Source organism: Panthera leo, chromosome A1 (assembly GCF_018350215.1).
Source record: "Panthera leo isolate Ple1 chromosome A1, P.leo_Ple1_pat1.1, whole genome shotgun sequence".
Taxonomy (NCBI): Eukaryota; Metazoa; Chordata; class Mammalia; order Carnivora; family Felidae; genus Panthera; species Panthera leo.
The window spans coordinates 88,858,227-89,002,405 of NC_056679.1; the positions used below are offsets into that span (position 1 = coordinate 88,858,227).

At 45.2% G+C, this 144,179-nt stretch overlaps 2 protein-coding genes and 2 long non-coding RNA genes across 10 annotated transcripts; 1 reads left to right on the forward strand and 3 right to left on the reverse strand.

The window, feature by feature from the left end:
* Window positions 1-24,535: 24,535 nt before the first annotated feature.
* LOC122229866 (proline-rich protein 36-like) lies at window positions 24,536-36,658 on the reverse strand. Its single transcript, XM_042955410.1, has 8 exons — window positions 36,190-36,658; window positions 35,670-35,881; window positions 35,057-35,236; window positions 34,393-34,452; window positions 33,253-33,443; window positions 32,108-32,918; window positions 24,809-24,947; window positions 24,536-24,601 (listed from the first exon to the last, which is right to left on the reverse strand). Coding segments are annotated over exons 4-8 (1,209 nt in total). The 5' UTR covers window positions 34,395-34,452; window positions 35,057-35,236; window positions 35,670-35,881; window positions 36,190-36,658.
* Window positions 36,659-43,450: 6,792 nt separating this feature from the next.
* Window positions 43,451-116,342, reverse strand: LOC122215907 (ral guanine nucleotide dissociation stimulator-like). Of its 3 annotated transcripts, XM_042931844.1 has the most exons (6): window positions 47,830-48,204; window positions 47,308-47,434; window positions 46,163-46,347; window positions 45,259-45,318; window positions 44,128-44,321; window positions 43,451-43,872 (listed from the first exon to the last, which is right to left on the reverse strand). In XM_042931844.1, exons 2-6 carry the CDS (start codon window positions 47,401-47,403, stop codon window positions 43,478-43,480), a joined length of 930 nt encoding a protein of 309 aa, XP_042787778.1. In that variant the 5' UTR covers window positions 47,404-47,434; window positions 47,830-48,204; the 3' UTR covers window positions 43,451-43,477. The 3 variants fall into 3 exon arrangements, with proteins under 3 accessions (XP_042787778.1, XP_042787797.1, XP_042787787.1); XM_042931863.1 differs by lacking the exons at window positions 46,163-46,347; window positions 47,308-47,434; window positions 47,830-48,204 and adding exons at window positions 79,923-80,122; window positions 116,087-116,342; XM_042931853.1 differs by lacking the exons at window positions 46,163-46,347; window positions 47,308-47,434; window positions 47,830-48,204 and adding exons at window positions 79,923-80,122; window positions 81,074-81,713.
* LOC122215927 lies at window positions 56,514-63,890 on the reverse strand. The gene is made up of 3 exons (XR_006200617.1): window positions 63,865-63,890; window positions 63,081-63,167; window positions 56,514-56,552 (listed from the first exon to the last, which is right to left on the reverse strand). It is a non-coding gene; the product is annotated as an uncharacterized LOC122215927 (long non-coding RNA).
* Window positions 104,218-108,898, forward strand: LOC122215916. 5 transcript variants are annotated; one of them, XR_006200613.1, is made up of 6 exons: window positions 104,599-105,036; window positions 105,206-105,316; window positions 106,243-106,435; window positions 107,033-107,092; window positions 108,037-108,230; window positions 108,486-108,898. It is a non-coding gene; the product is annotated as an uncharacterized LOC122215916 (long non-coding RNA). The 5 variants fall into 5 exon arrangements; XR_006200616.1 differs by having other exon boundaries at window positions 108,037-108,203; XR_006200614.1 differs by having other exon boundaries at window positions 104,599-104,790; window positions 104,883-105,036; window positions 108,037-108,898.
* Window positions 116,343-144,179: the final 27,837 nt, after the last annotated feature.

The following is a 144,179-nucleotide window of genomic DNA, read 5'->3' on the forward strand; positions in this document are numbered from 1 at the left end:
ACCCATCACTCACCCTCCCCTCCCTCCCACCCCCATCAACCCTCCGTTTGTTCTCAGTTTTTAAGAGTCTCCCTTTGATTGCTATAATATCTCCTTATACTTTTCATTTTTTCTTGCTCTGTTAACTTGATTAAATTTGTGAAAAGTTCTTGTTTATCCCTGTACTCCTCTCAAATTACTTTACCCATCCCATTGCTATTTTGTCTTATTTTTTCTGCTTTTATCATATTTATTTCCTGCTGTGTTCTCCTATGTGCTTTTTTGGTAACTTTTCGAGTTGAAAGTTTAATTCATTTATATTTTTTGCCATTTAAAGGAAAGCATTGAAAGAGAACTTTGGTGACACTTCATACTTTTTTATTAATATTTTCATTATTATAAATGCCCCCATTTATTTCCATAATAGTTTTTGTCTTCTTGTTTTCTTCTTCTGATATGAGCGTAAGTACTCTAGCTTTCATGTGGATTTTGTCTGCACGATGTATTTCTTTCAATCCTTTACTTGCAACATATTTATATCTGATATCTCCTTGGAGAGCATATATGTGGATCTTGTTTTAAGCCAGTGTGAGAGTCTCTGAATTTCTGACTGGATTGTTTAATCCATTCACATATACTGTGATTATTGACACAGTGGATTTATGTCTGCTATTTAACTTTTTGCTTTCTGGGTCTCCAGTCTTTTGTTTCTTTTTCTCTTTTATGGCTTTCTTTACATTACTATTTTCTGGTGGAACATTTTAATTCTTTTAATGATTTTTTTTCACAATAGAATTTTTAGTTATTTTCCTAATGGTTTCTCTAGGATTTACCATACACTTCTTCAGTTATCAGAAAATACTTCAGTTTTATGATAATGTATTTCCAGGGAAATATACAAATACTATTCCTCCATAGCTCTAGTACCTCTGTGCTGTCATATCACATATTTTTGTGCACCCGTCACATTGATATATATTACAATCGCAATAGTACACTGCTATAACTTTATATAATTTTATGTCTATGAGAGAAGTTAAAGAGAAAGGGGAGTAAATATATGATTACATAGTTTGTTACCTTAACCTTATTTAGATTACTGGTTCTTTTCATTTGTTCCTGTTGTTGAGTTACTCTGGTATCACTTCCTTACTCCTTTTCAGTTTTGCTCCCACCTACCTCCTTTCTGCTATTATTTTCAAATATATTTCATTTATATCTGTTGTAAATCCAACAATACATTTATGTACACATTGTTTTTATACAGTTGTTTTTTATTTTTATTTATTTATTTTTTACATGAAATTTATTGTCAAATTGGTTTCCATACAACACCCAGTGCTCATCCCAAAAGGTGCCCTCATCAATACCCATCACCCACCCTCCCCTCCCTCCCACCCCCCATCAACCCTCAGTTTGTTCTCAGTTTTTAACAGTCTCTTATGCTTTGGCTCTCTCCCACTCTAACCTCTTTTTTTTTTTTTTCTTCCCCTCCCCCATGAGTTTCTGCTACGTTTCTCAGGATCCACATAAGAGTGAAACCATATGGTATCTGTCTTTCTCTGTATGGCTTATTTCACTTAGCATCACACTCTCCAGTTCCATCCACGTTGCTACAAAAGGCCATATTTCATTTTTTCTCATTACCACATAGTATTCCATTGTGTATATAACCCACAATTTCTTTATCCATTCATCAGTTGATGGACATTTAGGCTCTTTCCATAATTTGGCTATTGTTGAGAGTGCTGCTATAAACATTGGGGTACAAGTGCCCCTATGCATCAGTACTCCTGTATCCCTTGGGTAAATTCCTAGCAGTGCTATTGCTGGGTCATAGGGTAGGTCTATTTTTAATTTTCTGAGGAACCTCCACACTGCTTTCCAGAGCGGCTGCACCAATTTGCATTCCCACCAACAGTGCAAGAGGGTTCCCGTTTCTCCACATCCTCTCCAGCATCTATAGTCTCCTGATTTGTTCATTTTGGCCACTCTGACTGGCGTGAGGTGATATCTGAGTGTGGTTTTGATTTGTATTTCCCTGATAAGGAGCGACGTTGAACATCTTTTCATGTGCCTGTTGGCCATCCGGATGTCTTCTTTTGAGAAGTGTCTATTCATGTTTTCTGCTCATTTCTTCACTGGGTTATTTGTTTTTCGGGTGTGGAGTTTGGTGAGCTCTTTATAGATTTTGGATACTAGCCCTTTGTCCGATATGTCATTTGCAAATATCTTTTCCCATTCCGTTGGTTGCCTTTTAGTTTTGTTGGTTGTTTCCTTTCCTGTGCAGAAGCTTTTTATCTTCATAAGGTCCCAGTAATTCACTTATGCTTTTAATTCCCTTGCCTTTGGGGATGTGTCGAGTAAGAGATTGCTATGGCTAAGGTCAGAGAGGTCTTTTCCTGCTTTCTCCTCTAAGGTTTTGATGGTTTCCTGTCTCACATTCAGGTCCTTTATCCATTTTGAGTTTATTTTTGTGAATGGTGTGAGAAAGTGGTCTAGTTTCAACCTTCTGCATGTTGCTGTCCAGTTCTCCCAGCACCATTTGTTAAAGAGACTGTCTTTTTTCCATTGGATGTTCTGTCCTGCTTTGTCAAAGATGAGTTGGCCATACGTTTGTGGGTCTATTTCTGGGGTTTCTATTCTATTCCATTGGTCTATGTGTCTGTTTTTGTGCCAATACTATGCTGTCTTGATGATGTCAGCTTTGTAGTAGAGGCTAAAGTCTGGGATTGTGATGCCTCCTGCTTTGGGCTTCTTCTTCAAAATTACTTTGGCTATTCGGGGCCTTTTGTGGTTCCATATGAATTTTAGGATTGCTTGTTCTAGTTTCGAGAAGAATGCTGGTGCAATTTTGATTGGGATTGCATTGAATGTGTAGATAGCTTTGGGTAGTATTGACATTTTGACAATATTTATTCTTCCAATCCATGAGCAGGGAATGTCTTTCCATTTCTTTATATCTTCTTCAATTTCCTTCATAAGATTTCTATAGTTTTCAGCATACAGATCTTTTACATCTTTGATTAGATTTATTCCTAGGTATTTTATGCTTCTTGGTGCAATTGTGAATGGGATCAGTTTCTTTATTTGTCTTTCTGTTGCTTCATTGTTAGTGTATAAGAATGCAACTGATTTCTGTACATTGATTTTGTATCCTACAACTTTGCTGAATTCATGTATCAGTTCTAGCAGACTTTTGGTGGAGTCTATCGGATTTTCCATGTATAATATCATGTCATCTGCAAAAAGCAAAAGCTTGACTTCATCTTTGCCAATTTTGATGCCTTTGATTTCCTTTTGTTGTCTGATTGCTGATACTAGAACTTCCAGCACTATGTTAAACAACAGTGGTGAGAGTGGGCATCCCTGTCGTGTTCCTGATCTCAGGGAAAAAGCTCTCAGTTTTTCCCCGTTGAGGATGATGTTAGCTGTGGGCTTTTCATAAATGGCTTTTATGATCTTTAAGTATGTTCCTTCTATCCCGTCTTTCTCAAGGGTTTTTATTAAGAAAGGGTGCTGGATTTTGTCAAAGGCCTTTTCTGCATCGATTGACAGGATCATATGGTTCTTACCTTTTTTTTTGTTAATGTGATGTATCACGTTGATTGATTTGCGAATGTTGAACCAGCCCTGCATCCCAGGAATGAATCCCACTTGATCATGGTGAATAATTCTTTGTATATGCTGTTGAATTCGATTTGCTAGTATCTTATTGAGAATTTTTGCATCCATATTCATCAGGGATATTGGCCTGTAGTTCTCTTTTTTTACTGGGTCTCTGTCTGGTTTAGGAATCAAATAGAATTCATAGAATGCGTCTGGAAGTTTTCCTTCCCTTTCTATTTCTTGGAATAGCTTGAGAAGGGTAGGTATTATCTCTGCTTTAAACGTCTGGTAGAACTCCCCTGGGAAGCCATCTGGTCCTGGACTCTTATTTGTTGGGAGATTTTTGATAACTGATTCAATTTCTTCGCTGGTTATAGGTCTGTTCAAGCTTTCTATCTCTTCCTGTTTGAGTTTTGGAAGAGTGTGGGTGTTTAGGAATTTATCCATTTCTTCCAGGTTGTCCAATTTGTTGGCATATAATTTTTCATACTATTCCCTGATAATTGTTTGTATCTCTGAGGGATTGGTTGTAATAATTCCATTTTCATTCATGATTTTATCTATTTGGGTCATCTCCCTTTTCCTTTTGAGAAGCCTGGCCAGAGGTTTGTCAATTTTGTTTATTTTTTCAAACAACCAACTCTTGGTTTCGTTGATCTGCTCTACCGTTTTTTTAGATTCTATATTGTTTATTTCTGCTCTGATCTTTATGATTTCTCTTCTTCTGCTGGGTTTAGGCTGCCTTTGCTGTTCTGCTTCTATTTCCTTTAGGTGTGCTGTTAGATTTTGTATTTGGGATTTTTCTTGTTTCTTGAGATAGGCCTGGATTGCAATGTATTTTCCTCTCAGGACTGCCTTCGCTGCGTCTCAAAGCGTTTGGATTGTTGTATTTTCATTTTCGTTTGTTTCCATATATTTTTTAATTTCTTCTCTAATTGCCTGGTTGACCCACTCATTCGTTAGTAGGGTGTTCTTTAACCTCCATGCTTTTGGAGGTTTTCCAGACTTTTTCCTGTGATTGATTTCAAGCTTCATAGCATTGTGGTCTGAAAGTATGCATGGTATAATTTCAATTCTTGTAAACTTATGAAGGGCTGTTTTGTGACCCAGTATATGATCTATCTTGGAGAATGTTCCATGTGCACTCGAGAAGAAAGTATATTCTGTTGCTTTGGGATGCAGAGTTCTGAATATATCTGTCAAGTCCATCGGATCCAATGTATCATTCAGGGCCCTTGTTTCTTTATTGACCATGTGTCTAGATGATCTATCCATTTCTGTAAGTGGAGTGTTAAAGTCCCCTGCAATTACCACATTCTTATCAATAAGGTTGCTTATGTTTATGAGTAATTGTTTTATATATTTCGGAGCTCCGGTATTCGGCGCATAGACATTTATAATTGTTAGCTCTTCCTGATGGATAGACCCTGTAATTATTATATAATGCCCTTCTTCATCTCTTGTTACAGCCTTTAATTTAAAGTCTAGTTTGTCTGATATAGGTATGGCTACTCCAGCTTTCTTTTGGCTTCCAGTAGCATGATAAATAGTTCTCCATCCCCTCACTCTCAATCTAAAGGTGTCCTCAGATCTAAAATGAGTCTCTTGTAGACAGCAAATAGATGGGTCTTGTTTTTTATCCATTCTCATAGCCTATGTCTTTTGGTTGGTGCATTTAATCCATTTACATTCAGTGTTATTATAGAAAGATACGGGTTTAAAGTCATTGTGATGTCTGTATGTTTTATGCTTGTAGTGATGTCTCTGGTACTTTGTCTCACAGGATCCCCCTTAGGATCTCTTGTAGGGCTGGTTTCGTGGTGACAAATTCCTTCAGTTTTTGTTTGTTTGGGAAGACCTTTATCTCTCCTTCTATTCTAAATGACAGACTTGCTGGATAAAGGATTCTCGGCTGCATATTTTTTCTGTTTAGCACACTGAAGATACCGTGCCAAGCCTTTCTGGCCTGCCAAGTTTCAAAAGAGAGATCGGTCACGAGTCTTATAGGTCTCCCTTTATATGTGAGGGCACGTTTATCCCTTGCTGCTTTCAGAATTTTCTCTTTATCCTTGTATTTTGCCAGTTTCACTATGATATGTCGTGCAGAAGATCGATTCAAGTTACGTCTGAAGGGAGTTCTCTCTGCCTCTTGGATTTCAATGCCTTTTTCCTTCCCCAGTTCAGGGAAGTTCTCAGCTATAATTTCTTCAAGTACCCCTTCAGCACCTTTCCCTCTCTCTTCCTCCTCTGGGATACCAATTATGTGTATATTATTTCTTTTTAGTGTATCACTTAGTTCTCTAATTTTCCCCTCATACTCCTGGATTTTTTCATCTCTCTTTCTCTCAGCTTCCTCTTTCTCCATAACTTTATCTTCTAGTTCACCTATTCTCTCCTCTGCCTCTTCAATCCGAGCTGTCGTGGTTTCCATTTTGTTTTGCATTTCATTTAAAGCGCTTTTCAGCTCCTCGTGACTGTTCCTTAGTCCCTTGATCTCTGTGGCAAGAGATTCTCTGCTGTCCTCTATACTGTTTTCAAGCCCAGCGATTAATTTTATGACTATTATTCTAAATTCACTTTCTGTTATATTATTTAAATCCTTTTTGATCAGCTCATTGGCTGTTGTTATTTCCTGGAGATTCTTCTGAGGGGAATTCTTCCGTTTGGTCATTTTGGATAGTCCCTGGAGTGGTGAGGACCTGCAGGGAACTTCCCCTGTGCTGTGGTGTATAACTGGAGTTTGTGGGCGGGGCCGCAGTCCGACCTGATGTCTGCCCCCAGCCCACCGCTGGGGCCACAGTCAGACTGGTGTGTGCCTTCTCTTCCCCTCTCCTAGGGGCGGGATTCACTGTGGGTTGGCGTGGCCCGTCTGGGCTACTTGCACACTGCCAGGCTTGTGGTGCTGGAGATCTGGCGTATTAGCTGGGGTGGGTAGGCAAGGTGCACGGGGGCAGGAGGGGTAGGCTTAGCTCGCTTCTCCTTTGGTGAACCACTTCAGGAGGGGCCCTGTGGCAGTGGGAGGGAGTCAGATCCGCTGCCGGAGGTTTGGCTCCGCAGAAGCACAGAGTTGGGTGTTTGCACGGAGCGAGCAAGTTCCCTGGCAGGAACTGGTTCCCTTTGGGATTTTGGCTGGGGGATGGGCGGAGGAGATGGCGCTGGCAAGCGCCTTTGTTCCCCGCCAAGCTGAGCTCTGTCGTCCGGGGGCTCAGCAACTCTCCCTCCCTTTGTCCTCCAGCCTTCCTGCTTTCCGAGCAGAGCTGTTAACTTATGACCTCCCAGACGCTAAGTCGCGGTTGCCGTCGGAACACAGTCCATCCAGCCCCTCCGCTTTTGCCAGCCAGACTCGGGGGCTCCGCTTGGCCGGCGAGCCGCCCCTCCGCCCCGGCTCCCTCCCGCCAGTCCGTGGAGCGCGCACCGCCTCGCCGCCCTTCCTACTCTCTTCCGTGGGCCTCTCGTCTGCGCTTGGCTCCGGAGACTCCGTTCTGCTAATCCTCTGGCGGTTTTCTGGGTTATTAGGCAGGTGTAGGTGGAATCTAAGTGATCAGCAGGACGCACGGTGAGCCCAGCGTCCTCTTACGCTGCCATCTTCCCAACCCATCTACAATTGTTTTTTAAATCGGTTAAGAAAAGAAAGAAAACATGCATTTTAAGCTGTCTTTTATAATTATATAATTACCTTTCCTGGTGCTCTCTGATGAATTTAAGTCACTGTCTGAGTCACTTGCTTTCAGCTTAAGAACTTCCTTCAGTATTGGTCATAAGGTGGATCTGCTAGCAACAGATTATCTAAGTTTTTGTTTATCTAAAAATGCCTCTATGTTTTGCTTTTTATTTTTTGAAAGACAAGTTGGCTAAATATAAGATTCTTGGTTGACAGTTTTGTCATCTCTCAGTATTTGCAACGTATCATCCCACTACATTTTGGCCTCTATTGTTTCTGATGAGCAATCAGATGTTTTGTTAATATTATTGGGGTTCCTTTATATACAATTAGTCATTTTTCACTTGGTGCTTCCAAAATTTTCTTTTGTATTTGTTTTTCACCATCTTTACTAAAATGTGTTTGAGAGTGGGTCTCCTTATGGTTAGTTTAGAGGGAATTTATTGAGCTTCATGGATTTTTAGACTAATGGTTTTCATCAAATTTGGGAACTTTTTAGCCCTTAGATATTCTAAAAGTTTTCTCTGCTCTTTTCTGTTTTCCTCTCTTTCTGGAACTCTCATTATGCATATGTTGGTGTCTTTCATGGTAACCCACTCCTTTCTGAGGCTCTTTTCATTTAAAGAAATTATTTTTCTGTTTTTTAGATTGCATAATGTCTATCCTAAAGTTCACTGATTCTTTCTTCTGCCAGTTTAAACCTACTGTTGAGCCACCTACTGATTTTTTTTTTTTTAATTCAGTTACTGTACTTTTTCGTTCCAGAATTTCTTCCTGGTTCTTAAAAATTTTGTTATTGATATTGTCTACTTGATGAGAAAGTATGGTCTTTATGCATGGTTTCCTTTAGTTCTTTGAATATATATATATACATATATATACATATATATGTATATATATGTATATATATATACATATATATGTATATATATGTATATATATACATGTATATGTATATATATATATACATGTATATGTATATATATGTATATATATATATGTATATATATATATATATATATATATATATATAATGGCTCCTTTGACATCTTTGTCTGTTGAGTATGACAGTATGACATCTGGGCCCACTCAGCTTATATTGTCTGCTTATTTTTTTCTTTCCTGTGATGGGTTATACTTTCCTATTTCTTTGCATGTATTATAGCTTTGTTAAAAGCTGGACAGTTTAGGCAATATATTGTACCAGTGCTGGGTACTGATCCTCTTCTTCCCTTTCCAACATTCATTTTCATTCTTTGCTTGTTTATGTCTTTAGTGACTTGGCCAGGCTATTTGAGTGAAGTCTATTTTCCCTGTGGTGTGTAGTCAGTGATGTCACTCATCAGGGAGCACAGCCTTGAGCATGGGATGATAGCAGTCTTAGCAGGGCTCTCTATCACTCTCTTTTTCCCTGGTCTCTCTGTTGCTATTTGTTCTTTTGGTGTCATACTCAGCAGTTCAGATCAGCTAACTGCAGTCTGGTTACTCTTGTTTCCAACAATGCCCTGGGACATCAATTGCTCTACAATAGGTTCCAATTAAATTTGGGCCCCTTTTCAGGGGTAGCTTTTGAGGCCAGCCTTTGAGGCTTGTTTCTACCCAGAGGGCTCTTCCATGGTTCTCTCTAGTAAACTGACCTGTGGTTTACCTTAATGCTGTCATAGACTATCAGCCTTCTCTTAAATGCTCATCCTCAAGGTCTCTGTTGTTTTTTTTTTTTTTTAACGTTTATTTATTTTTGAGACAGAGAGAGACAGAGCATGAACGGGGGAGGGGCAGAGAGAGAGGGAGACACAGAACTGGAAGCAGGCTCCAGGCTCTGAGCCATCAGCCCAGAGCCTGACGCGGGCCTCGAACTCACGGTCCATGAGATCGTGACCTGAGCCGAAGTCGGACGCTCAACCGACTGAGCCACCCAGGCGCCCCCGATGTTTTTGAGAGGGCCCTTAAAATTGAATTTCACCACAGTTTCAAATAAAGTCAGTGCCTTTTAGGAGCTCTCTGTTCTTACAGAAATCTTCTCCCCCTGCCCCAAATCTCTGAACCTCTGACACAGGTGATGGGCCCTATGAGGGGGCTGGGGCTAGGCAGATGTGGTCCCAGTAGTCTCAGCCTGCCACATCTGGGTTAGAGCCTTCACTTTTTGAGTAGGGACTAGATGGAAGCCATACTCAGCGGCAATTTAACCACTAAAGCACAGAGTTGGGGGCGCCTGGGTGGCTCAGTGAGTTAAGCATTCGACTTCAGCTCAGGTCATCATCTCGTGTTCTGTGGGTTCGAGCCCCCTGCTGGGTTCTGCACTGACAGCTCAGAGCTCAGAGCCTGGAACATGCTTCATGTTCTGTGTCTCCCTCTCTGTCTTCCCCTCCCCTGCTCATGCTATGTCTCTGTATCTCTCTCTCTGTGTCTGTCTCACAAAACTGAATTCAAAAAAATGTTTTAACTAAATTAAAATGCCAAGTTGGAGGAGATGAAATATGGTGATGACCTGCCCCCGCCAGTGAGATGTCATATCCCTGGACTGGGAGCTGGAGGAGAGGAATACTGCCTTCCTGACCACACCTGCCTGGGGTGGAGTTTCCACCCTGTCTTCTCTAAAGACTCACCTCCAAGGCAACATTCTCATTTTTCTTAATATGAAATTTATTGTCAAATTAGTTTCCATACAACACCCAGTGGTCCTCCTAAGAGGTGACCTCCTCAATTCCCATTATCCACCCTCCCTCCTACTTTCCTTCAACCCTCAGTTTACTCTAAGTTTTTAAGAGTCAGTCTCTTTTGGCTTGACTCTCTCCCTCCCTAACTTTTTATTTCCTTCCCCTTCCCCATGGTCTTCTGTTAAGTTTCTCAGGATCCACTTAGGAGTGGAAACATATGGTATCTGTCTTTCTCTGTATGACTTATTTCACTTAGCATAACACTCTCCAGTTCCGTCCACGTTGCTACAAAAGGCCATATTTCATTCTTTCTCATTGCCGTGTAGTATTCCATTGTGTATATAAACCACAATTTCTTTATCCATTCATCAGTTGATGGACACTTAGGCTCTGTCCATAATTTGGCTATTGTTGAAAGTGCTGCTATAAACATTGGGGTACAAGTGCCCCTATGCATTGAGGAACCTCCACACTGTTTTCCAGAGTGGCTGCACCAGTTTGCATTCCCGCCAAGAGGGAAGTGCAAGAGGGTTCCCGTTTCTCCACATCCTCTCCAGCATCTATAGTCTCCTGATTTGTTCATTTTGGCCACTCTGACTGGCATGAGGTGACATCTGAGTGTGTTTTTGATTTGTATTTCCCTGCTGAGGAGTGACGTTGAGCATCTTTTCATGAGCCTGTTGGTCATCTGGATGTCTTCTTTAGAGAAGTGTCTATTCATGTTTTCTGCCCGTTTCTTCACTGGATTATTTGTTTTTCAGTGTGGACTTTGGTGAGTTTATAGATTTTGGATACTAGCCCTTTGTCCGATATGTCATTTGCAAATATTTTTTTCCCATTCTGTTGGTTGCCTTTTAGTTTTGTTGATTGTTTCCTTTGCAGTGCAGAAGCTTTTTATCTTCATGAGGTCCCCGTAGTTCACTTTTGCTTTTAATTCCCTTGGTTTTGGAGAGGTGTTGAGTAAGAAATTGCTGTGGCTGAGGTCAGTGAGGTTTTTTTTCCTGCTTTCTCCTCTAGGGTTTTGATGGTTTCCTGTCTCACATTCAGGTCCTTTTTCAATTTTGAGTTTATTTTTGTGTATGGTGTAAGAAAGTGGTCTAGTTTAATTCTTCTGCATGTTGTTGTCCAGTTCTCCTAGCACCATTTGCTAAAGAGACTGTCTTTTTGCCATTGGATACTCTTTCCTGCTTTGTCAAAATTAGTTGGCCATACTTTTGTGGGTCCAATTCTGGAATATCTATTCTATTCCATTGGTCTATGTGTCTGTTTTTGTGCCAATACCATGCTGCCTTGATGATGACGGCTTTGCAGTTGAAGCTGAAGTCTGGGATTGTGATACCTCCCACTTTGGACTTCTTCTTCAATATTACTTTGGTTTTTCGAGGTCTTTGTGGTTCCATACAAATTGTAGGATTCCTTGTTCTAGCTTCGAGAAGAATGCAGGTGCAATTTTGATTGGGATTGCATGGAATGTGTAGATAGCTTTGGGTAGTCTTGACAGTTTAACAATATTTATTCTACCAATCCATGAGCCCTGAGGGGTTTTCCACTTTTTTGTATCTTCTTCAATTTCCTTCATAAGCTCTCTATAGTTTTCATTGTACAGATCTTTTACATCTTTGGTTAAGTATATTCCTAGGTATTTTATGATTCTTGGTGTAATTGTGAATGGGATCAGTTTCTTTATTTGTCTTTAGGTTTCTTCATTATTAGTGTATAAGAATGCAACTGATTTCTGTACATTAATTTTGTATCCTGCAACTTTGCTGAATTCATGTATCTGTTCTAGCAGAATTTGGTGGAGTCTTTCGGGTTTTCCATGTATAATATCATGTCATCTGCAAAAAGTGAAAGCTTGACTTCATCTTTGCCAATTTGGATGCCTTTGATTTCCTTTTGTTGTCTGATTGCACTCTTCCAGCACTCTGTTAAACAACAGCAGTGAGAGTGGACATCGCTGTTGTGCTCCTTATCTCAGGGGAAAGCTCTCAGTTTTTTCCACATTGAAGATGATATTGGCTGTGGTCTTTTCATGAATGGCTTTTATGATGTTTAAGTATGCTCCTTCTATCCCGACTTTCTCGAGGATTTTTATTAAGAAAGAATACTGAATTTTGTCAAATGCTTTTCTGCATCAATTGACAGAATCGTATGGTCCTTTTCTTTCTTTCTTTTTTAAATTAATGTAATGTATCAAATTGATTAATTTGTGAATGTTGAACCAGCCCTTCAGCCCAGGAATGAATCCCACTTGATCATGTTGAATAATCCTTTTTATATGCTGTTGAATTCGATTTGCTAGTATCGTGTTGAGAATTTTTGCATCCATATATATCAGGGATATTGGCCTGTAGTTCTATGTAGTTCTATTTTTTTGCTGAGTCTCTGTCTGGTTTAGGAATCAAAGTAATGCTGACATCATAGGATGAGTCTGGAAGTTTTCCTTCCTTTCAATTTTTTGGAACAGTTTGAGAAGGATAGGTATTATCTTTGCTGTAAATGTCTGGTAGAATTCCCTAGGGAAGCCATCTGGTCCTGGACTCTTATTTGTTGGGAGATTTTTAAAAATATTTTTAATGTTTATTTATTTTTGAGAGAGAGAGATATAGCATGAGTGGAGGAGGGACAGAGAGAGAGGGAGACACATAATCCGAAGCAGGCTCTAGGCTCTGAGCTGTCAGCACAGAGCCTGACGTGGGGCTTCAACTCACAAACCGCAAGATCATGACCTGAGCCGGAGTTGGACACTTAACGGACTGAGCAACCCAGGCACCACATTTGGGAGATTTTTGACAAACTGATTAATTTTCTTCACTGGTTATGGGGTTTGTTCAAGTTTTCTATATCTTCCTGTTTGAGTTTTGGAAGTGGGTGGGTGATTAGGAATTTGTCCATTTCTTCCAGGTTGTCCAGTTTGTTGGCATATAATTTTTCATAGTATTCCCTGATAATTGCTTGTATTTCTGAGGGATTGGTTGTAATAATTCAATTTTCATTTATGATTTTATCTATTTGGGTCATCTCCCTTTTCTTTTTGAGAAGCCTAGCTAGAGGTTTATCAATTTTGTTTATTTTTTTAACAAACCAACTCTTGGTTTCATTGATCTGCTCTACAGTTTTTTAGATTCTATATTATTTATTTCTGCTCTGATATTTCTTATTTCTCTTCTTTTGCTGGGTTTGGGGTGTCTATGCTGTTCTGCTTCTATTTCCTTTAGGTGTGCTGTTAGATTTTGCATTTGGGATTTTTCTTGATTCTTGAGGTAGGCCTGGATTGCAATGTATTTTTCTCTCAGGACTGCCTTCTCTCCATCCCAAAACACTTGGATTGTTGTATTTTCATTTTCATTAGTTTCCATATATTTTTAAATTTCTCCTCTAATTGCCTGGTTGACCCATTCATTCTTTAGGAGGGTGTTCTTTAACCTCCATGCTTTTGGAGGTTTTCCGGACTTTTTCCTGTGGTTGATTTCAAGTTTCATAGCATTGTTGTCTGAAAGTGTCCATGGTGTGATCTCAATGCTTCTAGACTGATTAAGGGCTGTTTTGTGACCTATCTTGGATCTATCTTGGAGAATGTGATCTATCTTGGAGAATGTTCCATGTGCACTCAAGAAGAAAGTATATTCTGTTGCTTTGGGATGCAGAGTTCTAAATATATCTGTCAAGTCAATCTGATCCAATGTATCATTCAGGGACCTTGTTTCTTTATTGATCCTGTGTCTAGATGATCTATCCATTGTTGTAAGTGGGGTATTAAAGTCCCCTGAAATTACCACATTCTTATCAATAAAGTTGCTTATGTTTGTGATTGTTTTATGTATTTGGGGGCTCTTGTATTTGGTGCATAGACATTTATAATTGTTAGCTCTTCCTGATGGATAGAGCCTATACTTATTATATAATGCCCATCTTCATTTCTTGTTACAACCATTAATTTAAAGTCTAGTTTGCCTGATACAAGTATGGCTACCCCGGCTTTCTTTTGACTTCTTGTAGCATGATAGATAGTTCTCCATCCCCTCACTTTCAATCTGAAAGTGTCCCCAGGTCTGAAATGAGTGTCTTGTAGATAGCAAATAGAGGAGTCTTGTTTTTTATCCATTCTGATACCCTATGTCTTTTGATTGGAGCATTCATTCCATTTCAATTCAGTGTTATTATAGAAAGATAAGGGTTTAGAGTCATAGTGATGTCTGTAGGTTTTATGCTTGTAGTGATGTCTCTGGTACTTTGCATTCCTTGCAACATTTCACTCACAGAATCCCCCTTGCAGTCTCTTGTAGGGCTGGTTCATTGTTGATGAATTACTTCAGTTTTTGTTTGTTTGGTAAAACCTTTTCCTCTCCTTCTATTCTGAATGACAGACTTGAGGGATATGGGACTCTTGGCTGCATATTTCTTCTCTTCATCACATTGAAGATTTCCTGCCATTCCTTTCTGGCCTGCTAAGTTTCAGTAGATAGGTCTGCCACTACTCTTATAGGTCTACCTTTGTAAGTTAGAGCCTGTTTATCCCTAGCTGTTTTCAGAATTTTCTCTTTATCCTTGTATTTTGCCAGTTTCTCTGTGATATATCATGCAGAAGATCGATTCAAGTTACCTCTGAAGGGAGTTCTCTGTGCCTCTTGGATTGCAATGCCTTTTTCCTTCTCCAGATCAAGGAAGTTCTCAGCTATGATTTGTTGAAGTACACCTTCTGCCCCTTTCTCTCTCTCTTCTTCTTCTTCTTCTGGAATTCCTATGATACGGATATTGTTCTGTTGATTGCATCACTTAGTGCTCTAATTCTCCCCTCATACTCCTGGATTTTTTTATCTGTATTTTTCTCAGCTTCCTCCTTTTCCATAATTATATCTTCTAATTCACCTATTCTCCCCTCTGCCTCTTCAATCTGTGCTATGGCCACATCCATTTTATTTTGGACCTCATTTATAGCATTGTGTAGCTCCTTATGACTATTTCTTAGTCCCTTGATCTCTGTAGCAATAGATTCTCTGCTGTCCTCTATGCTTTTTTCAAGCCCAGTGATTAATTTTATAACTATTATTCTAAATTATTATTCCGTTACATTGCTTAAATCGTTTTTGATCATTCATTAGCTGTCGCTGCTTCCTGGAGTTTCTTTTGAGGAGAATTCTTCCATTTCATCATTTTGGGTAGTCCCTGAGGTGACTCCAAACTGCAGGCACTTCCCCTGTGCTGTGTGGAGTAACTTGTGTTGGTGGGAGGGGCCAAATCAGACCCGATGTCTGCGCCCAGCCCACCGCTGGGGCCACAGTGAGACTGCTGTGTACCTTATCTTCCCCTCTCCCAGGGGCAGGACTCACTGTGGAGTGGTGTGGCCCTTGTCTGGGCTACTTCCACACTGCCAGGCTTGTGGTGCTGCTTCGATGGGAACTGGCTAAGGGCGTATTAGAAGGGGTGGATCTGGAAGGTGCACAGGGGCTGGAGGGGCAGGCTTAGCTAGCTTTGATGTCAGTGGTCCCCTGCAGGTGGGCCCTTACAGCACCGTGAGGGAGGCAGGCCAGTCAGAGAGATGGATCCACAGAAGCACAACATTGGACATTTGCGGGGTGCAAGCAAGTTCATTGATGGGAACTGGTTCCCTTTGGAATTTTGGCTGGGGGATGGGAGAGGGGAATGGCCCTTGCCAGTGCCTTTGTTCCCCACTGACCTGAGCTCTGTCTTCCTGGGCTCAACAACTCTCCCTCCTGGCATCCTCTCACCCTCCCTGCTCTCTGAGAGCAGAGCTGTTGACTTTTAACATTCCAGATGTTAAGTCCTGCTGGCTGCCAGAACTCACAGAGTCCGGCTCCTCCGCTTTTGCAAGCCAGAATTCGGGGGCTCTGCCTTGCAGGGCAGGCCGCCCCTCCCCTGCCCTGTCTCCTTCCCGCCAATGCGTGTAGCATGCACCACCTCTCTGCCCTTCCTACCCTCTTCTGTGGGCCTCTTGTCTATGCTTGGCTCCAGAGAGTCCATTCTGCTAGTCTTCTGGCTGGGTTATTTAGGCAGATGTGGGTGGAATCTAAGTGATCAGCAGGACCAGGTGAGCCCGATGTCCTCCTACACCGCCATCTTCCCCTCTGGAAGCAACTTCTTAATAGACATGTCTCTTGTGCTAGGGAAATAAAAGAAAAATAGAGTATTGGGAATTCATCTAGATAAAAAGTTTCTGCACAGTGAACTAAATTATCCACAAAACTAAAAGGCAACCTTCAGAATGGGAGAAAATATTGCCAACATCATACTTGATAAAGGGTTAGTATCCAAAATGGATTTAAAAAAACTTATAAAAATGAACACCAAAAAGACAAATAATCAACTTAAAAATGGTCACAAGGCAGGAATAGCCACTTTCTGAAGAAGATATAGAGATAGCTAATAGACACATGGAAAGATGCTAAATTACTCATCATTCATTGTTTTCTTTAAAAAAAATAATGTTTATTTACTTTTGAGAGAGACAGAGGAATGAGTGGGGGCGCGACAAAGAGAGAGGGAGACATAGAATCTGAACCAGACTCCAGGCTCTGAGCTTGGCAGCAGAGATCCAGATGCAGGGCTCAAACTCATGAACAGCAAGATCACAACATGATCTGAAGTCAGATGCTTATGCAACTGAGCCACCCAGGCGCCCCAAGTCATCATTCATTCTTGTGACTGCTTTTGCTGCATCCCAAAAGTTTAAATTTTTTTTTACACTTATTTAGTTTTTTTGAGACACAGAGTGAGACAAAGCTTAGTGCAGTGCGGGGAGGGTCAGAGAGAGAAGGAGACACAGAATCTAAAGCAGGCTCCAGGCTCTGAACAAGAGGTCAGCACAGAGCCTGATGTGGGGCTTGAACCCACGAACGGTGAGATCATGACCTGAGCCAAAGCCAGACGCTCAACCGACTGAGCCACCCAGGTTCCCCCCCCCACCCCCAAAGGTTTTAGTCTGCTGTGTTCTCATTATTATTTGTTTCCATGTATTTTTCATTATGTTTTTAAATTTCTTATTTGGCCCATTTATTCTTTAGCATTATGTTGTTTAACATTCACGTATTTGTGGTTTTTCAAAAAAAATTGTGGCTGACTTCCAGTTTCATAGCATGGTGGTTAGAAAATAATCATGGTATTATCTAAATATTTTTGTTCTTATTGAGACCTTATTTGTGACCTAGTGTTTGATCCTCCCTGGAGAATGTCCCATGTGCACTTGAAAAGAATGTGTAGTCTGCTTCTTTAATATGGATAGTTCTGAATACATCAGCTAAATCCATCTGGTGCAGTGTGTCTTTCATAGCCATTATTACCTTGTTGATTTCTGCTTAGATTATTTGTCCACAGCTGTAATTGTGGCATTAACATCTGTTAATACTCTTAATGAGTTCCTTTGTATTTGTTGTTCTATGCATTTGAGTGTTCCAATTTGGGCATAAATATTTACAATTGTTAGATCTTTTTGTTAATTAGACCTCTTTACTATGACATAGTTACCTTATTCATCTCTTGTCAGCCTTTGGTTTAAAATCTAGTTTCCCTAATATAAGTATTGCTCCTCTGGCTTTCTTCTGACATCCATTTTCATGATAAATATCTCTCCATCCCTTCACTCCCAATGTGCAGGTATCTTTAGGTATAAAATGATTCTCTTGGGGCGCCTGGGTGGCTCAGTCAGTTAAGCGTCCGACTTCAGCTCAGGTCACGATCTCACGGTCCGTGAGTTCGAGCCCCGCGTCGGGCTCTGGGCTGATGATGGCCCAGAGCCTGGAGCCTGCTTCCGATTCTGTGTCTCCCTCTCTCTCTGACCCTCCCCCGTTCATGCTCTGCCTCTCTCTGTCTCAAAAATAAATAAACGTTAAAAAAAATATTTAAAAAAAATAAAATGATTCTCTTAAAGGCAGTATATTGATGGGTGTTGTTTTTCTTATGCATTCTGACACCCTATGTCTCTTGATTGGAGTATGTAGTCTACATTCAGAGTGACTATTGGCAGTTATTAATTTACTGCCATGTTTGTTTTGTCATTGCTTATGGAGATTTCCTCTTTTTCCTTCTAGTCTTTGTTGTTTTTGTCTTTCTCACTCAAAGAATTCCCTTTTACTATTTCTTGAAGGTCTGGTTTAATGGTCATGAACCAATATAGTTTTGTTTGTCAGGGAAACTATTTATCTCTGCTATTCTGAATGACAGCCTTCATGTATAGAGTATTCTCAGCTACGTATTTTTCCCATTCAGTGTGTTGAATGTATCGTGCCACTCCCTTCTGCTGGCCTGGTTTCTGTGGGGGAAGTCTGCTGTTAACATCGTTTGTCTTTCCTTATAGGTTGGACTTCTTTCTTCTTATACTTTCAGGATGTTTTTATTATCTCCATATTTTACAAATTTTATTACAATATGTATTTGATTTTGGCTTGTTTTGTTGAGTTTGATGGGGCTTCTCTATATCTTTTGGATTTGGATGTCTCCGGTTATGGAAGTCTTCAGCTGTAATTTCTTTTTGGTGCCATTGTAGATGGGATTTTTTATCTTTCTGCTACATCATCATGACTATAGAAATGAACAGATTCCTGCATAATAATTGTATATCATATAACTTTATTGAATGAATTTTCAATTCCAATGGAGAAATGGTGGATTCATTAAGGTTTTTTATATAGTGTCCTATCATCTGCAAATAGTAAGTTTTCATTCTCCCTTACCATGTTGGGATGACTTTTCTTTCTTTTTTCTTGTTCTATTGCTATGTTTACCACTTTTTGTATTATGTTGAACAAAGGTGGTGAAAGTAGATATTTGTACTTCCTTCCTGATCATAGAGGAAAGGTTTTCACTTTGTCACCACTGAGTATGTTAGCATGTTTTATTTTTTTATTTTTTTATTTTTTTTTTAAATTTTTTAACGTTTTTTATTTATTTTTGAGACAGAGAGAGACAGAGCATGAGCAGGGGAGGGTCAGAGAGAGAGGGAGACACAGAATCCAGAACAGGCTCCAGGCTCTGAGCTGTCAGCCCAGAGCCTGACGCGGGGCTCAAACTCACGGACCGCGAGATCATGACCTGAGCTGAAGTCGGACGCCCAACCGAGTGAGCCACCCAGGCGCCCCATGTTTTATTTTTATATATGGCCTTTTTCATGTTGAGGTATATACTTTCTAAACCCACTTTGTTGAGTTGTGAAAATGAACAGATGATGTATTTTGTCAAATGCTTTTTCTGCGTCTATAGAGATGATCATATGGTTTTTACCCTTTATCTTTTTTAATATGATTTATAAAATTGTTTTACCTGTGAATTGTGAACCAGCCATGCATTCCTAAAATCACAGTGGATTGTGGTTAATGATGTTTACATATTAGGGGCGCCTGGGTGGCTCTGGTTAAGCATCTGACTTCGGCTTCAGGTCATGGTCCCACGGTTCGGGAGCCATTTGCTGAAGGGGAGTTGGTGTCAACATCTCTATGGATTTGTACAACTCCACAGTGCATTCTCCATTTTCAGAGCAGAAAGAAGATGTCTACAAAGGTTTCTACAAGTGCAACCATGGTCCACCTTCAGCTTTACTGTCTTGTGACACCCTCACAGCCCTGTTTCTGGTGAGTCTATCGGAGGCATCGCTCAACTGTACCTGTCTCAGCCCCTCCAGTCCTCCAGCCTGCAGTCCGGTCCTCCCACTGCTGCCACACTGAGGGGCGCAGAGCACGAGCAAGCTGAACTCATCTTCAGGTTTCCCATGTGGAGCTGAAGTGTCTGACTTTGAGAAGTGGTTATAGACGTCACTTCCATTTCAGGAAAACCACTCCTTGCAGGAAAGGGTCAGGGTTAATTTTGGAAAAAAACAAAAAAACAAAAACAAAAAAACTTCCCAAAGATATGTTTTACTTAGCCCATAATGAATGGGCTCCCCCATCTTTGGGGCCAGACTGATGGAATATTGGGGAAAGTGTTCTGGTAGGGACATATTTGGGTTTAAATGACTGATCCATACATTGAGAGATACAAGGATATTCTCCTCATCCTGTCTAATTGGGGTGATCTGACAAGTCAACTTATTCCAGCCATTCTGTGTCACTGTGTTCTCCAGTGTAAGTGAAGATGCTGGTTTTGCCTACAGAGAGGAAGAATTAACCTGTCAGGAAACAAGCACATGGGGCATGGTCCCCAGAAAAGGCTAGACTAGGGATGGAAATGGTGTTGGGTGTATGCCTGAAGGAAGAACATGAGACCCCTGGTCCTGTAATTAATAGTGAGTGTTCCACATCTCCTATGGAGTGCCAAGGTGAATGTCAGAGGACCCCACTCCTGTCCCAAGTTTATGCAGAGAGAGGGAGGGACTGGCCTTGAGATTGCCAGATGAGCTGACCACCAGCATGTTCCTCTGTGACTCCACTGTGATGGTGGGCATGAGGCAAAGGTCATTCCCAAGCAGGCATTCAGGAAGAGTGGCTAGAGTGGGTGTGTCACATCTCACACAAGTCAGCACACCAGCTCAGGGCTCACTCCCTTATCTGACCGGGCTCCTTTTGACAGGTCTTGGGGGGGGGGATGATATTTAAGCTAAAGACACCAGTAAGAGGAGCCAATGCGATGTAAGTTTTGAGTAAGCCCAACATCAATGACAACCATCCCATTAAAACCCATCATTACCTACTTCCACTAGAATAAACTAAACTTCTCAAATGCCCTCAACACACAGAACACACTTTTCCTCAATAATTCTCACTGTAAAACAGACATTTGGGCTTTACAAGTACTTATCCTTCCATCTTTGGAAATACAGTTGGCAAACGATATGTTTTAGCTACCCTATGCATTCATCGTTGCCTGGAGAGAAGAAAGCCACGATGATGTGACTTTCCACACAGGTTGCCCTGTATTTTCCCAGCTGTGTCTGGTCAGGGCTCACTTTGCTCTTTCTGGTTTGGGCACAGAACCGGGGCTGCATTTGCTAGTCACAGTCTTATTGACCCACCACTTGCTAACACACCAGATTTAAGAACACCCAGAGTCTTCTGACACACCCCAAATATGAAAGATGAATAATTAAGAACACTCGCCAAATAAAAGCCCAGAGAAATGTCATCTTTAATATGTTACACGATTCACAGACCCCCCCAAAGCCAATGATGACCTAGGTGTTAGGATTCCCAATGGATTTGAAAGGAGACATCATTAAAAAAATGCTTAAGCAAGCAATTACAAATGTGTTTGAAACAAATGAGAATAAGTCTCAGGAAAGGAAGAAAGGTGTAAAGAAGTACATAATCAACAATTACAACGGAAAAGGATAATGACTACAATTTTTAAACCCCCCCCCTCCACACACACACACAACACACAAAGAATAAAACCTAATATTTCTGTCACAGGAATCTCAGAAAGAGAAAATACAAAAAAAGTAGGGACTAAAAATATATTTCAAGAGAAAAATCAAAAAATTGTTTCAGGAAATCATGGCTGATTTTCCAAATTTGACAAAAGATGTGAACCTAATGATCTAAGAAAGTGAGTAAATACCAAAGAGTTGAAACCTCAAGAAACCCACCAGGAAACATGCTAGGACTACACTATGCTCCCACCCCATTCACATTTTTCCAGTTCTATCCCCATAAGCTTGCATGTGGGGCCTTGGAAGATAATGAGGTTATGTTAGGTCACAAGTTTAGGACCCTCATCATGAGGTTAGCATGCTTACAAGGAGAGATGCCAGAGAGCTGGCACTCTCTCTCCATGCACACATACAGAGAGAGGTCATGTGAACACAAAGCCAGAAGGTGACCATCTGCAAGCCAAGAAGATGAATCTTCCCAGAACGTGACCACACTGGTGCCCTTGTTGGATTTCTACCCTAGACAACTGTAAGAATGTGCATTATGGATTTTTAGCCATTGGCTTAAACTTAGTGCATTTTTACACATTGCAATAAAGCAAGATTCAGAAACTAAAATACATGGTGAATGGGACTTTATCAAGATTAAAACATTTTGCTCTTTTAAAGAGCCTGTTTGTTAGCTAACTTAATATAACGTATTATAATTATATGAATTATGTAAATAATAAATATGATTATATTAATTATACATATAATTAATGTAATCATGATAATATAATCATAATTATATTAATTATATATAATTAATATAATCATGATAATTAAAATAATTATTTAAAATAATTATGTAATTATTTTAATTAAAATAATTATTTAAAATAAATATTAAAATAATTATAAAATAATTATAATCATGATTATAATATAAATTATATTAAAAATAATGTAGGGGTGCCTGAGTGGCTCAGTCCATTAAGTGTCCGACTTTAACTCAGGTCAAGATCTCCTTGTTCATGAATTTGAGCCCTGCATCTGTCTCTGTGCTGACAGCTCAGAGCCTGGAGCCTGCTTCAGATTCTGTGTCTCCCCTCTCTCTGCCCCTCCCCCACTTGCACTCTGTCTCTCTCAAAAATAAATAAATAAACATTAAAAAAATATCCTGTTAATAGGATAAAAATACAAGCTATACACAAGGCAAACATGTTTGCAAACCACACATGTGACAAAGAACTTGTATCTACACAGTATAAAAAAATTCAGAATGCAACAAAAAATAAGAAGGAAAACATTTTCCAAATAGGAAATGGGCAAAAGACATGAAGAAACATTTCAGCAAAGATAACATACAGGTGGCATAAGCACATGAGAAAATGTTATACATCACTAGCCATGAGGTAAATACAAATGACAACTGACTGAGTAATCACTCCCCGCCCGTTAGAAGAGCTGGTTCAACTAAAACAGTGAACAGATAAAATGTTGGAAAGAAGCGGCTCTCTCATGCATTGCTGGTGGGAATGTAAATAGCACAGCCACTGTGGTAAGACAGTTTGATAGCTGAACATAAACCCTACAACCTAGCAGTCAGGTTCCTGGACATTTATTTATCCCAGAGAATTTAAACTTAAAATCCCACAAAACACTGGGCACAAATGTTCACTGCAGGGTAATGTGTAATAGCCAAACCACTGGAAGCAAACAAAATGTCCCTCGAATGGATAAACAAAGCATTCCATCCACACTAGGGAGCCCTACATAGTGATAAAGAACATATATGCACACACACACACACACACACACACACACACAAAGTAAACTCAGCAAAACAGTCTTCTCAGTGGAGATGTAGAGCCAGGAGGGAGGCATCAGCATAATGTTCAAAATGAAATGGAAACGTCTTTCACCTACATATGAATACGTGCCATGACATGGAGACCCCCGTCAGGGTTCTGGTAGGTAGGAAGCTGCTTCCAAGGAGAATGCAGGCAAATGGTCTATATAGAGCCAATGAAGTGGGGGTCTACTTCTGGGATGAGACTGATAAATGAGGCAGAAAACTGGTGAAGTTTCTAAAGCTAGCAGAGGTTTTTTGCGTTTGTATAGCATGAGATCATTTACATTGCCCCTGGGGGGAGAAAGGTTTTGCATCTCTATTCTCTTAGGCTTGTGGCTTAGTTTTCTCTTCACTTGTGCCCTCGAAAGAGTCTTAACAAGTCCTCATTGTACACAGTAAGTCAGAGTTGCCAGAGTCCAGAGGCCCTTGGTGGGCTTGTGTGATGGTGCCCTTACCATGACAATGAAGTCCACAGACAAGTCTTGTGCTTTTCCTGTAAGTCCTGCTTCTAACAGGTCCAGTCTGGGGGTGCCTATTTGCAAGTCCTCAGGTGAGGACATGTGATGAAGGCTGGACATTGGGACTAGCCTTCAATGATCCATATTTCTGTGACTCCCTGCTCTCCTTGCAGTGCTGTGTAGGTCCGTGCCCTCGATGCTCCTTTCGTATAAACCCTTGACTACTTGGTCTCTCTACTCCTCCTCACCCTGTATGGTAGTCCTGTGGCTACCCTTGAAACCTCAGGCATAAGTTTTCTTGCCCACCTCTGCACACTGGCCCTCCAGATCAGGGCCTGGTACACCTTGCACGTTCAATAGATGCTTGTTGAAAAATCGCATGTAGGATGTCCTGTCTTTCTCTGTCGCCAAAATAAGTAAACATTGAAAAAAAAATTGAAAAAAAAGAAAAGAAAAATCACATGGATGAGTTGGGATCTGAGGCACACTGTGAAGAAAACATGGGGGGTGGGAGGTAGTGGAGGTGGAAAGGCGGTTCCACAGAGTTGAAGGACATGACAAAGTCAGCAGTGGCAGGTTGGACTTGAGGGTGGGGCCAATGGTGGTGTAGTCCAGGTAGGGCCATGGGAAGGGCACGCAGAGCTGAAAAGCACCAACATTTCAAGGACAAGGGAGGTGGAAGGAGTCTCGTACTCCCAGTGTGTCTCCCTGTCCCTGAGGGCTGCAGTTTCGGTCACGGGTCCCAAGTGGGGAGGGTGCACAGCTGCAGATGTCCATGGTTTGCAGGAACCTGAGGGAGAGTGAAGAACAAACACAGGGGCCTAGGATGCAAGAGGGAGCACTAGGTTCATGTACAGCCACCTCCCTGCGAAATCAGCTTTTCAAAACCTTCCTGGGTCTCTTCAGAGGTGACAGGGAGGTCTCCACCTGGGGAAGAGACACCTGATAGTCCCTCTCCCACTAGTCTGGTCTCTGGAGCCCTCTCCCTGGCTCCTGGCTGTCAGGTTGGCGGGCAGGCGGTCATACCACCTGGTGGGCGCACCTAGGTGTGGTGTTGCAGACCCTGGCGCCCGGCAGCTGTGCCCCCTGTGGGAGGTCGGGGGGCTTGGATCCCAGATCCAAGCGGGTGTGCGGGAGCGATCCCATGGTTGCGCGCAGACGTGTGGGCCAGGTACTGAGCCCGGTGAGGGACACAGCTCAAGCTGCAGCTGTTCTGTGTGTCCTGGCTCCCAGACCACCTGCTGCCCAAGCTCCCAAGTCTCTCAGCCAGCCAGGGGCTGACGCCCACCCCACTCCCCCGCCGGGGACATGCTGCTGTCTGGTGCCTGCATCCAGGTAGCTGTGGAGGTAGCGGTAGCGGGGCACTCGCAGAGGACTGGGAGCCATGAGCCTCCAGCCCAGGAGGGTGGTGGCCCTGCTGCTCCTGAAGCCCCTGGAGGCAGAGGCCAATTCGTGGGATCAACTCCCAAAGGCGCCTCTGGGCTGCAGCTGCACTCCTGGAGCGCCAACAATGCCAGGGGCTGAGGGCGATGCGATGCCCCCAGGTGCCCCTGAAAGACCATATGCAAGAAGCCTAAAGGTGGAGCAGCTGAGACCCACAGCCTCTCTCCAGGACCTGCCTCAGTTGTGGTGCTGCCAAGATCCTCGTGACAGGTTCCTATGTGGCCTTCCCCTGGCCCCTCTCTGTCTTCCCCTTCCATCCTCACCCCGCACCCCCCCCCCCCCCCGCCTCGTGCTACTGGATTCTTCTTGTGCTCCTTTCTGGCTGAGGTCTGGAGGACTCAGGAGTGACCTTTATGGGTTTTACCCCAGTTCCCTGGAGGAGGAGGGCCCGAGATCGAGTGGGGGGTTAGGTTCCAGTGGTGGGGAGAGGCACAGGTACGGGGGGGGGGGCTCCCTGCGTGCCCTTGAGGTCTGACTGGGTTGGTGGCTGGAGGGTGGAGGTGCGAACGAAGGAATGAATGCATGGACCTGCGGTTGTGGCGAAATGTCAAGGCAGGGCCAGGGAAGTCACAGCTATGAGCAGGACGAAACATTCCTGCCTGTGAAAATGAAGCGCAGGGACCTCAGTGTGCAGGGAAACATTCCAGGGAGAGTCAGGGTGGTGGGCCTGAGTTGCTGGAGCCCAGCCAGGGAACTTGTTGAAGTGATGTAGAGTGGAAGCTGCAGGTGAACACAAGCCTCCTGCCTCCCCCCTGCACACCCCCTGCCCCGCCCCGCCCCTGGCGGCAAAGTTGCACCCTCTGATGGGGTGGGGAGATCCCACGCTGCTTTTTGCTAAAGGCGGTCCTTTAACATGGGAGTTAATGGGACTATGGGGTGTGGAGTCTGAATTAGGGGTTGTGCAACTCCCTGTTGAGCTCTTCATTTCTGAAGGCAATTTACTTTCAATCAATGAACTCAAAGCAAATGGGCGATGAACACGTGGAGCTCCTTTCTTTTAGAGGGTGGTTCAGACTCTTTCCTACTTGGAGTTGTGTGCTGGAGAGGACTGAGGTTTTGGGATTCAGTACAAGATCATTGGAAAATGTTGGGTGGGAACGTCTTCTTCGTACTCTCCCAAGGAAGGTGGATGGAAAAGCTCCTTGTTCCAGGCAGACTTGTCGGTTTTGCTCTTCATATCTGTGGGGCATGGTGCTTCATGTTTCTGTGGAGCGCCTCCTCTCTTGCATTCGTTCCGTGTTTTAAGAGTTTCAGACCTTAGGAATCACATCTCCTCTGCGACTCACCAGGCAGCACGAGGGAGAAGTGGCTCTGAGCCCACCGTGTCCCTAGAAACCAGTGCATGTGTACTTGAGGAGCCAGTGCTCGCCTCTCAGCCTCCTTTTGAAATCAGTTCTTGAGCAAATGCTCTTTCATCCCATGGGTTCTCCCTCTCCCAGGTTGTTGGTGTGTGTGTGTGTGTGTGTGTGTGTGTGTGTGTGGTGCTGTGGCCTGTATGTAGTCCGGACTGCGTTAGGAACCCAGTTCTTTCCAAAGACTGTTTTGTTGCATAGAATTTCTCATTTCAATAGAGTGTTCCAATCCTGTCTCAAAGGTTGAAAACATCCTGAAGGCAGCACCGTGACCTCACTGAAAGCAAAAGCCTAAGAGCAGAGGCTTTCACAAACTTACATATCAAGATGACTGGTACTTTTATGTTTTCAGTAAGATGGTGTGGTGTAGGCCACTTTTAGCAGCTCACGCTCCTAAGGATCTGTTTTGTCCCCGGGGGTGAGTTGTCTGTCTCAGGAATCAAGGAGATTATGATTATCTTGAATATCATTATTTTCATAATTACCATGATTACTATATTCTTCATATCCCATCGCATGGAATTTGATACATGTGCTTGATACCCGAAACGTTTTCATCACAAAACGCTCACTACAACAAGGAGAAAAAAATAACTTGTGTGATGGACAATGTCCCTTACCTTTATTGTACTGTTTTAGTGGTATGTACATATGTTAAGAGTGATGAGAGTGTCCACTTAGATCTAAGGAGATTTTTGCGACATAATGATCCTTCAATAAACCATAAAAATAATTGAAAATCTGACATAGCTAGTAATCTGTCTAGCACTCTGTCCTTTTTGATATGAAATAGTAAGTAAAGAAATCATCTTTCAAAAACTGCCGAGTCATAATAATTCCTTATTATTCAGGTGGGTCTGGTGAATGTAATGGAATGAACTAAGGTCTTTGAAATAGAGGAAGCTAGAATTTGAGCTACTGAAGTCATATTTACTCTCTATTTCCCTGTTGATATGGTCTTTTTTTATTCGCTGATGCCTTTTGCCCTTTAACCTATTTCCCTCCTTCCTGCCCCTCACCTTTGCAATCATCTTTATGTATTTATGGGTTTGTTTTATTATGTTTTGAGAATTTTTGTATTTTGATTTCTTATTTTCTGTTTCAGTTTTCACATATATGTGCAAGCATTTGGTACTTGTCTTTCTCTGTGTGATTTATTTCACTTAGCATAATGCCCTCCAGGCTATTATAAACAATGTGGCATAATACAGGTGTGAAGGTATTTTGGGGAGTTAGTGATTTCATGTGTTCTGAGTAATACCTAGGAGGGTTATTGAGGGAAATTGCTGGATGCTATGGATGTTCTACTTTGAATTTTTTGAGGAAACTTTATATTGTTTTCGACTGCCACTGCACCAAGTTCCAATCCCAGCAACAGAGCACAATGATTCGCTTTCCTCCACATTTTACCCAACACTTGTAATTTCTTGTCTTTTTGATAAGATCATTCAGACAGGTTTCAGGTGATATCTCTTTGGTTTTGGCTTTTCATTTCCCTAATGTGGAGTGACATTGCACATCTCTTCATGTATGTGCTGGCCATCTGTATGGCTTCATTGGAAAAATGCCTCTTCAGGACTCTGCCACTTTCATAATTGCTCTTTGCTTTTGCATCGTTGTGCTATAGGAGTTCTTTATATCTTTTGTCTATCAACCCTTTACCATGTATGTAGTTTGCAAGTATTTTCTCCCGTTCACTATGTTGCCTTTTCATTCTGTTGAAGATATTTTTGCTGTGCAGAACTTGTTTTTTTAGTTTCATGTAGTCCCACTTCTTTATTTTTCCTTTGTAGGTTTGGCTTCTGGTGTCAAATCCCAAAACTCAGTGTCAAGACTGAGATCAAAAACATTTTCATGGGTGGGTTCGGCACTTGGCTTTAGGGCAGCAGAAAGGATTGCTTAAGACTCCATGCAAGTCAAGAGAGGCGACAGGGAGTTTAAGGGACGTCTCCGTGAGCTGCTCTCAAGCTCCTGTAGTCATTAAATATACAAACAATGTGCAACACGTCAGTGGGCCACATGCTAGAAAGAATGTATTAAAGACATGGTGCAAACCAAATTTAGACAGGATAAAATATTCCATGCAACAACATGATCTAAGGACTTTGTGAGCACGTGCAGAACCCAACCCCTACATACACATCTACATACACCCTACATACACATACACATCTACATACACCCTACATACACATAGATCAGCGTAGTCTAGCCTGCCCCCCAGGGGCCCACCAACTAGACAAGTGAACTGCTGCTGGCTGTTTGCAGCAAGGCCAGAGAACAGTGATCTGCTTTGCAAAGCGTTCCCTATAATCTCCTAACTCAGGACAGTATTGTGCGATTTCCCACACCTTCTGCCCAAGTTTTTATCCGGTATTTTTCTGGTTTTAGGTCTTAAGTCTTTTTTTTTATTTATTTATTTATTTTTAAATTTTTTTTTAACGTTTATTTATTTTTGAGACAGGGAGAGACAGCATGAACGGGGGAGGGTCAGAGGGAGAGGGAGACACAGAATATGAAACAGGCTCCGGGCTCTGAGCTGTCAGCACGGAGCCTGACGCGGGGCTCGAACTCACGGACCGCGAGATCATGACCTGAGCCGAAGTCGGATGCCCAACCGACTGAGCCACCCAGGCGCCCCACGTCTTAAGTCTTTAATACATTTTGACTTCGTTTCTGTGTGTGGTGTTAAATACATGTCAAGTTGTTTTTCTGTGCATGTTGTTTTTCTGTGCCCAGGGTTTCTGACACCACCTATTGAGGAGACTGCCTTTTCCTCATGTTATATTCTTGGTTCTTTTGTTGTAAATTAATTGGCTACATACGCGTGGGATTCTTTCTGGGCCTTCAGTTCTGTTCCAATGATCTGTGTGTCTGTTTTAACACCAATACCATAGTGCTTGGGTTATTGTAGCTTTGAGATCTAGTTTAATATCAGAAAGCATGATGCTTCCAGCTGTGTTCTTCCTTCTCAAAGTGACTTTGGCTATTCAGGGCCTTTTGTGGTTCTGTCCTCATTGAAGGATTATTCTATTTTTGGAGATGTGCTTAAGCTTTGATAGGGATTGCACCTAGGGAATGTGTAGATGGCTTTAAGTAGTGTGGACATTTTGACCATCTTAATTCTTGGGATCCACTAGCATAGAATGTCTTTCCGCTTATTTCCGTCCTTCAACTTCTTTCTCCACTGATTTCTGGATTTCAGTAAAGAGGTCTTTCATCTTCTTGGTTAAATTCATGATTTTCTTTTTTAAGTTTTCTATGTTTATTTACTCTTGAGAGAGAGGTATACAGAGAGAGAGAGAGAGAGAGAGAGAGAGAGAGAGAATGAGTGGGGAAGAGCTGACGGAAAGAGAGACACAGAATCTGAAGCAGGCTCCAGACTCTGAGTTGTCAGCACAGAGCCCAATGCAGGACTCAAAATACAATTCATGAGATCACAACCTGAGCCACAGTCAGATGCTTCACTGACTGTGCCACCCAGGTCCATAAATAAGGTGTGTTTGGATATACGTTTTGTTTAACCAGACACAGAAGGCTGTGACATAGACATATCCTTCCCAACACATTCCCACAACACACCCTGTGCATCTTGGGAGGTAGCCACCTTGTGTCTATTTTCTGTCCTGAACCCAGTGCCTGACTCAAACGTTCAGTGAATTCATCTCAGAATACTGCAGTTGGGAAGAGACCTATATTTTTCATAGAGTTGCTGGAAGGCACCTCAAAATCATTGAATTTTACAAAGTTGTTTCTGATCTGCCTGGAATCCTCTGAGGATGTCTAAGTTGGAATGGCACTTTCTTTGCTGAGAGATCAGGGAGCCCTGCAGTATTCCTGTGTGTCTTGTGGTCACCAGAGGGTGCTGTGTGGCTGCTCATGACAAAGACACTGTTCCCCAAAGATGGGGCTGGCAGGTGCAGGGCTTCACTGCTGGAGGAGCCTGAAGCGTGGAGTGGCTTTACTCGGTATCAAACCGTTGACTGAGTCTCCATCCTGCAGGCTCCTTGAGCTCCTGGTGTGCTTTGTAAAGGACTCTCTTGCTTGCGGAGGTTCAAGTGGTTCTTGCTGTTGCCACTGAATCTTCAGGATGAACACATTCAGGTCATGGTCTTTAACTCATTGACCTGACCTGCACTTACAGGTACTTTCCTGAGAGTAAGGGACCCAGCCTGGGTGGAGGGCCAGCAAGCAGACAGCAGTGACCCAGGCTGCATCCTCCACTGGCCTGAAAGCAGGGACTGGCTGCTCTACTGAGAAGCAGAGCTATGGAACAGGAGGCGCACAGGTGGCTGGGGTTTGTCATGGGATGGGGCCTGGACGAGTGTGTTCCGGGACATGGGGCAGGGATGCTGTGCAGGATATCACAATGAGGGAGTGTGGTTTCTTTCCTGCCCCATGGGTCACTCCTAGGTACCCTGATGGCCTCAGTGCTGGCTTGTCCTCCTAATTCTTCAGGTATCCAGGCAGTCCCGGGGGTCCCTGCTTTTCACATAAGGCCCCAACGTAATAAAGAGACTGTAGATATTGGGAACTGGAGGCAGCACCCGCAAAATGCATATGAATTATGTTCCAAAAGTTGTGCTAGGTGTACAAGCCTAATAAAGAAAGAGAGATTTACAGTACACATATACCGTTCTGTACAATGACAAGAGTCAAAGTAGTGAAACTGGCCCAGTCATTCAGCTCCTGGAGACGCAGAGTAGATGATGATGTGTGGCCACCGAGAATGCAGAAGGGGACAGGACTGTGCCTGTCCACTGTGGGGACATCACGTACTACAAGATCATAATCCTGGATCCTTCCATGCCCAACCTGTCACACCACTCATAGACACAAACACAGACACCTGCTGCACTCAAAGCAAAAGGACTGGGAAGATGACACCATGCCTTATGGGCGATTATTTCTTCGAAGAATATAAATTTTTATCCGCATTTATTTGTATTTATTTATTTATTTTCATATTTATTTATTTATTTGGAAAGAGCGAGAAGGAGAATCCTGACCAGGGCTTCAAGCTGTCATTGTGGAGCCTGACTTGGGACTTGATCTCAAGAACCATGAGATCATGACCTGAGCCAAATTCAACTCGGAAACTCAAACGATTGAGCCACCTTGGTGCCTGTCCTCATTATTTAAATCTTTAGTTTACTACATAAACGTCACCTGCAGAAAACCTTTAAGATCTTTGTACTTTATTGCCTAATAGATTAGCATAAATGGAATATTGAATATTTCATTTAGGTATTTTTATAATATGCACATTAGGCCAAATCAGCATGGCCTGCCCAGGAAAATGAAATATTGTCAAGGTATCCCTCTGGTCCAGACGTTTCTCTTCTGGCTTCTGGTCTTGTGTCAAACCTCAAAGGGTCCCCATGCCAGATAATGAAGATATTCCAAGTAGGGAGCTTCACATAATCTTTGTTCTTTGGGGAGTATTCCTCGGTCAGAAAAATATTAGTTTCATTGAATTTTTAATGAATTATTAATCACTCTCATGTTATGTAGCCAGACACAACAGGCCATGTTGTATTTTTGCACACACCTGAAAATTTTGGAGGAGCTAAAGCAGCAGAAACCGATATCGGTGGTTGCAGAGACTGGGGTGAGGGAATGAGCCATGGTGATTAGTAGTACACGTGTCTGTGTGATGGAAATGTTCTAGGAATACATAGTGGACATGGTTGTAAATTCCTGTGAAGGTATGTAATGACACTTGATTTATAATTTCAAAGGATCAGAGTAAAATTTTATTTGAAGTTAATTTATGTTTTATTTACAAAGAAAATACATAAGGCCGTTAAATATCTCTATACAAACCACAAAAATTACAAAGACTGCAATGACAGTGGAAGGGAATTCATCCTTTGGGGCTGCAGCCAACATGAGCCGCTGCTCGGGAGCTAAGGCTGGTTGCTCAGCTGCAGCAGGTGGTTGCTCCAGCCCTTCCATGCCCCCGCCAGCTGGGGCTGGAGGCTGCTCAGGCTGTGGGTCCACCAACGGGGCACGTGGCTCTTCCAGCTCCTGACAGTGAATCAGAGCTGGGACTACAATCTGCACTGGTGGGTTTGCTGCAGGGAGGCTCAACTCTTCTATGTGCTGAGCTCTAGGATGAGTGGTGTCCTTAGCCAGTTTGCGCTGCAAAGCTGCAGCAGGTGGTTGATCCAGCCCTTCCGCGACCCCGACAGCTGGGGCTGAAGGCTGCTCAACTTCTGGGTCCTCCAAAGGGACATGTGGCTCTTCCAGCTCCTGACAGTGAATCAGAACTGGGACTACCACCCGCACTTGTGGAGAAGCTGTAGGGAGGGTCACTGCTTTTTCTAATTGCTGAGCTCCAGGATGAGTGGTGTCTTCAGCCAGCTTGGGCTGCGAAGCTGCAGCAGGTGGTTGCTCCAGCCCTTCCATGACCCCGACAGCTGGGGATGGAGGCTGCTCAGGTTCTGGGTCCACCAAAGGGGCAGGTGGCTCTTCCAGCTCCTGACAGTGAATTAGTGCTGCGACTAACACCTGCACTGGCAGGGATGCTGCATGGAGGGTCACTGATTCTTCTAATTGCTGAGCTCCAGTGTGAGTGCTGTCTTCAGCCAACTTGGGCTGCGAAGCTGCAGTGGGCATCACAGAGATATCAGGTGCTAGCTCCTGAGGGACGTCTGGATCTTGCCCTGGAATTTGTGCCTTAGCTTCAAGAATTGAAACTGTCATCACTGTGATTGCCATTCCATGGCCCTTCCTAATAAAGGAAACCTCTCCCGCAGACATTGTCATCTGAGTCAAACAACCCATCAGGAGGAATTCTCCCCAGATGGCATGCTAATCGAACAGTGATCTGATACTACGCACTGCTTCTAGCCCACCCGCAACCTCAGGAAACGTGCTCTGTGTGGCATACCCCATCCCCTCCACATGCCCACATCTCCCGTTCAGAGTCCTCCTCACCCCAGGACTCTGGCTCTTTGGGCTCACGGTTTCTCCGCGATGAGCAGAGAAGGCGGGCACAGCACTGCAGTTCGGAGCCTGGAATGTGGACCCCTACATATGCCTGCAGCATCTTCATCCTGATGAAATGTGGGGGCTGGAAAAAATCCTGGGGGTACTGGTCCAGCCAGGTGCCCAGTATGGAGAAGGCCCTGGGGATACAAAAGTGGCCAGAACAATCAACATGGGGTGTTCCTAACACTCTGATGTCTCAGGACACCTCTGTGGGACCTGGCATCCTTGCCTCCTGATCCTGGATGTCCAGAGGCTGTTCCTACACCTTGTCCACCTGTGATTTGGAAGAAGTCCTGCCTGAGAGAGTCCTGATCACTGAAGAGGGACTGTCAAAATTCTATTTGACGCGAACCCCTTAACCAATGATGTGGTCTTCTCTGTCTTTCTTGGGGAAGCCAGACATACTCTTTGGTGTGTCCCCCTGCCTACCTCCCGCTAGAATTCAATTCCGTGCGTGAGTGGAGGGGTGGTGCCAGGATGAGTCAGTGCCTTCACTGAATATACTAGCGCTCTATGAAAATCCGAACAAATACGGGACAAAGGGACTCTGTCTCTTACTTGGGCTTTTTGGACCCTCCTCATACCTTAAACATGATGACCTGTGCCTATATGGTGACTCATTCACTCAGTGCACGTGTGAGTGTCCTTCCACTGACACTGGTCTCCCATAGTGTGGGTGATATGTGGTCCTTGAGCCCTCACTGTGTCTCCTGAACCCTTGCTAAGCAAGCACACACTGTTGATGTTCCACAAGGTGGTGAGCGTGATGCTCCCCAAAACCTTTATTCTGGGCTCCCATATGGGGTGGAGGGAAGCCTGTGAGTGGGAAGGGAAGCGGTTGGACTCTCTAAGGGGCTGACTCTGTCCTCTGGCGCCCTTTTCTGTTTCACTGTGCCCACAACCTATCCTCTAACCTACAGGACAGGACCCCTTTCCTTGCTTCCAGGGAGAAGCCCTCAGACCTTTGCCCTCTCACAGGACTCTCAGATGTGTGGGATGCTGGGCCCTGCAGCCCCTCCCACGCACAGTCTCAGCACTGCCGTCTTGGAGACAGAAGGCCCGCCAGCATGGGTACAGCCTACTCACATTTTCTCCTGCTCCCGGGGTCTGCCATCCTCCTCAGCGTCAGGATGGAAGCAGCTATATCTGGAGGAGGCCAGAAAAGCATCATATCAGGTGTCCTTTGGATACTACCTCTTGTCATATCCAGGGTCACTGACTGATGACTAGAATGAAGCTCTGGAGGGGAAGGTGCTGTCTGCTCTGTGCTTTGGATCCCAGTCAGCAACTACAGAAATGCCTGCACATAGTGGGGCTTCCTTTAAGGTTGGTGAATGATAGGACCCCAATCAGCTCCATCACACATATTGGTGTGGACCTAGGCCTGGGCCTTCTGCTTATCCGCAGATATCCTTGCTCTGGTTCCATGCAGGACTCAGACCCCCAGATGGAACCTCAAGTCTTTTCAAATGGGAATAGCCTAACTCAAGATCTGATGACAGTGAGGGATGAGGCAGAAACTTGATCACGGGCAAGAGGACAAAGATGACCCAGCACAGACACAGCCCTGTCAGCAGACATTTCCACAGAGCCAGGGTCACTTTCCCTGCAGTGCCCCCACTGAGTACCTGCAGTTATTCTACCCCGATCAGAAGAACAAACTGAGACTCAGGGAGGTTTGGTGACTTTCCCTAGACTCAAAGCTTCAAGGGGCTAAATCACACTAGGCTGTGAAGGGCAGGGTGCTCACCTCTTAAACAGTAGGTCCAGGACCTGTTGGGTGGTAGCAAAAGCTCTCTACGTTCCCAAGAATGTGCAGAGGTAGGTGGGGTCTCTACCCAGGAAGGCGGGCACCAGGTGCTCCCCTCGCTGTTCCAGTAGCATCCAGACTCCTTCGATGGTCCACTCCACACAATTCTCATTTTTTACCCTGAGGTAGAACAGAGGAGGGACACAAAGTCAGACACAGCACCATGGACATCAGGAGGGCTGGGGTCCAGAATGCAGACCAAACTCACCAGCCCTCAGTGACTTGTCGAAAGAGTGAGACCTGGGTGCCCACAGTAGGAAAAATGATCTGGGCATCCACACGAGAATTTGAGGTGGGGAATGGCTGAACACGTTAGGATCTGAGGTCAGATTGTTAGATGAGTGTGGACAGACCTCCCTGCATTAACAGCATTGTCCCTATGATTTCTAACACCACAGTCCATTTTAGGGACCAGAAGACAGGGATATTTCCTGGCAGAGGTTACATCAGGGTAGTAGGACATGTAGTATGTTCAGTGCAGCACTGTGACATGGCAACAGAAGGGGATCATGTCAAAGTCCCACATTTGTGAAGGGCTGAATGGGTCAGGTACCTTGTCTCATTTCCAGAACGTTGTCTAGGTGGTAAGGCCCTTGCTCCTGATCTGGAGGGGCCCCAGGGACGTGTTCTTTGGCAACCAAAGTGCAGAGCAGTAGACATAATACCATGAGCCCCATGTCCTTTGGGTAAAAATCACCCTGCTCCTCATGAACATGTGTCAGACGTAGAGAAGGTGTGGAAGGATGGTCAGGCAAACCAGGACACCTGAGGACAGTCATTGAAGAAATATGTACAACACAATGCCAAAATATTCTAGACAGAATTGGACGTGATATGGTTTCTAATCTCTTTTCTGATATTCCTATAAATAAGTGGAGAGTGACTTTCCATCTGGCCATGGCAGGGCCTGGGCCACGAGTGCATGTTTTGGGAAGAGATGGGGTTCCAGGTTCATCTGGAGTCAGGAGTGTACGAGGGAGACCAGGGGAGTATCAGTGTGTTTTCTGTGCCCTGGGATTCTTTGCATTGCCTCTGGGCCGTGCGTGTTGAGTTTTCCCGGTACCTGTACTCACCCTGGGCCAGCTCTGCATCCTGCTGATGGCACGGGGCTTCCTCCTGTCCTTCAGGGAAGTAGAGCAGGGGCTCTCATCGTTCACCTTTCTGCCATCTCTGATGTGTGACTCTGTAAAGACAGTGCCTAGCAGGCAGGCAGGGACTCAAAGCCCTGTCTGCTTCCTTTCGCTTGTCCTCAGACCCATGTGACTTCATTCCAGATATATGACACCACATTGTGCACACACCGCCCCCCCCCCCACCCCAAGGAGGAGAAGCAACATGGTTTGAGGGCCTTGGATTAACCCTGTTACACGTTAGAGGCACCACAGAGATCCCTTTTCCCTCCTTCCCAGCATGACATCTGCATGGCCATGATGGGTCCACCAGGTCATCCACTGCCATCCAACCTCCTCCAGTCCAGGACAGGAGCACCTCACGTGTCCCCCTTTCCCTGAAACTGAACACGAGGGGATGGGGGTGCCCAGGGATGGCTCAGAGCTGTGACCTGACCTGACCTGACCTGGCCTGCTCTAGGCTGCTCTGTATTACCTTATGTGACCTCCTGGAAAACATCCTGAGGCATCACCAGCATGGGTGAAGGAAACCTCTCCAACATCCGAATAATCCTGTACACTACACTGGGGTTTCTGGTATCCAGAGCCCTGGTAACTGGGAAAACAACAAGAGAACATCCCAAACTCTCTGTGTCTGTAGACAAGTGAGCCTGGTATGGGACCTAACTAGAACATGGGTGCCGGGTTACAGGAGTTCCAAGCTCTCCTGAGACCTATTGTGAGCAAAGTGATGTCACTGCCTAGGATCCACCTCCTGAGTCCGCTCCTGGGATAACACCTATGCAAATAGTCCTCTATTTGCTGACTGTTCACCCCCATTCTCCAAGAAATGTCACATCGGTCCACAGTTACACCAATGCACCCCTCTCCACAGCCCCCAGGGAAGGTCTGGGGGAAGCCAGGGCCCCAGCTTTGAGACATATCTGGGTTGAGACATCACTCTTCATTCTTACCTCTTTCTGGTCCCAGATTCGTGATTGTGCTTCTCAGGGATAGCTCATGTCTTTTCTGCCCAGTGGAGATAATTCCAGCATGTACTTCCTCAGGATGTCCTCAGACATACGTGGGATGATACCTGTGAAATTGGAGGAGTGGTGTCACATGTTGGAAATTTATCCAACCATATTTACTTTGACTTCTCACCTCCTCTGTTTCTGCTGCTCCTCTGATCCCACCCAACAGTCCATACTGGTGTGTGTGTTTGTGTGTTTGTGTGTGCGTGTGTGCGTGTGTGTGTGTGTTTACCAGTCCTCACTTTCTAGAGTCCCAGAAGATAGCAGCTCTGCCTAGGGAAGGATGGCCAAAAACTTCCTAAGAGCTTAACCTCTCTAATTTCTAAACCAATCCCTACAGATGGGATTGGAGTTGTGGCCTAGTAGGTCAGAACTCTCTTTTACGTAGACTTTGTCAGTAGTGTGCCACGAACCATTCCCTCCCATTGCACTGGGTACAATGGGGACAGGGTTGCACTCAGTGGGTTGCCGTAGCCTGGAGTGCTCCTCAGAGAAGAACATGCTGGAATGCCCCCTGTTACACTCCTCTTCAGCCTCACCCCCACACCACCTCCATGTCTGCACACAGTTATAGTAACACAACCTTTTCCAGAGCCCTCTCAGAAAACCTGCATCAAGTCAAGGACCCCATTTTGAGGACATGGAGTTGGGTTCATACCTGGTTCTGACTTTTTACCAGTCTGTGATTCTGAGCAAGGCACTCACCTTGGCAGGGTCTTCACTTTCTCCTCCCCTCAGTGGCTCCCTGGGATTCCCACATCCTGTAAACACATCCCTGTGTAATATCGTTCCTGGGGTGTGATATGGACGTAGTGTTTGATTTCTGTTCCACAGAAGATGGCAATGTGGCCCAAAGCCCATTCCAAGTTTTGGTGATTAAAATGTCCATGCCCAGCCATGTGCTCACTCTCACTCTCAGATCCTCACACTGGGGAACAACCCCCGTGTTGAGTAATGACACAGACGGGTACACATAGCCTAGCACTGAGAGACAACAACAGACAGACAAGAAGTAAGGCATTCGATGTGGACTGAATCCAGTCCCTACCCTGAAGTGAGCTCAGGGGTTGAGTGAAGTAGGTTCAGGGTGCATGGGTCAGCGTGACCTTCGTAGGACACCCCTGTGCTGTGCTCCCCCTGAAACCCAGGCAGGGCTGGAAGGAGGAAAAGGTTGTTGACGGCACCATCCCTTCCCTCAGGGAGGCTTCTTGGGAGCTCATGACTGAAGTGACATTTCCTTTTGTATAAACTCAGAGTTCCCTCTGAATTGCATGAGAAGGGGCTGAGGGCCCTCATTTCATCTCCCTCACACTCCCCGTCGTCCTGTGTGCCAGCTGCCAACGTCGCAGGCGCCCAGGTCATGAACGTGGTCCCCGAGTAGGGGAACCCCAAAGCCTTTTTTGTGTCCTCAAATGCTAACGTTCTCTGCTTGTCTCCTGCATCCTGGCTCGTCCGAGGCCCTGAGCCCAGTGCCTACAGGAAGGGTGACCAGTGTTAAGCTGTCTCCTGATAGGTAGCTCAGGTGAGGTCATTCCCAGTGGCCTACACAGCTGCAGGGCTCCTTAGAAACCAAAAGCCACAAAGTTTCAAATAGGAGTGCGCTGGAGGAGGAACCTGGGGAGTCACCAGGCCCTAAGGGTATGCAGGCATGACTTTTATCCGTGCGCTTTTGATCAGAGCGCCTTGTTTTCTAGGTATTGTCAGGGCAGCCTCTTTCTAAGAAAGAGGTCAGGTTGTTGACACTTGTATAATATCCTTCGTAGTAGTATCTGTTCTAAGGGCTCTGTCCTTGCGGAAATGGGTCTGGATGTATGCAGTGTACTCCTGAATGGAACATTCCCGGGGCGCCTGGGTGGCTCAGTGGGTTAAGCTTTCCACCTGGGCTCAGCTCATGATCTTGCGGTTCCTGAGCTCCAGCCCTGCACTGGGGTCTGTGTGGACAGCTCAGAACTTGGAGCCTGCTTTCACATTTTGTGTCTCTGTCTCTCTGCCTGTCTCTCCCCCACCGGCACTCGCTACAACAAGGAGAAAAGAATCACTTTTGTGTGATGGACACATGTACCTTATGTTCATTATGCTGATTGTTTTAGTGGTATGTACATATGTGAAGAGTGATTAAATTGTCCACTTAGATCTAAGGAGATTTTTGTCACATAATGATACTTCAAGAAACCATAAAAGGTTTGAAAGGCTAATATACCTAGTAATGTAAGCACTCTTTCCTTATTGATATGAAATACTGAATACAGAACTCATCTTCAAAAACTGCTGAGTCATAATAAGAATTCAGGTAGGTCTATTGAATGCAATGGAATGAACTAAAGTCTTTGAAATATAAGAAGCTAGAAGTTAAGATACTGAAGTCATATTTACTCTCTAGTTTCCCTCTTGACATGGTCTTTTTTTATTCACTGATGTCTTTTGCCCTTTAACCTATTTCCCTCCTTCCTGCCCCTCACCTTTGCAATCATCTTTATGTATTTATGAGTTTATTTTATTATGTTTGGAGAATTTTTGTATTTTGATTTCTTATTTTCTGTTTCAGATTCCACATATATGTGCGAGCATTTGGTATTTGTCTTTCTCTGTGTGATTTATTTCACTTAGCATAATGCCCTCCAGGCTAGTATAAATAATGTGGCATAATATAGGTGTGAAGATATCCTTGAGAGTTAGCGATTTCATGTGTTCTGAGTAATACCTAGGAGGGTTATTGAGGGAAATTGCTGGATGCTATGGATGTTCTACTTTGAATTTTTTGAGGAAACTTTATATTGTTTTCGACTGCCGCTGCACCAAGTTCCAATCCCAGCAACAGAGCACAATGATTCGCTTTCCTCCACATTTTACCCAACACTTGTAATTTCTTGTCTTTCTGATAAGATCATTCAGACAGGTTTCAGGTGATATCTCTTTGGTTTTGGCTTTTCATTTCCCTAATGTGGAGTGACATTGCACATCTCTTCATGTATGTGCTGGCCATCTGTATGGCTTCATTGGAAAAATGCCTCTTCAGGACCCTGCCACTTTTATAATTGCTCTTTGCTCTTGTGTTGCAGAGCGGTAGGAATTCTTCTTTTTTTTTTTTTAATTTTTTTTAACGTTTTTTTTTTAAATTTTTTTTTTTTCAACGTTTATTTATTTTTGGGACAGAGAGAGACAGAGCATGAACGGGGGAGGGGCAGAGAGAGAGGGAGACACAGAATCTGAAACAGGCTCCAGGCTCTGAGCCATCAGCCCAGAGCCTGACGCGGGGCTCGAACTCACGGACCGTGAGATCGTGACCTGGCTGAAGTCGGACGCTTAACCGACTGCGCCACCCAGGCGCCCCATTTTTAACGTTTTTATTTATTTTTGAGACAGAGAGAGACAGAGCATGAATGGGGGAGGGGCAGAGAGAGAGGGAGACACAGAATTGGAAGCAGGCTCCAGGCTCTGAGCCATCAGCCCAGAGCCTGAAGAGGGGCTCGAACTCACAGACTGTGAGATCGTGACCTGAGCCGAAGTCGGACGCTTAACCGACTGAGCCACCCAGGCGCCCCAGAATTCTTTATATCTTTTGTCTATTAACCCTTTACCATGTATGTAGTTTGCAAGTATTTTCTCCCATTCACTATGTTGCGTTTCCATTCTGTTGAACATATGTTTGCTGTGCAACACTTGTTTTTTAGTTTGATGTAGTCCCACTTTATTTTTCCTTTGTAGCTTTGGCTTCTGGTGTCAAATCCCAAAACTCAGTGTCAAGACTAAGATCAAAACCACTCTCATGGGTTTGGCTTTTGGCTTTTTCCAGCAAAGCCAAGGGCAGCAGAAAGGATTGCTTAAGACTCCATGCAAGTCAAGAGAGGTGAGAGGGAGGCTAAAGGACATCTCTACGAGCTGCTCTCAAGCTCCCGTATTCATACAAACGGTGTGCAATAAGTCAGTGGGCCACATGCTAGAAAGAACGTATTGAAGACATGGTGAAAACCAAGTTAAGACAGTATATAATATTGCATGCAACAACATGATCTAAGTATGTTGTGAGCACATACAGAACCCAACCCTTGGATACACAGCAACAGAGAAGCGAAGTCCAGCCTGTCCCCCAGATACACACTAACTAGATAAATGAACTGCCGCTGGCTGTTTGCAACAAGTCCAGAGAGCAGTGATCTGCTTTGCAAAGCGTTCCCTATAATCTCCTAACTCAAGACATAGTTTTGTGATTTCCCCACCTTCTGCGCAAGTTTTATCCATGATTTTTCTGGTTTTAGGTCTTAACTTTAGGTCTTTGATACATTTGACTTCGTTTCTGAGTGTGGTGCTAGATAGGTGTCAAGTTGTTTTTCTGTGTGTGTGGCTGGTCAGTGTTTCTGGCACCACCTATTGAGGAGACTGCCTTTTCCTCATGTTATATTCTTGGTTCTTTTGTTGTAAATTAATTGGTTACATATGCGTGGGTTTCTTTCTGGGCCTTCAGTTCAGTTCCAATGATCTGTGTGTCTGTTTTTACCCCAATACCGTACTGCTTGGGTTATTGTAGCTTTGAGATCTACTTTAAAATCAGAAAGCATGATGCTTCCAGCTGTGTTTTTCCTTGTCAAAATGACTTTGGCTATTCAGAGCCTTTTGTGGTTCTGTCCACACTGAAGGGTTATCCTATTTTTGGAAACGTGCTTAAACATTGATAGGGATTGCACCTAGGGGGTGTGTAGATGGCTTTAAGTAGTGTGGACATTTTGACAATCTTAATTCTTGGGATCCACTAGCATGGAATGTCTTTCCGCTTATTTCTATCTCTTCAAATTTTTTCTCCACTGATTTATGGTTTTCATTAAAGAGGTCTTCATCTTCTTGGTTAAAGTCATTCTTTTCTTTTTTAAGTTTTCTATGTTTATTTATTCTTGAGAGAGAGAGAGAGATACATAGAGACAGACAGAGAGAGAGAGAGAGAGAGAGAGCGTATGAGTGGGGAAGAGCTGAGAGAAAGAGAGACACAGAATCTGAAGCAGGCTCCAGACTCTGAGTTGTCAGCACAGAGCCCAACGCAAGGCTCAAGTCACAAACTGTGAGATCACGACCTGAGCCACAGTCAGATGCTTCACTGACTGTGCCACCCAGGTGCCCGTTGGCTAAATTTATTCTTAAGTATTTTATTCTTTTGGAGGGATTTGAAATTATTTTCTTAATTTCTCTCTCTGATAGTTTGTGATTCATGTATAGAAATGAGGCACAATATATACATAGACGTACATATCTTAACATTACTGAAATCATTTATTAGGTCTATCGGTAATGGTGTAGAGTCACTGCAGTCTCTGTATAGCATATCATGCACTCCTAATAAGTGAAAAAGTGCCTGGGAATATAGGATGATGTGATCGAATTTAGATGAGAGGAAGCAGATATAAGGAGTGATACTATGCAAATTTTCTGAAATGTTTTGTGGTTGATATAATCAAACAACTCCACAAATAAGGTTTGTTTGGATATACATATTCTTTAACCAGACACAGAGAGCTGTGACATAGACATATTTATTTAAATCTTTAGTTTACTACATAAACGTCACCTGCAGAAAACCTTTAAGATCTTTGTACTTTATTGCCTAATAGATTAGCATAAATGGAATATTGAATATTTCATTTAGGTATTTTTATAATATGCACATTAGGCCAATATCAACATGGCCAGTCCAGGAAAATGAAACATTGTCAAGGTATTGTTCTGGTCCAGTCGTTTCTCCTCTGGCTTCTGGTCTTGTGTCAAACCTCAAAGGGTCCCCATGCCAGATAATGAAGATATTTCAAGGAGGAGCTTCACATAATCTTTGTTCTTTGCGGAATATTCCTCTGTCATAAAAATCTTAGTTTCATTGAATATTTAACCAATTATTAATCACTCTCATGTTATGTAGCCAGACACAACAGGCAATGTTGTGTGTTTGCACACACCTGAAAATTTTAGACGAGCTAAAGCAGCAGAAACCAATATCAGTGGTTGCAGAGACTGGGGTGAGGGAATGAGCTGTGGGTGATTAGTAGTACATGTGTCTCTGTGATGGAAATGTTCTAGGAGTACATAGTAGTCACGGGTGCAAAATCCTGTGAATGTACGTAATGACAGTTGAATTTGTAATTTGAAAGGATCAGAGTAAATTCTTTTGAAGTTAATTTATGTTTTATTTACAAAACAATACATAAGGACAGTAAATATCTCTATACAAACCACAAAAATTACAAAGAACGCAATGACAGGATCAGGGCATCCTTTGGGGCTGCAGCCAACATGCGCCACTGCTCGGGAGCCGAGGCTGGTTGCTCAGCTGCAGCAGGTGGTTGCTCCAGCCCTTCCGTGACCCCGCCAGCTGGGGCTGGAGGCTGCTCAGGGTCTGGGTCCACCAAAGGGGCAGGTGTCTCTTCCAGCTCCTGACAGTGAATCAGAGCTGGGACTACCACCTGCACTGGTGGTGACTCTGCAGGGAGGGTCACCAATTCTTCTAATTGCTGAGATCCAGGATGAGTGGTGGCTGCAGGCAGCCTGGGCTGCGAAGTTCCAGTGGGCACCACAGAGATAGCGGGGGCTAGCTCCTGAGTGACGTCTGGATCTTGCTCTGGAGCTGGTGCCATAGCTTCAAGAATACAAAGTGTCATCACCGTGATTGCCTTTCCATGGCCTTTCCTAATAAAGGAAACCTCTCCCGCAGACATTGTCATCTGAGTCAAAGAACCCACCAGGAGGAAATCTCCCAGATGACAGGCTAATGGAACAGTGATCTGAGACTACTCACAACTCCTAGCCCACCCGCAGTCTCAGGAAACGTGCTTTGTGTGGCATACCCTGTCCCATCCACATGCCCACATCTCCCACCCAGAGTCCTCCTCACCCAGAGATTCTGGCTCATTGGGCTCATGGTTTCTCCGTGATGAGTAGAGAAGGCGGTCACGGCACTGCAGCTCGGAGCCTGGCATGTGGACCCCTATATATGCCCGCAGTATCTGCAGGCTGATGAAATCTGGGGGCTGGAAAAAGTCCTCAGGGTAGTGGTCCAGCCAGGTGCCCAGAATGGAGGAGATGGCCCTGGGGATACAAAAGTAGCCAGAACAATCAACATGGGGTGTTCCTCCTGCACTAATGTTTCAAGACAGGCCTGTGGGACCTAGCCTCCTCTATGCCTCCTGCTCATGGATGTACAGAGGGTGGTTCTATGCCGTGTCCACCTGTGATTTGGCAGTCCCACCTAAGAGAGTCCTGGTCACTGAAGAGGGACTGTGAAAATTCTATTTGACGGAAAACCCTTAACCAATGATGTGGTCGTCTCTGTCCTTCTTGGGAAGCCAGACATACTCCCTGGTGTGTCCTCTGCCTACCTCTCACTAGAATTCAACTCCGTGCATGAGTGGAGGGGTGGTGTCAGGATGAGTCAGTGCCTTCACTGCATACACTAGTGCTCCATGAAAATCTGAACACATATGGGACAAAGGCACTCTGTCTCTTACCTGGGCTTGCTTGAAACCTCCTCACGTGATGACCTGTGCCTCTATGCTGCCTCATTCACTTAGTGCACATGTGGGTGTCCTCCCACTGACACTGGTTCTCCCATAGTGTGGGTGATATGTGGTCCTTGAGCCCTCACTGTGTCTCCTGAACCCTTGCTAAGCACACACTGTTGAAGTTCCACAAGGTGGTGAGCATGATGCTCCCCAAAACCTTTATTCTGGGTCCTCTGATGGGGGTGGAGGCAAGCCTGTGAGTGGGAAGGGATGGGGTTGGACTCTCGAAAGGGCTGAATCTGTCGTCTGTTGCCCTCTGCTGTCTCATTGTGCCCACAGCTTATCCTCTAACCCACAGGACAAGACCCCTTTCCTTGCTTCCAGGGAGAAGCCCTCAGAGCTTTGCCCTCTCACAGGACTCTCAGATGTGTGGGATGCTGGGTCCTGAAGCCCCTCCCACGCACAGTCTCAGCACTGCCCTCTTGGAGAATGAAGGCCCTCCAGCATGAGCTCAGCCTACTCACATTTTCTCCTGCTTCCGGGGTCCACCATCTTCCTCAGTCTCAGGAAGGAAGCAGCCATATCTGGAGGAGGCCAGAAGGGCATCATATCAGGTGTCCTGTGGATACTACCTCTTGTCATATCCAGAGTCACTGACTGCTGACTAGAATGGAGCTCTGGAGGGGCACCTGGGTGGCTCAGCTGGTTAAGCCTCCGACCTCGGCTCAGGTCATGATCTCGTGGTCCGTGAGTTCGAGCCCCGCGTTGGGCTCTGTGCTGACCGCTCAGAGCCTGGAGCCTGTTTCAGATTCTGTGTCTCCCTCTCTCTCTGACCTTCCCCAGTTCATGCTCTGTCTCTCTCTGTCTCAAAAATAAAAATAAAATGTTAAAATTTTTTTAAAAAGAAAAAGAATGGAGCTCTGGAGGGGAGGGTGCTGTCTGCTCTGTGCATTGGATCCCAGTCAGCTGCTACAGAAGTGCCTGCACCTAGTGGGGCTTCCTGTATGTTTGATGAACGATAGGGCCCCAATCAGCTCCATCACACATATTGGTGTGGGTCTGGGCCTCCTGCTCATCCTGGGCATCCTTGATTAGTTTGACCCGGGACTCAGACACACAGATAGACCCTCACATCTCCTTTTCAAATGGGAAAAGAGCCCAACTCAACACCTGGTGACAGTGAGGGATGAGGCAGAAACTTGATCATGGGGAAGAGGACAAAGATCACCCAGCAGACACACAGCCCGTCCAGCAGACCTTTCCACAGGGCCAGGGTCACTTTCCAAGCAGTGCCCCCACTGAGTACCTGTAGTTATTCTGCTCTGATCAGAGGAACAAACTGAGACTCAGGGAGGTTTGGTGACTTTCCTTAGACTCAAAGCTTTAAGGGGCTGAATCACACTAGGCTGTGAAGGGCAGGGTGCTCACCTCGTAAACAATAGTTCCAGGACCTGTTGGGTGGTAGCAAAAGCTCTGTACGTGCCCAAGAATGTGAAGAAGCAGGTGGGGTCTCTCCACAGGAAGGCGGGCACCAGGTGCTCCACTCGCTGCTTCAGCAGGCCTGCATTGATGGTCCACTCCACACAGTTCTCATTCTCGTTCACGGGTGCGGCCTTTTTACCCCGAGATAGAACAGAGGAGGGACACAAAGTCAGACACAGCACCATGGACATCAGGAGGGTTGGGATCCAGAATGCAGACCAAACCCCCCAGCCCTCAGTGACTTGTCGAAAGAGTGAGACCTGGTGCACACAGTAGGAAAAAGGATCTTGGCATTCACGTGAAAATTTGAGGTGGGGAAATGACTGAATAAGTTAGGATCTGAGGTCAGATTGTTAGATGAGTATGGACAGCACCTCCCTGCATTAACAGCATTGTCTTTGTGATTTCTAACACCACAGTCCATTCTAGGGATCAGAACACAGGGACATTACCTGGCAGAGGTTGGATCAGGATAATAGGACATGTAGGATGTTCAGTGCAGCACTGTGACATGGCAACAGAAGGGAATCATGTAACAGTCCCGCATTTGTGAAGGGCTGAATGGGTGAGGTAAGTGGTCTCATTTCCAGAATGTTGTCTAGGTAGTAAGGTCCTTGCTCCTGATCTGGAGGGCCCTAGGGACGTGTTTCTTGGCAACCAAAGTGCAGAGCAGTAGACATAATACAGTGAGTCCCATGTCCTTTGGGTAAAAATCTCCCTGCTCATCACGAACATGTGTCAGATGTGGGGAAGTTGTGGAAGGATGGTCAGGCGAACCGGGACACCTGGGAACAGTCGTTGAGGAAACATGTATGACAACGGCCATATATTCTAGACAGAATGGGACGTGAAATGGTTTCACACCTGTTTTCTGATATTCCTACAAATAAGTGGAGAGTGACGTTGCATCTGGCCATGGCAGGGGCTGGGCCACGAGGGCATGTTTGAGGAGCACATGGCGTTCCAGGTTCCTCTGGGATCAGGAGTCTATGAGAGATACCAGGGGAGTATCAGTGTGTTTTCTGTGCCCTGGGATTCTTTGCACTGCCTCTGGGCTGTGCGTGTTGGGTTTCCCTGGTACCTTCACTCACCCTGAGCCAGCGGGGCATCCTGCTGATGGCATGGGGCTTCCTCCTGTCCTTCAGGGAAGTAGAGGAGGGGCTCTCATCATTCACCTTCTCCTCCATCTCTGACGTGTGGCTCTGTAAAGACAGTGCCCAGCACGCAGGCAGGGGTCCTCAAAGCCATGTCTGCTTGCTTTCACTTTTCCTCGACCCGTGTGAATTCATTGCAGATATATACACCACAGTGTGCACACACCTCCCCCAAGGAGGAGAAGCAACGTGGTTTGAGGGCCTTGGATTAAACCGGTTATAGGTTAAAGGCACCTCAGAGATCCCTTTTGCCTCCTTCCCAGCATGACATCTGCATGGCCATGATGGGTCCACCAGGTCGTCCACTGCCATCCAACCTCCTCCAGTCCAGGACAGGAGCACCTCACGTGTCCCCCTTTCCCTGAAACTGAACACGAGGGGATGGGGGTGCACAAGGATGGCTCAGAGCTGTGACCTGACCTGACCTGGCCTGGCCTGCTCTAGGCTGCTCTGTATTACCTTATGTGACCTCCTGGAAAACATCCTGAGGCATCGCCAGCGTGGGTGAAGGAAACCTCTCCAACATCCGAATAATCCTGTACACTGGGGTTTCTGGTATCCAGAGCACTGGTAACTGGGAAAACAAGAGAACATCCCAAACTCTCTGTGTCTGTAGACAAGTGAGACTGGTATGGGACCTCACTAGTGCATGGGTGCCGGGTTACAGGAGTTCCAAGTTCTCCTGGGGCCTATTGTGAGCAAAGTGATGTCACTGCCTAGGATCCACCTCCTGAGTCTGCTCCTGGGATAACACCTATGCAAATAGTCCTCTATTTGCTGAATGCTCACCCCTTTCTCCATGAAATGTCACATCGGTCTACAGTTACACCAACGTACCCCTCTCCACAGCCCCCTGGGAAGGTCTGGGGGCAGCCAGGGTCCCAGTTTTGAGACGTATCTGGGTTGAGACACAACTCTTCATTCTTACCTCTTTCTGGTGCCAGATAAGTGATTGTGTCTTTCAGGGATGGTCCCTGTCTCCTCTGCTCAAGGGACATAATTATAGGATGTACTTCCTCAGGATGTCCTCAGGCATACGTGGGACGATACCTGTGAAATTGGAGGAGTGGTGTCACATGTTGGATATTTATCCATCCACATTTACTTTGACTTCTCACCTCCTTTGGTTCTGCTGCTCCTCTGATCCCAAGTGTGCGTACATGTGTGCGTACGTGTGTGCATGCAAGTGTGTGTGTGTGTACGTGTGTTTACCAGTGCTCATTTTCTGGAGTCCCAGAAGATAACATCCCCACCTAGGGAAGGATGGCCAAAAATTTCTTAAGCGCTTAGGTTCTCTAATTTCTAAAGCAATCCATACAGAAGGGATTGGAGTTGTGGCCTAGTAGGTCAGAACTCTCTTTTACGTAGACTTTGTCAGTAGTGTGCCACAAGCCATTCCCTCCCTTTCCACTGGGTACAATGGGGACAGGGTGGCACTCAGTGGGCTGCCCTAGCCTTGGGTCCTCCTCAGGGAAGAACATGCTGGAATGTCGTCTGTTACGCTCCTCTTCAGCCTCACCCCCACACCACCCCCATGTCTGCACAGAGTCACAGTAACACAACCTTTTCCCGAGCCCCCTCAGAAAACCTGGGTCAAGTCAAGGACCCCATTTTGAGGACATGGAGTTGGGTTCATGCCTGGTTCTGACTTTTTACCGGTCTGTGATTCTGAGCAAGGCACTGACCCTGCCAGGGTCTTCACTTTCTCCTCCCCTCATGGCTCCCTGGGATCCCCACATCCTGTAAACACATCCTTGTGTAATTTCCTTCCTGGAGTGTGGAATGAACTTAGTGTTTGATTTCTGTTCCAAAGAAGATGGCAATGTGACCCCAAGCCAACCAAGTTTTGTTGATAAAATATCCATGGCACAACCACATGCTCACTGTCACTCTCTGTGTTGTCTCTCAGATTCTCACACTGGGGAACCACCCCTGTGTTGAGTAATGACACAGACAGGTACACAGAGCCTAGCCCTGAGAGACAACAACAGACAGGGAAGAACTAAAGCATTCGATGTGGACTGAATCCTGCCACCACCCTGAAGTGAGCTCAGGGGTTGAGTGAAGCAGGTTCTGTCTCAGTGATGACAAGAGCCCCAACCTACTGAGAGGCTCTCAGGAGCCCTCAGCAAAGCACTGCTGAATTCCTGGTCCCCTGGGTCTGTGAGGTGTTAAGTTTATGGGGAAGCCACTAAGGGTGAGGGAATATTGTCACACAGCACTAGAGCAGAGTACTGAATATGTCCTCCTGCCCCAGGCCCTGGATCTCCTTACCCTCCCTCTCTGCTGTCCTCCCCAGCTCTTTCCAGGCTCCCTGCTGTCCTTTCAAATGTCCACTGTGGCAACACCAACCTCTGCCTCCGAGTGTCTGCACCACTGTGCCTTCTGCCAGGCTACATATATTCGGATTTGTGCAGGGCTGACTCGTTCTTGCACTGTTGCAGGAAATATGAATGTTTCCTCAGCACAGCCTTGTCAGACCCTCACCTGGTGGAGCTCAGGACCCAGTTTAGCACCTTGATTTTTTCTATGGAGTCATTGCTCATGTCATTCACATTTTTGTTTCATGTTCTTTCCATCTTCCTGTCTAGACCTTGAGCTCCTAGAGGGAAGACCTGGCTGCCTTACCATCACTGGCTCTATCTGAATGCTCAGATGTTCTTTCCCAGTGGATGAATGAAGAGGTAAGGAGATCCGTCCCACCATTTAGCAGCTCAGTCATTATAGCCTAATTTACTTGGGTCATCTTTCAAAACTTATTTTATTTTATATTTTTTTCAGTCTACTGTACTCCTAACTTGGGGTGTGAAATCACACTCCAAGATGAAGAGTCTCATCCCCTACTGACTGAAACAGCCAATTTTAATGGAACTAGACTGATTTCTAAGTTATCTTGCAGGTTAACATTTTGTAGGTATATTAGGTTATGCTGAATTACCAGAGAACGCCCCAAATTTCAATAGCATGTCCCCATAGATTTCCTCACATGACAGTACTGGGTGCGTGTTTAGATTGGAGACTAAACTTCTTCATGTGGTCATTCAGGAACCCAGCGTTCCTCCATTTTGTCCCTTCTCCCTCCTGAGGATATCAGGTACTTCCACAACCAACAGCACAAGGGGTGATAAAGGGGACAGAGAACAAAGAAATGCACATGGGAGCATGTTATCAGCCAGGTCTAGAGTGCCTAAAATATCCGCCTTTACACTCATTCCTTGTTTTAAAGGCAAGGGTTTTTAAGTAATGATCTGTGAGAAACGATGTCCCACAAAACATAGAAAATGCATCCCTAGATATGCACCACAAAATATGCAAAAGGTAATTCCTGAGCTGAAGGACAATTTTCTCCCTCCGGTACACATTTATGCAGGAAATAAGAGTAAAAATCTATGTGTGTGTTTGTGTGTGATTTATACATATTAATGAATATGACGTTTTATGAATATATATGAATATGTTAAGAAGTGAATGATCACTGACTTTTAAATAGAAGAATTAGTAAAATGATAAGTTAAAAATAATTATTAGTGAGCTTACAGACATAGAGTATTAAGATATATGACAGTATCGGGGCGACCTGGGTGGCTCAGTGGGTTGAGCGTCCGACTTCGGCTCAGATCATGATCCCATGGTTCGTGGGTTCAAGCCCTGCATTGGGCTCTGTGCTGACAGCTCAGAGCCTGGAGGCTGTTTCCGATTCTGTGTCTCCCTCTCTCTCTGCCCCTCCCCCACTCACGCTTTGTCTCCCTCTGTCTCAAAAATAAATAAACATTAAAAAAAATTAAAGAAACTACATTAAGAAATATGACAGTATGAATTAAATGATTGGTGGTTGAGAAATCAATTAAGTGCCTCTTAAGATTGTTTTCAAGTACGAAAACTCTTATAAACCACATGACTGTAAGTATAGTGTAAATATTGAAACTCCAGCCCAGTTAGGCAGTTAAATTGAAAGAATTACATATATCTATGTTCACTTACACTTAAGCACCCCACTCTTTGTTTCTGCTGAGGTCATGATCTCTCGGTAGTGAGAATGCTGAGAAACAGAGGAAGTTCGAAGGAGCCCCCTTGTCTCTTGGTGCGGGTGACATGAGGGGGCTATTGTGGGACCCCATGTTTTCCTACGTGTCCCCAGTCCAGGAATATTACAACCCTCCCTAATTCCCCTGCACAAACTGGGCTAGGTAAGGAAGTTCTGGCTGCCGCAACTTCCTGTGAGATATGGCCCAAGATCTCTACAGATTTGACCTAAGATCTCATGAGATTTGCCCCTAGATCTCATGACATCTTTCAACAGGACTGAGCTGGCCATTTGCTTTGAGATTAGAAGAAACACAGACTGCCCTGAAGGTTCCACAGCCCGAGAGAATCAATGAGGGCTTATTGAGTGTTCAGAGGAGCCAGGTCCGGTGCACTTTCCTTTCCCCCACACCTCCTCACCTCCTGTTTCAATCCCCTCTAGCTTCACAGAAATAAAGGGCCACCAGGCCAAGTCTTCCATATTTTAGTGGTGGTTGTTACCCCCACTGCTCTTAGAATGCTGGATGAGTTGGAAAGTATGAGCCAGGGGCCTCATATCCTTTTGGTGGTGGCCTTGGGTTGTTTGTGGGACCCTGGGTGTTGGTAGCAGTCCACAAACCAGGAGTGTCCCAACCCTGCCAATTTAAGCTGCACAAAGGTGACTACACTAAGGAGTTCTCGTGCCTGCCCCCTTCTGGCTATATTTGGCCTGACATCTCGTGAGATTTGGCCTGGAGATCTCGTAAGATTTGTCAACAGAGCAGAGGTGGCTGCATCTTTTCGAGTCAGGACAGACACAGACTGCACTAAGTGTCCATGGTCTAGGAAAGCGCTCAGGGATATTTTTCTGTGTTCACAGGAGTCAATTTCTGTGCACTGTGCTTCACCCCACTCCTCCTTCTCTCCTGTGTCTTGCGCCTCTAGTTTACTGGGAATAACGGGCTAGTCTGGTCCAGCAGCCCCTGTTTCTGTGGCCAGATGTTTCACCCACCACATCTAGGATGCTGAGACAGACAGGAAATATGAACACAACCCCTCGTGTCTTGGTGCTGGTGACATGACAGGGTCTATTGTGGGACCACAGGTTTTCCAAGGTGTCCCCAACCCAGGTATATCACAACTCTACTATTTTATCCTGCACGAAAGAGGTTATGCTACTTAGTTCCTGCTCCTGCCAAGTTCCCAGGAGGTTGGAAAAGATTTTGCCAAATTTGGCCGTAGATCTCATGAGATCTACCCCTAGATCACGCGAGACTTGTCAACAGGGACAAGGTGGCTGTGTTCTCTGGCAGCAGGAGAGACACAGAATACCCTTAAGTTCCTGCATCCTGGGAGATGCAATGGCAGGCTGCCTGTGTGTTCAGAAGAGGTGGTTCCTATCCACTTTCTTTCTCCCTGTACCTTCTGACCTCCTCTTTGTATCACCTCTAGTTTAGCATGAGCAATATGAAGTCCAGCTGTTACAGCAAATACTCTGCCCAGAAAGAGACAAGCCACAGAACTCGGGGAATCAGAAAATACTGTTTATTGTGCACCCATGACGCCCCAGCGGAGTCACCTCCAAAGGCTGAGCCCCATACCTTGGCATTCGCCTCCTTATCTGGCTCTGATGCTAGGCAGTTGAGAGACAGTGGAAAAATAGAGGGGTCCTTGTCAGTGGTGCTACATGGATAGTTGGTGGAGGCAGGAGGCAAACAAGATTATAGAAGCCAAAAGAATGCATGCCAAAGAATGCAAGCCAAAAGAATGCATGAGGATCATGCAGCCTCAGACACCTGGATGGCCCCTTTTATCTTGTTGTTGTTGTTGTTTGTTTGTTTTTTCCTAGCTTTTCTTCTCACAGCCATTTTTTCCTAGGTCAGTGGTCCTTGTTACCCCCACTGCTCCTAGAATGCTGGGAGGGATGGGGACTACTAGTGAGACGCTTTATGACATTTTGATGCTGGAGTTTGAAGACACTTGTGGGACCCCAGTTGCTCCTAGGTGTCCCCAATCCATGAATGTCCCTGCCATGCACAAAGCAGACTTGGCTATGGAGTTCCCACTCCTGTTGAGTTCCTGTGAGATTTGGCCCGAGATCTCCTGAGAGTCACAGTGAGATCTTGCAAGATTTGGCGTTATATCACACGAGAATATCCCCTAGATCACGGGATACTTGTGAACAGGGAAATTGTGGCTTCGTTTCATGGACTCAGGATAGACACAGACTGTGCTCAAATGTCCAATGTCTGGGACGGCTCTCAGGTAACCTCTTTGTGTGATCACAGAAGCCACTTTCTGTGCACGTTGTTTCTCCCTTCCCCTCCTGCCCTCAGGTTTCTCTGTCTTGTAGTTCAGTGTGACAAATGAGCCTCCGGTCCATTTGTTCTTACTTTATTGGTCCGTGTTTAGCTCTAGTGTACTTAAAGGCTGGGAGCGGCAGAAAGTATGAGCGAGGCCCTTCGTGTGAATTGCTTATGGTGTCTGTTGGCTTTTGTACAACCCTGGATGTCGCAGCAGTTCCCATCCAAAAATGCCCCAGCCCTGGCGGTGTGCCTTGCAGGTACCAGGCAAGACCAGGGAATTCCTCCTGCTGCCAATTTCCTGTAAGATGTGACTCAAGATCTGGTGAGCTTTGGACACACGTGTTCTGAGATATGACCTTAGATCTCAGGAGATTTCCCCCTTTAACAAGCGTTATTAGTCAACAGGGAAGAGCGGCTGTGAATTCAGGGGCAGGATGACACAGACTGCACTGAAATGCCCAAAGCCTGGGAAAGTTCTCAGGGACTCGGTTCATTTTCAATCATCTATATCCGTCAATGACCACCCTGGGAGCCTCCTATTCCTGTTGTAACAGATTACCACAAACTTAGTTTCTTCAAACTACACCAACTCATTCTTATGGTCTGAACATGAAAAGTCCACAATGAGTCTCACTGCACTAAATTCAACATGGCAGCAGGGCTGTGTTTCTTTCTGGAGGCTCCATGGAAGAATCTGTTTGTTGTCCCTTCCAGCTTCTAGAAGATGCCCACATTGTCAGCTCAGAGCCCGTTCCATCTCCAAAGCCGGCCGTGGCTGATCGGTTACTCTCAAAACATGTTATATTGATACTGACTCTTCCTCTTTCACTTGCATGGACCCTTGTGATTACATTGGCCCTTCCAGGCTAATCTCCTCAGATCAAGTTCCTTAATCTAATCACATTTACAACGTCTCTATTGCTGTGTATAGTAGCATATTCCCAAATTCATGGGGTGAGCATGTGGACATTTGTGGGAAGCTCTACTCTACCATAGCTACCCCCATCAGTGAACACATTTCTAAAGCATGTCAATCAATGCAATCTCCTCATTCCTGTAAATCAGCACGTTACCACACCTCAGTCTACTGCTTTTGAGTGCCAACATGTCAGCAGGTGACACCAACTCATTTATGTCCCTGACATTAACCATTTCCAGAACTCCACACTTCCCAAAAATTCTACCTAAGATCAGCAGTGTGGCCGGTTCAGAGAGACCGTGAGTGACTGACAGGATTCTGTGTCTCCCTCTTTCTGCCCCTCCCCTGTTCATGCTCTGTCCGTCTGTCTGTGTCTCTCTCTCAAAAATAAAAAGTTAAAAAAAAACCTTGAAATTGAGGTCAGTGTGTTTATTGTAATTCTATATTTCACATTAACATTCTTCATCTCATCTTGTTAAACTTGTCAACATCTGTTCGGGTGGTGTCTAAGTCCATTTGGCTTGCTCTAACAAAATAGACCACAGAAATTTATTTCTTATGGCTCTGGAGGCTGGAAAGTCTAAGATCAAGGCCCCAGCATCGTTGAGTCCTATGAGGGCCATCTTCCTGATTCATAGCCAAACACCTTCTGGCTGTGTCCTCACTTGGTAGAAGGAGCAAGGGGTCTCTGTGGCATCTCTTTTATAAGAGCACTAACCCCATTCATGAGGGGCTCGTGACCTAATCACCTTCCAGAGGCCCCACCTGCTAATACCATCACATCAGGCATTAGGATTCAAACATATGGATTTAGAGGGGACATGAACGTATGGATGTTAGCAGATGATGACATGACCATGTGCTGTAGAATCTCCACTTTGTGTGCCTTGGCTGGGAGTCTTTGAGGAAATTACTTAAGCTCTCATTGACTCAGTTTAATCACTTGTAAAAGGAGAAGTGGCTTAGTGTTTTGGGAGGCCATGGGAAAGTCCCCCACTTCAAACTTAACTCTTTGTGTTGGCTGGATGAACAGATTGTGAACTTGTCTCTAGGTAGGCCCTCTGGAATGTTTATTGCTTAACAGATGCTCAGTGCCTCTTAGGGGATGATGACTTGGCAGTCTTTAGTCACCAACTAACCTGGATGCTGCGAGTCCTTGAAAGTACCACATGATCTCTGCTTGTTTCCCTCCTAACTTTGCCATTTGAACTCCCACCATACTTGAAGAGGCTTAGGTGATTGATATCTGGGAGGAGGATGCTGACTGTTCCCTCAGGTATGAGTTAAGTGCCAGACCTGGGCAAACCACTTTGAGGACCTCCTAGCTCTGGTATTTTAATTGCCTCTTTGTGGTCTGTGAACCTCTTAGACCTTAACCTAGAGGACCTTGGTGCAGAAAAGCTTAGCAGATGGAGGGGGGAATGGAAACAAGAGCTGGATATAGAGGTTAGCCTCAGGGGAGAGAATGTGGTTTGAGTTGGGAAATGAGGAGGTGGGTAGGAGGGAAGGTGCAGATATATTTTAGGTTTAGTGGAAATAGGTTGGGGCAACTGTGGTGAGGTATCTTTTGTTTTCTTTGTTTTGTTTTGGTTTTTATTAAAGTAAGCCATGGGAGTGAGTTGGAAAGGGTCTGAACTTGAAACAATGGCAACGGCCGAAGTGAGCTGTTGTGGGAAAGGCCACTTGGAAGCTGTATACCTGTGCATCGCAGAGCATCCATGGTTGAGATTTAGAACGAGCATTTCTTTCTTTTAACTTTTTTAAGATTATTCATTTATTTTGAGAGAGAGAAAGAGAGACATCTTGTGGGGGTGGGGCAGAGACAGGGGCATAGGATCCAGAGCAGGCTCTGTGATGACTGCACAGAGAAAAAAATCTGATCCTTGATCTCAGCTCAGCTCTTGATATCGTGGTGAGTTCAAGCTCCATATTGCGTTTCATGCTGGGTGTGGAACCTACTTAAAAACAAAATGAAAGAAAACAAACTTCAATGAGGTATCATGACACACGTGTCAGAATGGCTCAAATTAACAGCACAGGTAACAACAGATGTTGGTGAGGATGCAGAGAAAGGGGAACACATTTACACTATTTGTGGGAATGCAAACTGGTGCAGCTGCTCTGGAACACAGTATGGAGGTTCCTCAAAAAGTTAAAAATAGGATTACCCAATGATCTAGCAATTGCACTACTAGGTATTTACCCAAAGGATGCAAACATATGGATTTGAAGGGATACATGTATCCCGATGCTTAAAGCAGCATTATCAGTAATAGCCAAATTATAGAAAGAGCCCACATGTCCCTCAACTGATGAACAGACTCCTTATAGAGAGCAAAGTGAGGGTTGCTGGAGGGGAGTTGAATGGGGGCATGGGTCAGATGGGTGATGGGCATTAAGGAGGGTACTTGTTTTGATGAGCATTGGGTGTAATATGTAAGTGATGAATCACTGAAGTGTACTCTTGCAACTAAGATTACACTATATGTTAACCAACTGGAATTTAAATACAAACTTGAAACTAAAAATAACAAATAAATAACAAATTTATACAAACTAAAAATAACAAACAAATAGATAAAATGCTGGTGATGATGAGATAACTAGCAGTTGCTAGTTTGCTTATTATGTGTGAAAAACTCGTTTTTAAAACTGACACTTTTAAGTTTTATCTTTATTCTCTTTTCTTTATCTCTCTTTTCTTTATTCCTTTTTTTTTCCAGCTTTACTAAGGTACACTTGCCAAATAAGTTTTATGTGTTTAAGGTGTATGATGTGATATTTTGATATATGTATGCACTGTGAAAAGATTACTACCGTCAAGCTAATTAACGTATCCATCACCTCACATAATTATCCTTTGTGTACGTGTGGTGAGAACACTTCAGATCAACTCTCCCGGCAAATTTCACGTCTACAATACAGTTTCATTAACTGTAGTCACCACGCTGTACAGTAGCCCTCTAGACCTTATTCATCCTGCCCTGAATATTTGTACCCTTTGAATAATATTTCCCCATTTTCCTATTCTCCCAATCTTGATGACTACTGTTCTACTCTCTGCTTTTATGAGTTTGACTTTTTTTAGATTCCATATATAAATGGAATAATGTCATATTTTTTCATGTGTCTGGCTTATTTCAATTAGTATAATGTCCTCCATGTTCATTCATGTTGTGAAAATGGCTGAATCCTTTTCTTTTTAAAGGAGGGATAATGTTATTTATATTTTTTCCATATAACTTTGTAAATATACATTCATGCATTGACACTTTGGTTGTTTCCTTAGCTATTGTGAGTAATGCTGCAATGAACATGAAGGATCAGACAGCTTTCCAAAACAGTGATTTTATTTCTTTTGGATATATACCCAGAAGCGAGATCGCTGGATCACATAGTAGTTCTCTTTTTAAAGTTTTTTTTTTTTTTTTTTTTAATTTTTTTTTTTTCAACGTTTTTCACCCATTTTTGGGACAGAGAGAGACAGAGCATGAACAGGGGAGGGGCAGAGAGAGAGGGAGACACAGAATCGGAAACAGGCTCCAGGCTCCGAGCCATCAGCCCAGAGCCTGACGCGGGGCTCGAACTCACGGGCCGCGAGATCGTGACCTGGCTGAAGTCGGACGCTTAACCGACTGCGCCACCCAGGCGCCCCTCTTTTTAAAGTTTTGAGGAAACTCTATAGCATTTTCCATAATGGGTGTACCAATTTATATTCCCACCAACAGTGTACAGCAGTTCCCTTTTTTTTTTAAGTTTTTGTTTTTGTTTTTTGAGAGAGAGTGAGAGACAGAGCATGAGCTGGGAAGGGTCAGAGAGAGGGAGACACAGAATCCAAAGCAAACTCCAGGCTCAGAGCTGTCAGCACAGAGCCCAACATAGGGCTCGAACCCACAGACCATGAGATCATGACCTGAGCCGAAGTCAGATGCCTAACCAAATGAGCCACCCAGGCACCCCGCAGCTCCCTTTACTTCACATACTTGCCAACAGTTGTTATCTCTTGTGTTTTTTCATAATAGCCATCCTAACAGGTGTAAGGTGACATCTCATTGTGATTTGCCTTTCCCTGAAGACTAGTGATGTTGAGCCTTTTTTCATTTACCTGTTGGCCATTAGGGTGTCTTCTTTGGAAAAATATCTATTCAGGTACTTTGCCTATTTTTCAGTTGGGTTACTTCCTTCTTTGCTATTGAATTGTATGATTTCCTTGTATATTTTATGTATTAACCTTTTATCAGATAATATGGTTTTCAATTATTTTCTTCCATCCCATAGGTTGCCTTCTCATGTTATTGTTTCCTTTGCTGCACAGAAGTTGTTTTTTGTTTCTTTGTTTTTGTTTTTTTGTTTTTTTTTTTTTTAGTTAGACGTAGTCCCACTTGTTTATTTTTGCTTTTGTTGCCTGTGCTCTTCTCTTGGTGTCATATTAAAAAAAAATTATTGCCAAGACCAATAAAAGGGAGCTTTCCCCCTATATTTTCTTCTAGGAATTTTGCAGTTTCAGATCTTCCATTTAAGTCTGACCTTGGAATGATTTTTATCTGCTTGAATTTCTTGAGGCTTGTGTTATGAACTAACATGAATCTATCTTGCAAAATGTTCCATGTGCACTTGAGAAGAATGTCTATTCTGCTGCTGGTGGGAAGTTCTATTTATGCCTGTTAGGTCCATTTGGTGTATAGTGTTGTTCACTTCTGCAGTTTCTTTATGGATACCCTCTCTGCGATCTATACATTATGGAGTGGAGTCGCCTAGTATTATTGTATGCCATATTTTTTCTCCTTCAGATCTGTCAATGTTTGCTTTACACATTTACATGCTTTGATGTTGAATGCTAGTATATTTATAACTTTTATACATTGAATAGACCCTTGTATCATTACTTGATGACCTTCTTTCTCTTTTGAGATAGTATAGAATAGAAAGTATAGTATAGAAAGTATAGTATAGTATAGTATAGTAAAGAATAGTTTGTCTGATATAAGTGTGCATGGTTACCATTTGCATGGGATATCTTTTTCCATCCCTTTACTTTGAGCCTATGTGTACCTCCAAAGCTTAAGTGAGTCTCTTGCATGTGGCATATAGTTGAGTCTTTTTTGAAAAAATCTATTCAGCCGCTCTGTGTTTTTTTGTTCTTACAATTTAGTCCATTTACATTTAAAGTTGTTACTGATAGATAAGAATTTTCTCTTGCCATCTTGTTCATTGTTTTCTAAATTTTTTGTAGTTCCTTCATTCCTTTCGTCCTTTCTTGCAGTCTTCTTTTGTGATTTTTTGTTTTTTTGGTTATGCTCTGAAAATCATTTCTCTTAGTCTTTTGTTTATCTGGTGTAGGATGTACATGTAGTGGAATTGTGGACAATGTAGTGCATTGTGATTATCTGGAGGCTTACATGAAATACCCTATTGTCTATTTTAAGCCATAAGTTTACCTGCAATTGCTACAAAATCTGTACACTTATATTCCCACATACACATTTTGTGCTATTGATGTCACTCTTCTTTGTATATTGTTTATCCATTAACACACTATTGTAAGTATAGGTGTTTTCATCATTTTTGTGTTTAACTTTTTATGCTATAGTTAAAACTTATGCATTATGATTTGGAGTATTCTGAATTTGACATATATTTACTTTTACCATAAGTTTTATGTTTGGCATGTTTTTGTGTTACTAGTTAGTATTCACTCATTACAACTTGAGAAGCTCCTTTTAGTATTTCTTGCAGACAGGTCAGTGGTGGTAGTCTCCTTCAGCTTTTGTTTGAGAAAGTCTTTATCTCACTTTCATTTCTGGAGGATGGCTTTGCTGGTTAAATGTATTCTTGATCGGCATTTCTTTTCTTTCAGCACTTGGAATATATTTTCCCACTCTTTTCTGGCTTACACAGTTTCTGCTGAGAACCTACTTATAGTCTTATGAGGGGTTCCTTTGTATGTGACAAGACTTTTTTCTCTTTCTGACTTAAAAACTGTCTCTTTGGCTTTGGCTTATGTTAATTTAATTATAATGTTTCTTGATGTAATCTTTGGGTTGATTCTGTTGGGGAAACTGGATAGCTATATCCCTCCCAAGATCTGGGATATTTTCAACCATTATGTCTTTAAACAAATTCTCTACCACTTCCTTTTTTACTTTTTTCCTTCTCAAGGTCCTATAATGCATATATTGCATTAGTAGGACTTGATAGAGTCCTCTAAATCCTATAGGCTTTCTTCACTCTAATTCACTCTTTTTTTTATCTGACTGAAATATTTCAAATGACCTGTCCCTGAGTTTACAGATTCTTTCCTCTCCTTGATAGAGTAGTGTTGAAGGTCTCTAATGAATTTTTCTTTTCATTCATTATATTTTGTTTTCCCTCTCTTTAAAATTTCATTCGTTCATTCATTCATTCATTCCAGGATTGTATTTAAACACAAGTTAGTTAACATAAAGTGTGGTATTGGTTTCAGGAGTAGAATTTAGTAATTCATTACTTATATATGTATAACACCCAGTGCTAATCCTGACAAGTGCCCTCCTTTGTGCCCATCACCTATTTAGCATATCTTTCCACCCACCTACTCTCCAGAAGCACTCACTTTGTTCTCTATAGGTAAGAATCTTTCAAGGTTTGCCTCCCTCCCTGTTTTTACCTTATTTTATTTTCCCCTTCCCCTATGTTCTTCTGTTTTGTTTCTTAAACTCCACATATGAGTGAAATCATATGGTATTTGTCTTTCTCTGATTTACTGCCTTTAGCATAATACACTCTGGTTCCATCCACATCATTTCAAATGGCAAGATTTCATTCCTTTTCATGGCTGATTAATATTCTATTATATGTATATATCTTTTTTTTTATCTCCAACTAGGAAAGAGTTTGGACCACCCTCTAAAATAGAAAATACAGAAAGAAACACTAGTTATTCATCACCGATTTGCTTTGAGTTCATTGATTGAATGCAAGTTGCCTTCAGAAATGAAGAGCTGAACAGGGAGTTGCACAACCCCTCATTCAGACTCCACACCCCATAGTCCCATTAGCTCCCATGTTAAAGGACCACCTTTAGCAAAAGGGGGGTGGGATTTCCCCACCCCATCAGAGGGTGCAACTTTGCAGCCAGGGACAGGGCAGGGGTGTGGAGGGGAGCGGCAGGACGCTTGTGTTCACCTGAGGCTTCCACTTTCAGTCACTTCAACAAGTTCCCTGGCTGGGCTCCAGCAACTCAGGCCCACCACCCTGACTCTCCCTAGAATATTTCTCTGGAATCTGAGGTCCCTGCGCTTCATTTTCACAGGCAGGAATGTTTCATCCTGCTCATGGCTGCAACTTCCCTGGCTCTGCCTTGACATCTTCCCACAACCACAGGTCCATGCATTCGTTTGCTTGTTCGTACCTCAACCCTCCAGCCACCAACCCAGTCAGACCTCCAAGGGCATTCAGGGCGCCCCTGCTCTGTACCTGCGCTGCTTCCCACCACTGGAGCCTTATCCCCCACTCGATCCCAGGCCCTCCTCCTCCAGGGAACCGGGGTACAACCCATAAAGGTCACTCCTGAGTCCTCCAGACTGCAGCCAGATAGGAGCACAAGAAGAACCCCAGAGAACAAGGGAGGGGGCGTGGGGATGGAAGAGGAAGACAGAGAGGGGCAGGGGGAAGGCCACATGGGACCTTGTCACGAGGATCCCTACATTTTCAGCACTGGGCCTGAGGCTGGTCCTGGAGTGAGGCTGTGGTTCTTGGCTGCTGGACGGTTTAGGGTTCTGGCAAATGGTCTTTGTGGGGGGCGTCTGGGGACATCGCACCGCGCTCAGTTCCTTTCAGTGTTGTTGCTACAGGAGAGCAGCTGAGAGGCTCTGTGGGTGGCGCAGCCAGTGCCTTGGCCTCTGCCTTCAGGATTAGCCTGAGCAGCAAGGCTGCCATCTTCTTGGGCTAGAGTCTCACGCCTCCCAGCCTTCTGTGCTTGAGCCCCGCTACTGCTACAGCTACCAGGTCTCAGGCACAAGGCTGCAGCAAGACCCCAATGGGTGTGGAATGGACGAGAGGGCATATGGGGGGAGGGCTTTCAGCCCCTGCTGGCTGAATGTGTTGGGGGCTCATGGCAGCAGATATTTGCTCCGCCCCAGCACTACACAAGGTGTTGGGACACGTGTGTGCTTCTGCTCCCTCCTAGCACACCTGCTTTGGCAGGCCCCCTGAGGGCCCCCTGGGTCCAAGTCCCTGCATATCCAAGGGTCCCTCCCATCTTAATCACAGATTTCCACTTCTTATATGCAACATGCCAGGGTGTGGAAAGGGGATGGGGAAATCCTCACAGCTATTATCCTGCTTCACTCTGCCCAGTGGAGGGAGACAAGGGCAGGGGCACCCTAGATGGTGTGGGCACAGGGCAGGGTGAGACAGAACAGCCCTGAGAGTGCACAAGGAGGAGTTGCCTTCTCTGGGGAAAGCAACAAGGGATAAACATTCAGAGAAAAAACAAGACCAACCTCAGAGAAACAGATGAGAGTGGAAAATCCAGAAGATTATACCTTTCCTCTTCAGAAGGATTGATTCTCCAGTCCCCTGAGTCAGATCTAGTGGAAAGGAGACATGACAACATTCAGGGTGTTTGAATCTTGAATCAGATACCACGTTGCAAAAGGCTCCTCAGTATGAAATCAGCATTTAGCAGTAAGCTGAAACAAACAACGTGGGGGAGGGGAGAACATGTTTGTCTGAGATATGTTTCAGGAAACACCACCTGAGGGATCCAGAGGCACTCGACTTTCCAGGCCAATTTCAATATGAAATCATTTTTAGAGCAAAAGTAATCAACAGAAAATAGTATTCATTTGTATGACTACTTTAAAATGCGCTCTAGAGGTTACCACACATCCCTGCATCCAGGAAGGGAAAGGGCACAACGTTGAAGGTAATGGAGGAGAGAGGCTTGTTTCAGGGTGAAGAGGTGGACTTGGGCCCCACTTCAAAGCACTCCACCCTAGGACTTTTTTCCCAAGAGGGAGGTGAATACAGGTGTTGATTTGTCCAGAAATGAGCTAAAGAGATGATCAGGAAGTGAGGTTGGGAATAAGGGATTGGGAACGTGGGACAGGGCTGTGGGGACAGAGGAATTCAAAGTGTGGGCTTATAGCCAGGCTCCATTCAAACGTGGGAACGGGTATAATTGTTATGCCCAGAATTCATGATCCTCAAATACCGCCAGGGAGCCGAGTCTGATGTAAAAGCAAAAGAGCTTTTTTTCGAGCTAGCTCGACCTCAATCCCCTACCTGCACCGACGCAGCGGTGAGATGCCAGGGAGAGAGAGCGAGTTTCAAAAGCACAGAGGTTTTATAGGGGTCTAGGAGCAGTTGGTTAGGTAATGGCTATGGCATCAGCTGATTGGCTGGGGTAGGGTCGGAGTCCTGTTACACAGGTCACTGGGCGTGTTTTGATCAGGAAGTTTGAACGGGTGAGCGGGAGGTTACTCAAGGGGAGGAGGCATGGTCTAGGTGAAGGACACAGAACAAGATGGAGTCGGCCGGTGTAGGCCCTCCCGTTCATTCCCCCCTTGTCATGTAGCTTAGGGACCCAATCATGGGACCGGCTGCATTTATGGTGACAAGGGGAACAGAGTTTGGAGGTTTACACCAAGTTCTGGGAAGCAAGTGTCCCTGGGGTGCTCTGGGAGATCTGATTAAGTATTGTCCCCGAGCTGGTGTCTATGATCTGCCAGGTGATGTTTTGGGGGGCGTGGGGGCTCCTGGCAGCATGAGCAATGACAAGCAGAGTTAACAGTTACCAATATTAGGTGGGTCAAATGTGCTGTAGCTTGAGCTTGAGCGGGTTGTGTTGGTCCCAATTGAGGGCCCATCGCGTGACGAAGTCCTTCTGGATCGAGGAGGGGTCCGCTGACCCAACGTGGGTGTGATGGACCCAGGTCGCGATGCCGTCTACTTTGAGAGCGGTGGGGGTTGTCAGCACCACGATGTAGGGTCCCTTCCAGTGTGGCTCGAGGGTCTCTCGGTGGTGCCTCTTGACGTAGACCCAGTCTCCTGGCCTGTACTGATGAGGTGTCGGGGTCGGGCCAGCCTCGTAGATGGCACAGAGGCATGGCCAAATGTCCTCGTGCGCCCTCTGGAGCCCTCTCAAGGAAAGAAAAGGTTCGGGGCGCCTGGATGGCGCAGTCGGTTAAGCGTCCGACTTCAGCCAGGTCACGATCTCGCGGTCCGTGAGTTCGAGCCCCGCGTCAGGCTCTGGGCTGATGGCTCGGAGCCTGGAGCCTGTTTCCGATTCTGTGTCTCCCTCTCTCTCTGCCCCTCCCCCGTTCATGCTCTGTCTCTCTCTGTCCCAAAAATAAATAAAAAACGTTGAAAAAAAAATTAAAAAAAAAAAAAAAAAAAGAAAGAAAGAAAAGGTTCTTGATCTTTAAACTCAGCAATAAGTTCATCTTAAAGGCTGGGAATAACAGGGGGTGGCCTGCCAAACATGATCTCATAGGGAGTAAAACCCAGAGTGTAAGGAGTGTTTCTAACCCGGTAAAGGGCATACGGTAGGAGAGTCACCCAGTCTCCGCCAGTCTCCATGGTTAATTTGGTAAGGGTCTCTTTTAGGGTTCTATTCATTCTTTCTACCTGTCCTGAGCTCTGGGGCCTATAAGCACAATGTAATTTGCAGTTTGCCCCCACCGTCTTGGCTACTGCCTGTGTTACCTTCAAGATAAAAACTGATCCATTGTCTGATCCTACCATGGCAGGAAAACCATACCTGGGTAAGATGTCTTCTAGTAGCTTCGTGGCCACCGTCTGAGCTGTTTCATGCTTGGTTGGGTATGCCTCCACCCAGCCAGAGAAGGTGTCTGTAAATACTAAAAGATATTTATAACCATACTTTCCTGGTTTGACTTCAGTGAAGTCGACTTCCCATTGGGCTCCCGGTCTGGTGCCTCTGAGCCTGGTTCCTTTTTTATTTGATGTGGCTCTCGCGTTGGTGAGTTGGCAGGTCTTGCAGGCAGATACAACTTGCTCTAATTTGGTGTCCTGTTGGTGAATCTTGATTCCGGCATGTCGGATTAAGTCTTTTAATTTTCGGGCCCCCATGTGAGTAGACCGATGCATGTGCTCTAATATTGAGACTCTGAGCCGGTCTGGCAGCACAAGCTCCTTGTTAGGTGTATACCACCATCCCTTTATCTCCTGGGCCATGGGGAGTTTCTTGATCTGCTGTAACTCCTCCTGGGAGTATTTGGGCTGGTCTGGTAAAACTGGGTCTCCCGGGTCTGGTAGCTGTATGGTCATGGTGGGGACTGAAGTAAGGGCTACTGCCTTGGCTGCCTGGTCAGCTTTCCGATTACCTCTAGCTACTGGGTTATCAGCTTTTTGGTGCCCTTGGCAGTGGATAATGGCTAGCTTGGCAGGAAGCCATAAGGCCATAAGCAGGTGAAGTATCTCCTGCTTATTTTTTATAGTCTGTCCTTCTGCCGTCAGTAACCCCCTCTCCTGATAAATTGCCCCATGAATATGAGCTGTGGCAAATGCATAACGGCTGTCTGTGTAGATGTTAAGCCGTTTTCCAGCTCCCAGCATCAGCGCCTTGGTGAGGGCTATGAGCTCTGCTCGCTGGGCTGACGTTCCGGAGGGTAGAGCCTCTGCCCATACGGTGTCCGTTTTGGTGACCACCGCTGCACCCACATACCTGTGTCTGTCTCACACAAAGCTGCTGCCATCAGTGAACCAAGTAGCCTTGGCATCAGGGAGGGGCCGGTTGGTCAGGTCTGTCCAGAATCCATGTACTTGTTCCAGGATTCCCGCGCAGTCATGTAGTGGAGCACCTAGGTCAGGGTCGGGCAGCAGGGTTGCAGGATTGAGGGCTGCACTGGGGTGGAACCACACTCATGGAGGGTTGAGTAGGAGGCTCTGGTAATGAGTCACACGTGTGTTGCTCATCCATCTATCAGGAGGCTGTTTCAGGACCCTTTCAATGACGTGTGGGGTCGTGATCCAGATCTCCTGTCCTAGGGTCAGTTTGTCTGCGTCCTTGACTAGGAGTGCTGTCACCGCAATTCTTAGGCATGGCGGCCAGCCAGCAGCCACTGGGTCTAGTTTCATACAGGACAGGTAAGCCACTGGGCGGTTCCAGGGGCCTAAGGCTTGAGTTAGAACCCCTTTTGCTATTCCCTTATGTTCGTCTACAAAGAGGTGGAAGGGCTTCGTAATGTCTGGTAGGCCCAGGGCTGGGGCACTTAGGAGGGCCTTTTTTAACTGATTAAAGGCAGTTTCTTCTTTTTCAGCCCATTTAAATGTTTTCCCTTCTTTGGTAGCTTCATATAGGGGCCTGGCGATCTCAGCAAAACCTGGAACCTGGAGGCGGCAGTAGCCGGCTGATCCTAGGAATTCCCTCACTTCTCTTCGGGAGGTGGGAGTAGGGATCTTTAGGACAGTTTCTTTTCTGGCATCTGATAACCGCCGCTGTCCGCCTTCCAGTATATATCCCAGGTAACTTACCCTCTCCCTGCATATCTGAGCCTTCTTCATGGATGCCCAGTACCCTAAGGCCCCCAGGGTAGCCAGCAGGTCCTGGGTCCCTCACTCACAGTCTTTGGCCGTGTCGGCAGCAATCAGGATGTCATCTACGTACTGTAGAAGGGTGAGGCCAGGGTGCTCCCTTCTGTACTCACCCAGGTCCTCGTGTAGTGCTTCGTCAAAGATGGTGGGTGAATTTTTTTTTTTTTTTTTTTAAATTTTTTTTCAACGTTTTTTATTTATTTTTGGGACAGAGAGAGACAGAGCATGAACGGGGGAGGGGCAGAGAGAGAGGGAGACACAGAATCGGAAACAGGCTCCAGGCTCCGAGCCATCAGCCCAGAGCCTGACGCGGGGCTCGAACTCACAGACCGCGAGATCGTGACCTGGCTGAAGTCGGACGCTTAACCGACTGCGCCACCCAGGCGCCCCGGTGGGTGAATTTTTGAATCCCTGAGGCAGCCCTGTCCAGGTCACTTGCCTGCTGTAGCCCTCCTCCAGATCATGCCACTCGAAGGCAAACAAAGGTTGGCTCTGGGGTGCCAGCGGCAGACTGAAGAAGGCGTCTTTTAAATCTAGTACAGTATACCAGACCCTGGAGGGCGCCAAGGAGCTCAAGAGAGTATATGGGTTGGGAACAGTTGGGTGTATGTCCGTGACCCTCTTATTTACTTCCCGGAGGTCTTGTACTGGTCGGTAGTCATTTGTGTGAGGCTTTTTGACCGGCAGTAGGGGGGTGTTCCAGGCAGACTGGCAAGGAACTAGTACCCCTAGGCTTCGTAGTCTCTGGATGTGTGGCTGGATCCCCTTCCAGGCCTCCTGAGACATGGGGTATTGTTTGATGCTTACCGGACTCTCTCCTGGCTTGAGCTCTACCAGGACTGGGGTCCTGTGAGCGGCTAGTCCCATTGCCCCCATCTCTGACCAAACCGAGGGGAATTCTTGTAGCCATCTGTCTATATTATCCTCCCTCGGGAGCACCTCCTGGTGGAGGCGGTATTCATCCTCCAGTTTCATGGTCAGGACCTGGATGGGGTGGCCCTTGCCATCGGTGACCTGAGGACCCCCTTGTCTGAAAGTTATCTGAGCTCCAATCTTGGTCAGTAAGTCCCGTCCTAACAGTGGATAGGGGCATTCTGGTATTACCATAAAGGAGTGGGATACCCGGCCCATTCCCAAATCTACCGTCCTTTGGGTAGTCCATGAATACTGGCTCATACCAGTTGCCCCTTGTACCCAGGACTTCTTGCTGGCTAATTTTCCTTGTGGGGTGCAGAGGACCGAATGTTGTGCTCCGGTGTCGACAAGGAAGTCAACAGGGGTCCCCTCCACTTTAAGAGTTACCCTGGGTTCAGGGAGAGGGTCCGAACCCTGACTCCCCTAATCACTTAGTTCATTTAGCTCTAGGACTTTTACTCGATCAGTCTTGCTTCCCTTCCTGCCGGCCCTTTTCGGACAATCTCGGGCCCAATGCCCTATCTCCTTGCAGTATGTGCACTGATCCTTCTGCAGCCTCTGCTTCCCCCCCCTTGGTGGTTCCTTTACCTTTTCTTGCGTCGTCTGCCAGCTGCCGGAGACGGCGGTCTCATTCCTCGGGGAAGTCAGCAGTGGTAGCTAGTAGTATTCTGGCCAGGTCTCGAGTCTACTTACTGCTGGCAGCCACCATGGCGCAAGCCTGCTTGTCCTCAGGAGGCTCCCGGTTATTATATACCTTTTCGGCTACCACCAGTAAGTCCTGCAGACTTTTTTCTCCTAGTCTATCTATTTTCTGTAATTTTCTCCTAATGTCTATGGCCAATTGGTTTACAAAGGCCACGATAACAGCTGCCTTGCTTTCCGGAGCCTCTGGATCCATGCTCTTGCTTTCTGGATCCATGGGGGTATAGGAACAGAATGCCTCCATGATCCATTCTAAAAAGGCAGCCAGAGATTCATCTTTTCCCTGTTGTACATTTCCTACCTTGGCCAAATTGGTTGGCTTTCTAGCAGCCATTCAGAGACCCCCCATTAGAGTCTGGCGGTAGACCCGGAGCCTCTCCTTACCTTCTGCTGTGTTGAAATCCCACTGGGGCCGAGTTAAGGGGAAGGAGGCATCTATCTGAGCCTGGTTGGTGGTGGGATTCCCGTCTGCGCCCGGAACTAGTTTTCAGGTCCCATTGAGCATTCTTTCTCTTTCTTCAGTCATGAACAGGACCTGCAAAAGCTGCTGGCAATCGTCCCACGTGGGCTGATGGGTAAAAAGAACAGAGTCTAATAAATCAATAAGCCCTGCCAGTTTCTCAGAAAACTTAAGATTCTGGGCTTTCCAATTGTAGAGGTCACTAGTGGCGAAAGGCCAATAGTGATGGGGCTGATTCCTCTCCGCGTCTGGGGGTCCAGTGGCTCGCAGGGGCAGAATAGTGGAGTCGGCGGCGGAGGCGGATTGCTCCCTCTGAGCCCTTTGTCTGGTAAAGGGCGGGCTTCCCACTGGAGCGTTTCTGCCTCCCGCTCTCGGAACAGCGTCTGCCTCCCCCGGAGGGGGAGGATGGTGTTCTTCTGGCATCCTAGAGGGGTTATACGGGGGAGGAAAAATTAATTCTTCAGTACCCCCCTGTAGGACAGGGTAGAGGGGTGCTGAAGGCTGGGTAAGACTTTTCTTGTTTTCCTTCTCTGTCCCCTGCAAAGCAAGAATGGGTTTGGCTCCAGAGGGAGCGGGGCTAGGAAGGGCTTAAGCCAAGAGGGTGGGTAGAGGGGTAGTCTGAGTCTGTCCCATTACGTCTGTCCAGTAAGTCCACAGAACAAAACAGAGAAACACAAAAACAAACAAACAGAGGGCCCCTAGAAAGTCTTCCAACTCCATGGAAGCAAAACGGAAAGCTAGCTTAGACCTTTGAGGGATTACACGTCCCTCCAAAACCAATGAGGGGATTCCACATCCCTCCAAAGACGACGGCCTCACCCTGACCAGCGGGAGCAACCCGCCTCGTCTCAGACCTTTGAGGGGATTCCACGTACCTCCAAAACAAATGAGGGGATTCCGTGTCCCTTCAGAAGGGAGGATCAGAACGTCTTCCGAAACTCCCAGACCGTGGTCCTCCAGTGCATCCACTTAGACCGCGTTGGGCACTACCAGAATTCCATAAATGAGCTCACACAGAAAAGACAGAACAAACAGACAGACACTAACCGTGGCCAGTCAGGCTCTTGGGTCAGGGGTCCCTCGGGGGTCTTGGGGATCCCGGACGAGCCCCCAAATGTTATGCCCAGAATTTGTGATCCCCAAATACCGCCAGGGAGCCGAGTCCGATGTAAAAGCAAAAGAGCCTTTATTCGAGCTAGCTCGAGCTCAATCCCCTACCTGCACTGACGCAGCAGTGAGATGCCAGGGAGAGAGCGAGTTTCAAAAGCACAAAGGTTTTATAGGGGTCTAGGGGCAGTTGGTGAGGTAATGGCTGTGGCCTCAGCTGATTGGCTGGGGTACGGTCGGAGTCCTGTTACACAGGTCGCTGGGCGTGTTTTGATCAGGAAGTTTGAACGGGTGAGCAGGAGGTTACTCAAGGGGAGGAGGCGTGGTCTAGGTGAAGGACACAGAACAAGATGGAGTCGGCCGGCGTAGGCCCGCCCTTTCAATAATAAAAGCAATTTTCCAGTTTTCATGTTTGTGGGCCTTGTTCTGAGATTCCAAGGGAAGGTATACTTTAACATTGATCAAGGTCAAAATGACCCCGCAAAACCTCAAAGCATTGGCTCTATTACTCCCATGAGGACATACTGTACATGTGATAGGTTTTACAAAATGACAAAAAAGATTCATTCCAATCATAAAAATAAGAAAAAGAAAAACTCCTGTTCCCATATGATTAAGCTCATATAGCCTTGCATATACTAAAATCATAAGGTAAAGTGTGCAACTTTCTGGAATGTCTTTCATCATGAGTATTTGTAACCTTTTTTTCTGATGTTCTTTTTTAATACAATTTAGTGCCAAATTGGTTTCCATACAACACCTGCTGCGCATCCCAACAAGTGCCCTCCTCAATGCCCATCACCCACATTCCCTTCTCTTCTTTATGTATATATATATATATATATATATATATATATATATATATATATATACATATATGTACACACACACACCCATACACCATAATCCTTCAGTGGAGCACACCTTTTTGTGAAAATTGTGTATCCCAAGAAGATCTTCTAACTGGAGCTCAAATAAAACAAATTTTCTTTTTCTTTAATTTTTCCCCAAGTGTGTTCATTTGGTGTTGACATTTCATGGCATAGTGGGCAGGATATCACAGAAACTTACCTGAGAACGCCTGGAGGTCTTTGGGAACTCAGTGCTTGGTACCAGCACAGGGCCTTTGTACCCCCTCTGACTTCTCAGCATCTGAAAGTGTATCCATGAGTTCTGCTGATACCTGGAACTCCTCAGTTTGAGTTGGTGTGCCTGACTTTTATTCCAGTCGTTAAGTGTTACTGTTTATGTTCTCTAGGTGGGAATACCATAGAGGTGTTGGCCTTGATGGGTCGGTTGTTTTAATTTGACTTCATAGTAATTGCAATTTTCTGGCTAGAATTATGAGACTAAGGCATTCATCTCCAATAAAAAAGGAGGACTTGTTCCTTCCAGCTGAATGTCACCTTTTGGTGGCTGAAAGTCTAGTGCACGTGTCTGAGGATGTTTCTTGAGATGTGTATCAGTCCTAGAGGAACTTCCTATTCCATAACGTAATTAGAGATTGTCTCATCCAGAGATGCACACATACGAATTGATCTTCCAATGCTCTGAGCCCCCTCAATGGTTTGAGCCCCCCCTTGGAGAACGTGACACTCATGAGAGTCTATTGTGGCCTTTTGTAAGAGACACTCACAAGCAGCACCCTCCCAAATCACTATACTTACCATTTTTTATTTTGCTCAAGCTTTATTCTAAAACTGAAACTAAATGAATGGTGAATTGTGCTTTCAAAGCCAAAGGCTTCTGGAAAAGCAACCACCACCCACAGGAATTCCACAGGATATAGATACAATGTATATGGAACCTCTGTTTGGAAGTGCTTACTTAACTGGGAAAATTGACCAAGAATAACTTGGGTCACAGATGGCCCAGATGTGCTCCTGTTGACATGTCTAAATGAGTTTTCTTCTATACAGAGTTAGAGAAACCCAGCTATAACACTAAGCAACCAGAGGCTAGGAAGCCATGTAGTTCTGTCAGTGAAACCCCTGACTTCTTGAGAGGAGCCGATGCTCACAGAAGCAGACTGGGCTTCACTTGGTGTGCTGGTTGCTGCAGCATTTGGCATCTTTGGACAAAACTGGTCGTATTCTAGTCAGAAACTGGAAAATAGCTAATTCATACATCCATAAATTGTCATGCTATCTTGCCATTTGATTTCCTTTAATAATGGGGAGATCATTGGAAATTGGATCTTTCATGTTCACTCCACAAATATCAGTGAAGCAAGGGCTAGATTTTGTCTGCATCTTGATTGTGTATATGTGCCCATATGTGTTAAAAGTGTGACCTATATTTTTTCTACCTCTGAATAGTATTCCTAAAAATAATTTATAGGTGAGCTCTACTTAATTGGCTTAAAATCAAGCACTTGTGGAAGACTGTGCCTTCTAAACCTCAGAAAAATAAAAACTAAAAGTGTTTTTCAAGTTCACATGATCTGGGATGAAATCACCTACACTCAGCTTTCTTGTGACTCCATCATAAAGATGCCTCATGGGGAGGATCCCAATTTATGGTCCAAAAAGATTAGGATGGGTGAAAATCTACAATACCGGACACTCTTGCCAATCGTCAGAATAATGAGAAAAAGAAGAAAGAAGACAGGCTGACACTGGAAATACTCAATCCACCTCCTCAAGCAGGAGCACCAGCTGTCCAACCCATTTCCTGCTCCTCTGCCTCCACCAGAGGGCTCAAAAGCAAGTATAGAAAAAGACATGTTTTGCAGGAGGAACAGACAGGAGTCGGTGACAGCAGAATGTTAGTCCAAACTTTGAACCTGCTTCTGGCCTTGCTGGTGGCATCCCTACCAACACACCTCTGCCCCTGCCTTCCCCTCCTCTAGTTCCTGTACTACCAGCAAGGCTTCCACTGTCACAGTGGACTCCTATCCTATCCTCCACACCTCTGCCACTATCAGATCTTGCTTCCCCTACCCTCACTGTTGAGGAGCAAAAGTACCCCAGGCTGTTGGTTTGCAGCCTTATGAGGCTCAGAGTGGAGCATCTACCAAAGCAACATGAAAAGGCTCCAGGCCTGCTTTGGCATTAAATTGCCCACTTGAGATTTCCCTATGGGAGCCCCAGGTAAAATTGTTGTGGAACAAAGTGATTAACTTTTAGTGGGTACAGATGTCACATATTCCATACTAAACATTGTTCTTTCAAGGAAGAGAGATATGTCTTCCTGAGTTATCAGTGTCAAACGTGATATAGATAATCCATTTTTATTCTACCTGAATTTATTAGTTAAATTCATGTTGTAATTATTGCTGTCAGCAAGGATTCCTGAAAGTGCTGAATGATTTTGCCTATTTTATTAAGTATTCGCTGGTTTCATGAAGTTTACTAGATCAAAGGGTAAGTTGAGTTAACGTCACTAGATGTCTAAGTCTTCCAAAGAAGCTAAAACATTAAACCATTCATTGCTAAACAGAGGTTTATCAGTTTTTGGCTTCTTATTATAGAGATGTAAACGTAAATATGGGTGTATTGGAAACATGTTTCGTGCATTATGAAAGAGTTGTACTATGAAAGAACATGTTCTAAAAGTTACAAAATATTCATGAAGTTGCTAACCTAAAGAATTCTCCTGTGATAATTCACAACTGGTCACTACTTAGTTTTCAGCAGATAAATGGAATTGAGACTGCTGAATATTATAAGGAACAATCTTTTATTTTTTTATTTTTGTTTATTTTTGAGAGAGAGAAAGAGAGAGCAAGCAGAGGTGGGGAAAAGATACAGAGAGAGATAAAGAATACCAAACAGCCTCTGTAATGTCAGTACAGAGCCTGACTTGGGGCCTGAACTCACAAATCATGAGATCATGACCTGAGCCAAAACCAAGCATTGGACGCTTAGCGAACTGAGGCACCAGGGCACCCCAAAGGAACAATCTTGTATGTAAAAAATCACGAGACATATATAGAAGGAATGAGAAGTGAGAATACATTTTTCTTGAAAGAAAAGAATGTAATTTTGCCATGAAACAAGAGAGATTATTTGGAAAGGGAAAAACTTAGGACCGAATCTCAATGAAAGAGAAAGTTGTAGGAGAATGTGAAGGCAAATTTTCAAAAAAAAAAATTATGTATGGAAAGGACTGACTGACCTAACTTCAAGCTATATTACACAGCTGTAGTCATCAAGACAGTATGGTCCTGACATAAAAACAGGTACATAGATCAATGGAACAGAATACAAAACCCAGAAATGGATCCACAACTCTATGGTCTTCTAATCTTCAACAAAGCAGGGAAGAATGGCCAATGGGAAAAGGACCATCCCTTTAACATATGGTGTTGGGAAAACGGGACAGCAACATGCAGAAGAAGGAAACTGGACCACTTCCTTACAGTGTACACAAAAAGAAATCCAGACTGGATGCAAGACCTAAATGTGAGACAGGAAACCATCAAAATCCTAGAGAAGAACACAGGCAGCAAAATCTTTGTCTTTGGCCTTAACAACTTCTTACCAGACACATCACCATAAGCAAAGAAAACAAAACCAAAAATGAACTATTGGGAATTCCTCAAGATAAAACATAAAACACCACCACCACCACCACCACCACCAACAACAACAACAACAACAAACAAAAACAAAACAAAAACTTCTGTGCAGTGAAGGAAACCATCAACAAAAGTAAAAGACAGCCTATGGAATGGGAGAAGATATTTGCAAATGACATATCCAATCAAGGTTATTATCCAGAATACATAAAGAAGTTATACAACTCGATGCCCCCAAAACAAAGAATCCAGTTAAGAAATGGGTAGAAGAGGCATGCTGGGTAGCACAGTTCTGTGTCCAACTCTTGATTTCAGCTCAGGGCACGATCTCATGGTTTATGGGATCGAGCCCTTCATCGGGTTCTGTGCCAACATCATGGAGCTTGCTTAGGATTCTCTCTTCTTTCTCTGTCTCTCCCCTATGCGTGTGTGCTCTCTGTCTCTCTCTCTCTCTCTCTGTCTCTCTCTCTCTGTCTCTCTCTCTCTGTCTCACGATAAATTAATAAATCTTTTACAAATGAAATATAAGTTATGAATAGACATTTTTGCAAAGAAGACATAGAGATGGCTAAAAGACACATGAAAAGATGCTCAACATCACTCATCATCAGCGAAATACCAATCAAAACCATGATGAGATCCCACCTCACCCCTATCAGAATGGTTAACATTAACAACACAAGACACAATAGGTGTGGTGAGGATTCAGGGAAAGAGGAAGTCTCTTGTACTGATGGTGGGATTGCAAACTGGTACAGCCACTCTGGAAAACTGTATGGAGGTGCCTGAAAAAGTTAAAAATAGAACGACCCTATGATCCAGCAATTACACTCCTAGTTACCCAAGCAAGAAGCAGAGGCCCAGCCTGCATCCTCCTCTGACCTGAAAGTAGGGACTGGCTGCTCTACTGAGAAGCAGAGCTATGGAACAGGAGGCACACAAGTGTCTGGGGTGTATCATCGGATGGGGCCTGAATGAGGCCCAGGCCTGGCCCTGCACCCAGGCTGGGGCAGGGGTGCTGTTCAGGTGGTCAGAATGAGGGGAGTGTGGGCTCTTCCCTGCCCCCTGGGTCACTCCCAGGTACCCCGATGACCTCAGTGCTGGCTTGTCCTCTGAATTCCTCAGGTATCCACTCAGTCCCAGGGGTCGCTCCCTTCCCAAATAAGGCCTTAACCTCATAAAGAGTCTGTAGATAGTATTGAGGAGGGCACCTTTTGGGATGAGCACTGGGTGTTGTATGGAAACCAATTTGACAATAAATTTCATATATTGAAAAAAAAAGAGTCTGTAGATATTGGAAACTGCAGGCTACACCTGAAAAATGTGTACAAATTATGTCTCAAAAATTGTGCTAGTTGTACCATTCTAAAGAAATAGAGATTAATGGTATACATGTACCCTTCAGTACAAGTATGAGAGTCAAAATATTGGAATTGGCCCAATTATTCAACTTGTAGAGACACAGAGTAAATGATGATGTGTGGCCACTGAGGATGCAGAAGGGGACAGGACTTGAGCCTGTCCATTGTGGGGACATCAGGTACTAAAGAGCATACTGATGGAACCCTCCCCGCCCAACCTGTAACACAACTCATACACACACACACACACACACACACACACACACAAATTGCTGCACTCAAAGAGAAAGAACTGGAAGGATGGACCCCGTGTCTAATGGCAAATATTTCTTGACAGGGGTATATCATTTTCTTCATTTGTATTTGTATTTATTTATTTATTTATTTATTTATTTATTTATTTAATATTTTTTCCTAATTCTTAATTTTGAGAGGGAGAGAGAGAGAGAGAGAGAGAGAGAATCCTGAGGAGGGCTTCCTGCTGTCAGTGTAGAGCCTGATTTGGGGCTTGATCCCATGAACGATGAGATCATGACCCGAGACAAAATCAAGTCAGACACTCAACCAATTGTGCCACCTTGGCGCCTGTCATTGTTCAAATTTTTATTTTTTATTTAAGAAACAACATCTGTATAAAACCTATATCAGTAGTAAATGAGAAGATTTCATATTTGAATTTGATATTTGTTTAATATGCACCTTAGACTAATTTAAAAATGGCCTATCCAGGAAAATGAAAGGTCTTCAAGGTATTACTCTGCTCCAGACATTTCTCTTGTGGCTTTTGGCTCTCCAGTCAAACTTCTAAATGGGATCCTTATCCCAGATAATGAAGATATTTTAAGTAGGGGGCTTCACATAATCTTTGCTCTTTGGGGAATATTCCTGTGTCATAAAAATATTAGTTTCATTGAATATTTAACCAATTACTAATCACTCTCATGTTATGTAGCCAGACACAATAAGCCATGTTGTGTGATTGCACACACCTGAAAACCCCAGAGGAGCTAAAGCAGCAGAAACTGAGGTCAGTGGTTGCAGAGACCGGGGTGAGGGTTGAGCCATGGCTGATGGGTAGTATACATGTGTCTGTGATGGAAATGTTCTAGGAGTACATAATGGTCATGGTTGTATAATTCTGTGAATGTACGTAATGTCATGTCAATGTATAATTTAAAAAGATCAGAGTAAAGTTTTATCTGAAGTTATGTTTTATTTACAAAGAAAATATCTAAGGCCATTAAATATCTCTATACAAACCACAAAAATTACAAAGAACACAATGACAGCAGAAGGGCAGTCATCCTTTGGGGTTGCAGCCAACATGAGCCGCTGCTCTGGAGCTGAGGCTGGTTGCCCAGCTGCAGCAGGTGGTTGCTCCAGCCCGTCCATGACCTCGCCAGCTGGGGCTGGAGGCTGCTCAGGTTGTGGGTCCACCAAAGGGGCAGGTGGCTCTTCCAGCTCCTGACAGTGAATCAGAGCTAGGACTACCACTTCCACTGGTGGGGATGCTGCAGGGAGGGTCACCACTTCTTCTAATTGCTGAGCTCCAGAATGAGTGGTGGCTTCAGGCAGCCTGGGCTGTGAAGCTGCAGTGGGCACCACAGAGATAGCGGGGGCTAGCTCCTGAGGGACATCTGGATCTTGCTCTGGAGCTGGTGCCATAGCTTCAAGAATAGAAACTGTCATCACCATGATTGCCATTCCATGGCCCTTCCAAATAAAGGAAACCTCTCCCGCAGACATTGTCATCTGAGTCAAAGAACCCACCAGGAAGAATTCTCCCCAGATGGCAGGCTAATGGAACAGTGATATGAGACTATGCACTCCTCCTAGCCCAACCGCAGTCTCAGGAAACATGCACTGTGTGGCATACCCTGTCCCCTCCTCATGCCCACATCTCCCACACAGAGTCCTCCTCACCCACAGACTCTGGCTCATTGGGCTCAAGGTATCTCCACAATGAGAAGAGAAAGTGCGCACGGCGCTCCAGCTCTGAGCCTTGCATGTTCAGCCCCACGTATGCCAGCAGCATTTTCAGGCTGAGGAATTCTGGGGCTGGAAAAATTCCTCAGGGTAGTAGTCCATCCAGGTGCCCAAAATGGAGGAGATAGCCCTGGCGATACAAAAGTAGCCAGAAGAATCAGGACGGGGTGCTCCTCCCGCACTGATGTTCAGGACATCCCTGTTGGACCTGGCCTCTATGCTTCCTGCTCCTGGCTGTCCAGAGGCTGTTCCTACACCTTGTCCACCTGTGATTTCAGAGTCCTGCTTGAGATAGTTTAGTCACTGAAGAGGGGCTGGCCAAAGTCTTTTTGACTGGGACCCATTAACCAATGATGTGGCCAAGTCTGTCCTTCTTGGGGAAGCCAGACATACTCCTTGGTGTGTCGACCTGCCTACCTCCCACTTGAACTGAACTCAGTGCGTGAGTGGCGGGGTGGTGTCAGGATGAGTCAGTGCCTTCACTGCACACACTAGTGCTCCATGAAAATCTGAACAAATATGGGACAAAGGGACTCTGTCTCTTACCTGGGCTTGCTGGGACCCTCCTCATACCTTAAACGTGACGACCTGTGCCTATATGCTGCCTCATTCACTCAGTGCACATGTGGGTGTCCTCCCACTGACACTGGTCTCCCACAGGGTGGGAGATATCTGGTCCTTGAACCCTCACTGGGTCTCCTGAACACTTGCTAAGCACGCACTGTTGAAGTTCCATAAGGTGGTGAGCGTGCTGCTCCCCAAAACCTTTAATCTGGGTCCCCTGGTGGGGGTGGAGGCAGGGATGGGAGTGGGAAGGGATAGGGTTGGACTCTCTAAGGGGCTGACTCTGTCCTCTGGTGCCCTTTTCTATTTCACTGTGCCCACAGCCTATCCTCTAACCTACAGGACAGGACCCCTTTCCTTGCTTCCAAACAGAAGCCCTCAGACATTTGCCCTCTCACAGGACTCTCAGATGTGTGGGATGCTGGGTCCTGCAGCCCCTCCCCCCACAGTCCTGGCACTGCCCTCTTGGAGAAGGAAGGCCTTCTAGCATGACCTAAGCCTACTCACATTTTCTCCTGCTTCCAGGGTCCGCCATCCTCCTCAGTGTCAGGAAGGAAGCAGCCATATCTGGAGGAGGCCAGAAGGGCATCATATAAGCTGTCCTGTGGATACTACCTCTTGTCGTATCCAGGGTCACTGACTGCTGACTAGAATGGAGCTTTGGAGGGGAGGGTGTTGTCTGCTCTGTGCATTGGATCCCAGTCAGCTCCTACAGAAGTGCCTGCATGTAGTGGGGCTTCCTGTATGTTTGATGATTTTTAGGGCCCCATTCCACCCCATCACACATATTGGAGTGGGCCTGGGCCTCATGCTTATTCCCCGGTATTTTGCTCTGGTTTGCCCCAGAATTCATACCCCCACATGGAGCCTCACATCTCATTTTCAAATGGGAAAACAGCCCAACTCAAGATCTGGTGAAATTGAGTGATGAGGCAAAAACCTCATTATGGGGTAGAGGACAATGATATCCCAGGGAAGACACAGCCCTGCCAGCAGACCTTTCCACAGGGCCAGGGTCACTTTCCATGCAGGGCCCCACTGTGTCCCTGTAATTATTCTACCCTGATCAGAGAAACAAACTGAGACTCAGGAAGGTTTGGTGAATTTCCCTAGACTCAAAGCCTTAAGGGGCTGAATCAAACTGGGCTGCAGAGGGCAGGGTGCTCACCTCATAAACAATAGTTCCAGGACCTGTTGGGTGGTAGCAAAAGCTCTGTACATGCCCAAGAATGTGCAGAGGTAGGTGTGGTCTCTCCCCAGGAAGGCAGGCACCAGGTGCTCCACTCGCTGTTCCAATAGCATCCAGCCTCCTTCGATGGTCTACTCCACACAGTTCTCATTCTCATTCACGGGTGCGGCCTTTTTACCCTGAGGTAGAACAGAGGAGGGACACAAAGTCAGACACAGCACCATGGACATCAGGAGGGTTGGGGTCCAGAATGCAGACCAAAACCTCCAGCCCCGAGTGACTTGTGGCAAGAGTGAGACCTGGGTGCCCACAGTAGGAAAAAGGATCTTGGCATTCACATGAGAATTTGAGGTGGGGAATGACTGAACACATTAGGATCTGAGGTCAGATTGTTAGAGGAGTATGGACAGCACCTCCCCGCATTAACAGTATCGTCCCTGTGATTACCAACAACACACTCCATTCTAGAGATCAGAAAACAGAGGCATTTCCTGGGATGGGGTTGGAATCAGGATAATAGGACATGTAGGATGCTCAGTGCAGCACTGTGACATGGCAAAAGAAGAGAATCATGTGAAATCACCACAACTGTGAAGGGCTGAATGGGTGTGGTAACCAGTATCCCTTCTGGAATGTTGTCTAGGCAGTAAGGCCCCTGTTCCTGATCTGGAGGGGCTCCAGGGATGTTTTCCTTGGCAACCAAACTGAAGGGCAACAACATAATATCATGAACTGCAAGTCCCTTTGGGAAAATATCCCTGTTCATCATGATCATGTGCCAGATGTGGAGAAGGTATGGAAGGATGCCCAGGCCAATAGGAACACTTGGAAAGAGGAGGTGGGAAAATATGTACAATAGTGCACACATGCTCTAGACAGAAGGGGACGTTAAATGGTTTCAGGTCTCTTTTCTGATATTCCTACAGACATGTGGAGAGTGACTTTTTATCTGGCCATGGCAAGGGCTGGGCCATGAGAACATGTTTGGGGAGGAGATCGGGTTCCAGGTTCATCTGGGGACAGGAGTCTATGAGGGAGTCCAGGGGAGTAGCAGTGTGGCTTCTGTGCCCTGGGATCCTTTCGCTGCCTCTGGGCCCTGGGTTTTGGGTCTCCCTGGTCCCTGCACTCACCCTGAGCCAGAACTTCATCCTGTTGGCAGCACAGGGCTTCCTCCTGTCCTTCAGAGAAGTAGAGCAGGGGCTCTCATCATTCAGCTCCTGCCCCATCTCTGCAGTGCGTCTCTATAAAGACAATGCCCAGCAGCCAGGCAGGAGGCCTTAGAGCCCTGTCTGACAGCCTTTACTTGTCCTCAGACACTTGTGACTCCATTCCAGACATACAACACCACAGTGTGCACAGACCTCCACCAAAAAGGAAAAAGCAACACATCTTCAGGGCCTTTGATTAACTCTGGAACAGGTTAGAGGCACCACAGGGATCTCTTTTCCCTCCTTCCCATCATGGTGGCCATGATGGAACCACCAGGTTGTCCACTGCCATCCAACCTCTTCCAGTCCAGAACAGGACCTCCCCACATGTCCTGCTTTCCCTGCAAATGAACAGGAGGGGTTGGGGCTGCCCAGGATGGCTTAGAGCAGTGGCCTGACTTGAACTGGTCTGCTCTAGGCTGCTCTATGTACCTCCTGAAAAAGAGCCTGAGGCATCGTGAGCGTGGGTTAAGGAAACTTCCAATGTCCGAATAATCCTGCACACTGGGGTTTCTGGAAACCAGCGCCCCTGTAAGTCGAGTAACAACAAGAGAACATCTCTAACTGTCACTGTCTGTGACTAGATGAGCCTGGTATTGGACCTTACTAGAACATGGTTGCCTGGTTACAGGGGTTCCATGTTCTGTTATGGTCTCTGATCAAGGAAGTGACTTCACTGCCTAGGATCCTCTGAGTCCCCTCCTGCGATAACACCTATGAAATAGTGCTCTGGTTTGCTGACTGCTCATCCCCTTCCTCCATGAAGTGTCACATGTGTACACAGTTATACCAATGTACCCCTCTCCACAGCCCCCTGCGAAGGTCTGGGTGCAGCCATGTTCCCGGCTTTGAGACATGTCTGGGTTCAGACACAACTCCTCATTCTTCCGTATCTGACCCCAGATAAGCGATTGTGTGTCTCAAGGGTGGTCTGTGTCTTTCCTGCACAATGGAGATTATTCTAGCATGTACTTCCTCAGGATGTCCTCAGATATATGTGAGATGATACCTATGAAATTGGAGGAGTGGTGTAGGAAATTCATCCAACCGCATTTACTTCATCTCTTTACCTCCTCTGATTCTGCTGTTCGTCAGGTATCTCCCTACAGTCCTTACTGGTGTGTGTTTGTGAGTGTGTGCGTGTGTTTGCGTGTGTGTGTGTATGGGGTGTTGACTGGAGCTCACTTTCTGGACTCCCAAAAGACAACAACCCCCCTAGAAAGGGATGGCCAAAACCTTCCCAAGAGTATATGCTCTCTAAATTCCAAAGCAAACCCTACAGAAGGGATTGGAGCTGTGGCCTAGAAGGTCACAACTCACTTTTACCTCAGATTTGCCAGTTGTGTGCCAGGAGCCATTCCCTCCCTTCCCACTGGGTACAATGGGGACAGGGTGGCACTCAGTGGGTTGCCCTGGCCTGGGGTCCTCCTCAGAGAAGAACATGCTGGAATGTCTCCTGTTACACTCCTCTTCAACCTCACCCCCACGCCACCTCCATGTCTGCACACAGTTATGCTAACACAACCTTTTCCAGAGCCCCCTCAGAAAACCTGCACCAAGTCAAGGACCCCACCTTGAGGACATGGAGTTGGGTTCATGCTTGGTTCTTTTTACCAGCCTGTATTCTGGGCAAGGCATTGATCCTGTCAGGGTCTTCATTTATCCTCCCCTCAGTGACTCCCTGGGATCCCCACGTCCTGTGGACACATCCTTGTGTAACCCCCTTTCAGGAGTGTGGTCTAGACTTAGTGATTCACTTTTGTTCCACAGAAGATGTCAATGTAACCCAAAGCCCCCTCCAAGTTTTGGTGGTAAAATGTCCATGCACAGCCTTGGCTCACTCTGACCTGTGTTGTCTCTCAGATCCTCACACCGGGGAGCAAACCCCTGTGTTGAATAATGACACAGACAGGTACATATAGCCTAGCCCTGAGAGACAACAGACAGGATATGAATTCTGCCATACCCTGAAGTGAGCTCAGGGGTTGAGTGAAGCAGGTCCTGCCTCAGTGCTGACAGCAGCCCCAAACTCCTGAGAGGCTCTGTCAGGAGCCACCAGATGAGCATTGCTGAATTCCTGGTCCCCCGAGACTGTGAGACAGTAAGTGTTTATGGGAAAGCCACTAACGGTGGGGGAATATTGTCACACAGCACTAGTAGCAGAGTACTGAAAATGTCCTCCTGCCCCAGGCCCTGGCCCTCCTTACCCTCCCTCTCTGCTGTCCTCCCCCACTCCGGTCTCCCTGGTCTCCTTTCAAATGTCCACTCTGACAACACCGACCTCTGCCTCCGAGTGTCTGCACCACTGTGCCTTCTGCCAGGCTACATATACTCGGATTTGTGCAGGGCTGACTCGTTCTTGCACTGCTGCAGGAAATATTAATGTTTCCTCAGCACAGACTTGTCAGACCCACACCTAGTGGAGCTCAGGACCCAGTTGTAGCACCTCGATTTTTTTCTATGGAGTCATTGCTCATGTCATTCCCATTTTTGTTTCATGTTCTTTCCATCTTCCTATCTAGACCTTCAGCTCCTGGAGGGAAGACCTGGCTGCCTTATCAGCACTGGCACTATCTGAATGCTCAGATATTCATTCCAGTGGCTGAATGAAGAGGTAAGGGGATCCATCCTACCATTTAGCAGCTCAGTCATTATAGCCTAATTTACTTGGGTCATTTTTCAATACTTATTTTACTGATTTTGAGTCAACTGTACTCCTAACATGGGGTGCAAAAGCAAGACTCCAAGATCAAGAGCCTCTTGTACTGCTGACTGAAACAGCCATTTTTAAGGGAACTAGACTGATATCGAAGTTAACTTGTAGGTTACCATTTTGTAGGTATATTAGGTTATGCTGGATTACTAGAGAACTCCCCAAAATTTCTCTAGCATGTCCCCATAGGTTCCCCCCATGACAATTCTGGGTGTGTGTTCAGGTTGGAGTTAAACTACTTCATGTGGTCATTCAGGAACCCCGAGTTCCTCCATTTTGTCCCTTCTCCCTCCCTAGGATATCACGTAATTTGCAACTATCAACACATGTAGTATGAGAACAGAGACATGCACATGGGAGGATGTTATTGGCCAGGTCTGGTTTGTCTAAAATGTCCATCTTTACACTCATTCCTTGCCTGTTTTTAATATAATTTATTGTCAAATTGGCTAACACATAGTGCATATACAGTGTGCTCTTGGTTTTTGGGGTAGTTTCCTGGTGGTTCATCATGTACATACAACACCCAGTACACGTCCCAACAAGTACCCTACTCAGTGCTCAGCCTCCATTTTCCTCTCTCCTCCACCCCAATGTTCTTTCTTTGTTTTAAAGGCAAGGAATTTAAGTAATGATCTATGAGAAAATATGTCCCACAGGCATAGAAACAGTATCATTAGATCTGCACCACAAAATATACAAAAGGTAATTCCTATGACTGAAGGAAAATATTCTACCTGAATTACAGATTACATGAAGGAAAAAAGAAGAGTAATGATATATGTGTGCGTGTGTATATAAATGTATATATTCATATAAATAGTATATATTTGAATATGAATATATATACATGAAAATTAATGTTTACTAATATATATGAATATTTTAAACAGTGAATTATCATTGCCTTCTAAAAATAAAAATTAGTAAAACAATAAGTTAACAATAATAATTAGTGAGCTTGCAGACATATAGTATTAAGATATATGACTGCGAATAAAAAGGCTGGTGGCTGATAAATCAATGTAGTCCCTCTTGAGATTGACTGTTTTGAAGTAGGAAAACTCCTATACACCACATGGCTGTAAGTGTAGGGTAGATATTAAAACTTCAGCCCAGTTAGCCAATTAAATTGAAAGAATCACATATATTATGTACACTTATGCTTAATCACCCCACTCTTTATTTCCGATGAGGTCATGATCTCTCGGTATTGAGAATGCTGAGAGACAGAGGAAGTTTGAAGAAAACCCCTTGTCTCTTGGTGCTGGTGACATGGAGAGAGCTATTGTGGGACCCCATGTTTTCCTAGGTGTTCCCAGTCCAGGAATATTACAACTCTACCTAATTCCCCTGCACAAACCGGGCTAGGCAAGGAAGTTCTGGCTGCCGCAACTTCCTGTGAGATTTGGCCCAAGATCTCTACAGATTTGACCTAAGATCTCATGAGATTTGCCCCTAGATATCATGACATCTATCATCAGGACAGAGTTAGCCATTTGCCCTGACATTAGAAGAAACACAGACTGCCCTGAAGGTTCCACAGCCCGGGAGAATCAATGAGGGCTTATTGTGTGTTCAGAGGAGCCAGGTCCTGTGAAGGCAGCCATACCACATACTGCATGGATTTAAGAGATAGGTGTTTTCTCTCAATTCTGGAGGCTGGAAATCTAAGATCAAGACTGGAAGTTCTCAGCAATTCATGTTTGAGTGAAGGCAGCCCAAGCTGACTAATGTGGGTGTCACTCAGTCATCGGTCTCAGCAGCTTATCCTACCTGGGCATTTCCAGAATCTAACTCAGTTTTGTCTATATTCCAGAACTGGCACTCACAGTCCACTTCACCCTTGTGAAAAACGATCTGTGAATTTACATTTTTTAAGTTAGTTCTATGCCCAATGTGGGGCTTGAACTCACTGACCCCAAGATCAAGAGTCACATGCTCTACCAATGGAGACAGCCAGGTATGACTGACCTATGACTTCTCACCTGGTTGATCATTTCATAGCACAATTTATTACATGTAGGAATGACCTAGACCAAAGATCTTTTTGGATTTTCTTTTGAACAAGTTTGACCTCAATATCAACCTAGAATGACTGGGGAAATCTAGATCCAGATTCTGCAGGGTGACTCCTTGACCCCACATGGCATGCTCTTCCTTTTCTCTTGGGAGATTTCTGTGCTTCTGACTCTCCAGAACCACAAGACACGTATTTGACTGCTGTTGAGAGACCTGGGCTTAGTCTTGGGGAGACACAGTTGAAAAGGAAAGAATCCCCAGAATCAGGGTATGTTGGGGTATATGGAATTATAGAGGATGTTCCTGTGGGAGGAAAAGAAGCTGAAGATGAGAGCCCCTCTCCCATTCTGCTTTTTTGAGGGCCAAAACCTTCCTTTCATGGGAGCAGCAGAGGAGACACTTCGGGCAATAGTAAAAAATAATAATAATAAATTATAGAAGCAAGGATTCAGTGCAGCCTCTAGGTTTGAGGGCCTGGAGGCTCTTACATAGATGCCAAGCCAGTGCAGCAGAAGAGGACCTCAAAGTCCATGAAGGGTGAGTTCACCAAGCAGATAAGGAGCTCTTTGCAGATAGCCGGAGTGTGCTTAGTGAAGGTAATCTCGCAAACGAAAACTCAGGTGGGAAGAACATGCACAGGCCAACGGCACCGTGGCCTGAGGGAGAAGACAGTCTGTTCCAACACATGTGTATCTGCTCACAGCCACCAGCTCCATTTGGTCAGGCACAGGTACTCTGCTAATCTAGTTTTGCTTGGCTCCGCCTTGAAGTCTTCTTTTACACAGGCCAACACAGGAAAGGCTGTGTCAGCCTGAGGGGAAGATGAGGGAAAACTTTCCACCAGCAAGAGAAGCACTAATCTTTCTCCCTGTTTGATCAGATCCTGGAGAGTGCAACATCCATGGCCACCTGCCCCCCAACCCTTCCCCCTCAGGCCTGGGCACAACAGGCCATAGGCCAATGTTGGGGGAAGGGTGACCAAAAGTCAGGAAGCCCTGTGCATTCAAGATGACACCTGCCTGCAAAATTTCCACGTACTGAACATCTGGGTGCCTGCTTCTACACTGTGGGTTCCGAAAGCAGGACCATGGCACCCCTCGTGCCTCTTGAGAGAGGCGTACAAGGATCCCAGGATTGAGGCAAGGGCAGGTCTAAGGGATACCATCCCACCTTCCCCTTTAGACCCAGCTGAGAGTTCACAGCAGGAGGTGAGCGGGGTTCCAGGCACACCTCATCCCTCTCTTGAGTTCCTCCACAACTGCACCTTGGATGAGATTTCTGCAATCCAAATCAGCCCTTGGAGGGAAAAAAGCCATGTCTTGAAAACAAAGCAAAACAACTATTCCGAAGACACTAGAAGAATCTGGTCAATTTTATGGTCATCAGCGGGGCACTTCTAGGGTTCTGATTTGCCTATGTCTTGATTGCGCTTCTAGATATATATATATATATTTCTAGATATATATATATATATATATATATATATATATATATATATATATGTGTGTGTGTGTGTGTGTGAACCCTCTACATTCATTGCCCTCTTTAGCTTCTCTTGGTCTTTTTTCTTCCTACCATTCTCCTTTGAGCATGTATTGGGTCATTATTCTGGCTGAATTGCCAGATTCTTTGTCCATTTACTAGGCTTCATGAGGTACTACATCTTTGTGAGATCTGCAAGATCAATTTGGTGTCCATTTGTGTGGTATTTGTGTTGTATTTTCCTATGATCCTGTTGCCAGAGATTGATTCTAGAGCTTCTTTAGTTAAGTGGGCTGGGTTGTTGGTGCACTACTAAAAAAGAATGAGTTCAGTGGTAAGTATATTTTGTTATGAAGCCCTTGGCTTGCCTCCTATGTCTTCCCCATTGTGTCTTACTTGAATATTCAGGACACTCTGTTCTATAGGTGTGATCTGACTAGCTCTATCACAACCCTCCTGTGGACCTTGTCATATGCAGATAAGATAAGCCAAGTGATTCACATTGAGTTTTCAGTGACATTAAAATCTTTTGACAAGGGCTCCTGGTAACCCGCAAATCCTCACAACAGTTGTGGAGATGCATACTTTAATTTATATTTTTTGAAAACTGTAAATGGGGTGCCTAGGTGGTTCAGTCAGTTGAGCGTTTGACCTTGGCTCAGGTCATGATATCGCGGTTTGTGTGTTGGATCAGAGTTGGGTTCTGTGCTGGGCCTGGAGCATGCTTCAGATTCTGTGTCTCCCTCTCTCTCTGCCCCTCCCCTGTTCATGCTCTGTCCATCTGTCTGTCTCTCTCTCTCAAAAATAAAACGTTAAAAAAAAAACCTGAAATTGAGGTCAATGTATTTATTGTAATTCTATTTCACATTAACAATCTTCATCTCATCTTGTTAAACTTGTCAACATCTGTTTGGGTAGTGTCTCAGTCCATTCGGGCTGCTGTAACAAAATAGACCACAGAAACTTATTTCTTATGGCTCTGGAGGCTGGAAAGTCTAAGATCAAGGCCCCAGCATGGTTGAGTCCTATGAGGGCCATCTTCCGGATTCATAGCCAAACACTGTGTCCTCACTTGGTAGAAGGAGCAAGGGGTCTCTGTGGCATCTCTTTTATAAGAGCACTAATCCCATTCATGAGGGCCTCATGACCTACTCACCTTCCAGAGGTCCCACCTGCTAATACCATCACATCAAGCATTAGGATTTTGAGGGGACATGAACATATGGATGTTAGCAGATGATGACATGACCATGTGTTGTAGAATCTCCACTTTGTGTGCATTGTATGGGAGTCTTTGAGGAAATTACTTAAGCTCTCATTGATTCAGTTGGTTCACTTGTAAAAGGAGAAGTGCCTTAGTGTTGTGGGAGGCCATGGGAATGTCCCCCATTTGAAACTTAACTCTTTGTGTAGGCTGGATCAACATATTGTGAACTTGTCTCTAGGCAGGCCCTCTGGCATGTTTATTTCTTAACAGATGCACAGTGTCTCTGAGGGGATGATGACTTGGCAGTCTAGTCAGCGACTAACCTGGATGCTGCAGGTCCCTGAGAGTACCACATGATGTCTGCTTGTTTCCCTCCTCTCTTGCTTTGCCATTTGAAATCGCACCATACTTGAAGAGGCTTAGGTGATTGATGTCTGGGAAGAGGATGCTGACTGTTCCCTCAGGTATGAGTTAAGTGCCAGACCTGGGCAAACCACTTTGAGGACCTCCTAGCTCAGGTATGTTAATTGCCTCTTTGTGGTCTGTGAACCTCTTAGACCTTAACCTAGAGGACCTTGGTGCAGAAAAGCTTAGCAGATGGAGGGGAGAATGGAAACAGGAGCTGGATATAGAGGTTAGCCTCAGGGGAGAGAATGTGGTTTGAGTTGGGAAATGAGGAGGTGGGTAGGAGGGAAGGTGCAGATATTTTTTAGGTTTAGTGGAAATAGTCTGGGGCAACTGTGGTGAGATATCTTTCTTTTTCTTTGTTTTGTTTTGATTTTTATTAAAGTAAGCCATGGGGGTGTTGGAAAGGGTCTGAACTTGAAGCAATGGCAAAGGCCGAAGTGAGCTGTTGTGGGAAAGGCCACTTTGGAAGCTGTATACCTGTGCTTCGCAGAGCATCCATGGTTGAGATTTAGAACAAGCATTTCTTTCTTGTGGGGGTGCGGCAGAGACGGGGGCATAGGATACCCAGGCTCTGTGATGACTGCACAGAGAAAAAATCTGACCCTTGATCTCAGCTCAGTTCTTGATATCGTGGTGAGTTCAAGCTCCACATTGCATTTCATGCTGGGTGTGGAGCCTACTTAAAAACAAAATGAAAGAAAACAAACTTCAATGAGGTATCACGACACACCTGTCAGAATGTCTCAAATTAACAGCACAGGTAACAACAGATGTTGGTGAGGATGCAGAGAAATGGGAACACATTTACACTCTTGGTGGGAATGCAAACTGCTGCAGCCACTCTGGAATACAGTATGGAATTTCCTCAAAAAGTTAAAAATAGGATTACCCAATGGTCTAGCAATTGCACTACTAGGTATTTACCCAAAGGATGCAAACATATGGATTTGAAGGGATACATGTATCCCGATGCTTAAAGCAGCATTATCAATAATAGCCAAATTATAGAAAGAGCCCACATGTCCCTTACTGATGAACAGACTCCTTATAGAGAACAAAGTGAGGGTTGCTGGAGGGGAGTTGAATGGGGGGATGGGTTAGATGGGTGAGGGGCATTAAGGAGGGCACTTGTTTGATGAGCATTGGGTGTTATATGTAAGTGATGAATCACTGAAGTGTACTCTTGCAACTAAGATTACACTATATGTTAACCAACTGGAATTTAAATAAAAACTTGAAACTAAAAATAAATCTACAAACAAATAGATAAGATGCTGGTGATGATGAGATAACTAGCAGTTACTAGTTTGCTTATTATGTGTGAAAAACTGGTTTTTAAAACTGATACTTTTAAGTTTTATCTTTATTCTCTTTTCTTTATTCCCTTTTGTTTCCAGCTTTACTAAGGTACACTTGCCAAATAAGTTTTATGTGTTTAACGTGTACAATGTAATATTTTGATATATGTATGCATTGTGAAAAGATTACTACCGTCAAGCTAACTAACGTGTCGGTCACCTCACATAATTATCCTTTCTGTATGTGTGGTGAGAACACTTCAGATCAACTCTCCTGGCAAATTTCACATTTACAATACAGTTTTATTAACTGTAGTCACCACGCTGTACAGTAGCTGTCCAGACCTTATTCATCCTGCCCTGAATACTTGTACCCTTTGAATAATATTTCCCCATTTTCCTCTTCTCCCAATCTTGATGACTACTGTTCTACTCTCTGCTTTTATGAGTTTGACTTTTTTAGATTCCATATATAAATGGAATAATGTCATATTTTTTCATGTGTCTGGTTTATTTCAATTAGTATAATGTCCTCCATGTTCATTCATGTTGTGAAAATGGCTGAATCCCTTTCTTTTTAAAGGAGGGATAATGTTATTTATATTTTTTCCATATAACTTTGTAAATATACATTCATGCATTGACACTTTGGTTGTTTCCTTAGCTATTGTGAGTAATGCTGCAATGAACATGAGGGTTCAGACAGCTTTCCAAAACAGTGATTTTATTTCTTTTGGATATATACCCAGAAGCGAGATTGCTGGATCACATAGTAGTTCTCTTTTTAAAGTTTTGAGAAAACTCCATGGCATTTTCCATAATGTGTGTAGCAATTTATATTCCCACCAACAGTGTACAGCAGTTCCCTTTTTTTTTTTTAAGTTTTTTTTTTGTTTGTTTGTTTTTGTTTTTTGAGAGAGAGTGAGAGAGACAGAGCATGAGCTGGGGAGGGTCAGAGAGACGGAGACACAGAATCCAAAGCAAGCTCCAGGCTCCAAGCTGTCAGCACAGAGGCCGACATGGGACTCGAACCCACGGACCATGAGATCATGACCTGAGCTGAAGTCAGACGCCTAACCAACTGAACTACCCAGGCGCCCCACAGCTCCCTTTACTTCACATACTTGCCAACAGTTGTTGTCGCTTGTGTTTTGATAATAGCCATCCTAACAGGTGTAAGGTGACATCTTATTGTGGTTTTGATTTGCCTTTCCCTGAAGATTAGTGTTGGGCCTTTCCTCAGTTACCTGTTGGCCATTAGTGTGTCTTCTTTGGAAAAATATCTATTCAGGTACTTTGCCTATGTTTAAATTGGGTTACTTGCTCCTTTGCTATTGTACGATTTCCTTGTATATTTTACATATTAACCTCTTACCAGATAATATGGTTTGCAACTATTTTCTGCCATCCCATAGGTTGCCTTTTCATGTTATTGTTTCCTTTGCTGCGCAGTTTTTTTTTTTGTTTGTTTGTTTTTTTTTTTTTTTTTTTTAGTTAGATATAGTCCCACTTGTTTACTTTCACTTTTGTTGCCTGTGCTCTTCTCTTGGTGTCATATTAAAAAATATCTTTGCCAAGACCAATAAAAAGGAGCCTTCCCCCTATATTTTCTTCTAGGAATTTTGCAGTTTCAGGTCTTCCATTTAAGTCTGACCTTGGAATGATTTTTACCTGCTTGAATTTCTTGAGGCTTGTGTCGTGAACTAACATGAACCTATCTTGCAAAATGTTCCATATGCACTTGAGAATAATGTCTACTCTGCTGCTGGTGGGAAGTTCTATCTAGGCCTGTTAGGTCCATTTGGTCTATAGTGTTGTTCACTTCCGATGTTTCTTTATGGATACCTTATGTGTGATCTATACATTATGGAGTGGAGTCGCCTAGTATTATTGTATGCCATATATTTTTCTCCTTCAGATCTGTCAATGTTTGCTTTATACATTTACATGTTTTGATGTTGAGTGCTAGTATATTTATAACTGTTATACATTGAATTGACACTTTTATCATTATTTGATGACCTTCTTTCTATTTGAGATAGTAGAATATAGAAAGTATAGTTTAGTATAGAAAGTATAGTTTGTCTGATATAAGTGTGTATACTAGCCCTGCTCTCTTTTGGTTACCATTTGCATGCAATGTCTTTTTCCATCCCTTTACTTTGAGCCTATGTGTGCCTTCAAAGCTTAAGTGAGTCTCTTGTATGAAGCATATAGTTGGGTCTTTTTTTTTTAATCTATTCAGCCATTCTGTGGTTTTTTGTTTGTTTGTTTGTTTGTTTGGAGAATTTACTCCATTTACATTTAAAGTTGTTATTGATAGATAAGAACTTTCTCTTGCCATCTTGTTCATTGTTTTCTAAATGTTTTTGTACTTCATTCCTTTCTTCCTTTCTTGTGGTCTTCCTTTGTGATTTTTTGTTTTTTTGGTTATGCTCTGAAAATCATTTCTCTTAGTCTTTTGTGTATCTGGAGGCTTACATGAAATACCTTATAGTCTATTTTAAGTCATAAGTTTACCTGCAATTGCTATAAAATCTGTACACTTATACTTCCCATATACACATTTTGTGCTATTGATGTCACACTTGTTTTTACATTGTTTATCCATTAACACACTAGTGTAAGTATGGGTATTTTTACCATTTTTGTGTTTAACCTTTTATGCTACAGTTAAAACTTACTAGCATTATGATTTTGGAGTATTATGATTTTGGCGTATATTTACTTTTACCATACGTTTTATGTCTGGCATGTTTTTGTGTTACTAATTAGTATTCACTCATTACAACTTGAGACGCTCCCTTTAGTATTTCTTGCAAAACACGTCAGTGGTGGTAATCTCCTTTAGCTTCTGTTTGTTTGAGAAAGTCTTTATCTCACCTTCATTTCTGGAGGACGGCTTTACTGGTTAATATATTCTTGATTGGCGTTTCTTTTCTTTCAGCACTTTGAATATATTATCCCACTCTTTTCTGGCTTACACAGTTTCTGCTGAGAAACCTGCTTATAGTCTTATGGTGGTTCCTTTGTATGTGACAAGTCTTTTTTCTCTTGCTGACTTAAAATTGTCTCTTTGGCTTTGGATTTTGATAATTTAATTATAATGTGTCTTGATGTAATCTTTGGGTTGATCCTGTTGGGAAACTTTGAGCTTAAGGAGCCTGGATAGCTATATACCTCCCAAGATCTGGGAAATTTTCAACCATTATTTCTTTAAACAAACTTTCTACCCCTTCCTTTTATATATCTGGGGGCTCCGGTATTCGGCGCATAGACATTTATAATTGTTAGCTCTTCCTGATGGATAGACCCTGTAATTATTATATAATGCCCTTCTTCATCTCTTGTTACAGCCTTTAATTTAAAGTCTAGTTTGTCTGATAGAAGTATGGCTACTCCAGCTTTCTTTTGGCTTCCAGGAGCATGATAAATAGTTCTCCATCCCCTCACTCTCAATCTAAAGGTGTCCTCAGATCTAAAATGAGTCTCTTGTAGACAGCAAATAGACGGGTCTTGTTTTTTTATCCATTCTGATACCCTATGTCTTTTGGTTGGCGCATTTAATCCATTTACATTCAGTGTTATTATAGAAAGATATGGGTTTAGAGTCATTGTGATGTCTGTATGTTTTATGCTTGTAGTGATGTCTCTGGTACTTTGTCTCACAGGATCCCCCTTAGGATCTCTTGTAGGGCTGGTTTCGTGGTGACAAATTCCTTCAGTTTTTGTTTGTTTGGGAAGACCTTTATCTCTCCTTCTATTCTAAATGACAGACTTGCTGGATAAAGGATTCTCGGCTGCATATTTTTTCTGTTTAGCACACTGAAGATATCATGCCAAGCCTTTCTGGCCTGCCAAGTTTCAAAGGAGAGATCAGTCACGAGTCTTATAGGTCTCCCTTTATATGTGAGGGCACGTTTATCCCTTGCTGCTTTCAGAATTTTCTCTTTATCCTTGTATTTTGCCAGTTTCACTATGATATGTCGTGCAGAAGATCGATTCAAGTTACGTCTGAAGGGAGTTCTCTGTGCCTCTTGGATTTCAATGCCTTTTTCCTTCCCCAGTTCAGGGAAGTTCTCAGCTATAATTTCTTCAAGTACCCCTTCAGCACCTTTCCCTCTCTCTTCCTCCTCTGGGATACCAATTATGCGTATATTATTTCTTTTTAGTGTATCACTTAGTTCTCTAATTTTCCCCTCATACTCCTGGATTTTTTTATCTCTCTTTCTCTCAGCTTCCTCTTTCTCCATAACTTTATCTTCTAGTTCACCTATTCTCTCCTCTGCCTCTTCAATCCGAGCCGTCTTGGTTTCTATTTTGTTTTGCATTTTGTTTAAAGCATTTTTCAAGCGTGACTGTTCCTTAGTCCCTTGATCTCTGTGGCAAGAGATTCTCTGCTGTCCTGTATACTGTTTTCGAGCCCAGCGATTAATTTTATGACTATTATTCTAAATTCACTTTCTGTTATATTATTTAAATCCTTTTTGATCAGTTCATTAGCTGTTGTTATTTCCTGGAGATTCTTCTGAGGGGAATTCTTCCGTTTGGTCATTTTGGATAGTCCCTGGAGTGGTGCGGACCTGCAGGGCACTTCCCCTGTGCTGTGGTGTATAACTGGAGTTGGTGGGCGGGGCCGCAGTCCGACCTGATGTCTGCCCCCAGCCCACCGCTGGGGCCACAGTCAGACTGGTGTGTGCCTTCTCTTCCCCTCTCCTAGGGGCGGGATTCACTGTGGGGTGGCGTGGCCCGTCTGGGCTACTTGCACACTGCCAAGCCTGTGGTGCTGGGGATCTGGCATATTAGCTGGGGTGGGTAGGCAAGGTGCACGGGGGCAGGAGGGGCAGGCTTAGCTCGCTTCTCCTTAGGTGATCCACTTCAGGAGGGGCCCTGTGGCAGCGGGAGGGAGTCAGATCCGCTGCCAGAGGTTTGGTTCCGCAGAAGCACAGAGTTGGGTGTTTGCGGGGAGCGAGCAAGTTCCCTGGCAGGAACTGGTTCTCTTTGGGATTTTGGCTGGGGGATAGGCAGGGGAGATGGCACTGGCGAGCGCCTTTGTTCCCCGCCAAGCTGAGCTCTGCCGTCCGGGGGCTCAGCAGCTCTCCCTCCCTTTGTCCTCCAGCCTTCCCGCTTTCTGAGCAGAGCTGTTAACTTATGACCTCCCAGACGCTAAGTCGCGCTTGCTGTCGGAACACAGTCCATCCGGCCCCTCCGCTTTTGCCAGCCAGACTCAGGGGCTCTGCTTGGCCGGCGAGCCGCCCCTCCGCCCCGGCTCCCTCCCGCCAGTCCGTGGAGCGTGCACTGCCTCGCCGCCCTTCCTACCCTCTTCCGTGGGCCTCTCGTCTGCGCTTGGCTCCGGAGACTCCTTTCTGCTAATCCTCTGGCGGTTTTCTGGGTTATTTAGGCAGGTGTAGGTGGAATCTAAGTGATCAGCAGGACGCGCGGTGAGCCCAGCGTCCTCCTACGCCGCCATCTTCCTATTTTGTTACCCCTTCCTTTTTTACTTTTCTCCTTCTCAAGGTCCCATAATGCATATATTGATTCACTTGATAGAGTGCTATAAATCCTATAGGGTTTCTTCACTTTAATTCACTCTTTTTTCTTCTGATTGAAATATTTCAAATGACCGGTCTTTGAGTTCACAGATCCTTTCTTCTTGATAGAGTAGTGTGGAAGGTCTCTAATGAATTTTTTTCATTCATTAATTATGTTATTTTTCTCTCTCTAAAATTTTATTTATTCATTCATTTTTGTTCCAAGATTTATTTTATTTATTTATTTATTTATTTATTTATTTATTTATTTATTTATATTTCTGAGACAGAGAGAGACAGAGCATGAGTAGGGGAGGGGCAGAGAGAGAGGGAGACACAGAATCAGAAGCAGGCTCTGAGCCATCAGCATAGAGCCTGATGCGGGGCTCGAACTCACAAACCGTGAGATCATGACCTGAGCTGATGTCGGTAGCTCAACGACTGAGCCACCCAGGCGCCCCCCAAGATTTTATTTAAAGCCTAGTTAGTTAACCTATACTGTAATATTGGTTTCAGGAGTAGAATTTAATAATTCGTTACTTATATATAACACCCCATCCCAGTTTTATATAACAGTGCTCATCCCAACAAGTGTCCTCCTTAATGCCCATCACCAATTTAGCCTATCTCCCCATCCACCTCCTCTCCAGAAGTACTCAGTTTGTTGTCTGTAGTTAAGAGTCTCTTATGTTTTGCCTCCGTCCCTGTTTTTACCTTATGTTTCTTCCCTTTCCCTATGTTCTTCTGATTTGTTTCTTAAACTCCACATATGAGTGAAATCATATGGTATTTGTCTTTCTCTGACATACTGCCCTTAGCATAATACACTCTAGTTCCATCTATATCATTGCAAATGGCAAGATTTCATTCTTTTTCATGGCTGAGTAATATTCCATTATATACATACACCACATATTCTTCTTTTTTTTTTTAATGTTTCTTTATTTGTGAGAGAGAGAAAGACACAATGCGAGTGGGTTAGGGGCAGAGAGAGAGGGAGACACAGAAGCAGAAGCAGGCTCCAGGCTCTGAGCTGTCAGCACAGAGCCCAACGCGGAGCTCGAACTCATGAGCTGTGAGATCATGACCTGAGCCGAAGTCGGATGCTCAACTGACTGAGCCACCCAGGTGCCCCATACATCTTCTTTATCCATTCATCAGTCCATGGATATTTGGGCTCTTTCCATAATTTGGCTATTATTGATAGTGGTGCTATAAACTTTGGGGTGCATGCACCCCTTCAAATCAGTACTTTTGTATCTTTTGGGTAAATACCCAGTAGTGTAATTGTTGGGTTGTAGGATAGTTCTATCTTTAACTGTTTGAGTGAGAGCTCTATTCCTGTTCTCACAGAGGGCCCTCTTCGCCCTGGGGTTTCACGTATCCTTTTCTGGGTGCTTGTGCTCGGGTGGGAGGTGGGGAGCTCCAGCTCACTGTTTCAGGGACATGAAACCTATTAGATCAAGGGCCCCATGCCCCTAACTTCATTTAACCTTATATCTTCTGTAAAGGCCTTTCTGCAAATATAGTCACACTGGACACTAGAGTTCAATGTATGAATTTTTAACAGGACACAGTCAGTCCATACACACTCCTCCAGCCCTGTGCCCCCATCAAAACTGCTTGCAGCACACAACTCCGTTCCCTGAGAACCTTCAAAGCACTGGATCCTCAGATTCCTCTCATCACAGATTTTCTCCTTCTCTCCCCCCAATTCAAATGCCTCAACACTGGCACGTGCACAGTCTTTCTTTCTCTTTTCCCTTTCATTCAGTTATGTTCTGGTAAGTGTATACACGTAATATGGAAATATTTTGAAAAATGACAAGCTCTCCTCAATTTCTGCAGCAGCAAGCACAGAGCTGAATGTATTGCTTCCTTCAGGAAGGGCAAGCCCTGTCAGTCACTCACGGTCTCTCTGAACCGGCCACACTGCTGATCTTAGGTAGAATTTTTGGGAAGTGTGGAGTTCTGGAAATGGTTAATGTCAGGGACATAAATGAGTTGGTGTCAGCTGCTGACATGTTGGCACTCAAAAGCAGTAGACTGAGGTGTGGTAACGTGCTGATTTACAGGAATGAGGAGATTGCATTGATTGACATGCTTTAGAAATGTGTTCACTGATGGGGGTGGCTATGGTAGAATAGAGCTTCCCACAAATGTCCAAATGCTCACCCCATGAATTTGGGAATATGCTACTTTACACGGCAATAGAGACTTTGTAGATGTGATTAGATTAACGAACTTGATCTGAGATTAGCCTGGAAGGGCCAATGTAATCACAAGGGTCCATGTAAGTGAAAGAGGGAGAGTCAGTGTCAAGATAATGTGATGTGAGTGTAACTGATCAGACATGGCCGGCTTTGGAGATGGAACGGGCTCTGAGCTGACAATGTGGGCATCTTCTAGAAGCTGGAAGGGACAACAAACAGATTCTTCCATGGAGCCTCCAGAAAGAAATACAGCCCTGCTGCCATGTTGAATTTAGTGCAGTGAGACTCATTGTGGACTTTTCATGTTCAGACGGTAAGAATAAGTTGGTGTAGTTTGAAGAACTAAGTTTGTGGTAATCTGTTACAATAGGAATAGGAGGCTCCCAGGGTGGTCATTGACAGATATAGATGATTGAAAAATGAACCAAGTCCCTGAGAACTTTCCCAGGCTTTGGGCATTTCAGTGCAGTCTGTGTCATCCTGCCCCTGAATTCACAGCCACCCTTCCCTGTTGACTAATAGCGCTTGATAAAGGGGGAAATCTCCTGAGATCTAAGGTCATATCTCAGAACACGTGTGTCCAAAGCTCACCAGATCTTGAGTCACATCTTACAGGAAATTGGCAGCAGGAGGAACTCCCTGGTCTTGCCTGGTACCTGCAAGGCACACCGCCAGGGCTGGGACATTTTTGGATGGGGACTGCTGCGACATCCAGGGTTGTACAAAAGCCAACAGACACCATAAGCAATTCACACGAAGGGCCTCGCTCATACTTTCTGCCGCTCCCAGCCTTTAAGTACACTAGAGCTAAACACGGACCAATAAAGTAAGAACAAATGGACCGGAGGCTCATTTGTCACACTGAACTACAAGACAGAGAAACCTGAGGGCAGGAGGGGAAGGGAGAAACAACATGCACAGAAAGTGGCTTCTGTGATCACACAAAGAGGCTACCTGAGAGCTGTCCCAGACATTGGACATTTGAGCATAGTCTGTGTCTATCTTGAGTCCGTAAAATGAAGCCACAGTCCCCTGTTCACAAGTATCCCGTGATCTACAGACAATTCTCTGGAGATATAAGGCCAAATCATGCGAAATCATACTGCACCTCACAGGAGATCTCGGGACAAATCTCACATGAACTCAGCAGGAGTGGGAACTCACTAACCTAGTCTGGTTTGGGCAGGACAGGGACATTCATGGATTGGGGACACCTAGGAACACCTGGGGTCCTACAAATGTCTTCAGACTCCAACATCAAAATGCCATAAAGTGTCTCTACTAGTACTCCCCATCCCTCCCAGCATTCTAGGAGCAGTGGAGGTAACAAGGACCACTGACCTAGGAAAGAATGGCTGTGAGAAAAAAAGCTAGGAAAAACAACAACAACAACAACAACAACACAAAAAGGAAAACAACAACAACAACAAGATAAAAGGGGCCAGCCAGATGCCTGAAGCCATATGCTCCCCATGAATTCTTTTGGCTTCTGTAATCTTGTTTGCCTCCTGCCTCCACCAACTATCCATGTAGCACCACTGATAAGGACCCTTCTATTTTTCTATTGTCTCTCAACTGCCTAGCATCACAGCCAGATAAGGAGGAGAATGCCAAGGTACAGGGATCAGCCTTTGGAGGTGACTCCACTGGGGCATCATGCGTGTACAATAAACAGTTTTTTCTGATTCCCTGAGTTCTGTGGCTTGTCCCTTTCTGGGCACTGAGTATTTGCTGTAACAGCTGGACTTCATATTGTTCATGTTAAACTAGAGGTGATACAAACAGGAGATCAGGAGGTACAGAGAGAAAGAAAGTGCATAGGAGCCACCTCTTCTGAACACACAGGCAGCCTGCCATTGCACCTCCCAGGGTGCAGAAACTTCAGGGTATTCTGTGTCTCTCCTGCAACCAGAGAACACAGCCACCTTGTCCTTGTTGACAAGTCTCCTGTGATCTAGGGGCAGATCTCATGAGATCTATGGCCAAATTTGGCAAGATCTCTTCCAACCTCCTGGAACTTGGCAGGAGCGGGAACTAGGTAGCATAAACTCTTTTGTGCAGGATAAAATAGTAGAGTTGTGATATGCCTGGGTTGGGGACACCTTGGAAAACCTGTGGCCCCACAATAGACCCTGCCATGTCACCAGCACCAAGACACAAGGGGTCGTGTTCATATCCAGTCTGTCTCAGCATCCTAGATGTGGTGGGTGAAACACCTGGTCACAGAAACAGGGACTGATGGACCAGACTGGCCCGTTATTCCCAGTAAACTAGAGGCGCAAGACACAGGAGAGAAGGAGGAGTGGGGTGAAGCACAGTGCACAGAAATTGACTCCTGTGAACACAGAAAAAGTATCCCTGAGCGCTTTCCTAGACCATGGACACTTAGTGCAGTCTGTGTCTGTCCTGACTCGAAAAGATGCAGCCACCTCTGCTCTGTTGACAAATCTTACGAGATCTCCAGGCCAAATCTCACGAGATGTCAGGCCAAATATAGCCAGAAGGGGGCAGGCACGAGAACTCCTTAGTGTAGTCACCTTTGTGCAGCTTAAATTGGCAGGGTTGGGACACTCCTGGTTTGTGGACTGCTACCAACACCCAGGGTCCCACAAACAACCCAAGGCCATCACCATAAGGATATGAGGTCCCTGGCTCATACTTTCCAACATATCCAGCATTCTAAGAGCAGTGGGGGTAAGAACTACCACTAAAATATGGAAGACTTGGCCTGGTGGCCCTTTATTTCTGTGAAGCTAGAAGGGATTGAAACAGGAGGTGAGGAGGTGTGGGGGAAAGGAAAGTGCACCGGACCTGGCTCCTCTGAACACTCAATAAGCCCTCATTGATTCTCCCGGGCTGTGGAACCTTCAGGGCAGCCTGTGTTTCTTCTAATCTAAAGCAAATGGCCAGCTCTGTCCTGTTGATAGATGTCATGATATCTAGGGGCAAATCTCAATGAGATCTTAGGTCAAATCTGTAGAGATCTTGAGCCAAATCTCACAGGAAGTTGTGGCAGCCAGAACTTCCTCGCCTAGCCCGGTTTGTGCAGGGGAATGAGGGAGGGTTGTAATATTCTTGGACTGGGGACACCTAGGAAAACATGGGGTCCCACAATAGCCCCCTCCATGTCACCCGCACCAAGACACAAGGGTGCGCCTTTGAACTTCCTCTGTTTCTCAGCATTCTCACTACCGAGAGATCATGACCTCAGCAGAAATAAAGAGTGGGATGGTTAAGCATAAATGTACTTAGATATATGTAATTCTTTCAATTTAACTGCGTAACTGGGCTGGAGTTTCAATATTTACACTATATTTACAGTCATGTGGTTTATAAGAGTTTTAGTACTTGAAAACAATCAATTTTAAGAGGCACTTAATTGATTTCTCAACCACCAGTCGTTTAATTCATACTGTTATGTATCTTGATGTAATTTTAAATTTTTTTTTAATGTTTATTTATTTTTGAGACAGAAGGACACACAGCGTGAGTGGGGGAGGGGCAGAGAGAAAGGGAGACACAGAATCTGAAACAGGCTCCAGGCTCTGAGCTGTCAGCACAGAGCCCAATGAGGGGCTCAAACCCACGAACCGTGAGATCATGATCTGAGACGAAGTCAGTCGCTGAACCCACTGAGCCACCAGGCACCCTGATACTGTCATATATCTTAATACTATATGTCTGTAAGCTCACTAATTATGATTTTTAACTTATTGTTTTACTAATTCTTCTATTTAAAAGTCAATGATCATTCACTTCTTAAAATACTCATATATATTCATAAAACCTCATATTCATTAATATGTATAAATCACACACAAACACACACATAGATTTTTACTCTTCTTATTTCCTTCATACAATGTGTACCAGAGGGAGAAACTTTTCCTTCAGCTCAGGAATTACCTTTTGTATATTTTGTTGTGCATATCTAGGGATGCATTTTCTATGTTTTGTGGGACATCGTTTCTCACAGATTACTTAAAAACCCTTGCCTTTAAAACAAGGAATGAGTGTAAAGGTGGATATTTTAGGCACTCTAGACCTGGCTGATAGCACGCTCCCATGTGCAATTCCTTGTTCTCTTTCCCCTTTATCACCCCTGTGCTGTTGGTTGTGGAAGTACCTGATATCCTTGGGAGGGAGAAGGGACAAAATGGAGGAATGCTGGGTTCCTGAATGTCCACATGAAGATTTTTAGTCTCCAATCTAAACATGCACCCAACACTGTCATGTGAGGAAATCTATGGGGACATGCTTTTGAAATTTGGGGCGTTCTCTGGTAATTCAGCATAACCTAATATACCTACAAAATGATTACCTGCAGATAACTTAGAATTCAGTCTAGTTCTATTAACATTGGCTGTTTCAGTCAGTAGGGCATGAGATTCTTGATCTTGGAGTGTGATTTCACGCCCCAAGTTAGGAGTATAGTTGACTGAAAAAATACAAAATAAAATAAGTATTGAAAAATGACCCAAGTAAATTAGGGTATAATGACTGAGCTGCTAAATGGTGGGATGGATCTCCTTACCTCTTCATTCATCCACTGGGAAAGAACATCTGAGCATTCAGATAGTGGCAGTGATGGTAAGGCAGCCAGGTCTTCCCTCTAGGAGCTCAAGGTCTAGACAGGAAGGTGGAAAGACCATGAAACAAAAATGGGAATGACATGAGCAATGACTCCATAGAAAAAATCGAGGTGCTACAACTGGGTCCTGAGTTCCACCAGGTTAGGTTCTGACAAGGCTGTGCTGAGGAAACATTAATATTTCCTGCAGCAGTGCAAGAATGAGTCAGCCCTGCACAAATCCGAGTATATGTAGCTTGGCAAAAGGCACAGTGGTGCAGACACTCGGAGGCAGAGGTTGGTGTTGTCATAGTGGACATTTGAAAGGAGACCAGGGAGCCTGGAAAGAGCTGGGGAGAGAGCAGAGAGGGAGGGTGAGGAGGGCCAGGGCCTGGGGCAGGATGACATTTTCACTACTCTGCTCTAGTGCTGTGTGACAATATTCCCTCACCCTTAGTGGCTTCCCCATAAACTTAACATCTCACAGGCCCAGGGGGCCAGGAATTCAGCAGTGCTCAGCTGAGGGCCTTGACAGAGCCTCTCAGGAGGTTGGGGATGTTGTCATCACTGAAACAGAACCTGCTTCACTCAACCCCTGAGCTCACTTCAGGGTGGTGGCAGCATTCAGTCCACATCGAATGCCTTAGTTCTTCCCTGTTGTCTCTCAGGGCTAGGCTGGGTGTACCTGTCTGTGTCATTACTCAACACGGGGGTGGTTCCCCAGTGTGAGGATCTGAGAGACAACACAGAGAGTGACAGTGAACATGTGGCTGGGCCATGGACACTTTATCAACAAAATTTGGTTGGCTTGGGGTCACATTCCCATCTTCTTTGGAACAGAAATCAAACACTAAGTCCATATCACACTCCAGGAAAGAGATTACACAAGTATGTGTTTACAGGATGTGGGGATCCCAGGGAGCCCCTGGGAGGGGAGGAGAAAGTGAAGACCCTCGCCGGGTCAGTGCCTTGCCCAGAATCACAGACTGGTAAAAAGTCAGAACCAGGCATGAACCCAACTCCATATCCTCAAAATGGGGTCCTTGACTTGACCCAGGTTTTCTGAGGGGGCTTGGGAAAAGGTTGTGTTACTGTATCTCTGTGCAGACATGGAGGTGGCGTGGGGGTGAGGTTGAAGAGGAGCATAGCAGAAGACATTCCAGCATGGTCTTCCCTGAGGAGGACCCAAGGCTAGGGCAACCCACTGAGTGCCACCCTGTTCCCATTGTACCCAGTGGAAAGGGAGGGAATGGCTCATGGCACACTACTGACAAAGTCTACATAAAAGAGAGTTCTGACCTACTAGGCCACAACTCCAATCCCTTCTGTAGCGATTGCTTTAGAAATTAGAGAACCTAAGCTCTTAAGAAATTTTTGGCCATCCTTCCCTAGGTGGGGATGTTATCTTCTGGGACTCCAGAAAATGAGCACTGGTAAACACACATACACACACACACACTTGAATGCACACACGTACGCGCGCACGTATGCCCACTTGGGATCAGAGGAGCAGCAGAAACAAAGGAGGTGAGAAGTTGAAGTAAATGTGGTTGGATAAATTTCCATCAGGTGACACCATTCTTCCAATTTCACAGGTATCATCCCACATATGCCTGAGGACATCCTGAGGAAGTACATGCTAGAATTATCTCCACTGGGCAGAAAAGACATGGACCATCCCTGAGAAGCACAATCACGAATCTGGGACCAGAAAGAGGTAAGAATGAAGAGTTATGCCTCAACCCAGATATGTCTTACAGCTGGGACCCTGGCTGCCCCCAGACCTTCCCAGGGGGCTGTGGAGAGGGGTGCATTGGTGTAACTGTGGACCGATGTGACATTTCATGGAGAATGGGGGTGAGCAGTCAGCAAATAGAGGACGATTTGCATAGGTGTTATCCCAGGAGCGGACTCAGGAGGTGGATCCTAGGCAGTGACATCACTTTGCTCACAATAGGTCTCAGGAGAGCTTGGAACTCCTGTAACCTGGCACCCATGTTCTAGTTAGGTCCCATACCAGGCTCACTTGTCTACAGACACAGAGAGTTTGGGATATTCTCTTGTTGTTTTCCCAGTTACCAGGGCTCTGGATACCAGAAACCCCAGTGTAGTGTACAGGATTATTCGGATGTTGGAGAGGTTTCCTTCACCCATGCTGGTGATGCCTCAGGATGTTTTCCAGGAGGTCACATAAGGTAATACAGAGCAGCCTAGAGCAGGCCAGGTCAGGTCAGGTCAGGTCACAGCTCTGAGCCATCCCTGGGCACCCCCATCCCCCCGTGTTCAGTTTCAAGGAAAGGGGGACACGTGAGGTGCTCCTGTCCTGGACTGGAGGAGGTTGGATGGCAGTGGACGACCTGGTGGACCCATCATGGCCATGCAGATGTCATGCTGGGAAGGAGGCAAAAGGGATCTCTGAGGTCCCTCTAACCTATAACAGGGTTAGTCCAAGGCTCTCAAACCATGTTGCTTCTCCTCCTTGGGGGTGGGGGGGTGTGCACACTGTGGTGTCATATATTTAGAATGAAGTCACATGGGTCTGAGGACAAGCAGAAGCAAGCAGACAGGGCTTTGAGGCCCCTGACTGCCTGCTGGGCACTGTCTTTACAGAGGTGCACTGCAGAGATGGGGCAGGAGCTGAATGATGAGAACCCCTGCTCTACTTCCCTGAAGGACAGGAGGAAGCCCCGTGCCATCAGCAGGATGCTGCACTGGCTCAGGGTGAGTGAAGGTACCAGGGAAACCCAACACCCAAGGCCTAGAGGCATTGAAAAGAATCCCAGGGCACAGAAAACACACTGATACTCCCCTGGTATCTCTCATAGACTCCTGATCCCAGATGAATCTGGAGCCCCATCTGATCCCCAAACATGCCTTCATGACCCAGCCCCTGCCATGGCCAGATGCAACGTCACTCACTCTCCACTTATTTGTAAGAATATCAGAAAAGAGATGTGAAACCATTTCACGTCCCATTCTGTCTAGAATATATTGCCATTGTTGTATATGTTTCCTCAAGGACTATTCCCAGGTGTCCCTTTTCACCTGACCATCCTTGCACACCTTCTTCATGTCTCACATATGTTCATGATGAACAGGGAGATATTTACCCAAAGGACATGGGGCTCATTGTATTATGTCTATTGCTCTGCACTTTGGTTGCCAAGGAACATGCCCCTGGGGCCCCTCCAGATCATTCTGGAAATGAGACCACTTACCTCACCCATTCAGCCCTTCACAAATGTGGGACTGTGACATGATTCCCTTCTGTTACCATGTCGCAGTGCTGCACTGAACATCCTACATGTCCTATTATCCTGATCCAACCTCTGCCAGGAAATGTCCCTGTCTTCTGATCCCTAGAATGGACCGTGGTGTTAGAAATCACAGGGAAAATGCTGTTAATGCAGGGAGGTGCTGTCCATACTCATCTAACAATCTGACCTCAGATCCTAACGTGTTCAGTCATTCCTCACCTCAAATTCTCATGTGAATGCCAAGATCCTTTTTCCTACTGTGGGCACCAGGTCTCATTCTTTCGACAAGTCGCTGAGGGCTTGGGGGTTTGGTCTGCATTCTGGACCCCAACCCTTCTGATGTCCATGGTGCTGTGTCTGACTTTGTGTCCCTCCTCTGTTCTACCTCAGGATAAAAAGGCCACACCCGTGAACAAGAATGAGAACTGTGTGGAGTCGACCATCGATGCAGGCCTGCTGAAGCAGCGAGTGGAGCACCTGGTGCCCGCCTTCCTGGGGAGAGACCCCACCTACTTCTTCACATTCTTGGGCATGTACGAGCTTTTGCTACCACCCAACAGGTCCTGGAACTATTGTTTATGAGGTGAGCACCCTGACCTTCACAGCCTAGTGTAATTCAGCCCCTTAAAGCTTTGAGTCTAAGGAAAGTCACCAAACCTCCCTGCGTGTCACTTTGTTCCTCTGATCAGAGTAGAATAACTACAGGTACTCAGTGGGGGCCCTGCATAGAAAGTGACCCTGGCCCTGTGGAAAGATCTGCTAGCAGGGCTGTGTCTGTGCTGGGTCATCTTTGTCCTCTTCCCCATGATCAAGTTTCTGCCTCCTCCCCCACTGTCACCAGGTGTTGAGTTGGGCTCTTTTCCCATTTGAAAAGGAGATTTGAGGCTCTGTGTGTCTGAGTCCTGGGTCAAACCAGTCAAGGATGCCCAGGATGAGCAGGAGGCCCAGACCCACACCAATATGTGTGATGGAGCTGATTGGGGGCCTATCATTCATCAAACATACAGAAAGCCCCACTACATGCAGGCACTTCTGTAGGAGCTGACTAGGATCCAATGCACAGAGCATACAGCACCCTCCCCTCCAGAGCTCAATTCTAGTCAGCAGTCAGTGACTCTGGATATGACAAGAGGTAGTATCCACAGGACAGCTGATATGATACCCTTCTGGCCTCCTCCAGATATGGCTGCTTCCTTCCTGACACTGAGGAGGATGGTGGACCCCGGGAGCAGGAGAAAATGTGAGTAGGCTGAGCTCATGCTGGAGGGCCTTCCTTCTCCAAGACAGCAGTGCTGAGACTGTGTGTGGGAGGGGCTGCAGGACCCAGCATCCCACACATCTGAGAGTCCTGTGAGAGGGCAGAGTTCTGAGGGCTTCTCCCTGGAAGCAAGGAAAGGGGTCTTGTCCTGTCTGGTAGAGGATGGGCTGTGGGCACAGTGAAACAGCAGAGGGCATCCAAGGACAGATTCTGCCCCTTAGAGAGTCCAACCCCATCCCCTCCCACTCACAGGCTTGCCTCCACCCCCATCAGGGGACCCAGAATAAAGGTTTTGGGGAGCATCACGCTCACCACCTTGTGGAACATCAACAGTGTGTGCTTAGCAAGAGTTCAGGAGACACAGTGAGGGCTCAAGGACCACATATCACCCAACTTATGGGAGACCAGTGTCAGTGGGAGGACACCCACATGTGCACTAAGTGAATGAAGCAGCATAGAGACACAGGTCGTCATGTTTAAGGTATGAGGAGGGTCCCAGCAAGCCCAGGTAAGAGACAGAGTGCCTTTGTCCCATATGTGTTCAGATTTTCATGTAGCACTAGTGTATGCAGTGAAGGCACTGACTCATCCTGACACCACCCCTCCACTCATGCACAGAATTCAATTCTAGTGAGAGGTAGGCAGGAGGACACACCAAAGAGTATGTCTGGCTTCCTCAAGAAGGACAGAGACGACCACATCATTGGTTAAGGGGTTCCCGTCAAATAGAATTTTCACAGCCCCTCTTCAGTGACCAGGACTCTCTTAGGTGGGAAGGCCAAATCACAGGTGGACAAGGTATAGAACTACCCTCTGTACATCCAGGAGCAGGAGGAATAGAGGCCAGGTCCCACAGGCCTGTCCTGAGACATCAGTGCGGGAGGAACACCCCATGTTGATTGTTCTGGCTACTTTTGTATCCCCAGGGCCATTTCCTCCATCCTGGGCACCTAGCTGGACCACTACCCCGAGGACTTTTTCCAGCCCCCATATTTCATCAGCCAGAAGATGCTGAAGGCATATGTAGGGACCCACATGCCCGGCTCCGAGCTGCAGCACCACACCCGCCTTCTCTACTCAACGTGGAGAAACTGTGAGACCAATGAATCAGAGTCTCTGGGTGACGAGGACTCTGGGTGGGAGATGTGGGCATGTGGATGGGACAGGGTTTGCCACACACAGCACGTTTCCTGAGACTGCGAGTGGGCTAGGAGTTGTCAGTAGTCTCAGATCACTGTTCCATTAACCTGCCATCTGGGAGACTTCCTCCTGGTGGGTTCTTTGACTCAGATGACAATGTCTGCGGGAGAGGTTTCCTTTATTTGGAAGGGCCATGGAATGGCAATCACGGTGATGACACTTTGTATTCTTGAAGCTATGGTACCAGCTCCAGAGCAAGATCCAGATGTCCCTCAGGAGCTAGCCCCCACTATCTCTGTGGTGCCCACTGGAACTTCGCAGCCCAGGCTGCCTGAAGCCACCACTCATTCTGGAGCTCAGCAGTTAGAGGAAGCGGTGACCCTCCCTTCAGCGTCCCCACCAGTGGAAGTGGTAGTCCTAGCTCTGATTCACTGTCAGGAGCTGGAAGAGCCACCTGCCCCTTTGGTGGACCCACAACCTGAGCAGCCTCCAGCCCCAGCTGGCGGAGTCATGGACGGGCTGGAGCAACCACCTGCTGCAGCTGGGCAACCAGCCTCAGCTCCAGAGCAGCGGCTCATGTTGGCTGCAGCCCCAAAAGATGAATTCCCTGACCCTGTCATTGCGTTGTTGGTAATTTTTGTTGTTTGTATGGAGGTATTTACTGTCCTTATGTATTGTTTTATAAATAAAACATAAATTAACTTCAAAAAAATTTACTCTGATCCTTTTTTTAAAATTTTTTTTAACGTTTATTTATTTTTGAGACAGAGAGAGACAGAGCATGAACAGAGGAGGGTCAGAGAGAGAGGGAAACACAGAATCCGAAACAGGCTCCAGGCTCTGAGCTGTCAGCACAGAGTCCGACGTGGGGCTCGAACTCACGGACCGTGAGATCATGACCTGAGCCGAAGTCGGATGCTTAACTGACTGAGCTACCCAGGCACCCCCTACTCTGATCCTTTTAAATTACAACTTCAAGTGTCATCACATACATTCACCGGATTTTACACCCATGACCACTATGTACTTCTAGAACATTTCCATCACAGAGACATGTGTACTACTAATCACCATGGCTCATTCCCTCTCCCCAGTCTCTGCAACCACCGATCTCGGTTTCTGCTGCTTTAGCGCCTCTAAAATTATCAGGTATGCAAACACACAACATGGCCTGTTGTGTCTGGCTACAACATAAGGGTGATTAATACTTGGTTAAAATTTCATTGAAACTAATATTTTTATGACAGAGGAATATTCCCCAAAGAACAAAGATTATGTGAAGTGCCTACTTGAAATATCTTCATTATCTGGCATGGGGACCCTTTGAGGTTTGACACAAGAGCAGAAGCCAGAAGAGAAATGTCTGGACCAGAGCAATACCTTGAAAATCTTTCATTTTCCTGGACAGGCCATGTTGATATTGGTCTAATGTGAATATTATAAAAATACCTAAATGAAATATTCAATATTCCATGTATGCTAATCTATTAGGCAATAAAGTATAAAGTTCTTAAAGGTTTTCTACAGGTGACATTTATTTAGTAAAATAAATATTTAAATAATGAGAACAGGCACCAAGGTGGCTCAATCGGTTGAGTTTCCGAGTCAAATTTGGCTAAGGTCATGATCTCATGGTTCTTGAGATCAAGTCCCAAGTCAGGCTCTGCAATGACAGCTTGAAGCCCTGGTCAGGATTCTCCTTCTCGCTCTTTCCAAATAAATAGATATGAAAAAATAAATAAATACGGAGAAAAAATTTATATTCTTCGAAGAAATAATTACCCATAAGACGTGGTGTCATCTTCCCAGTCCTTTTGCTTTGAGTGCAGCAGGTGTCTGTGTTTGTGTCTATGAGTGGTGTGACAGGTTGGGTGTGGAAGGATCCTGGACTATGGTCTTGTAGTACGTGATGTCCCCACAGTGGACAGGCACAGTCCTGTCCCATTCTGCATTCTCAGTGGCCACACATCATCATTTACTCTGCATCTCCAGAAACTGAATGACTGGGCCAATTCCAATATCTTGACTCGCATCATTGTACAGAAGGGGACATCTGTACCACAAATCTCTCTTTCTTTAGGCGTGTACACCTAGCACAACATAATTTCTATGCATTTTTTGGGTGCTGCCTCCAGTTTCCAGTATCTACAGTCTCTTTATTACATTGGGGCCTTATGTGAAAAGCAGGGACCCCCGGGACTGCCTGGATAACTGAAGAATTAGGAGAACAAGCCAGCACTGAGGCCATCAGGGTACCTAGGAGTGACCCATGGGGCAGGAAAGAAACCACACTCCCTCATTCTGACCTCCTGCACAGCATCCCTGCCCCATGTCCCGGAACACACTCGTCCAGGCCCCATCCCATGACAAACCCCAGCCACCTGTGCGCCTCCTGTTCCATAGCTCTGCTTCTCAGTAGAGCAGCCAGTCCCTGCTTTCAGGCCAGTGGAGGATGCAGCCTGGGCCACTGCTGTCTGCTTGATGGCCCTCCACCCAGGCTGGTTCCCTTACTCTCAGGAAAGTACCCATAAGCGCAAGTCAGGTCAATGAGTTAAAGACCATGACCTGAATGTGTTCATCTTGAGGACTGAGTGACAGCAGCAAGAACCACTTGAACCTCCGCAAGCAAGAAAGTCCTTTACAAAGCACATCAGGAGCTCAAGGAGACTGCAGGATGGAGACTCAGTCAAGGGTTTGGCACCAAGTAAACCTCCCCCCCCCCACCCTTCAGGCTCCTCCAGCAGTGAAGCCCTGCACCTGCCAGCCCCATCTTTGGGGAACAGTGTCCTTGTCATGAGCAGCCACACAGCACCCTCTGGTGACCACAAGACACACAGGAATACTGCAGGGCTCCCTGATCTCTCAGCAAAGAAAGTGCCATTCCAACTTAGACATCCTCAGAGGATTCCAGGCAGATCAGAAACAACTCTGTAAAATTCAGTGACATTGAGGTGCCTTTCAGGAAGTCTATGAAAAATATAGGTCTCTTCCCAACTGCAGTATTCTGAGATGAATTCACTGAGCAGTGGAGCCAGGCACTGGGTTCCAGGACAGAAAATAGAGACAAGGTGGCTGCCTCCCAAGATGCACAGGGTGTGTTGTGGGAATGTGTTGGGAAGGATATGTCTATGTCACAGCTCTCTGTGTCTTTTTTAAAGAAAACGTATATCCAAACAAACCTTATTTATGGAGTTGTTTGTATCAACCACAAAACATTTCAGAAAATTTGCATAGTATCACTCCATATATCTGCTTACTCTCATCTAAATTCGATCATATCATCCTATATTCCCAGGTACTTTTTCACTTATTAGGAGTGCATGATATGTTATATAGAGACTTCAGTGACTCTACAACATTACTGATACACCTAATAAATGATTTCAGTAATGTTAAGATATGTATGTCGATATATATAATGTGCTTAATTTCTTTACATGAATCACAAACTATCAGAGAGAGAAATTAAGAAAAGAATTTAAAATCACTCCAAAAGAATAAAATACTTAAGAATAAATTTAGCCTATGGGCACCTGGGTGGCACAGTCAGTGAAGCATCTGACTGTGGGTCAGGTCGTGATCTCATGATTTGTGTTTTCAGCGCTGCATTGGGCTCTGTGCTGACAACTCAGTCTGGAGCCTGCTTCAGATTCTGTGTCTCCCTTTATCTCAGCTTTTCCCCACTCATTCTCTCTCTCTCTCTCTCTCTCTCTCTCTCTCTCTCTCTCTCTATCTTTCTCATAAACATAGAGAAGTTAAAAAAGAAAAGAATTATTTTAAACAAGAAGATGAAGACCTCTTTACTAAAAACCAGAAATCAGTGGAGAAAGAATCTGAAGAGACAAAAATTAGCAGAAAGACATTCCATGCTAGTGGATCCCAAGAATTAAGATTGTCAAAATGTCCACACTACTTAAAGCCATCTACACATTCCCTAGGTGTGTTCCCTTATCAAAGTTTAAGCACGTCTCCAAAAATAGAATAATCCTTCAATGAGGACAGAACCACAAAAGGCTCTGAATACCAAAATCATTTTGAGAAGGAAGAACACAGTTGGACACATCATGCTTTCTGATTTTAAACTAAATCTCAAAGCTACAATAACCCAAGCACTATGGTATTGGGGTACAAACAGACACACAGATCATTGGAACAGAACTGAAGGCCCAGAAAGAAACCCAAACATATGTAACCAATTAATTCACAGCAAAAGAACCAAGAATATAACATGAGGAAAAGGCAGTTTCCTCAATAGGTGGTGTCAGAAACCCTGGGCACAGAAAAACAACATGCACAGAAAAACAACTTGACACGTATTTAACACCACACACAGAAACGAAGTCAAAATGTATTAAAGACTTAAGACCTAAAACCAGAAAAATCCTGGATAAGAACTTGGGCAGAAGGTGTGGGAATTCGCACAACTATGTCCTGAGTTAGGAGATTATAGGGGACGCTTTGCAAAGCAGACCACTGCTCTCTGGCCTTTCTGCAAACAGCCAGCAGCAGTTCACTTACCTAGTTGGTGTGTATCTGGGGGGCAGGCTAGACTTCGCTTACCTAGTGGATGTGTATCTAGGGGTTGGGTTCTGCATGTGCTCACAAAGTCTTTAGTGTCTAAATTTGGTTTGCACCATGTCTTCAATACATTCTTTCTAGCATGTGGCCCACTGATGTGTTGCACATTGTTTGTAGGTTTAGTGACTATGGGAGCTTGAGAGCAGCTCGTGGAGATGTCCCTTAAACTCCCTGTCACCTCTCTTGACTTGCATGGAGTCTTAAGCAATCCTTTCTGCTGTCCTTGGCTTTGCTGGACAAAGCCAAATGCCGAACCCATGAGAATGTTTTTGATCTCAGTCTTGACACTGAGTTTTGGGATTTGACACCAGAAGCCAAACCTACAAAGGAAAAGTAAAGAAGTGGGACTACATGAAACTAAAAAAACGAGTTCTGCACAGTAAAAATATCTTCAACAGAATGAAAAGGCAACATAGTGAATGGGAGAAAATACTTGCAAACTACATACATGGTAAAGGGTTAATATACAAAAGATATAAAGAACTCCTACAGCACAACAATGCAAAAGCAAAGAGCAATTATGAAACTGGCAGAGTCCTGAAGAGGCATTTTTCCAATGAACACATACAGATGGCCACCAAATACATGAAGAGATGTGCAATGTCACTCCACATTAGGGAAATGAAAAGCCAAACCCAAAGAGATATCACCTGAAACCTGTCTGAATGGTCTTATCAAAAAGACAAGAAATTACAAGTGTTGGGTAAAAAGACAAGAATTACAAGTGTTGGGAAAGCGAATCATTGTGCTCTGTTGTTGCACTGGAACTTGTGGCAGCGGCAGTCAAAAACAATATAAAGTTTCCTCAAAAAATTCAAACGAGAACATCCATATCATCCAGCAATTTCCTTCAATTACCCTCCTAGGTATTACTCAGAACACTAACTCCCAAAAATACCTTCACACCTGTATTATGCCACATTATTTATAATAGCCTGGAGGGCATTATGCTAAGTGAAATAAATCACACAGAGAAAGACAAATACAAAATGCTCGCACATATATGTGGAACCTGAAACAAAAAATAAGAAAAGAAACTACAAAAATCCTCAAAACATAATAAAACAAACCCATAAATACATAAAGATGATTGCAAAGGTGAGGGACAGGAAGGAGGGAAATAGCTTAAAGGTCAAAAGACATCAGTGAATAAAAAAGACCATGTCAAGAGCGAAATAGAGAGTAAATGTGACTTCAATATCTCAAATTCTAGCTTGCTCTATTTCAAAGAGCTTAGTTCATTCCATTCCATTCACCAGACCTACCTGAATAATAAGGAATTTTTATGACTCGGCAGTTTTTGAAAGATGAGTTCTTTACTTAGTATTTCATATCAAAAAGGACAGAGTGCTTAGATTACTAGGTATATTAGATTTTCAATTATTTTTTATGGTTTATTGAAGTATCATTATGTCACAAAAATCTGCTTTGATCTAAGTGGACACTCTCATCACTCTTACCATATGCACATGCCACTGAAACAGTACAATAAAGGTAAGGTACATTGTCCATCACACAAAAGTGATTTTTTTCTCCTTGTTGTAGCGAGTGTTTTGCAATGAAATGTTTTGGGAATCGAGCTCATGTATCAAATTCCATGTGATGGGTTATGCAGAATATAGTAATCATGGTAATCATGAAAATAATGATATTCAAGATAATCATAATCTCCTTAATTCCTCAGAGAGACAACTCACCCCCTGGGGACAAAACAGATGCTTAGGAGCGTGAGCTGCTAAAAGTGGCCTACACCACACCATCTTACTGAAAACATAAAAGTACCAGTCATCTTGATATGTAAGTTTGTGAAAGCCTCTGCTCTTGGGCTTTTGCTTTCAGTGAGATCACGGTGCTGCCTTCAGGATGTTTTCAACCTTTGAGACAGGATTGGAACACTCTATTGAAATGAGAAATTCCTATGCAACAAAACAGTGTCTTTGGAAAGAACTGGGTCTCTAACGCGGTCCGGACTACATACAGGCCACGGCACCACACACACACACACACCCCAACAACCTGGGAGAGGTAGAACCCATGGAATGAAAGAGCATTTGCTCAAGAGCTGATTTCAAAAGGAGGCTGAGAGGCGAGCACTGCCTGCTCAAGTACACATGCTCTGGTTTCTAGGGACACGGTGGGCTCAGAGTCACTTATCCCTCATGCTCCCTGGTGAGTCCCGGAGGAGTTGTGATTCCTAAGGTCTGAAACTCTTGAAACATAGAACGAATGCAACACAGGAGGCGCTCCACAGAAACATGAAGCACCACACCCCACGGATATGAAGAATAAAACTGACAAGTCTGCCTGGACCAAGGAACTTTTCCATCCACCTTCCTTGGGAGAGTGAGAAGAAGACATTCCCACCCAACATTTCCCAAAAAGATGACTTTGTACTCAATCCAAAAAACCCAGTCCTCTCCAGCAAACAACTCCAAGTAGGAAAGAGTCTGGACCACCCTCTAAAAGAAAGAAGCTCCACTTGTTCGTCGCCCATTTGCTTTGAGTTCATTGATTGAATGCAAATTGCCTTCAGAAATGAAGAGCTCAACAGGGAGTTGCACAACCCCTAATTCAGACTCCATACCCCATAGTCCCATTAACTCCCATGTTAGAGGACCGCCTTTAGCACAAAGCGGGGTGGGATCTCCCTGCCCCAGCAGAGAGTGCAACTTCGCTGCCAGGGGTGAGGTGAGGCAGGGCAGGGGGTGTGGAGGGGGGAGGCAGGAGGCTTGTGTTCACCTGAGGCTTCCACTCTAAATGGCTTCAACAAGTTCCCTGGCTGGGCTCCAGCAACTCAGGCCCACCACCCTGACTCTCCCTGGAATGTTTCTCTGGAATCTGAAGTCCCTGTGCTTCATTTTCACAGGCAGGAATGTTGCCTCCTGCTCATGGCTGCGACTTCCCTGGCCCCGCCTTGGCATTTTCCCACACCCTCAGGTCCACGCGTTCGTTGGTGCGTTCGCACCTCCACCCTCCAGCCACCAACCCAGTCAGACCTCCAAGGGCACTCAGGGCGACCCCTGCTCTGTACCTGCGCTGCTCCCCACCAAAGGAGCCTAACCCCCTACTGGATCTCGGGCCCTCCTCCTCCAGGGAACCAGGATACAACCCATAAAGTCACTCCTGAGTCCTCCAGACAACAGCCAGAAAGGAGCTCAAGAAGAACCCTGGACCACAAGGGAGAGGGGGTGGGAATGGAAGGGAAGACAGAGAGGGGCAGGGGAAGGCCACATGGGACCCTGTCACGAGGATCCCTACCTCGGCAGCACCACGACTGAGGCAGGTCCTGGAGGGAGGCTGTGGGTCTCAGCTGCTCCACCTTTAGGCTTCTTGCAGATGGTCTTGGGGGCGACTGGGGGCATCGCATCGCGCTCAGCCCCTGGCAGTGTTGGCACTCCACCAGCGCAGCCGCAGCCAGAGGTGCCCCAGGGAGCGCGGCCCACACCTTGGCCTTTGCCTCCAGGAGCAGCAGGAGCAGCACGGCCGCCACCCTCCGGGGCTGGAGCCTCATGGCTCCGAGTCCTCTCCGCGAGTGCCCCGCTACTGCTAAGTCTACTGCTACCTCCACAGCTACCGGGTCACAGGCACCAGGCAGCAGCACGTCCCCGGTGGGGGGTGGGGTGGGCTTCAGCCCCTGACTTGCCTAGAGACTTGGGGGCTTGGGGCAGCCAAGGCAGTCTGGGAGCCAGGACGCAGGGCACAGCTGCAGCCTCAGCTGCCTCACTGGGCTCCGCCCCTGGCCCATGCGCCTGCGCGCACCCATGCCCTTGCTCCTGCACACCTGCTTGGGTCCGGATCCAAGCCCTCCCTCCTCACCTCCCCCCCCCCCGCCCCATCCGCAGGGGGCACAGCTGCTGGGCGCCAAAGTCTGCAACAACGCACCTCGGTGGCCCACCAGATGGTCTGACCGCCTACCCACCAGCCTGACGCCCAGGAGCCAGGAGAGGGCTCCAGAGACCAGGCCAGTGGGAGAGGGACTGTCAGGTGTCTCCTCCCCAGGTTGGAGACCTCCCTGTCACCCCTGAAGAGACCCAGGAAGCTTTTGCAAAGTTGGTTTCACAGGGAGGTGGCTGTACATGAACCTAGTGCTCCCTCTTGCATCCTAGGCTATATTAATATAGCCACCACTGCTCTCTTTTGGTTATTGTTTGCATGGAATACATTTTCTTCCTTTCATTTTCAACCTGTTTGTGTCATTGGCCTGAAAAAAAGTCTCTGGTAGACAGCATATAGTTGGATCATGTGTTTTTATCCATTCTTCCAATCTCTTTTGATTGAAGGGTTTAATTCATTTGTGTTTAAAGTATCCATTGATAAGGAAAGACTTCTCTCATGCTATTTGTTTTCTATATGCCTTATAGTTTTTCTGTCCCTTATTTCTTGCATTACCATCTTTTTTTTGTTTTCAGTTGATTTTTTGTAGTGAAATGCTTAATTCCTTTCTCATTTCCTTTTGTGTATATTGTATAGCTATTTCTTTGTGGTTACTATGGAGATTGTATGAAACACTCTAATGTTAAAACACTGTAATCTGGGGGTGCCCTGGTGGCTCAGTCGACTGAGCATCTGACTTCAGCTCAGGTCATGATCTCATGGTTTATGAGCTCAAGCCCCACATGAGGCTCTGTGCTGACAGCTCAGAGCCTGGAGCCCACTTCAGATTCTGTGTCTCCCTCTCTCTCTACCCCTCTCCTGCTCTTATCTGTCCCTCTATCAAAAAATAAACATTAAAACATTTTAAACACTAATTTGAATTTTTACCAGCTTAACTTCAATAACAGACACAAAGTCTGCTCCTTTACAGTTCTGTCCCTTCCCTTTCAATGACTGATGTCACAAAATTACATCTTCATATGTGATGTACCCTAAAACATAAATCATTAGTTATTTAAATGCATTCATCTCTTTTTTTTAATATGAAATTTATTGTCAAATTGGTTTACATACAACACCCAGTGCTCATCTCAAAAGCTGCCCTCCTCAATACCCCTCACCCATCCTCCCCTCCCTCCCACCCCCCATCAACTCTCAGTTTGTTCTCAGTCTTTGAGATTCTCTTATGCTTTGGCTCCCTCCCTCTCTAGCCTCTTTTTTTTTTTTTCTTCCCCTCACCCATGGACTTCTGGTAAGTTTCTCAGGATCCACATAAGAGTGAAAACATATGGCATCTGTCTTTCTCTACATGACTTATTTCACTTAGCATCACACTCTCCAGTTCCATCCACGTTGCTACAAAAGGCCATATTTTATTCTTTCTCATTGCCACATAGTATTCCATTGTGTATATAGACCACAATTTCTTTATCCATTCATCAGTTGATGGACATTTAGGCTCTTTCCATAACTGCATTCATCTCTTAAATTATGTAGAAAACAAGATTTTAAGTTACAAATTAATGTTACATTAATGTTAGTTTTTACACTAATAATCATTTTTCTTTAAATTTATTAGTCTCTTAAACAGTGTAGAAAACAAAAAGTGCATTACAAACAACAGTTACAATAATACTTTTTATAATTGCCAAGGCATTTCCCTTTTCTGAGATGTTTATTTCTCCATATGGCTTCGAGTTACTCTCTAGTGTGTTTTCATTTCACCTCTCAAGATTCCCTTGAGCATTTCTGGCAGGGCAAGTCTACTGGCTGCAAACGCCTTCAGCTTTTGTTTATTTGGCAATGTCTTAGTTTCTTCCTCACTTCTTTTTTTTAATTTTAATTTTTTAATGTTTATTTATTTTTGAAGGATACAGAGACAGAGGTGAGTGAGGGAGGGGCAGAGAGAGAGGGAGACACAGAATCTGAAGTGGGCTCCAGGCTCTAAGCTGTCAGCACAGAGCCTGACTTGGGGCTCGAACTCACGAGCCATGAGATCGTGACCTGAGCCGAAGTCGGACGCTTACCCGACTGAGCCACCCAGGCACCCCAGTTTCTTCCTCACTGCTGAAGGAAAGTTTTGTCCAGATACAGGGTTTTTGGTTGGCAGATTTTTTCTTTTAGCAGTTGGAATATATTAGTTCATTGCCTTCTGGCCTCCATAGTTTCTGATAAGAAATCTGCTTATGGCAGATGCTTATGGCTATCAACAATAGCCAAAGTATGGAAAGAGCCCAAATGTCCAATGATGGATGAATGGATAAAGAAGATATGGTATACACACACACACACACACACACACACACACACACACACACACACAATGGAGTATTACTCGGCAATCAAAAAGAATGCAATCTTGCCATTTGCAACTATGTGGATGGAACTAGAGGGTATTAAGCTAAGTGAAATTAGAGAAAGACAAATATATGTGCTCACTCACATGAGGACTTTAAGACACAGAACAGATGAACACAAGGGAAGGGAAGTAAAAATAATATAAAAACAGGGAGGGGGCAAAACATAAGAGACTCTTAAATATGGAGAACAGAGGGTTACTGGAGGGGTTGTGGGAGGGGGATGGGCTAAATAGATAAGGGACATTAAGGAATCAACTCCTGAAATCATTGTTGCACTGTATGCTAACTAATTTGGATGTAAGTTTAAAAAAAAACTCACATTAAAAAAAAAGAAATATGCTTATGTTCTTATTGAGGATCCACTGTATGTGATGATTCACTTCTCTCTTGTTGCTTTCAATATTCTTTCTTTCAATTTCAATTTCAATATTCAAAGTCTCTGGCTTTTGAAAGATTGATCATAATGTGCCTTGGTGTGGCTCTCTAAGTTCCTCTTACTTGGAGTCTGTTCAGCTTCTTGGATGTTTATATCCATGTCTTTCATAAAATTTTGGAAGTTTTCAAACATTATTTCTTCAAATATTCTCTGTGCCCCTTTTTATCTCTCTTCTATTTCTGACACTTCCACAATGCGTATGTTGGTCTGCTTGATGGTGCCCTACAAGACTCTTAGGCTCTGTTCACTTTGCTTCAATCTTTTTTCTTTCTGTCCCTCAGACTTGATCAATTCCATTGTCCTGTCTTCAGTTCCCTGATTGTTCCTTCTGCTTGTTCAGATCTGTATTTGAATCCATGTGGTAAATTTCTCACTTCACTTATTGTACTTTTTAGCCTCAGAATTCCTTGTTGTTCTTTTTTTAGGTTATTGCTTTAATGATATTTCCATTTGTTTATACATTGTTTTCTTGACCTTCTCCACATATTTCTGAGCTATTTGTTTCTCTTGAGCATCTTTAAGACACATATTTTAAAGACTTGTCTAGCAGATGTACCATTAGGTATTTTTCAGGAACAGCCTCTTTATTTAATTTTTGCCTTGAATGGGCCATACTTTCCTGTTTCTTTGTATGATTTGTGATTTTTTTGTTGTTGAACATCAGACATTTGAATCTAATAATGTCATAACTATGGAAATAACATCCTCCTCTCCTTCCCCACAGTTTGCTGTTGTTTTGCTAATATTTTTATTTTTATTTTATAAAATTAATTGTTGTAGGCTGTCTCTGTGCTGAGAATAAGCCTGAAGTATAGACTTATGGACTTCTCAGGTCATTTCCGAGCTTTTCCCTGGGATGCACGCTCTCTTTCTAACTTTCCTGGTATATGCACTTGGTTTGGAACATCCTAGTCTTTACTGTCTAGCTCTTAAAGAGGAAAAAGTGAAAAATGAAGGGATGGGGAGAAGGGCACTGGCCTTCTCAGCCAGAGCAGGGAGACACTTGCAACAGCGTGGGGAGGTGCAACAGGGGCTGCCTGCCTCTTTAGTCAGTAGCAGCAAACACCATCAGAGTGCAGAGTACCTATATTTGAGGGACAGGGTCCCTTTGCCCACCCTGCTCCTGCTTGCTATGTGCAAGCTCCCCAAGGAATATGTGCCCAGTGGCCTTTCAAGGGGCCTGAGTTGAGGACGGGTGACTGCCACTGAGCTGAGAGCTGAAATTGACCAGGTGAACCGTAATTTACCCTCCAACTCTTCCCTGTAAGTGACAAGCGTTCAAGAGACTTAAAAATTCCAAAATACGGTTGACCCTCAAACAACACCAAGGTGATGAGCACCAACTGCCTGTGCAGTTAAAATCCGTGTATAACTTTTGACTCCCTCAGAACTTAACTAGTAATAGCCTACTGTTGACTAGAAGCCTCACTGACAACATAGACAGTCAATTAACACATATTTTGTATGTTATATGTATTATATACTGCATTCTTACAATAAAGTAAGCTGGAGAAAATGTTAGAAGAATGTCATAAGGAAGAGAAAATATACCACCTGTACTGTACTTTATGTATCGAAAAAAAATCCATACCTAAGCGGACCCACACGGGTCCACTTGCACCTGGCGTGAGGGTAATGGAGGAGATGTATGTGGGGGAGTATACAATGTGTAAATGGTGGAGGAGGGTGATGAGGGAGCATCCATGTGTAGCTGGGGGCAGTAAGTGATGAGGAGTACACCATAGGTACATGGCGGGGGGGGATGCTGGTGATGGGGGAGCAGCCATGTGTAAATAAGAGGAGGGTGATGGGGAAGCACACCATGTATACATGGTGGGGAGGGTTTAGATGGACACAGAGTCTTTTAGGCAGAAGAAATCACAGTGCAAAAGACACCAACATCACAGCCCAGTAGGTTTGAGGTAAAGCAAAGGCCAGTGTGCAGTGGGAGTGGAAGGAGCCAGGAGGACAGGAGCAGGAGAGGTATGTGGGAACAGAAGAGTAGGAAGAGGGGGAGACTTAAGAGACGGAGAGGAGCCTTGTTAGCTATTGTAAAGACCTCTGACTGTGAGCAGGGCAAGGTGGGTGGACTTTGGAGAGTTGTGAGTGGAAGCCCTGACCTCTCTTTGACCATTTGCTTTGTTGGAAACAGACCAAAGCTGGGGAAGGGGGAAGCAACAAGGCTAGTGAGGAGGCTCCTATGGTAATCTGGATAAAAGGAGGCAGCAGGAGAGGGGCAGACAGGAGAAACTGTCAAGATGGCTTTTAGCCTGAGCAACTGGCAGAACAGACTAGCCCTTTGCTGAGTTGGGAAGATTGGGTGGGGAGGCTTGGGATGAGGTGGGGTGAAGACCAGGCCCTCGGGGTCCTCCCTCACTTCTCTCCTTCATTTGCTCAGCTAATGATGTAGGGGGTATTCTTTTATTCCCAAGTGGGAGCAGATGATTTATTTGCTCATTTATAGATTTCTTAAAACTACAAGGTTTAGAAACAGTAGGAGAAGCAACTATTGCCACTTAGGGAGCATTGCCTCAGGCCCGGAGCTAAGTATAGTCTACGGATCAACTCATACACAATTACCCTAAGAAAGTCTCTTACGATCTCAGCCTCATAGTCAGGAGCTTGAAGCTTAGGGAAACTGAGTCACATTCCCAAGATCTGATAGAGAGGCATGAAGATGGAAATGAACCCGAGAGCATCCTAGCCCAGACCCTGAGGTATGTGATTTCTGCTTTTGTAAACCTACCCAGATTTTCTTTGTGGTGTACAATTCGATAAATTCTTTTAAGTGCTCCATTAATTTTTATACTTCGATCAAGTCAATAGTAATGCAAGGGCACTCCACATTCTTTCCTTTCATTTCTAAGTGTTTGTTTCACACACTTGAAGTTATTCAATACATATAACTCAAGTTATGTCTTCACAATACACAATTATCTTAATAGTGTGAAAAAGGCTTCCTTTATATATGTGTATATATCCAGAAAATCATGGATTATGTCTTCAAAGATAAATATCTGTTAAAAAATATCGGTAAGCTGAAAGAAGGGAACCAGGAGAAGAACTGACTTGAATGTATTACCCATCACAAAGAAAAGGGGGGGGGGCTTACTCTACTGCTTCTTTGGGAGGAGGGGGAAGGAGTTAAAAGGAGTATCTGTATTAGGTACCTAATAATTTCATCCTGACCTGTCAGGGTTTTATAGTTGAAACACAGCTGAGACACATGTGGACGCTGGGGCCCCAATGTGTCACCAAACTTTGTGAGCAAGGTTAAGTAGGGAGAAAAAAAAAAAAAAAACCTTCCACCAAAAGTCTTGACTTTTTCTTTCCTGGTTGTATAAATCAGAAGTTGATGGAAGAAAATAGTTTTGCTCAATTCTGACAATGTTTTGAAACAGAAGCCAAAATAACTGCTAAGAATTCAGTGTTAAGTGGTATTCCACAGAGCAAATCCTAGAACACAAGGCAGAAAAAGAACAACGGCCATCACATCACCCCAGCACACATGGACTAAATTCTACTCCGGTCCTGTGGATCTCAATGGTTCATCCGCAGGTTTTGATGCTTAGCTTCTATGAGATTACTTATTGCCATCACTGGCCCCCCGCATTTTGTTCCTTAGCCAACACCTAGTACTCCCCTGTGCGGTCCTATTCTACTCACTGGGGATCTTGTTAAAATGCAGATGCTGACGCAGCAGGTCGTCTGGAGAGAGTCCGCACTCCTAACAAGCTCCCAGGGGGGCACTTATGTCTCCAGCCCCAGCTTTGAGTAGCAAGAACTAGACACTTTAGAAGTACCTGTTGATCTTCATAACATATTATTATTCTTCCTCTCAGAAGAGAAATCGGAGTCATAAAGAGATTAGGTCCCTCCCTTCACCTGAACTCTTCCGTAGGTCCTGTGAGCTCTAAGCCCAGAAGGACCCCACGCTGCTCTGTTGCCACCACCCTCACCCAGGCCACCGCTGCTGTCAAATCACCTTTGATCATTCGACTTCTCTGCTAAACACCCCCTAAGGCATTCCTATTCCTTTTCTGTTACGTTCTTCGTCTCTCTTCAAAGCAGTAAGAAATTGGGTTTTTAACACAACCTGATGATACTTTAACACATTTAGAGTCACTGTAATATATATTGTAGGTAGTCTTCTATTGCCATCATAGTTTGCTTTTATAACTCCTCCATGTTTCTCTTGTCTTTGAAAAAAGTTTATTACTATCTTTGATGCTGATTTAGAATGCACACATGTTACTCTTAACCCCAAGAGTAAACACTACAAAGATGTATAATAAACCATCAAACTCAATAGTGGCGTTCCTTTTGTCCCTCCCGTCCACTCCTCTGCTAGTCGTTATCAACCAAACCTGGGATAGACATGCTCTTTCTGCTTCCCACCTCATCGTGTGCTTCCCCGGTTTGGAGAAGCCTCACAAACAAAAATGCTGGGCAGAGGCACCCATGGACGGCAAAAGTAACACTGGAGCTGACTTTGTTTCACTGCAGCGTCCGTTGACAAATGGGAGGCCAGTCTGGGGGTGGGGAGCAGAACACAGAGAACTGGCTCATCAGCTGGAAGGCAGGCTGGAACCCAACTACTGGTAGGATCCTGTCACTTCATAGGATCTTCTCTCCTCCTTTTTGGAGCTAATAAAACATTCCTGTCAGCCACAAACCCAGTGCTAAGCTCATTCTGTTTTCAGTAATAACGATTACCTTCAAGGGTCTCAAATGAGTAGCCAGCCTACCTTCCCACCAGACAGCTTTTCCTCCACAGAGATGTAAGGGTTAAAATATCAATGTACAACAAACAGCAGACAGAAAAACAATATCTCACATCATTTGAAAGTACTTCCCTAAGACATTAAAAGTCTAAAAAAAATAGAAAATGTTTTAGAGGACACTAAAAGTTTATAAAAGATCAACTGAAAAGGTAAAAGGCAGGTCAAATGGAAAATGTACATTGTATTTTGGCTGAAGTTCCACAGACGACCCAAATGTGTAAGATAAGAGAAAAAGAATTTCAAACTTCATCATTTTTAACTGTGGGATCTATAGCTTCCACATTTTTCTATTAGAGCAGAGGTCAGGAGTTCCTACTGCCATCACACTGTCTCGCTGTCCTTCAGGAGCCCAGAGGCAGGGGTCATCTGTTTAATATCCACTGTATGGCACTGAGGCTAAGCACAGCACTTAACACATGGCACCTGTGCTAAAGACACATTTGGCAGGTGACAGAAGGAAACTGTGTGGGTACACACCATCATTTGGGGACCTCTCTGCCACTGCTCTGCCCTCTGTCTAGTTTGACCCAAGTGTGTCCTTACTTCAGCTCTGAAATAACTGAAGTCATTTCAAAGAATTTAGGGGGAAAAGTTCATGATGACAGACCGGGGAGGTGGCCTGGACAGATGAAGAAGCAGACTTGAAAGGTAAGCTAAGGACCTTAAATGCAAGCAAAGGGGGTGGGGACAATCTGTCTGACCAGCTCTACATGCTGGAACCATGTAAGGAACACACTTCAGACTTGTGTCGTCCTCCCGGAGGTATGAGCGGTTTTTAAGAACTTGGACTAGGTGCTCAGACTCTGTCTTCTCTCTGTCATTGGCAGAGCGCAGACTAAGAAACAGGAGACTTAAATGTGCTAGAAGATTCTGTCCCCGGTGATCAAAGATTATAGATGGGAATGCTGTTGTTATTAAAGTAACAACATGAGCTGCCTAGCAACAGGGCAGGCTATGAAAAATGCCGTTCCTTTTGAATTGCACTCTGTGTGAAGTGTGTTATCTATCTCTAGTAGCTAAAGATAGTAAATGCTTTTATGCAGGGAAAAAAACCTCAAATGACAGGAAAAAAATTAAACTCCCATTTTTATATGGGAGAACACTCTAGATGTATCTACTTTATATGAACTGAGTAATGCAAATTGTAAGAAATAGCAATTGAGTTGTCACAGGGGGAAAAAAAGGGCATCAGAGTTCGAAAGAATTATCAGAGTAACAATGGCAGAAAGAGTGAGACACACAGTCAGAAAATCAGACAGACACACGGAACTTTCTGGGAAAAAAATATCCAGGAGGAACTCCATGCTGTGAGGAAATAATTCTTGGGCTTCACTAGATGAAACCAATCTCAAACCACACCTCTCCACCAACCCTAATTATCTGGTCAGCTAGTCACCTTCTGCCATTGGGATGAACTGGTAAGGAGAACCCTGGTAGCTGTGAAAAGTATATCAGTATCTGTACACAGGCATTTGTGACTTTTAAAACAAATAACTTAAAGATTTCCAGTTAGTTTCTTTCACCAAAACCATAAATTCTAAACTAATTTCATCCTCAAGGGGGTGCCCAAGAGCAACACAGTGGAGGGGAATGGCTGAGAGTCCCAGGGAAGCACAGGGTCCCTCCCACCCCCGACCCACCTGGGTCTCTTCAAAACCATGAACACCTTAGAGCTGCAGAGGTCAGAGATGGCGACAGGTGACTGCAGGGCTGTCTCATCACTGTCTCCTCATACCTGAAGCACTGCCTCATTGAAGACTTATGCTTATTCCCCTGGCTCTAAAACAGGCTGCCCCAGAACTAAAGCAGCTCTGTTTGTGTCTCAGCCCTGGTTTGGAAGGCTATTAAACTGTCAAAACACACTCCCCACTATTTCCATTTTCCTGCAGTTGGGGTCATTCAGTCAGACCACTAGAGTCACTGCAGGTTGACAGATTTGGTACAAGATTGAGACATTAGAACAGTCAGAAAACCATCAACAAACTCACCATAAATGCACCGCTGGAAAGGAAGAAAAATGTATCTCCCAGTGGAATACTGGATGGGATGCTGCATCTTCTATCTTTTTAAATCAGTATTAGTCACATTAATCAGTATTAAAGCAAATCATCTTTCAAGAAAACTCAGATCGTTTTAACACCCCCGATGTCATTACTGACTGTTCTCTTTGATCCCTCTCTGTGCATTTGTGCGATTATACAGTCGGAATCGCGTACTCAAAATAGCATGTCACCCACTGCCCTCTTCCCTGAACATGGCTTTACAGTTGTCTGGTTAGTTACATGGCCTTGATTTTGACCATTAACTTTGGTGACCACATAATATCCCATAAAGAAGAGAGGCCATCATTGAATCATCCTTCTCTTGTTAGCCCCCATTCCTCCCCCTTCCCCACATTCCTCTTGTGGGCACCACGTTCAGTTCAGGCCACCACTCAGACCTTCCTGAAATCCAGGCCCTGCCTGCCCTCCTCCAGACCCACAACTCTGCTTTACCACGGCTTTTATGTTTTTTCTGATTGTTCTCAAAGTTCCTTTTTTCTTCCAGTTGTGCTGAGGTATAACTGACACAGAGCATTGTGTAAGTTGAAGATATAAACATTATTATTTGATATATACCTATGCATTGTAAAATGATCACCACAATGTTATCTAACATCCATCACTTTGCATGGTTACATATATATTTTTTCCTTTGTCATGAGCACTTTTAAAATCTACCCTCTTAACAGCTTCCAAATATGCAGTAAAGTATTGTTAACTATAGTCACCATGAACTTACTTACCTTATTACTGGAAGCTTGTACCTCTGACCCTCTTCCCCATCCCACCCCTCGTGCCACAAGCTGTGAAAGGGCAGCAGTGTGGACGTCTTCGTCACACCTCTCCTCCTGTGTGAACACAGCAGCTGCTGCCAAGTTAGCTAATGTCTGAATGAATGAGTGAAGTCTATCTTTCCTCCCTACCCAGGAGGACATGTCCAATGGGCCCTGTCAGCAGCATGATGTGGAAAGATCGGGGTAGGGGGGAGACAGCATTTAGGGAGCTCTGGCTTTCTCCAGTGACATTTTGGCTTCCTCTATATAGAAAGACTAATGAAAATGAGGAGTGCTTTTCTTTATATGATTCCATTTTGCAGATAAAGTGCTGAGGCTCAGAAGGGACATGGTCCACTCTGATCTCACAGACCTTAGGCCTCCTAAGCCCCTGTCCAGGTGCCCCTTTTTGTTTCCCAGACCACAGCTTCTCTGCACATCTCTCACCTAGCTCAAGGCCCAAATGAGCTAATGGTAGGCCCTAAGCTTCACCCTTGGTTTCTTCTGGTTCCTGGGCAGACTTGGAGCCCTACCTCTGAACTTCAGTTACACACCTTGTTTGTCAGTATCTTCCCCTAGGTATTGCTCTGAGGTCACAGTTCTCCCCTTGTCCCAGGTAGAAGCAGGTCTGCAATGGTGTAGATCTTCTTTCCTCCACTCAGCCACGCTGGCCTGGGGTGCTGGTCCCAGCTGGAACACAGCTGTGTGTCCCTGTGCGTACCAGGACGTGAGCTGCCACTCTCCCCCGTCCTCCAGTGAGCTAGTAGGTTCTCTAAAACCTTCTGCCTTTTCTTCTTCATGCATAAGCAAAGCTCACCAAATCCACTTCCCACCCCCCAGATCAACAGAGGAGAAAGGGAGCCACCCCAGCAAGTCCACAAACACTGGCTTGTGTCTCGCGAAGATACCATATTCCTGAGCGGTTGATTCTGCATAATGCTTATCCTGCAAACTTACCATATGATGTCAGCGCACTGAGTTTCTCTTCCTAGACTGCCACGTCCTGCATGGCCCGGAGCTCCGTGCTCCAAGCGTGGCCACTGTGAATCCCGACCGTGGGCTGACCAGTTCCCTCAGCTGGCAAACATAAGACTGCCTGGTGCCTGAGATGTGAATCGTACTGAAGCACGGGCTCACTGAGGGGCCCAAAGCATACAGAAGGGATTAAAATTCAGCACAATCAATGCTTGTTAATGCATTTGGCAAAGCACCCAGGAGAGAAAAGCAGGAAGTGATGACAGAAAAAAAGAAGAAATTTAGAAGCCTTTGACCCAATTTCTCTGATTTGTTTCTTTCTTGGGGGGAAAAAAAAGATGGACTCAGACTAATCCAGATGAAATCTGATTTTGAGCCCCACCCCCCAACTTTAACTGAAAATTTGCACTTCACCTGATGTTGGAATATGAAAGAATAAAAATCCACTTACACGTGAAAAGTGGTACTAACCCTGGTTGAAAGCTTTTAATGCACAGCAACCTCTGAACTGTTACAGAAAATACATATTCAGATCTTTTAGTAACATTAAAAAAATAATAAAGGCGATTCCTTAAAAAAAAAAAAAAAACTGGGGAGGGGCGCCTGGGTGGCTCAGTCGGTTAAGTGTCTGACTTTGGCTCAGGTCATGATCTCACAGTTTGTGAGTTCAAGCCCCGTATCAGGCTCTGTGCTGACAGCTCAGAGCCTGGAGCCTGCTTCAGATTCTGTGTCTCCCTCTTTCTGCCCCTCCTTGCTCTCACTCTGTCTCTCTTTCAAAAATAATAAATAAACTTTAAAAAAATTAAAAGAAAACTGGGGAGTATCTGGTGGAAGAAAACTGTAAAAGATCTAAAAAATAAATGTCTGTCTCCACTCCCCTTGCATCTTGAGAACAGCATGTCCTCATGACAACAGGAGTGAGAAAACTTACACTCAATCCCCCCAATGCTTTTTTTTTTTTGAAAAAAATTTATGATGGATATACAAAAAGCTGGACCTATTTAATGTATACAACTTGGTGAGTTTGGAGATAAATACATACTGTGAAGTCGGCACCATTATATATGTCGTAAATCTATTCATCACCTCCAAATTTATTACTGTTATTATGGTGATAAGAACCCTTAATGTAAGAGCTACCGTCTTCATAAAGTTTGAAGTGGACAATACAGTGCGGTTAACCATAAGCTCTACACTGTAAAGTACATCTCTAGGACATATTCATCCTGCATGACTGAAACTTCGTAAAAACCAAGGCAGGAACTGCTCCTAGAATTGTGTCTACCTGGGGCGTGTAATGAAAAGAGAGAGCTCCCGCCTTCCACTGCCTAGGTGGAGACTGTGTCCAGTAGGGCAGCAAACACAGGAGGGATGCCTGTCGCCTCACCTCAGCACATAGTGGCCAAAAGACAGGAGCTCTACTGAGCAATCCCCAGCCACCCTGCTATCCCTTCCTTCTCAGAAGGTGCCCTCAAAGGGAAGGAAAGCATCTCACATATTAACGTCAACAATAGGGAACCAGCCTGTGTCCCAAGGGAGGCCAGAAATCACCCTCCATAGTACCTGAGAGTTTTAGATAGGGAAAGCAGTTTTGTAAGAATTAAGAAACCACTAATTTTTTTTTGAGTCTGTGGCATCACTTTGGGTAATGTTCCCTATTAGGCCAAATGTAACTTGTGCAAAAATGTGCTCTATTTATAAGTACTCAGAATACTAGTGAATGCATAGTAAATACTTGTTGAATGAATGAATAAAAAGAAAAACAAGAGAAAACAAATGGTCAGCAATGACAGAATATCTAAGCAAATCACCATTTAGTAGCATAATTAATATTTAGTCCCAATGTATTATGATGGCAGGGACACTACTGCTTGTATAGAAATGTATACAAAATAATTTTTAAGGGTGACGACAGAGAGCAAACAATATGGTTATAGGAACTGCAAAAACATGCATAAAATGTGCACCACTAATTAGGTAAGAATATGAGGTAACAGACATACAGTCCAATAGATGCTGCGCTTTATATCAACACAAATGCACCAGATGAGAACCAGATGCACATCAGAACTAAATGAATAAACACGGCCTGAATTTTCTCTTCTAGCAAATTCCATAGCAGTGACTTTCACAAATGCTTGCAGAGGACACATAGAGTGCACAGAGCAGAGACAAGGACGAGGGGTGGGCTGACCTGGAGTGGCGTTGGGGGCTGCCTGGTGTAGGACACGTTGAAGGCAGGCTCCTAGATCAGCAGTGGGGGATACATGCGCCTCTGGATGAAGAAGCCAGCTCCGCAGCAGAAGAGCACGCCTATCATCAAGAGGATCCTGAATGAGAGCACAGCGGTGAGGTGGGGCTCAGGGCGCAGCTGGGATACTGGGGTTCAGGGCACAGCAGTGGGTCTCAGGGTGCAGCAGGGAGCTGGGGTTCAGGGCACAGAGGCGAGGTGGGGTTCAGAGCGTAGCGGGGAGCCGGCACTCAGGGTGCAGCGGTGAGGTGGGAGTCGGGACACAGTGGGGAGGTGGGGCTCAGGGCACACAGTGGTTAGCCTGGGCCCATGGACTCGGAGATCCCTGGGCTAGGGTCAGAGGGCGGGGCTCGGCACCCGGCTCCTCAGGCTAGCCTTCCTCTGACATTTCCCCCAGGACCTTCTTGGCTGTGTGACACCAGGGAGACCACTGGCCTGCAGACTTCTGGGATGCCCCTGAATGCAGCCCACTCACACTTAGAAGGTCTCTCAGTGAGCTTTCTGTCTCAAATAGCTCCAAATGCTTAGCTGCCTTGCAAGGGTTGGTGCGATCTCTTTCCTGCCCATGGCTCTGACCTAAACTCAATTTTAGTCAAAACAGGAGATGCTTTCTCAATCTTGCTTGAATGCCATGGCTGACCCAGATTTTGCCTCGCTGCCCATGTCCCCCATTTTCCATTCTTCACTGGGAAAGCAACACGGATAAGAACATTTATCCTTTCTAGCCATTTTCTCTCCATTGTTACGTGAATATTCAGAAATAAATTTTACATGGTGACCTTCAGAGAGCACACCTTAAATATAGAAAAACTACAGGACTAGAGAAAGTACTCATACTCCATAAAAGAGCCGCAGATATAAAATCTCTACATTCTAAGTATGGCTGACCTCCTATGTGACCTTAAAGTCTAATGAAGAGTAGAGCTGACTGCTTTAAGGACAGGACCTTTGTCTAATTCATCTGAAAATTCTCTGATGTTGTCACATCACTGGCATTCAATAAATGACTGACAAATGGATAAATGGTTCTTCCCACCTCACATTTGTACTATACCTTGTATTTCTAGAAACACGGGAAGTCATTCTGAGAAGGGCCAAGTTGTCTGTCCTGCACAGACACGGCTGGGGAACTGTGATGGGACTCGTGGAACCTTCCAGAACCTCACCCAATATGCCCACACTGTGTGGGCACCCTACTACCTTGTGAAAGATGAATGAGCAGGAGAGCCAGCTGCATCGTGGTCAAAGCCACGTAACCACACAGAAACGAAATTTAAGAAAAAAGGAGGCGATAAAGTCTTTAAGAATATGAATACGATGTTAAGTGTAAGTCCATCAGTCAGTCAGGAAATGATTCAGGAAAGGGCTGAAATTGTGTCTCTCAGACCTGTGTTCTAGTTCATTATTCATTCAATAATGTTTAAGCACATACTCTCGTCCCAGAACCATGTTGCGCATTATAAAGAGTAAGGTAAAGTCCCTCCCCACCCACTAAACCTGAATTCTGATAGAGGAAGGGGACAGCAAACAACAAATTTACAAAATCACTGATTTACAACTCTGGTAAGTGCTAAGAAGGAAAACTGAAGGTGCAGTCATAAGTGTGTGTGTGTGTGTGTGTGTGTGTGTGTGTGCGCGCGCGCGCGCGCGTGCACACGCGCGCACATGCACGCGCGCGCACATGCACGTGTGTATACAGTAAAATATACATAATGTAAAAGTGACCATTTTCACCATTTCTATGTGTACAATTCAGTGCAACAAGAGGTTTTAAACAAGGGTATGTGTTATAGCGAGGAGATCCAAAAAACTTCTTTTCCTTCAAAGCAGTATCTGAGCTTAGTTCTGAAGGATGGAAAGAAAGAGGCCAGTTGAGGGGAAGGGAAGGCACTTTCTGGGTGGAAAGAACAGTACATGTGTGCCAGCGGGAAGCCGGGTCAGCAAGAGGTCCCAGAGGATTGCTGTGGGCCGCAGACGGGGGAGAGGCCGAGGGGGCTGCTGTCTTGGGATACCAAAGAATCCCACTGTGCAGGGGCCTGGCATCTCAGCACCGAGATGCTGGAATCACAAAGGGAACTGTTTCGGCTCTTAAGACTAATTTCCCTGGGGTGAACTCAATGGTAATCTTACATTCAACAGTGGGCTGAATTGTAAGTGAGCACAGAGAGGCTGACTGTGCGTAAGGGTTTAGGTACAGGATTTATAGCATTTTTCAAACAGTGCTACCACTCAGTCCCAAGAGATGGGCTCCCTGGTTTTGAAAAATGCACAAGAAATCTGAGATAGGGGTCTCTTCCATGGGACAGGCCACGGTGTTGGTTCCACTATCACATGGAATTATTCTTCTCCTAGCCAGATATGAATGATATTGAGGCACCTCATCTGATATTGCACCTGAGACTAACAGAGACCAAGTAAGTACCAGGCATGGGCAGAACAAGTCAAAGGGTAGGAGACTGACTACCAGCTTCGGTATCAATCATCAGATTCATTCCTCATTGAAATATTGGTCTGAGAGAACTTATTTTAAGAGAGAAACTGACAAGGGTTCAGGAAAATGAGCTTATAGAACAAGGAAAGAGAGGAAGGGGAAAAAGAGGAGTATAGTAAGAAAAGCTGTTCTTTGAAGCACTAAAGGGTGATTGTGCTCTAGATGTTCCCTTTCATTGCCTGAGCAGGTTTTGGAAGCTTTTCGGGGATGAAGGGAGGAAGTTCATGCCTTTTCTATTATCCAAAGTAATCTGGTTTCTTCAATTCAATGTGTTTTTTCAATCCCTTCTTGCCACCCCCCCCCCAGCACTCAGCACAGCAGCTCTCTCCCTGAATGCACGTCCCAGGCATCAGGTGAACCATGATGCAGACCCAGGTGGGTGGGAGCCCCCAGCGGCAGGGCTCACGCACATAATAACCCTGCTGGTTTTTACTCCTTCATAGTGTACTTTCCAGCTCTACTCAAGGGTGCTAGTGGTCTAGTTCTTCAAACCATGAAGATTTCATTCAGACTGCATTGGTCAAAAATTACTCAAGATTTTAGAACTGGGGGGACTTTTGGAAGCATTCTCCTCCAAACCTTTGTTCGATGGTAAGGAGACAGAATTCCTTAAAAACGAGGTGGGACCAAAGTTGGAGAGTAGCCCTTCCTTCCCTCTATGTCCAGCTCCATATTCCTATCTCCTATGCTTCCCCCGCAAACACCTGCCTCCCACATGACTCTCCTGCCATTCTCTCACCATGTTGGTTCTTCTTACCTCCTTGTCCCACCAACATGCTGGTCCCTTTGAACAGAACACCCTCTCTGACACCCAGTCAGAAGCTTTTCAGCTTTTCCCAACTTTTCTGGGATCAGAGGCTCCATCCTGTGTTTCCAGAACACCAGTTTAAAACTCTCCACATAGAATTACCTATTTAGACACCTGCTTCTTTTAGGAGCCTGACTACCCTAAGTGCCTCTCCATGGGGCTCTGGTGTGTACAAGACACTTCATGTTTACTGAGAGATGGAATGCATAGGAGCCAGACCCAAGCATCCTTTGACTTTAGCTGGGGCACCTCAGACTCACATCTCCAGCTGTTCTCTGGATGTACCCCCACTTTAGAACCTATTGTCAGAATCTCCTCTTCTGTCATCTGGCACTCCGTTTGATGGCACTCATAAGATGTCTCTGTGCAGGGATCCTGCTCATTCACTGCATACTGTCTTACCAATGTGTCCCAACTCTGACAAGTGACCCTGGCTGGCCTCTAAAAGGCACTTGGCTGCTGGCTCAGGTAAAGTTTCCTGGGAAAGCCAACAGAAGATGCTCTAGCTTCTAGGCCCTTATGTTTCTCCTACACTCTAAATTTTTTTAAAAATCACCTGATGGGGTGCCTGAGTGGCTCAGTTGGTTGAGGGTCTGACTTCGGCTCAGGTCATGATCTCACAGTTCATGGGTTCAAGCCCCACATCGGGCTCTGTGCTGACAGCTCAGAACTTCAGATCCTGTCTCCCTCTCTCTGCCCCTCCCCCACTTGCATTCTGTCTCTCTTGGTCTCTCAAAAATGAATAAATGTAAAAAAAATTTTTTTTAATCACCTGATACCTAAACCTTGACAAGTTTTTTTTTTTTCATTTTTAGGAACATCTGGTGCTTCAGGCTAACCTAGGATAACTTTCTAAGCATTTCAGGACTCTTGCCCCAGACAGTCCTGTCTCCTTCTACCACAAGGCCCCATGGAGGAAAGTTCTGAGGGAAAGCATGCATGAAACTAGGCAAGGCTCTGAAATACCAACTATCCTGGTCCTCCTGGTCCCTGCTTTGGTACTGGCCCACTTTACTTGAAGTGTACTCAGAGATGTTTACATTCAGAAGATCTTAGGCTAAAAAAAATTTACCTTCTATTATAGAGTTTTAGGCACCAACATGGCACTTGGTTCAGAAGGGCTTGCCAGAGGTAGTGAAATCAAGACAGGGGATGTCCAAGCCAACCCTAAGGGGGGCCAGGCCAGGGCCCGACGTGACAGGTGAGTTGAGCCCCCAAATGGCCAATGCCCCATCAAGGAGGTGGTGATGGTGATATGGAAGCAGGCTATCCTATCAAAGACAACGTGACATGTGGAATCCCACTTACTGGCATTTTCCCTAATCAAACTTGGGAACAGTTGTCAGAAGGGAAAGACAAAACCTCACAAAAAATTTCAAGTGGCTGCTGTAACATGCTTATTAGTAAAAGTCTTAAAGTCTTCGGAAGTCAGTGATTTCAGAATCTAAAAGTCATAGAGAAGCTTAAGTCTTAACTCTTTGTGGAGCTTGCCTGGATGACACTACCATTACAATGGAGCAGAGGAGAGGGTTTGCGGGTACAGGAAATGCTCTTTTGGTTTTAGGCACATCCTCTCCCACTCACACCCTGCCGTCCCTGAGATCTGAAGCAGTGTCTCTCAACTATAGACCCAAATACATTTTTAGGCACACCCCCAAGCAGGCACCCTCTGAAGAGGGCAATCCCCTGGAGAATTCTGTTATTAACGGAAACTGCACCTCTCCCCTTCCAGGATGCTTCATCAGTGTCACTCCCTCATCCCCTCTCAAGGTAGAATTTTACAGACTTCCCTTAGGAGAGCTGGAAGAGGGACAAGGATGCAGGCTGTCTGTCCTGAAAGTTATCTACTCAGCTGACACCATGAGTGGGAATGACTTCCAGGAAGCACAGACTTGATGACAATTTGGCTAATTCTGAGTCTTTCGGACAGTCATCCTCAGCTCCATCTCAGAAACTGGCACAGCAGCTTCTGGAGAATAACAGTCTTCCAGCCTATCTCCCAAAGACAAACTCTTCTTTCCAGCCACCGCCTGTGAAAACGGGAACAAGCTTTCTGAAAACTTGGTGAGGCAACCTGAACATGCCTGTGTGCTTGACTGAGACTGTCCCCGAGACCAAGACCTCAGGTGAAGGTGACATGACAATAAGGCTGGCAGAGCCTTTGTGGGGTGGGTGGTAGACCAAGGCATTTGAGACGAGGAGGGGTTGCAACCTACCAAAAATACCACAGCCTCTGTATGGAGAGGGCCTGCACACAGCACCTGGAGCCACAGCAGTCCTAGTAAGGGCGGCATCTGTAGGAGAGAGGGGGCAGAGGCCAGTCAGTGTCCTGGGTTGGAAGGAAGTCTGAACCAGTCATGAGATCCAGGCCAAATCAGGGCAACGGGCAGAAACGCCACCACTGCACTTCACCAACCAGAACTGAGTGCTGTCTGGTGGTCCAAACAGAAGGTGCAGAGATGGATGTGGCCAGTGCAGATCAGTGTGACTCAAAGCGCCACTACCATCTCCAGATGCTGAATCACAATGATTCCCTTCTGGTGGGGCCTGTGAACCAAGGCCAGCATGAGTCACGCCAGCACTGCAACGGGAAGGAAGTTCAACAGACCCGTGTCTACATGCTGTAGACCCTGCTCAGCACTCGAGCCCTGATGATGGTCCAAAGCTGGGAGCATGCCACTGGCAAGTCCCCTGAGGTTCAAAGCAGAGCTTATGAAGTCAGACAGATTAGCAAGTTTAGTTCTGGTCTTGCCACTTAATGGCTATGGGACTCTGGCAAATTACTGGATCTCTGCAAGCCTCAGTTTCCCCATAACTGAGTTTTTGTAGTTTCCCAGTGAAAGGGGTGGGAGGGCAGGACCCCTTTACAGTGCTGCATCCTTATATACTCCGCTGATGGGACTGTCCTTGTCTCACTGCCCCCCTCCCCTCCAGGGTGCCTGAGGCTTGGGGCCCTGTGAGGTGCGAGTGGGGCTCAGGGGCTATTCCTCCCCTAGAAGAGCTGCCCAGTCAAGGCCCTTCGGACTCAGTGCAGGCTCCAAGGAGTCAACCCAGCTTCCTTTAAGATGCCTGCCACCCTCTTTTTTTGGAAAAGAGAGATGACTATGAAAGCTGAAGCCCCTTGGTTCTGCACCTTGGTATGTACAGAGAAACTGTCACTTCAGTGACTTGAGTCCATGTGGCCATAGGTGGGGAAAAGGGAGAAGGTGGACTGTTTCTCAGTAATGTTGGATGATCATATAGTTGCCATCTAGGTTCCTGCCAACTTTCTTCTTTTAAAAAATGGCCGGGAGAAATACACAATTTGATCCAGGATCTTAGAAACTGAATCTGTAGATAATTCTGGTACAAATTGGCTTGATTTATGAATAATTGTGTAGAAAATAGCTCCCTGGGAAGTATTAGTGAAGATTAGTTAAGACGGAGAGTTAGGAGTTATAGTGAAACTCAGCAGACCTGAGTTCCTATGCCGTTTCTCCTTGGTTGGCTCCCAGGGCTTGAGTCTATCTTTTTATTTTATTATTATTATTTTTGAAATGTTTATTTATTTCTGAGAGAGAGAGAGAGAGAGAGAGAGAGAGAGAGAGACTGTGAGCAGGGGAGGGGCAGAGAGAGAAGGCAACAGAGAATACCAAGTAGGCTCCATGCCATCAACACAGCGCCCAATGCAGGGCTCAAACTCCCGAATGGAGAGATTATGACCTGAGCTAAAACCCAGAGTTGGACACTTAACTGAGTGAGCCACCTTGGAGCCCTCTTGTGTTTATCTTTGTAAATACCCAGCACCCAACTGCTGCTAAATCTATCACTGCAAGGACAAAACTGATCTGAGAGACTTCTGCCCAGTCATCACCACCACCAGTACCTCATTCTCCATATGATACAGATGTTTTCACATCCAGTCCTCCCATAATCCACAAACACGGACTTCTATGTACTAGATAGAACTTGCTATGATTTCCATGAGATGCTTCCATCAATCGGTGACATAAGGTGATCTGTTTAACTTGCCTTAATCAATCAACACATAGTAGAACACTGAAGTGTGTGCCTAAAAATGCTGCTGATCGAACGAAGGAAAAAAGAAGCAAACAAATCCACAGACTCTTAAATACAAACAATAAGCTGGCGATTCCCAGAGGGGAGGTAGGTGGGGCAGAGTGAAACAAGTGAAGGAGATTAAGAGTGCACTTACTTTCATGAGCACTGAGTAATGTATAGAATTGCTGAATCATCATATTGTACATCTGAAGCTAATGTGACACTGTATATAAATTATACTTAAATTAAAAAACAAATTTAGAGGTGCCTGGATGGTTCCATCAGTTAAGCATCCGACTTTGGCTCAGGTCATGGTCTGACACTTTGTGGGTTTGAGCCCCGTGTCGGCTCTGCGCTGACGGCTCAGAGCCAGGAGTCTGCTTCTGATTCTGTGTCTCCCTCTCTCTGCCCCTCCCCCGCTCACACTCTGTCTCTCTCTCTCTCTCTCTCTCTCTCTCTCAAAAATAAATAAATATTTAAAAAATAAAAATAAAAAATAAATTTTAAAAATGCCATGGGTTCTCATAATCTATGCATCCATTAAAAAGCCACACCAAGGTGCTACTAAGGAGCTTAGCTTTGCACTGGACCCTTGGATGGGACGTGAGGGATGGAACAATGAAAAGCCAGACAGAAGTCCCTGCCAAGGAGGAGCTTCCTATCCAGAAAAGGGAGGCAAACAATAAATAAAAAAAATATATGAACTGTGTTGGATGGCAGTAAGTCCCACTGTGGTGAAAAATAAAGTAAGACCTGGCAGGCTGAGAGCAAGCGAGAGGGGGTAGTAGATAATAACACAAGTTTAAACAAGGAGTTGAGGGATGACTCACTGAGAAGGTGACATCTGAGCAGAAACCACACAGAAATGCAGCCTGGCAATGACCTAGGCCAGCACAAGGGCCTCAGTGGTGGAAGAGTGTGGCTCTGGGGTGGCTGGACCTGCTGCCCCTCCAGTCCCAGTCGCACAGGGACTGTGGCTGCATTGTGGAGAAGAGTGGTTAAGCATAGAGCATGAGAGGAGATGAACTGCCCTGTTCAGGGGGCTGGGGGTGGGGGTAGGGAATCTGGGCCAGGGCTGGACCAGCAAGAACCCAGCACTGCCCAAACAGCACCCTCTGCTAATGTGATGCACAGCATCGTCCACAGTGACCCTGTGGTGCCCTCCTCCTCAAGAATCTCCATGGTCCTGGGTAACCAATATGTGTGTGCTCATGTGTGTGTGTGTGTGTGCGTGTGCACATCTGTGTGGAGAAAGAGGGGAGCATTCAAGGGAGAAAAAGGACTTCTTGTTTTTAGGGTAGGTGGAGTCCAAACAATTAATTGTAAATGAAAAGAGATGAAACTCTTTTCTATCATGCATCAGTAAAGAGAATCCTCAGCAATTACGCTGGATTCATGATAAATGTGATAATATGACAAGCAGGTTTCAAAGATGGCCCCAAGATTCTCACCTCTTTGTGTATGTGGTGTGCACGATCCCCTCCCCTAGCAAGGGGTCCTACGAATATGATGAAATGGCCACCCCCATGATTATAGAATATTATGTAAGTTTGTATGTTATTTAAGGCTCTCCTGCTGGCTTCAAGAAGTAGCTACTGTGTTGTCAGAGGCACACATGGCTTGGACTGAGGGTGGTCTCCAGGAGCTGATTGCAACCACCAACCAGCCAATGAGGAAACTGGCACCTCAGTCTGACAAGCACAAGGAACTGAACTCTGCCAACCTGCATGAACTTACAGAATTCCAAGCTACAGATGAGGACACAACCCAGCCAACTTCCTGATTTCAGATTTGTGGCACCCAGAGCAGAGGACTCATAGATGCTATGCCCAGACTTGTCATCTATAAAAATTATAAGATAATAAATATACAGTAAAACCTTGGTTTGCGAGCATACTTCATTCCAGAAAACTGCTTGTAATCCAAAGCACTCGTATAATCAAAACAAATATCAAGAACCACAGGTTCAGTTGTGATCATGTGACATTCAGCATCATGTACAACTTGTATTGCAAGACATCACTTCTTTATCAACTTAAGATTTATTAGGAATGTTTGCTTGTCTTGCAGAACACCTGCAGGACGAGTTGCTTGCAATCCAAGTTTTTACTGTAATAAGTTTGTAGTAATTTATTATGTAGCAACAGAATACTAAGACAAGTAAGGACAAAGGTCACAGGTTATGAGAACTTCGAGGTGTTTTACCACTGTCATAATACCCAAAACTTCTATATACAAGGTAAGTATTATTAGCTTCATGTTTGAAATAATCTCGGGAAACAAGGCATTAGGTATGTTTTGTCTCTTAACTGCAGGGCACTATCTGCTAAAGCCAAGAATTGACTTGACCAGCATTCCAGGAAAGTGTTTATCACAGACACTGCCTCTTAGGTAATATGGAGTCTTCCATTGCTGAAGGGTAACTTCTTTATCCCTACTTGGTTTGCCCATTCTTCCTGGGCCCTGCTTTTACAAGCTGCTATGGGCCGAGCCATCCCAGTGATGATGTGTGGTGACTGTACTAATAGTGAGTCCACAATCATTTAGCTCATGCGAACGAACCAACTGGAAGAGGCAGAGAGAACCAGAGCAGTTGAAGAGATGCCTAAGAAAGCAAAAGAGGTTGAGGAAATGTAGGAGGTGAAGGGGAAGTTTAACGTGGCAGAAGCCATTCCCAAAGGGCAAATCAAGCCCCAAGGAAGTGACAGGGAAAAGAGAGAAACTCAGCAAGAGCACAGAAAGAGAGACCAGCATAGAATCCCTGGGTAAATAGCAGGAACTCCCTGGGACAGAGGCGACAGATGGAAATTCTGCGACCACAGTTTAGTAATGCTTTAACTAGGGACAGATTATTGATTCCCCCAAATGACTATACCACTCTATGTCAATAACTCTCCACAATTAGCAGATAATTTGATCATTACAGATAGAAATAATACAGTAAGATGTGATATTAGGTAAAAGTATGATGTTCGTTTGGAAAGAACTCTCAATGCTGCCGTGATAAATTATACATCAGAACAGTGTTGTTTAGCTACTGTGACCGCCTAATTGATTGTGAAATCAGGTTATTAGGTTGTGATATCCATTTTATAGAGGCAAAGATCGATTTTAAAGAAATCCTAAGACATCACATGTAAGAAGTGTTATGTGAAACTTCTCTTTTGGCCACATATATACCCATACAGACGTGTGTGTGTACTAGGCTACAACACAAAGGCTGTTTCCTCAAAGCTCTGTTGTGTAAGCCCCAAAAGTGGACAAGCTCAAGTTGTGTTGAGTCTAGATAAGCTTCTTTACCCTCCTGGTAGGTTCTGGGCAGCATCAGGTCCAACCAGAAGGTCACTTCCTGCTGGCAGTGGTGCTGGGCTGAGGACTCTTTCACATTCCCCGCACTTCTGCCTGGATGATACTGGTCAAATGGCTATTGCATTTTAGTTCAAAACTCTACTAAAAGTCACCCTGCAATGATCAAATTCTGGAAGATGCAACTCTCAGGAAGGCCCCCTCAAGTGGGAATGGCCCCTGCTCACCTGCCTGCTTATAAGCACCCAATGAAGGGAGGAGGCGGCTGAAGAGTGGTAGACAACAAAGATGGCAGATGTTTGTGGATTGGGAGAAATGAGACTGTTCTCTTCCCGGTTCAGAACACTTTCTCTCCAATGCTCTACCACCTTAGCCGCCATGAAATTTCCTGCATATCTCTCTCCGGGTTTTACCCCTAACTATAACCAGAACAGCCTCAGGCACGATCAGAGCTGAGGGTAGACTCAGGGAGTCCATTCAACTCAGGTAAACATGAACTTGTTATAAAGAAGACTACTCCTGACCAGCACCCTCCCTTGTGCCCTCAACTCAGACCTTCGGGGAAACAAATGCACTGCTGTGGATTCAACGCCTGGAGCCTCCTGGGACCTAACGCTAACGCTCACCCTAACTTTAACCCTAACCAGAACCCTCAACCGAAACATAACCCTGTCTCGAACCCTAACACTACACTGGACCCACGCCGTCACATGGGCCCTCACTTCAGCCCTCAAGGGACATCAGGAAACTGGAGTCGTGTCAGTCCTGACAATGTCCCCAGACAGAACCCTAACCCTAGCTAAGGCTCTCATCCCATGGGGACCCAACACCAAGGTCTGACAACACCACACACCTGGGGTCCATAAGCGGTGCAGGATCACCTGACATATTACCTGGAACATCACCATGTCGTTTCCAAGGCCTGGCTGCAGCTGCCCGAGATGATTCCTGAGGCATACCCGTCCAACGGCCCATAGAGCTTCTGGCCATGGAACCCAAAGACTAACCCTGGCCGGCACCACCCTTGTGCCCCAACTCAGCCCTTCAAGGAGACAACTGCACTGCTGTGGTTTCACTGCCTGAAGCCTCCTGGTAACTAACCCTAACACTAAACCTAACCTTAACCAGAAGCCTCAACCAAAACCTAACCCTATCTCAACCCCTAACGCTACACTGGACCTACGCCATCACGTGGGCCCTCACTTCAGCCCTCAAGAGAGATCACAAGACTGGAGTCACTTCGGCCCTGGCAATATCCCTGGACAGAAAGATAACTGAAGCTAAGTCTCTCTCACCTTGGGGACACAAAACCAAAGTCTGATTACACCACGTGCCAGGGGTCCAGAAGCAGTGTCGGATCACTCAGCATAGAATCTGGTACATCACTGTGTCGTTGCCAAGGCTGGGCAGCACCTGCCCGAGAGGATTCTTGAGACATACATGAACAGTGGCCCATAGGGTTGACTGGTCATGGAACCCAAAGACTAATCATGACCGGCACCTGCCCTTGTGCCCTCAACTCAGCCCTTCAGGGAGACAACTGCACTGCAGTGGAATCAGTGCCTGGAGCCTCCTGGGACCTAATCCTGACCCTAACCCTATCCCTCAACATAACCCTCGACCGACCCTAACCCTATCTCAAACCAAAACCCTACACTTGAACCAAACCATGGCATGGCCCTAATTTCAGCCCTCTAGGGAGATCACGAGACAGGAGTCCCTTCGGTCCTGGCAATGTCCCTGGACCGATCCCTAACCATAGGTAAGGCTCTCTCCCCATGGGGACCCAATACCAAAGTCTGACTACACCATGCACCTGGGGTCCAGAAGAACCCTAACCAGAACCCTGAACCGAAACATAACCCTATCTTGATTCCTAACCCTACACTTGACCGGCACCATCATTTGGGCCCTCACTTCACCCCTTGAGGGAGATCATGAGGCTGGAGTTGCTTTGGCCCTGGAGACATCCCTGGACCTAACCTTAACCTTCCCTAAGGCTCTTTCCCCATGGGGACCCAATACCAGAGTCTGACACCACCCACCTGGGGTCCAGAAGCGGTGCAGGATCACTCAGCATAGAAGCTGGGACATAACCAGGTTCTTTCCCATGCCTGGCTGCAGCTGCCCGAGAGGATTCCTGAGGCCTACCCGAACAGTGACCCATAGAATAGTCTGGACTTGGAACCCAAAGACTAATCCTGACGAGAACCCACCCTTGTGCCCTCAACTCAGACCTTCGGGGACACAACTTCACTGCTGTGGGTTCAGAGCATCGAGCCTCCTGGACCTAACCCTAACACTAACCCTAACCCGAACCAGAACCCTCAATTGAAACCTAACCCTATCTCAAACCCTAACCATAAACATGACCCGCACTGCCTTATGGGCCCTTAATTCACCCCTTTAGGGAGATCCGAGCCTGGAGTGGCGTCGGCTCTGGCGATGTCCCTGGACTGAACACTAAGCTTAGCTAAGGCTCTCTCCCCATAGGGACCCAATACCAAAGTCTGACAACACCACGCACCTGAGTAATAGACGTGGGGAAGGATCACTCGGCATAGAACTTGGAGCATCACCATCTCATGTCCAAGGCCCAGTTGCCACTGCCCAAGAGAATTCCTGAGGTCTATGCGATCAGTGGCCCAAAGAGTTGTCTGGCCTTGTATCCCAAAGACTAATCCTAACCCGCATCCTCCCTTGTGCCCTCAACTCAGCCCTTTTGGGAGACAAAGGCACTGCTGTGGGTTAAGCGCTTGGAGCCTCCTGGGACCTAACCCTAACCCTAACCCTAACCCTAACCCTAACCCTAACACAAAACCTCAACTGAAACCTAACCCTATCTTGAACTGAAACCCTACACTTGACCCACACCATACCATGGGCCCTCACTTCAGCCTTCGAGAGAAATCATGACACTGAAGTCGCTTTGGCCTTGGCTACGTCCCTGGACCAAACCATAACCCTAGCTAAGGCTCTCTCCCCTTGGGGACCAAATACTAAATTGTGAATACACCATGCGCCTGGGGTCCACAAGCGGTACAGGATCACTAGGCATAGAACCTGGAACATCACCATGTCATTTCTAAGGCCCAGCTGCAGCTGCCCGAGAGGATTCCCGAGGCATACCCGACCAGTGGTCCATAGAGTTGTCTGGCCTTGGAACCCAAAGACTTATCCTGACTGGCATCTCCCATGTGTCCTGCACTCT

Coding starts and splice junctions, on each gene's coding strand:
- LOC122229866 (XM_042955410.1), bottom strand. Junction 24,948..32,107: donor GAGATATTTAACGGCCTTAT/GTATTTTCTTTG, acceptor CTCTGCCTCCAG/GGGCTTCAGGAGCAGCAGGG. Junction 24,602..24,808: donor AGCATGTCCCCGGCGGGGGA/GTGGGGTGGGCG, acceptor GACCTCCCACAG/GGGGCACAGCTGCCGGGCGC.
- LOC122215907 (XM_042931844.1), bottom strand. CDS start 47,403: ATGGAGGAGAAGGTGAATGATGAGAGCCCCTCCTCTACTTCCCTGAAG. Junction 46,348..47,307: donor GGATGCCCCGCTGGCTCAGG/GTGAGTGAAGGT, acceptor CGGGGTAAAAAG/GCCGCACCCGTGAACGAGAA. Junction 43,873..44,127: donor CAATGAGCCAGAATCTCTGG/GTGAGGAGGACT, acceptor GTATTCTTGAAG/CTATGGCACCAGCTCCAGAG.